General features: G+C 40.1%; 1 long non-coding RNA gene across 1 annotated transcript; it reads right to left on the minus strand.

Annotated features, from left to right (window-relative positions):
* Window positions 1-55832: 55832 nt before the first annotated feature.
* LOC135324937 (uncharacterized) lies at window positions 55833-107382 on the minus strand. Its single transcript, XR_010386161.1, has 4 exons — window positions 107245-107382; window positions 105374-105589; window positions 83067-83208; window positions 55833-56082 (listed from the first exon to the last, which is right to left on the minus strand). It is a non-coding gene; the product is annotated as an uncharacterized LOC135324937 (long non-coding RNA).
* Between the last annotated feature and the right edge of the window lie 18785 nt (window positions 107383-126167).

Here is a 126167-nt window from a genome sequence, read left to right on the forward strand (position 1 = left end):
AAGATTTTACACTTGACTACTTAGCTTCAAGTGCTAGCTAGCCCGTTTTCCTAGCTAAAGCGCCTAGATGCTGCTGGTCTGCCATAGCTCCCCAGTTTCCTCTGTGCATCTGAGAATGGAGATATGCTTACGTTGTTTGACAAGGGCTAGAGGAGCGCTGCTTTTGCAGCACCGCGGCAGGCCAGAGCCCAGGGAGCCCTCGTAGCTCACATGGGCAAGGGCAGCAGCAGCGTGGATGTGGGTGTCTGTAGGTACTCCTGCACTAAGGTGAGCTGTAGAATAAAAGCATGTCTCATGAAGTCTGTTGCATCTTGCAGAGGATTTGTTCCAGCTATTTTTACTCACTGGGATCAAACTGAGCCCTTCTAACTGATACTAACACGGGAATGTGGTGTTTGGCTCGGGCTGCAAGACGCTTCCAGCTGCTTCTCCCCCCCCCCCCCCCCCCCCAGCTGCTCTCCCCCAGCTAGAAAGGAGCTGAGGGAAATCCCAGCCAAATGCTGACGGTGTCAACGTATGCATTCATATATAGAATGCGAAGGAAGCTGTTTAAAAGGAGAAGCATATGAGCCTTGCAATGGATGATGGTGATACCTGGCACATGCAGACCAAGTAGTTTTCTAGCTTGGTTCCTAACAAAGTTTGTAATAAGCTAGAATTAGGAGAGGATTCTAATCAATGACTGTCTTTGCTAGCCATGTTAGAGGCACAAAAGGTTATTTGAAACCTCTTCTGCAGCAGAACATCCCCAAAGAAATGCAGTTAACTTTCATAATGTTTGGACTGCATGAATAGAGATATAATGGATAAGAATAGGAGAGTCCTGTTAGAAATAGGTATTTTGAAAATGAATGTCACTTCAAAACAGCTGGGTGTGGGAGGGTGCTTCTCTTGGCACCCATGTATTGAAAAAGTTTTGGTCCCCCCCCCCAGTTTTTTGAAGATTAAAAAAAAAGCATGGCTATGCAAAAAGATCTGCTTTACCTGGTCCTTTACACTACTTGGCATAATGAGATAGTGGGCTAGATTTATTAAAAACAATTCCAGGATAAGCCTTCCTTTGAGAAGTGTGAAAAAAGAAGGCAAAGTAGATTAGGGCAGCAGAGAATATTTCACAGCATTTCACTGAGCCAAATTTGTAACTAGGCTTTATTTTGACCTACAAATGAAAAAAAAAAACCTTAAAAAAAAAAAAAAAAAGCAATTGCTTTGGAATTGGGTTGGAAGTGATTTTAAGGCATAAAACAGTGTTGAGCACAAAATGCTCATAAATGAGGTAGAGCAGAAATGAACACAGCTAAGGAAATGGCACTTCTAATTTGGGGTCATGAACACTTATTTTCCTTTAGGGAGTTCATTTATGATCATGTACAAAAACTGCTGGGCTCTGGTCTACTTGGAGTCCCAGCAGAGAACAGCCAAAAACAGATTAGAAAGAGACTGACACTTCATAATTGTGGTGTAAGACAGAGCACAACTGTACAGAGAAGGTAACAGCCTGGTACACTTACACTGACGGTGGTAGACAACAAGAAGGTTACACCATCTTCTTCTGTAGAAAAGCTATTTCATTGAGGCTGATTCCACCCTTTCTGGCTGAGAAACACTATGTCTACACACATGTAGACATACATCTACACACCAGCAGAGCATCTAGCCTTAACTGTAGCCTAGTAGCCCAGTAAACATGGTATTACCATTGCTAGGAAGGGGCCACAGGCTTCCTGCTGCCTCTGCAAGGATTTGTCAGGCTTTGTCTGAACCTGGCCTGCTGGGAGCTTTGTTTTAGCTTGTCCAGCTGTAACAGCAAGTTTTCTAATGACCAGGTAGCTATTGCCTAATTTGTTTTACTTTTGCTTACAAACATATGGTATAACCATAACATTTATATAGATAGTTGTAACAAGTTCTTATTCTTTGTAGAGTGAAATACTTATGTCCCTGCGGTGATGGGGTGGAGAGAAATACAGGCGTGGGGTGATAGCAAAGGCACTGCCAGTGGGGACACAGGGTGCTGTGGGGACGAAGCCATGGGATGAACCGAAGAAGAACAGCAGGACAGTGGCAAGCTCAGGCTCCTTTATTCTTTTTCTGTAACAATTAGATTGGATTAATAATTTGATTCAGCTATTCAGCTGGTAAGATTTAAATTACACTAACAACAAAGTTTTAGCTTGGAGTTTCTTTTTTGCCCATGACAATAGTTTGAGTGTAGCATAGTGGCTATATCTAAACCTGAGCAGAGCTTAACCGTGACACCAAACTTAAGCCATTTTTAATTGAGCTCTCCACTTATGGCTCATTTCAATTACAACCCCACTACTTTCTCAGCAGGGTGACGCCAGTTTGCTCTTCCATGGCTTTGCTCTTCCCTGATGGGATTTGCAGGCTGCTGTGACTTGGCTGCAGTGCAGGGATGGTGTTTACATGGGAAGAAGCTGGGGTCAGGGCAGCAAGGTGTCTGGGTGACACGGTGAGCTGGTGGTGTGTGTGAGCCTGCCTGGCATCCCTGTAAACACAGCAGTTCAGGTTTTAACTTCTCCCACCCCAACCACGCGCAGACCTCCGTGTCGGAGAGCACGTGGGTCTCTCCAGGCTCAAATGAGAGTGTGGGTCAGCAGCTGGCAGTGTTCGTGGCTGGACGGCCTGAGCTCCAACATCTGTCCCTGCATTAACACGATAGTGTGGATGTAGTATAAGGGCTCCTTCTGCAACCCTACCAGGAATGCGTCAGGGACTGAGTTATCAGAAGCAGCTTGAAGCTGAGCTCACTGACTTCAAGGGGCTTTGGATTAGGGCATAAATTTCTATTTAACTTGAGCAATGCTGGTAGAATTTATTATCATGACTGCAAATGAATAAAGGAGTAACTCAGGTCAAGATCCTGCTCCCAGTGAAGCTAAGCAAAAGTACTTTCTAAATTGTATAGGAATATAATTAAGCTCAATAGCCTAACCGATGTTAATATGCTGTTAAGTAGTTCTAAATGTACATACACATACTGATCATATTCCTTAAGTATTCTTCAGGATCTACTGTGGCACGTGAAGGTGTTTCGAGTATTCACTAGGTGTCATGAAATACCTTGGCATGCTCTGGCCATTTAAGCACAAAAACCCCAAAACAATTGTGAGGAAACTTCTAGTTTCCTTAAGTGGATAGCCATAGAAGAAAACAAAGAAATCTTGTATGGTTTGCCTAATGTTTAGCTTACAGATGAAAGACTTTCCAAAGATTTATGTTAGCAAACACTGTGGTATAATGAGGAGCGAATAGCTTTATGGACCAGTGAAGTGTGATCCTTCATGAATCCATGGTGATAGAAATAGGTGAATATTGTACATAGAAGCTTGCATATTTACTTGCTATATTCAAAACATGAAATCTGATCTATATTTAGATAATTGCTGTTCATTATTTTATCATGAAGAATTTGCTAAATATACAAAATAAATGGGAGTCAGACACAAAGGTATTGCTACCTGAGCTTAAAATTTGTGTTCATGAAGCTTAATAGAATGACATTTTACAGTGGAAAGTACTGGAATAGAATATATCCGGGGTAAATGAAGTGGTGATTTTCTATTGAGGAGACTGATGGAATTGTGACATCAAGTAGTCTTATTCAGTGCTCTTGCAATGAATCTTCTCCCCAGTTAATTTTTCAGTTCTATTACCTTAAAAAGTGAAAGAAAGCTTAAGTATGGTCATTCTCCCAATCTGGCAAATGGCTATTTTTCCTTGCTGCTATTAAAACATTTAATTTGCTTAAAAAGACGGGAATATTTTAGTCTTTATTGAATTGAGATATCAGTCTTCAAAGAATTTTATATCCTTTTTAGTCCATTTACATTTAAATATATTCTTTGGAACTCTTCTTTCATTTCACAGCCACAATTCCTAATGTGCATGAAGGTTCACAAATAACTTCCCTACTTCAACATTTTTGAACTTCACCAGAACTTCAGTAACAGCGTTATGGCAGGGATTACTGATTTTGTGCTTAGCTTCCTGAAGTGAGGGAACTACACATGTCGTTGCCCAACAGGGCATCTTGGCCAGCAAGGCCTATCTTGCCTTCCAGCACACAGGGAACTTGATAATTCACCTCTACGGCTGCCTAAGTGAGGAGGACCCTTGTTCTGACCTCGGCAAATAACGCATTTACGCCTCCAGCTATGAGAACTGATTATCTCTATCTTTCACTGTCTTCAGTGTGTTATATGCTACACAGCAAAGTTTTCTATCATACCATAAAACCACAAACATTAACGAGTAAGTGAATTAAACAAAAACTGCGTTTATGAAATATCTGAATTCATAACTCACACTCCCCAGATGAAACCTTGGCCTATTGAAAGGAGTGAGTTTTGGCATCACCTTCAACCTCAGGCAGTACTCCATTCATGAAACGCTGCCTGCCAACAGCTGCCAGACAGCTGTCTGTCCCACGCACAGAGCAATATCCCACTTGGGCTGATCCTCCTGCCTTCTCAGTACGGCTGCCTACCAAAATGAAGATGGGTGCTAGCCAACCTCTGACAGCTTAGCCTAGCTAATGCAGGTACTCTCCTGGAATCCTGCATACCTATTTTGGTTGCTCGTATGGGATAAAGCCTTTTCCTCTTTGCCTTCACTGATAGTATTACCTACACCAGAGAGATTAAGCTGGCATGGCAAAATAGCACATGCTGTAATTACAGCTTAATTTTGCTGGCTGAGCATAGCTTTGGACAGGAGACTATGGAGTGCAAAGCTTACTGGAGTCTCTGCCTGCTGAGACCTCATCTGCAAAGGTGGAAGCAGTGTGATAGAAGAGCAAGGTGGAGAATATACACGCTCTTTATGGTGAGCCAGGATCCTGCCTGACAGCGGGCAGTTCTTCACCAGAGCCTGATTTTCAGCAGTAGGTGCTCAGTGCTTCTTACAAGCAAGTACCTCTACAGTACCTCAAACTGGACAAGGGAAAATTAAAAGAAAGTTGAGCAGCTTTTTAAATCATACCCTGCCGTGGTTCAGCACATCTCCTGATCAGGGTCTAGGCTGTTTCATCTAATCTTCAGTGTTAGGGTTTCCGAGTTAGTCGTTTCCTTTCCGTTTGCGCTGAACAATAGCCTGAAAAGGGATGAGTAGGGGATTTGTTTTAGAGCATCCATTTCTGCAGCTGGACTGCAGACAGACTAACAGCACTATGAAGTCTCAGTAACTTCATAGTATTCACATGTGATTGCCCTACTGGGTTGCGCAGAGTATCAGGTTTGGCCTTGTGAATGGCTGTAGTTTCTTCAAAACAGGCACTGCTCCTCACATAGACCACTCATTTAGCTTTACAGGGTTTATGAAATGTGCAACTTCTGTTCGTTATTTGTATTTTGGCAGTGGTTTTGGGCAAGCGTCATGGACCAAGATCTTGTTGTGGACAAACAGGGAAGGCAATTCCAATTTTGTTGCGCCCCAAAAGCTTGCAATTGAAGTAACAAACAAGAGAGAACAGATGGAGACCAGATAGTTGTGGGAGAACAAGGAAGCAATGAAAAAATGTTAGGCAGTATGATAAATAGCCTATCATCAAAGTTTGTTTTGGTGCAGAAATAATGGAAAAAGAGGGTTTTGAAGAAGAGTAATGAGTTAATTTGAGCACCTGTTTATAAAAAGCTCCTCACAAGCATATGCAGCGGTGCTGGAGAAAACATAAAGAGCTCCTTTGAAAACGTAGCACGTGAGAGGTAGTGGCTGACACTCCTGGTCCCTGAGTAAAAATGAGGAGAGATCTGACTGTGTGACAGCAAATAGGAGACAAATAAGGGACCAACTAACCAAAAAGAGACTTGAACACAAGGCTAAAATTTGGTCCATGTGACAAAGATGAAGGAATAATGGAGAGGTGCAAAGAGATGAATGGCACAGTCAAGGCAATTGATCATCCCAACAGTGTTCAGAGTAGACCTGCGCAAAGCAAGGTTGCATCTGTCAAGGTCAGAGAAAAGGTTGTTGTAGTACTGGAAAGGCAATTGCTATCAGTTATATCTAGGTATATATGGAAACTTGAAACAGTTATGTCTATAGTGGTGGATGGGAAAGGCATATATCAGAGCTGTTACACAGATGTAAAATGCAAGGCTTATGGATATCTGGGAAATGAGAGAGGCAGTCAAGGAAGACCCAGTTTATGGTACTGTCAACAAGCAGGACTGGAGCATTGCCCTGAAGCACCAGGGTGAATTGGGAGAAGTATTAAAGGCTCTTTATTAGCCACATGAAGTTTGAACTGACAGCCAGACATCCATGAAAAATGTCAGAGAGGCAGACCAGGATTTCAGTTTGCGCTGAAGGAAACGGGCTAGGAACAAAGAGGTAGATCTGCGAGTTGTCTGTGTTAGAGATGAGAGAGTTTCTGAGATAAGCACAGGGGAGAAAAGAAGGATGCCAGGGAAAGGATTCCACAGAAAGCTGAAAAGAAAGGAAGAGTATCCTCTGAATAACGTGTCAGAGGAGTGGTTAGGGAGGCAGGAGGGAAACCAGGAGAGGGCAGACTCTTGGATACTCAAGAAGAATAGGGTCAAGGAGGAGCACAGCTGCTGTCGTTGAAGGCAAATGACAACACAAGGATAATGCAGACAGAATACTTGCTAAAAAAAAAAAAAAGTCATTAAAGATCTGGTGATACTAGCTATACCTGAGTACATTTGAAAAAAGTTGTCTTTGCAGTAACTTGGAAGATATTCCACTACCTTCTTTGGTCTACCAAAATTAAAATTGAAACTGGGTGCTTTATAGGTATATCTCAAACTTGTGAGTGATTTAAAGGTAGCAACCTGTTACTTTTGAAGTGAAAAGTAATTTATTGGCTTCTTTACAACTTTTAATGTCCATCTTTGCTTCTGTAAGACACTTCCCACAATTCACAATTTTATGCAGCACTTTATTTGGCATTATAATTTTTGTTTCTGACTTTACAATGATCATATACATTAAATATTCATCACAGAACAGTAATTAAAATGAATAATCCCCCAGAAGATGTTTATAACTATTTTAAATACTCAGAATTTAATTAAGAAAGTTAGAGGATTAAAGGATTAAAATAAAGTTTTAAGGGGTGGCCAAGGGGTGAAATTGTGAGAATAAAACTATATTAAGCTTTTATAATGTTAAGGCCAGGGGTGAAAAAGACCAGTAAAAACAGAGAAGAGAGACTAACTAAAATTAAATGTCAGGTTAACATAGAAATTACACCTGTTTATCTAACTTTTAATTTGTGTTCATTATTGGGAGACTACTTGGACATGGCCTGCTTGTAAGAGTAGTAATTTCAATGGGAACGTTACCATCATCTTCAGTTAATTTTGCATTAAGGTCTGTAACCAAAAAAACTATTTAGAAAGTTGGGTAAATTGCAGCCTGTGATGATCAAAGCTGGAGCTTTCTACATTTGATGCAATTCCCAGCTGCATAGGGCTGGCCTGAGCTAGAATGCAGTGATGGTGATGCTCCTTGAGTTACCCTAGTGCTGAAAATGCAAAACTTTTGCTGTTAGAAATCATGGCTATATTTTGATTAAATAGTGAGGTACATATGCAAGGCTGCGTAGGAAGAGCACACAAGGAGATTGGCTTTTGTTTAGTGTGTTATTTAAGATGGATCTGTGACTCCAATACAATGATTTGCAAACCTGTCACTGATTCAGCAGGGTCAAGATTCCATCCTCCAAAGGCATTGTTTGAAATGTTTAACTTCATGCTTATGTTAAATTCTCATAATTGTTTAAGATATGATTTTCTACTGCTGCTTCTAAGTAGTAGCATTTGGTCATTTCCAAAGGTTTAGTCCAGGGTTTGGCACTTAGTAAAACTTTCTCAAAGCTCCTGAAATGTATATTGCCAAAACAGAGACTGCAATAAAGAGGTCAGAAAAGGAAGTACATGGAGACATAGTTTATCTTATTCTCCCTGTTAGAATACCAGAAAGTTTGATATAAAAATATGACTTGTCCAGAAAACCCACTATTGCTATCAATACAAAGTTCCCACTGCTGCTCACTTGGATTGACCTGCCCTGCTCTACAGGGGCAAAACTTTGGTCATGAAAATCTCTCACCTTGAAAACTTTCACCCCACCGTGACAGCACTGCATTCTGTTTTACAGTCTAATGAGTCAGCTGGTTGGTTAACACCTGTGTTACTTTTTTCCTAGCTTTAATAAAAATGGGGCTTCTAGGCCTTACTTCCTTGCAGTAAAGAAGTCCAATATATTGTGTTTTTACACAGAGAACTTTGCTTCAATACAAGTTTCCATTGAAATCAGTGCCAAAGCTCTTAAGGAAATTAACACAATGGTTCTGGGCTCAAGATGCACAATTTTATGTGATTCTGCTCCTTTACCTCAATTACATCTGCTATCTTGCCTGAGCTGTCTCTTCCCCCTGTGAATATCCCACACATCAGGACTGACTTAACCGATGTGCCTTGAATTGAACTGACAGCAGAATCTGGCCTTTGGTATTCGTGACACAGCTATATTTGAGCAAAAAAGGCAATTTTTAGAGCTTAACGCCTTATCGTCAAATAATGGCCAAACAGTTTTCATGTAGTCACACCAGTGCTCCCAGAAGGGTTTTGAGACAGGAACTCTTTGTGAGCTCCTCTATTGAAAAACTGGAAAAATAACAGCTAACAAAACAACAGCAGGTCTATCTGAGCAAGATGTGTCACTCAGCCCCCTCAGCTGTACAAATACGGCTGCCTGCTTCCACTTCCAGTTGCAACTGAACTTGAGAAAAGATCGCTAAATAGCTGAGCAGTAATGTGTTCTGAATATATAGCACGCTACTTCAGAGAGGCTTGTATGAATTTTTCTGACATAACAGATGTTCCTTGTGGTAAGTAAATAGTTTAAATTAATGAAGCTTTCAGTATTTTCACGTATTTGCATTTGATTTTTTTGCTAGGTCCTTTTGGCAAGCTTAGCTCTCATGCCTGTAATACTCATCTACTTGAAAAGAGCTGTGTGGTTTGGATTTTAAAAGTTAGATTTAAGTCAGATTGTTTTGTTTGCAATTGCAATTATTGAAAGTAAAATGATTCCTTTAGACTTAGAAGGAATAAGGACATGTTTTAGCTATGACATATGGCATTTGAAGTAGGGGCTCTATTTATTCTGTCATCTTTGCAGACATGTAGTCTTCATTAGTTTCAATGGGATTGATGTATTTCCATCAAAGGAATCAAAGGTTTCTTTATAGTTTCTTTACAGTACTGCCTTAAATAACTTGGGAACTAATACTGAAAGAGATATCTGATGCCTCCCGCCTTTGGAAATTGATGTCCAGTTTCAATAAATGTATAAGAAAGCTTGCTGAGCATGATACAGAACATGTTCTGCATTCCAGTTCTGGAAAGGAACTGATTTTCCAAGAGCAGCACTCATCTGGGCAGCTTGGTTCATAGATCATGACCCAAATTCTTTTGTGACACAGCTTATGTGCTTTATGGGATTAATACAGTTTCTCCTTGTTTGCTTAAATGACGTAGCCTATCTTTCTGATTATTACAATGAACTAGTTTCCAGAAATCTTTTTGCACAAAAATATGGTTATAACATTTAAATAGAAGGAAAGTAGTGAAACAAAATTTCAAGCTGAATGGGAAAATTTATGTTTGAGTTATCTGCTGTGATCAAGAAAAACAACCTTTCCACCCTGCAAATGACCATGGAACTAAATTAAAGACCCACTTTTGCTTACATTGGCTTCTGTTATTTGATTGAATTGGACTGCAATACTTTGCTCATGAATCTGGGAATTGCACTGACATCTGTGGCTCCTTACCATCTCTCAAGGTGGTTGAACACAGTACACAGAGCACAGTAAAGTAGAGTTCAAACTTTAATGAATCCTTAATTGGGCTTTCCTCCCCTGTTCTTTGTCCAGTGAAAATTCTTGGGCTCTTAAAAATTCTGGATCTGCAATCTTCAGTCAGAAAACTGTAGAAAACTAAAACTGGAAAAATTGTCTACCTAAAGACTGAGTGGAAGCTAGAGTGCAGGTTCTGGCTGCGAAATTAATGTGCTGGGCTGCTAAATTTGTCATTCTAGAGTAGAAAGCCAGTTTTTATGCTCCTTATGATATATATTTAGAGCCTGGTCCTCTGTTACTTTACTCTGTATATGGTGATTTCCAAGAGTTCAGTTGTATCTTGAAGGACTTTGAATGTACTTTCCCAAAATGCAGATAGCAGCTCACTGTAGAAGGCAAGGGAAATCCACAGTCTGGGTGTTTCACAGGAACCTATGAACATAAACTAAAGAATGTATCTGCCAGGGCTGTAATTGCTTATGAGTCTACCCCTGCTCATGATCTGGCCTGGAAACAGTATTCAGGATGAATTTATCCTGCTGATACTAATTTCTTAAATCACAGCTCCATTTTGACTTGTGTTTCTCACAGCAAATCAGTATTACAGACTAAAGACTTAAGGGCTTGGTTCTTCTGTTTACATGGCTTCAGATCAGGAGTAATTCAATGGAATTGACTTTATTTCAGTGGAAAATCAGCACAAGTGAGGGAAGGAGGAGAGATATGTTAGTAAATCACAATGGAAATCACAGTCTCGATAACTCTGGTCTGCTTCTGCAACTCAGAAAACTGTGGGCAATTTTGATCAGGTCTTCAATATTCCTGGTTTGATACAGTGCAAGCTACCTTTAAAATTTAAAAAGCATTTAGGATTTTCTTGTAGAACAACTTTTGTATTAACCAAAGCATATGCACCAAAGTAATTTTGAATCCATTAACCTGGAAAGACCTGAAAGTGAAATCAATACAATTTCAGAGCCTGAACCTTGGTCAAGTTGTGATTTTCTGTTAGAGCAATATAGTCCAGACTGCCTCTTCTGATTTATACGTAGGTATTGAGATCATCAGGGTCTGTCTCACAGAATTATAGCCTCAAATTCTGAAGATCTTCTGCAGTGGCCATAAAATATACAGTCTGATCCATGGTTTTATACCCACATGTTTCAGTGGAATCACTGGAGTCGGACAGTGGGAAAGTGCGATATCATCTGGGAGAGGTGCACAGAGTTGCAGCAGCTCCAGTCACTACATCTCATGAAAAGCCCTAGCTTTCCAGTAAATCAAGACAGAACAGTGCAATTAACTCTCTAGTTTCTTAAAACATTTCCTCAGTGTTCTTATTTGTCTGTGTCTGTACGGAAATGCTTTTAAGTTCTGCTGTGCTGAAGTGATGCAAACTCTTAAATGGTGGGCTAGGGAACTCAAACCTTGAGCTTCTGTGAGTCTGACTGTGATTATATGATGGGCATAATAATGTGGCACTGTAGCAAAAAATAACATTTTCTTTACCTCAAAGCAAAACTACTCCTGATTGCCATCTAGTGAACCAGACTTGCACATTTCCTGCTACATTATTACCACTCTGATTATTTCCCATCTGTAAAATCCCAAACAGATGAAATGCATTTCCCCCCTCTACCCAGCCAGCCTGAATCCGGCAGAATTCCACCCTCCTAGTTGGGGAAAATCCGGGTCGCATCCCCGCCTGTCCTCTGAACAGGGTCACAGAGAAGGACACCTATGTATTGGAGAGCACTTCTTCCTCCAGAGATGTACAATGTGGAGCATATTCCCCTATGTGCCAGAGCCATCCTTAAATAAAACTGTTTGAAACTTTTTATTGTGTATGTGGACAATATTGACTTCCAGTGCATAACCATCTTTTTGTAGCTAAAAGCTTTACAACCCTGAATGATTCCATTTGCAGACAATTTTTTTTCATTTTGTTTTGCAATATGTGCTTAAAGAAAGCAGAAATTTTTAATATACATTTTCAGATCAGACTTATTTCCTCACTACTCCTTAGCTGACCTTATGGTTAATCATTTCCTTTCACTGCTAGTTTAAGATGCTGCACAGTCTAGGAAAAAATTATTCCTTCTTCTGCATCTATCTCTAGGGTTCCTAATTCATTCATTGAATCATACTCTAAACTCAGAATAATGAGGATTCAAACACATTTTAAAATCTTGCTTCTGTGTGATGCAGAGACCAACCTAACACTGTCTGATAGACTGGATCAGATCAGTCACAAACAAGCAGCACAAACAGCTTCTTCAAAGTCATGATTCTTAGTTTCTGAACCAGCTGAAGTCAATCCATGTGCTGTGACTTGTATGCTCAACTATCAGATTATTCTGAGGCACTAGATGCCAAGGTAACTTGCCAGAACCAGCCAATGATAGTTTATATTCTGGATAGTTTTTTTTAAAAGAACTCTCCAGAGAGAATAAACAATATATCATGCACAATTTTTTATAGCTTTATGCAAAGTAACTCCTGTCTGCCAGTTGGGCTGATGTTTAAGGCTACATTCCAGCTTTCATTTGACGTCCTAGAAGTCTTTTTTTCCTCCAGTAAACCCACTTATGCTTGTAATGTTGTCTCTCCCCATGTACATGGATGTCCTGGCATGGAAATAGTCATGGGGCTACTCAGTCTGAAAAAGGGTTGCAAGAGTGGGAAGATGTAATTTAACTTATAGAATGATGACTAGGTAACCTTTATTAATCCATTATTCTTAACCACAAATCATGGAGTAGCGAGCACCATTTAAAGAAGCAGAACCCTGGCCTCTTCGGTGGAGGAGTAGATTCTTTTCTTCTACATCTGTGATGACACTATCAGAAGTGGTAAAGCCACCCTGATCCACACAAGAAAAAGATCTGCTCTCAGTACTGCACAACTGCTCTCTTGGTAACATGAATGGAGCCAAATTCTGCTTGCTGCCAAAGCTGTCTCCTCAGTGTCTTTCAGAGTGTGTAATGGGTGTAAGCAGGCAAAAATTGATTCACAATGTGCTTTGGAATAGAATAATAAAAAAGGGATCAAGCCTGAAAATGTTTGGTTTGGGCCACAGGTAAGCACTGGCAGAACCGGTGGGTGTCAAACTGCCAGGTGATACCAACATGGCCTGGGACCTCACCAGAGTCCCAGACGGATGCTCCCCATCACTGGCTGAGAGGGAAATGGCGTAAGGCTCTGTGTGTGTGTGTGTGTGTGTGTGTGTGTGTGTGTGTGTGTTTGAGAAACACAGCTTTGCCAGCACTTCTGAGGAGCTGAAAGCTGAGTCAGTGTTCGGGTGTTTTTCCATAGGCTGCTGAATCCTTTGTAAAAGGGGGGTGAGGTGTCACTAGAGTGGATGCAATTCGTACAGTTTCTGGATGGGCCAGAAATTCTCAGGGGCAGATTTCAGGAGGGAAATATGCTATCTGTGCCTCTTGGTTCTCCAAATATTAGTAGTCACTCTATAAGATCAATTTTCAGTGCAGGAAGAAGTTGGTTAGTCAGCTTTTGAGTGCTGCTTCACAGACTGAGGCCAAGAAGAAAGCCAGCTGTGCCTTCCAGCAAAACCAACAGGGGAAGGGGCCTCTCTCAGAAAAGGCAAGCCAGCGGGGAGCCAAGTGAGCGCCAGAGAAAGCAAAGTCTGGATTGTTGTTCTGCTTCTCATTCTGCTTGAAGTCTGGTGGTAGAGGCAGAGCTGCTCTGCTGGCGTAAGCAGCATTATTCTGCTCACTTCAGTGCAGGCATAACCATTTTTTGCAAGCTCGGAGTGAAAACATGTTTGCATTTTTTCTTTCTGACTGGTGTTTTAATTGTAGGTATGCTAACTTTGATGTAGTTAGCACCTGTTTTTCCCTCATGGTACTAGGAAAATGCCTGCTGTGTGCCTAATGATTCATTTATACCCACTGCTGAGAGAAGTCGTGGTTTCTATTGTAGATTTGTAATGTGTATGTGTGTGTGCATATGTCAAATTCTACTGGGGTATAAGATGGTACAATTTTAGTTATAAAATAAGCGTAATTTGCAAAGGCTGGGAGTTGATTCATGTCAGTGTGGTTTGGGTAATAATCCTGCTTCTCCACATTATAGTAAACATGGTTTGTTTATAATATAAATAAAAGAACAGCCCTTATGTTAAAAATCAGTGCTTCCTTCACTGGAGGGAGTGCTGCAGCTTATTCAAAGTAGACTTCAATGATTCTGCTGTAACTGTGCTTTTGGAAGGTCTTAATGCCATTAAGGTTCTTTCATTCATAGTAATGTAATGGCCTGCAGTTCAAAAAGCAGTTGCATACTCTGAATGCAGCAGAGAATTGCAGAAATCAGACTCTTGTAGAACAAATGAAGCCAGTTTCCATTTTCAAGGTTTGCTTGACTGACAGCTGAGATGCTAAGAACCTTTTCAGGATTAAAATCTGTATCAGGTCAGGCTGGATAAAATTTCTCAGTTCTGCTTCAATCTAATACAGACAGTTGTCAAAGTAGCCCCGGGTACTGAGCTGATGTCTTACTGGACTATGTAACTGATGCATGTTTCTCCCAAAATGTGGTGTTAAACAATTCCTAAAAACCGGAACTCAGATGAAATTCAGACCCCTCTACTACTGGTACAACCAGAAAAGCTAGTCTTATTTCCACATGTGATGCTGGGGCATCTGAAGGTGCCTTAAAGATGTAAAATCTATTCCCTTTTGTGGCATTTGGGTGTGGAACAACTTGAGATCCTCTTGAACTGGACATCAAGCACCTAAGTGCCTCTTTGGATTTATGCAGAGTAAGCCTACTTTTTGAAGTGACAAGCTCACTTCTCTGTCACAACCTATGGCTGCTAGAGGTGCACGATGTCTTTCTGCATTTAGGAACCATGACTTTAGGCACCCATGTTTGAAGATGTGGGACTAGGTCTTTGGTGACCTCACAAAATTGCTAACAGTCTCTCATTTGCAAGGAATTGGACAGGAGGCTTGGGAAGCCCTTGTCCCGTCTGCCTCACATGTTCCCTTCCCTGCAGCCCTGGCTCTTCTTGCTGGCTGCTCCCAAGGATCTCCTGCCTCATGTAGCCGCAGGGGTCCTGTGCAGGCAGCAGCCGTCACTGCGACCAGGGGACAGCTGCCTATGTTGACGCATATTCTTGCTTGCCAACAGCTGTGGCATCCTTTCTTGCCTTCAGAAACTCCCTTGGATCTCAAGCATTAAATCAAGTCCTGTCTCCGTAGGTGGAGAGCAAAGTTCAATCTTTTGCCTTCCCAACATGCAGACTGTTTTTTCGAGCTGTATATTTAAGAGTCCTGGACACAGTTTTTTCTAAGAAGGGAGCTAACAGTCCGCCTATACCACTGCAAGAGCAAGATCTCTTTATTTGTACACTGTTGTACTTATTGGCTTTTGTGTAACATAGATAGTTTCTGAGAGCTGGTAAATAGGGAAATCATCCAGTAGGTTGTCATGTTCTTCTGCGCTGCCGTGTACCTGAACATACAATGATGATTCTTCCCCACTGGGTCAATAATCTATAGGCTTCTAAAGCACAGTCTGTCTCCTTCTCAGTATACCTGTTTTCTTGGTCTGAAATGTAGCCAGAATTGTGATGCCAGTGCTATCACAGTCATTTCTGCCACAAATACCGTACAGGCAGGAGCAAGTACCAGGAGCAAAATGGAGATATTTACACCTGTCTTGGTAAGAAGCAAGGATAAGGAGGAAAGGCTAGAAAGACAAGTGAGCAAGGTTTTCAGGATGGTGCAGGCATCAAAAATTTTGTGCCTCCACCTTACATGACTATTGAACTTCCAGGTGAAATTTAGGTTATTTACACATGCATCCACAGATACACACAGATAAATGTGTGTACGTCCTCACGGGAATGAGACTTCATGTAAGGCTGCGGCGGTGCTCAGTTGTGTCTGTTGTCTCAGGGACTCTAACGCGGCTTGCAATGTTACAAATGGGTTTGGGTCATAGCTACAGGTCTCTTCATGGAGAACAGGTCTGTCCCTGAAGTCTTTTGTTCCTAACAGCTCTATTTACCTACAAAATAATTACTATGTGATACATAGTGGCAGAATTCTGGCAGAAAACAATGCAGAAAGCTCTGTTTGCTCTTCAGCTCATACCTTTTCACAATTTCTGAGCCTAAAAGGTATTTTTTGTTGCATATCATTTCATGAGCTTTATGGGGTGGAAGCTACTTCCTTCTCACATGATTTGCTTGCTTAATACTCTGTGCCAGTAGAGGCTATACACATTCACCATGGCTCAGTGTCAATGCTTCTGCATAACTATTCTTATATTTTTTTATTTCTGTGATGCTTTTCCTCTGAAAACAAGGTTTAAGTACAGAACTCTCAGATGTTCAACATTGAGCTCATCCACATCAGCTTGAGCAATAACTGGCAGATGCCAGGAAGCCTGTTGTAAGGAGACCTGGAATCCCCTTTTCTGGCCACTTCCTTATGTTGGGAAAGGACTGGGATTCCTGAGTCTCGAACTAGGAGAAGAATAACTATTATGAAGCAGCAGAACCAGAGTTAGTATCAACACATCCCCATCTGTGGAAAATTAAATTCTGGGTTTAAAAGTATCAGCCAGAAGTTAATAAAGAATTATTTAAAGAGGTGAAATGCAGATTCAGGGTTGTTTTAGAGACTTGTTATTAATATTGCAGTAAAATATAAATGAAATTTCTGGAAATCATTAAGTTAAACAACAGACTGAATTGTCAGTTTTTCTATAGACTGGTGATCTTTGTCCTCTCATTTTCCCCTTGCAGTAATGGTGACTCTCCCCATATCCTCTCAAACTTCCCCATCACAAGCCTCCTTAGTTCTCTGCACATCTCCAGTATCATCGCTCCTTCAGGGTCCTTTTCCTTCACCCAAATGGCCAATTTTCACAAAACCCCAGTGAACATAAGGTCACGGAAACCTCTATCTCTCTGTCAAATTTGAATGAAATTGGCCAACAGATTAAAAAGCTGTTAGGGGAAGACTGGTAGACAGACAGACAGGTTGCATAAGCCTCATTTTCTCGGGAGACCAAGCTAGAAGGTAGTAATATATCACAAGCACATATTTGTTTTCATATGATGACATAATAAATTATTCTGAACATTGCAAATAAACCAGCAGAGATCTATGCTTCTTAAGAACCTGTGCCAGTAGATGGAAACAAAATTTTATGTGGCAAACCAAGCTTGAAGACAGACAGAGAAGGGTTCTGACAGAACTCCAGTGACAGTCAGTGGGAATTTTGCATAGAGAGTCCTAAAAGACTGTAGAAAATAAAAACATTTATGACTATTGTTAAGAGAAGATGGACAGGGACTTAAAATGCAAAGTTCTCATAAATCATTAGCCTTATGCAAGCATAAAACTAAATGAGTATCATTTGAGATAAGCAAAGAGAGGCATTTAACAAATGAAATGAGACATTTTGGTTTATAAGGTATATAGTTGAATGTCACCTACAGTATTGTGGTTAGTGTTTTTCCCTTCTTAAAGGTAGTATGTTATTTTTAAAGGTAGCATGTACTATCAGATTAATCATAGGCTTTAAGGACATTTTTTACAAAGGAAGGCTAAACACCTGAAAGTTGTATGTGTAACCTTTTGGGAATGAAGAGTATACACCAAGTAATCTAACAAAGCATTAAAGTGGGACGGTGATAACAATACAATGTAAAAAGGGTAGTTACTTCTTATGCAGTGGTTTTGTTCCCTATGGGCCAAATCCTGACCCAATGATACAACAAGAAAATACAGTTCTAAAAGGCAAAGACATAGAAAGGACTATGATCAGTCTCTTCTGAATGCTTACATAATGTAAGTCATCAGATTTTACTCAGTAATTCCTGCAGTGAAGGTTATTATTTTCCTTACTATGTAATTGAAAACAATCAACTTCAGTAATTTGTGGCTGAATTGCAGCATATCTTTCAGAAGGACATCCAATTTAAAGCTGATGACTAATAAACCACTTCCCTTGTGTTTCAATGATTTGTTTCAATTGCCATTAAAAAGTTGGATCATATTTGCAATTTGTTTTTATTTCAAATTTCATTTTTAGTCATGGGTTCTTGGGATACATTTGTTTGCCAGTGTAGAAAGTCTCTAAAATTGGACACCTGTGCAGGTATTTAGAAACCATGTTCAAATTGTCTTTTAATCTTCATTAGCCACCGGTTTCAACAGGAAGGTGATTTCACAGTATGGGTACTTTGGGCCACGCTTGACTGAAAATAGCTGTTTTCTTTGTAGTTCTCTTTCACCAGTGGCAATACAGACCCAAGGAAAGGGAGACAGCAATATCATTTCTCCTTTACTTCCTATAACTCTCCAGAGCCAAACTCTGCTGTTTTCCTCATTGGTTATGGTGCATGTGAAAGCATTCAGCTTAAAATTCAAATCCAGCTCTGCGCGTTAGGACCAGCAGTTCCAGGTTTTCACAGGAGGGGCTACTTTGACATGGAAGCCTACAAGACAAGTCCACAGGTAGTGTCTCAGTACTGCTAACAAATGGGATATTTGCTACTGGTATTTTGTTCAAGGCATAGAAAATATTAGAGCCGAACAAATACTAGGAAGCCCTTTCTATGCATATTCAAGACTAATTTTTGATTCATCCATGCCTGTGAATCCTCTGTGCTCTGCTTCTGAAAATATTGGCATTTTCGAGCATTACTGTGCAAATACTGGGGAAATGTATACTTTTTAAAGATGAAATGCTTCAATATTTGCTAAAAGCAAATTTTGAGAAGAATATTGTGGTGCAAAGTGTTAGATTCATATTGTACTGGTTAGTTACAGAAGTCTTGCAGGCAAAGTCCTTTAAAAAGAAGAACAGATTTCTAAGGCAAGAAACATGCAGGACAGACTGCCTGTTGTATTTTCAATTTGTTATACATTGCAACCATGAAATCACTGTTCCTTGCCTTGGTATCTATCTCACCTTTAATCAAGTCTAAAATAGAAATTGTGAATCGAAGAAGCAGAGTTACCCTGGAGCTGGGGGGAAAGGCTGTCTGCTCCAGTTTTCTCTTTGTGGAGCTAACAATGACATTAGCTAGCAGAAAGAAAGAAAAAGTACAATTAAAATAGAGTAAATTAAATCTGAATATTTTATCTTGCTTGTTTCATGTTCCAGTACGATTTTGTATAACAGAGGCCAAAGAATTTACTGCTGCAGGAGTGTGAGGGGGAGTGGTTTTTGCATCAATCAAGCAGCCTTAGAAAACTCAAGTGCTTGTCTCAGTTTTAAAATCCATAAACAAAAATACTGCAGATGTTTACTCAGAGTTTTATTTTTCTAACAGGCAAGAACAGAGTCATTAGGCCAAACAAAAAATTCTGTTTGGAGGCTCAATACATCCTGACCTAGTTAAATTTTGCACAAGTAATCAAAACATTTATTTCATGCAGAAAGATAAGTTAACTCAGAAAGAAAGCAACCTCCATCTTGGAGAATGGAGCCGCACATCTATACCGTTCCTGTTGAAGTGAAAGGAGTGATAAGGTCACTGAGCTTTAAATTTTATCACTTACTGTGTGAAAGCACATCTGCAGTATGCATAATAGATGTGTTGTCTTTACAGCAAATATTGAGGGGTAGGTATTTTAAAAAGCGGAGGTTTGAAGTCTTTGGCCAGAAATAAAGTCATACAGTAAACAACATACTTTCCATTGAAGATGTCCACAAGAAATGGGAAGGCTGTACTTTGAATGCTATTAAATCCTTTGCCATTCTGCCAGGTATGCTTGTATTGCTGGTAACACCTAGGAGGATACTGCGAATGCCACACAGCTATTAATTACTTCCAAAGGCATGTGTAAAGAACTTTAATGGCAACCTTTGCATCTAGCCAGATGTTGGCATTTCAGTTGATTGCTATTTAATGCACATAATATAATTGGTATAATCAGATCTTGAACTGTAGACATGCACAGTTAGAAGTAATATTCTTTCTTAAGACAAGGACTATTGTTTCTCTCTGTGTTATCATCTGAAGAACAATAAAAATTAATTAGCTGTTTTCTGTGGTAGAATTTGCTAAGTAATCATGTCCAGGCAATCCTGCTATTTTTTTAATGAAATGGCCAACCATTCCATAGCTGCTGAACAACAAGATTGCCACATACCTCCCTGCTTCACCACAAGCTTCCTGGCTGCAGCATCTCATTACAAATCTATTCAGGGATTCCCGAGAGTGCTCTCAGCCCAAACTGTGAGTCTCACATGCCTGTGAGTCTCCTGCAGCTTTCTTTTCCCGTCTTAGGACCACTATGGTTATTCCTCTGGAAATAAATGCCTGGGTGCCTGTGATTCGCTTCTCTCTGCTGTTGAGTTGTGAGAGCAATAAGCCTGGAGTGGTTTCAGCTCATGTAGAATAGCACCCTCCCTCCTCTGCCAAGGACTGCAGCAACCCTCTTCTGGTGGGCAAGCGTTTAATAGCGTGGACACTGGCTGTTCTGTACCACTTGGCCTTGGTACCAGAGAATGGTTTGGGGCACATTTAATGCACTACTGTAGACATGGCTGATACGTTGACTTTTCCTCAGGTACACTCTTTTTTTCTGGCAGTGAAGCCCCATTGAGAAGGTTTCTTGACAAGCACAGGTTGTTCAGGACGTGAGGAAGAGGGACAGTCTGGCGAAAGCAGGCAGCAGGGCGGCAGAGGATGATGAGCAGCGCAGGGGCAGGGAGGAAGCCTGCTAGGGAAGGTGGGGGCTCAGCTGGGTCTGCAGAGAATGAGGAGAAACATTATGCTGTGCAAATGTGTTGGTGGGGGTAATGGGGGTAACCTTCCCCTTTAGCGCAAAAAATGATCACAAGTACATTTCATTTTGATCAGTTTTTGTGAGTGAGACCAAATGAGATGTGATAAAGCTTCCAGCTAAGTACTTAAAACAGTAACGAAGAGCCTGAAAACTAATAGCTGATTACTCATAAAGAAAAAGGGAGCAGAGAAGTGTTATGCATACTAGGGTTGTTATTTTCAGTTAAAAACATTTCTACAATATATTTGCTGTAAGAGGGAAATTTTGAGATCATGTACAAATGATTGTATCAATTTTTTTAAAATGAAAAGTTGATATTTTCCAGAGTGAAAAGAATTTTGTCTCTGATTTGCTTTTTATAAGCCAGGTGCATGTCATTGCTTTGTCTGTCTCCTTCTTCCACTGTGTGACACAGATTTGGATTTGTTTTTTCTACCCAGGTACTGTTTTTCACAGAATTAGTGTGAAGTTAATAATTTTGGAAATCTCTCTCTCACTCTTTCAAACTCAGTTGAAAATAGTTAATGATTCAGAAATTATTGCAGAAAAGGGCAAAGAGAGGGTCAGCTAGAGAGTGAGACAGGAAGTATGATTGCACAAACTGAATTTCTTTAGAAAGCCAGATTTTCAGCTTGTAACAACATTTGCCATTGTTGCCTTTAGTAAAGGTTCTACTCCTCTTTCTCCCTTCTGTTTCTTGTGCTGAAGTTAAAATTTTTCTTCAAAACTTTGGGTAATACCAATAAAGCAAATACTTGAGTGAGTTCCTTATTAATGTAAATAACCCCCTAAAATGAGCAGGTAATTTTCACTTCTCTGTGAAGTTGGCTGTCTGGGATAGATGTGAATGGAAGGGATATATCTGGGGAACTGGATAATGCTTTCAGCAGCAATAAGACTTGGAGTACCCACAGAAGGGCATTCTTGAGGTAATCCTTCCTAAATATGAGCAGTGTATTGCTGAACACTCATTTGTTTGCTCAGTAGATGAACAAAAATGGGTGTAAACTTAGTCATTTTTAAGTGACCAGGAGATCTGTGCCTGATTAAATACTCTGGTATTTTACCCTTTTGTTTAAATGATGGGCACATGTTACCCTGGCACTCGTGCCAAAAATACTTGGAAGGTCCCAAATGTTACTCTTGTTTCTGGTATAAATGAAAGAGAGGAAACAAGACCTGTAGTCCTTCTTTAAGTGTTAGAGGAACAATCATGATGTGGCCAGTGAACTTTACAGGCCTTCAAGTTGCCAAGGCACTTCCAAGCAATGACAAGCAGAAACAATATATTTACCTCTTGTGCTCTACTACCAAGTGATGTTGGGTAGTAGTTGCTGTATACTTACTGAGAGGCTTGTGGCTCATGAACATGCTAGTGGAAGTGTGCAACCTATTTCTTAATTCTTGTAGATTAACCTTAAAGAAAACCTTAAAGAGTTTTTCTCAGAATTAGCAGGCAGTCTCTTGGGTCACACAGAAAGGACTCGATCAAATGGCTTTTCAGGGCTTTTTTGCTTGACTGTGCTGAAAGGCTGTGTTGCACCTTTTTTGGGGAATTGGTAAATAAGGGTCCCCACAAGCTCTATGTGAGCACCACAACACATCTTTGTTGAGAGACGAACTTGGAAGCTGGGGTTAAAATGGGCACACACATCAGCTTGTTCTCCACAAGACCTTGATGGCACAAGGATGCTATCTTAGTTTGATTGAACGGTATTCCAGAAGAGCTGGATGCTACATTTAGGATTAAACCAAAGGAGCAGTCATTTTCTTTTTAATTCTAAGAAAGTAATATAATGTTTTAAAGACTCAGACTGAGTCTTTCCAGGAACCTAATTTAAAAAATCAATGTTGAACATACGGTATGTAGAAAGAGCAGCTGGGAGTCAAACTTTTTTTTTTGTAAAACTCTCTGTTAACTTTTGAAGCACCAATTATTCCATTGTATCTGGGAAAACACCCGCAAAACAGAACTGTAAGTACCAGTAAATTAGACTTTATTGTAAAGCATTATATTTAAAGTGACTCATCTGACTCACAGTCCCTTCCAGGAAGTGTATTACTAATTTAGTGCAGTAAAGTGGCATGAAGTTTTGAGAGTGAATTGTCCTTAACTACCGCCCTTGTGTAGGTTTAACCCAGCAAGAGACTCAAAAAACACAGTAGTGCTAAAAGTAGAATTAAAATGGTATAAACTGAAGAGCTTTTGTTTACTGTACTTGGTAACCCAAGTCTCTTTTGTGTGTGCAATAAAGGAACAGAGCTCCTGTTGCTGTGATGGAAAGCCAAGAGAAAACTTTGCTTTATGTTTCAAAATATCTAATTACATGAGAAAACTATTCTACATGTTCTCTGCAAAATGACATGGCCTACACATTTTGCTCATTTGGGATCCTTTTGACCATTCTCTGTGAAAATCATTCTGAGACTCTGGTTTTGGAAACAGGACTGCCAAAACCTGATAAGAATGAAGTTTCTCAGAGTATTTCCAACTCAGTCAGGAAGGACTAGAAGTCATCTTTGTATGAGACCTCCAGTTTAGTTTCCTAGACAAAGGAGTTAAATCACTATGGGCACTCGAACAGTTTAGAAAGTTCATAACTTTTTTCCATTCCTGCCTGAAAACTCAGTCTCTCCTGGATATATGTTGAACACCTTAGACTTGCTTCTGAGGCAGTTTCTCTGGTGACCCTCAGCAAGAATAAAATTTAAGTGTAGTTTGGTCGCTACTGTTGTGAGCTTACAATTCACTTACTGGATTTTCTTGTATGTTCAGCTCTGGTTTTCCTGACTTTTAAGGCTGCCTTTTTTTTTTTTTTTTTGGTAATGTATTCCTGTCTTGTTTAGTTTCTAAATGAGAGACAATATTTTAAAAGATTTTTAAGATAGAAGAATGTATGAAAATCTGTTGAGAGTAAGCCTTTATGATTTTTTTTCAAGGAGTTTTGCAAACTCTCTGTTATTCTGTGCTTCTTTGTAAAATGACTTGGCCACTGCCCTCACTCAAAGAGAGGAACTTTTTAACTTACTGATTCAAATGGGTTGATGCCTTACACAATGTCTCAGGACTAAGGTCAGCATGACTGGGCTGACACAGTCAGACAGTTCTAGGGTCTAGTTCTGCATCGATTTTCTCCAAACTAGTTTAGGAGTGTCCTATTCTCCCTTGCCGGGAGCATCCCATTCCCTCCTTTGTGCTATGCTGGGAACTACATCCTCAGCAAGGATTGGATTAATATGTTAGGTTTAATATATCAAACTCAAAGAATGGAGTTAATAATTATCAAGATTAATATACAGTATGCAGGTGTGTCTAGAGATGCATAGCTATGTTTGTAGGGATGTAACTATTTCTGTAGGTGAGTAGATGCATTTCATGTAATGGAACAAGGTGAGGGAGGATTCTCTAGATACTGAGCAGAAAAATGAAACTTGTTGCTTTCTTTTGGAAGCAGTTTATCTGATGAATTTCTATGGGTAATTTGCAAGTACACAAGGGACTTGTTGAACCCAAATGCATTCAGTCCCTCTTTACTGCTGGGTACTTTTCAAAAGTGCAGACTATTCTGTGCCTCTGCACTCTGCCAGCCGGTCTCAGTGAGTAGCCGAGCCCTTGGGAGCTGAAGCCATGGATGACTGGAGGAGAACAGCTCACCTAAATCAACTTTATTTCTGTAGGGTAGAATTATTTGCAGATGTGAGGTTTTGCAGCAGGACTGCCGTTTCCAGCAAGGTAGGTTATTAATCAGCTCCCTGCTGCGTGCTGCTTTGTCTGAGCACTGCTGCCAAACAAACCTTTCAGCCTGAGGGAAGACTTGGCATGAGCAAGCCACCATGCTACCAAGCTTCTGTGATAGATATGCTGAATCTGCCCCATGCAAACACCATCTTTTCTGATTTCTGTCTCACTGAGAATAAATGGATCATATAAGAGAGTCATCATTGCTTAAAACATGCTTGCCAATGTTCTGTGTGGCTGGCTATAATCTTTGAGGCAGGAGCCACTCACATATGGCTGGTTGGTATCTAAAAACTACAAAATGTCAAAACTGAAGCCATAGAGACACTGCACAGGGATTGGCTGCTTGCTGCAGCTTTGATCCTATATCAGCGATAAATGTCTGGCATGCCCACAGTAGCTAAGTGCAGAGGAATGCTTCATTAGGGTAAAAGCTGTGGTACTTAGCTGCCCATGCATTTGTAATTAAGTGAGGAATCCTTCTACTATCAGTCTAACAATCATGCCCTTTTCTAATGAAGTGTCCTTTGCTACCATACTTTTGTGCTGATGATCATCCACATTGAGGTACAGTTTCCAGTTAGGTGTTGCTAGTCCCTGATTCTTGGTCATCTGGCCTATCCAGCATTCCAGCTTAAAGGAAAGCTGTTGGCCAATGCTGTGTGGGTGTAAAAGATCCAAATATCACCCCTGTCTTCCTGCTAGGGTTCAGGTAAAAAGAGTAGGGATCAATGCTTTCTTTCTTCTTGCCCTTTCTCATCTATCTTCTGGCATTCTAGCTCCACATTTTAACTGATTTTTCTTTCCTGCACCTTAAAACTGAACATGAATAATAAAAAAATAATGTAATGTAAAAAAAAATGTAAAAATATAATTCCCTATGATGATGGCAAGGACCATAAAAAGCTTGGAAAGAATGCCCATTTGGCCCATTCCTTCTGGGATCATGCAGCATGCATTTGCTCAGTTTTATAAACTGCATCATATGTCATTGATATGGTTTCAGTGTGCTCATTAAGCTGAAGACAATCATTGATTTTCCAGTTTTCTTGAGGAAGCAACAGTCTAATTTATTCCTCAGTTGAGTGGAAAAAATTAGCTTCTGAGTACCTGTGCGAAAGACTTTCTGTGGTCAGGTCAGGTTTCTTCTGCCAGCCCTTCTGCTCCTCTATGGGGACTTGCCCTAGAGCTACCTGCTCTCCACATGTTTGTGAGTTACCAGTTACTACTGGTGTGGTGCATCTCTAGTTATTTTCATAAATTGCTTATTCCTCTGGGTTTAGGTTATGCTATTTTAGCATGAAGCAGACAAATACGAGCTTTCTTAAGAAATTCTTAGTGCTATCTGAATCAAAGTACTAATGCTCTGAGCCATGTACCTCCATGTATATGATGATCAACTATGAATGATGAACATAATGTAGAGTCATTGCAAAAGCGGTGATGGTCACTACTACCACCAAAGGCAATAGCTACTGACCAAACGCTATTTAGAAGTATAAAGTATAGACGGCAACGAACATGGAAAAAATACATTCAAGGCCTCTCGCTTTCCTTTTAGTAGCATCTGCAATGATGTCTGCTGTGTGTGAACTGGCTGAGGTCAGAAAAAGTCTCTAGCGTTAGGTGAGTGATGCTTGTTAGTGTTGGTTTTGACTGTCTTTTTTATCAAGTTGCGCTTGCCTCATTCTCGTTGCGCAGCTGACTCCCAGGCACAGCAGCCAGTTGGCAGTTCTGAAAGAGGAGATTTCTATATCTTGTCTGAAGTGCCTGCGTTACTTCTGGACATCAGACACAGGCACTCAAGTTGCACAGGTGCTTTTGAAAATATCACCTTTAGTGGCTTGCTTGGGAACATAAGAACATGGGATGGACCGGGATCTGGCCCTTATGGACAGGTGCAGGTGCCCTTATGACAGGTGGACAGAAGTCCCTTCGTGGCACAGGCATCAGACCATGTAAGTGTTTTCATAAACTTATTCTCCATTCTTCTGACCTTTTGTTTAGCCTTCTTGCCACATTCTCCAATTTAAGCTAGTATTTCTTGAGCACAGATAACTGGGTGATGATACACATTACATTGGGTGAGGTCTAGCCAGAAATTTGTACAATGGCACTCATACTTAAAAAAAAATCCTCCAGCTGATATGTTGACATCACATCTGAATTTTCCACATATGTGCCTTGTCTGTTTGGTTTCCCCTGAAACTGGTTGCTTATCTGTCTTATATTCCTCTACTGATCCCCACCTTCTCTAGCATTACTGAAAGTTTCAGTGTGATAAGGTGTCAAATGCTTAATGAAATCCAAACAGATCTACACAACAGATTGCAGCAATCAAAAAAGGCTCTTGGACTAACCTGGCATGGCTATGGTAAATGAATTCATAATGTAGTCTGTCTCAATTTGCCTTTTTAAAAAATTCATTTATCTTTTAAAATTCAGTCTAAAGCTTTGCACATAATAGTTTTGAGGGTTTATACAGCTGCCCTCTAGCAAAGTGGGGATAAGTTCCAACAATAAAATGTACTTCAACAGAAGCAGTCTTACAGTCCTTGTAGGGAAGTGATTTGTGATTCAAATTTTGTAGTACTGCTTGTACTAGGAAATGCTCTGGATCATCACATGCTGCATCTTTTGAAGAGTCAGCTTCAAAGATGTTCTTGAATCAGGGACTGTTTTATGAGTAAATATCTGATGGGAGCTAATGATAAATTCATATAAAAAAATCTTATTTCTGCCACAGTGCTGTGGGAATAGAGTCCCTGTATGAGCATTAACACTCATAATCACAAAGACTGAGAAGGAATCTAATCCTTGGCATCTTTCAGGCATATTTGAGTGATCAAAAGGGATTGCAGAGATTATGGCTTCTTCGTGTCATGCAAACCATGTCAATTAAATGAATTAAGAATCTGAGCAACTTAAGTAAGGCTGGAAACGGCAGTCTGTGCTTAAGATACATCTATTTAGAAGGCCATAAGGAGATGTGCCTGCAGCAACAACAGTGGTAATATGAGAATGAGCAAGTTCTTGATCTTTGATCTGGTTAACTCTGGACCAGACTGTGGTCCTTGCATGCTTGTAAGTCATGGCATACTAGCACTGTTATGGTAGCTGTATGCTAGCACTGGTATACCAGTTGTTCACGGCTGGTGGCACCTGCAACCCAGTAGAGAAAGAAAGAGATACTCTCTTCCAGCAAAAGACAACAAGATACTGTTCTATCACTGATGAGGACCAAAAGATTCTTCTCAATGAACTCAGTGTCTTTTCAAGACATTTAGTTACAACCGTTGTGGTAGGGGAGATCACGGTTCCACGGCAGTGTAAAACACTGCAGAATAATGCCACCATTTAAGTAATCTGCTTGAATTTTAAAACTTCATGACCTTGAAAGGTATAAGGCTATGGGCACAGGGCTGTATTACAGCAAAGAGGTGGGAGAGAGTCACTGGACTGTAGAGTCCAGCCCTTGCTATAATGAGCATGGCTTTATATGATCCTTTTCATAACTTTTTGAGCTGTATTGTAAAACCCTAGAGGTTTCCCACATTGAGTATTCCCATCACAAAGCTACTCCCACAACTTATTTCTGTGAAGAAATATCTCTAAGCCTCAGACTGTATATATTCATACCGAACAAATATTTTTATACCAGCTTTATCTCCTTTACCTGCCTTTGTGTTTATGCCAAGGATGCACTGACAGACAAAATTGTATCCTCTCAGCCTTTGCTCTTCTAGGTTAAAAAAGCCAGTCCCTCTAAGGTCCTCCCAGTAGAAGCACTTACTAGAGATAGTAGTGCTTACCAGCTACTTATTTCCTCTTTCAGACTGAATTTATTTCCTTAAAATGTGGATGGATTATTCTTTCAGAATCTGCAAATCCACACAAAGCAGCAGTGTCACTCAGGGCACATAATTTAAAGCTACATGTGACTGTGGCATTTTTTTTTTTACCTCTGTTGTCACTCCAAAGGTACTGTGGTCCTTCTGATTCATGACACCATGCATGCTAGGACCACTAGCATGGTCCTAGCTTTCCCTTGGGCCAAACTTTCCTCTGGGCATTAAGGGTGTAACTCATCTAAACCTTGATGGTATAGGTATCTATGTAACCTGTTCACCCCCATCATCTGTCGGAGAAAAATGGGCATTTCTGGATATAATTTAACTCATTTTAAAGCAGCATCTAAGACAGGTTAGATAAATCACATGACTATGTGACAAGTAGCTTAAATGTAAGTATCTACCTTTGGCTAGAGGAAGCCCATCTAAGGCTTTTATTTCCATTGCACCAGAAGTGTAATTCTGAGCTTGTATTCTAAAGACAGAAAGAATTATTTTAAAGAAAATGAATATTGCACAGTACTTTTCCTTGCCTTAGTGTTAAAGCGTGCACTATTTAGATGGAGTCATATTTCTAACAGCATCCGGTATCTGAAGAAAAACCCTTCTAAAATTTTGCTACAAGCTAAAAGCTGTCTCCACAAGTTTTGTCAGCATATGTGGGATGCCAAGGGGTGACACAACACAGGTTAGCTCTTTTGTGAATTACTATTATAGCCAATACATGGCATAACCAATACTCTGTTCTATGGAAGGTTAGAACACTATTTAAGTTTTGTTATATACAATGGTCAAAAAAGCAGTAGAAAAAATGAGACTAGAAATAATAAGATACAAGACAGTAGATATGTTGAATGCAAATTAAAAATGTGTGCATGAGGTATCAAAATGGGAAGAGTTTAGTTGTGTGACATGTAATATCTCAAAATAATAGGTAGAGATTTTATTATGCAAAGTGATAAGCCAACTTTCTTAGCATTGTAAGTACTCAGATAGCTGCTGAGACTCATAACTTAATGATTTAAGCTGGAAAACTTAGCATATTAAAAATGAATACATAAGAATGTTGCCCTAAAATAGTACATTTAAAATGCATTCCCCAAAGCCTTTGAACTAGTAAGAGATTATGCTTAAGCCTCTTCTCAATCAATTTAGCATATTAGAAAAGCTGAAACAAAACCCATTTAAACAAGAAGGGGTTTTTTTTGTCTTTACACATGCCTTTTACAAATCTTTCCTAATTAATGTACCAAGAAGTGTCAAATGGAAGCAAAAGAGAATATTTGTTATGAATATATATTGAATCAAATTACTAACAGCGATGATGCACACATGGCAGTGAGGAGACAATTTATGAAGGTACAGATAATATTTTGGTGAACTCTACTTTCTTTGTGGAAAATTTCATTATTTTTGCTACACAGAACTACTATGGCTTCCAGAGGCTACTAGGTGAAGAGAGACCTGAGGAAGATCACTTTTACTTCTTGTTTTTTCAGCTCAATCTAACGTTTTTGAAAGGGTCACACTGTGAACTCAGGTAGCCAAAATTCTCTTTAGCACAGATATTTCATGGGCAAAGTAAAGAAACCTTTTCCCACTGAGGTTTCCTAGCGGGCCTTCTGGCGCTGAGGTGGACGTATGTGTCAGGTTCAATGGCCATCTACTTCTTGGGCTTCACGTACAAACGTGCCAATTGGTGCCAACAGTGGGCAGATGTCCAGTAATCAGCAACTAGCTTCAAATCACATGCCTGACCTCTACTGAAAAAAAAATCTTTATGTAAAGATTTAAAAACCTGTTAATCCCTTGTGCAAGCTTGTCTTTCTGATTTGGAAGGGATGTAATTGACTACGAGAGAAATTAACTGAGAATGGCTGACCTGGGAAAGTTAGGCACCTGAATCCACAACCTGCATATTCTAGATCTTGGTGCCTAAGTTTAAGCCCTGAAATTTAGAAAGTCTGTGACTGGGCTTCTTTATTTTAATGCAATAGCTGGTGCTAATCCACAGAGCGCCTTCTGGGACATAAATAACTCAGCATTACAGTTGTGAGTACGGAATGTATCTACTGTTCATCTAAACAGCATCTTAGGAGATAAAAGTATTCAGGGGATATAAACAGAGGCTGAAATCTGAAGCAAGTCAGCACCCTGCATTTTCATTTCTTTTTCTTTTTGACAGATTAGATTATTAACCTTATGGTACATGTCTCCAAATCTGCTTTTCATTCCTCCTGCAGGTTTCTCTTTTTTGCTCTGTCCCACTTCCTTTAATTTCCTTTCACCTGCTGTACAGTGTTCTTTGTAGACACTTCACCTTTTTTTTTCTATTTACCTGTCCTACTCAAAGAAATCTGAATGCTGGCGTGACACATTTTCAAGTTCTTTTGCCTCTTTCCAATTGCAGTCAGCAAATGCCATTCTTGGAACCCCAAGGTTCATCTGGCCTTTCCAAAGGGCACCCTATCACCAAAAGCATTCTGCTCACCAGCTGCATAGAAGAAAAGGGAGGAAGACTATTACGATATCCTTTGACAACAGCAAAGGTCTGACTAAGTTCACAACTTCCACAGTCACGAGGCAGTTCTCGGGGAGTTTCTAATCCAAAAGGACAATGCAATCCATGTAAAATTCCACATGTCTGACTTTCTACTGTTGCACAGAGATATTCTGGCCAGTGACAACCTGACCCCAACTTATTTTAGCAATAACTTGGAAGGCTCAGATGACTGACAGTAGCTAAAAGAACTAAAGACAATAAAATGTTGGACAACATTATTTTTAATACCAAATGCTAAAGCTTTTCCTATGCACTGTTTGTAAGTGTGTTAAACTAGATATGGTGCTTGTAACTAACAGGTGGAGAGCTTGGTCTGTAGCTGTCACTGTGGAAAAAATAAACAGTATGTTATATTCTTATTTGGTGATAGTAAAGGACTTACTCTGTTATAAACAAGAATCAGTGAGGAAAAAAGTAATAAGAAAACTTTGCTGAAAATGACTGAGAGTGACATAAAACTAGAGGATTTTTAAATGCTCACATAAACTATTTACTGCCTCCCTCAAACTGGTATTGAAGATTGCTAACATACGAGAAAGCCATGATTTTCCTCCTAGGTAGCTGAGATATGTCGTTTCTAAGAGGGATTAGCATATAGCTCAAGTACTGATACTATTAGGAATGGTAGAGTATTAAAATATGTTCATGGAAAGAGGAAAATTCTTGGCAGTTTCCACATGAGTCACTGATCATAGTTGCTTGAACAGAAAACTACCATTTCTGCAGCTTTAGAGATCTGAAGTCCTTTGGTCTGAACAGTTTGTCACCTTGTTTCTCCTGACAGCAAATGCTGGGAGTTCAACACTTCCGTAATGGTGAAAACTACCTTGGATTGCCTTGCATTTTCTCTGCCGAAAGAGCACGTGGTGCAGCAGCAGGTGAGGTGCAAGCTCCTCTGTGTGCGAGCCATGACGCCTTTGTAAGTACCAGGCAACCTGAGCTGGCTCAGCCCCCGGTGAACTAAGGGTTAGCTCCATCACGCTTACCGAGGTAAAAGCCTGCGTGTGGGCAGTTGCTACAGGGAAGCTAACACGAGATAGCTTGAAACTCTACCCTCCACCAACAGCTCTAAGTGCTAAGGATCAAAAGGAGCAGTGGCTTTGGTATGAAGTGAAGTCCAGCCTACAATTTCAGTCCTGTGAAGTCTTATACATGTAAATAATCCAGTGCATATGGAACTGGCTGAAGTTTTTCATCAGTTTATTATTTATGTTGAAAAATAGTTGTTTTTCCAAGACATTTGTGCTGAAACATATTGTTTCAACATGTGCGAGGAAACATGCCATTGCTGGCTGATTCCCACCGAAAAACCTTTCAAAAATGCTATTTTTTCCAAACTATTTTGTTTAGGTTTGGTGTGTGCAGGAGAATACCTGTTTCTCCTTTCCCTTCACTCGGTGTTTTCCAGCGAAACGCTTTTTTCCTGAACATCATGAACCATAAAATAAATTGAAAAGTTTTTTCAAAATTACAGCAAAATTTATTTTATTGGCATGTAAAGCATAGAAGATTATTAGTAATGCTGACAAAATATTTTCTTTGGATCAACTTTGAGAATTTATGGAAGTTTCTTAGATTCAGGATTTTGGTAAATATTGTAACTGAGAAAAATGAATTTTAGTTCTGGAAACAACAGAAGTGCTTGAAGGAGAGACTCAGACAGTTTTTTGTGCCTGTTTTTAATTCATAGAAAGATGATAGAGGTAAAGGAGAATAAAACACCACAGACTAGGACAGCTGAGAGAAAGAAACTGTAATGTGGTATGAATATCAGATAGACGATATAGGCGATGGTGATAAAAGAAGATGACAGAAACACAAGAAAATATGGTTTTGGAAAAAAAATCAATCAATAGAATAGTAGCTGGAGATGGTATTCATCCACTAGTTCTGGCTGAACTTGAAATTGCTAATGTATCTTACATGTAATCTATTGCTTGTCAGCCTCAAATGAAAGAAGGGTGCTCAAGGAAAGTACCTGGGACTGACAAACCAGTTACACTTACCGTGATCCCATACGCAGCAAAGTGCAAAACATTCACTAGTACACAGATGGATAAATACACTATATTGACTCCATGCAGATTCAAGCTCTACAACGTGTGTTTATACTGTTAAAGGCATCAGCCAAAGGAAGTGATCCCTGGTTTCAGACCAAGCGACGTGGAGTGGCACAGGTCTATATTCCTTGAGGCTGTTGCAGAAAATGATCTTTATGTAACCTTTGGGTCAGGAAGCCCCTACACTTTTGCCAGAAACTGTGGTGGGAAAGGATCAGTCTGTGTGTGGCTGGTTTCTTGGGCTGATCTACTAACTATTCACTACAGGGTGGTGGACTGACCAGGAATGACTGTCATGTTCTTGTGTTTAATTCAGTGCAGACCTATATGTACAATAACATGAAGAGAGCAAGTACTAAAGTGGATCAAACAGAACTTCTGGTAAGTGAGAAGCGTGGTCATAGCCAGAGTGCAAAGGCTGGGAGAGCTGCAGTGTTCCGGAGAGAAGGAAAGGCAGGTAAAGAATGACATTATATGTCAATCATATACTATCTCTAGGAAATAGGGATGGCAAGGACAGATCTAAAATGCTTTGGAAGGGCTGATGCATAGCTGCAGAAGTGACATTGGCTCTTTGGACACTTTCAGAGAGCCAACACCTGACAGGGCTTTTTCCAGTCTTGCCCTGAAGGATATGATTTTTGACATGGATATATTACTTTTAAATATTATTAGAGAGAGAAATGCTACCAGGTTTTTACTTCTCAGGCAAATGCTGTGAACAATGATAGAGCCTATGCCAGCTTAAATTGAAAGGAAAGACAAATAAAAGTTGGTCACTAGGTAACTTGTTTTGATATCAAAGGAAAACTGAGAAAATAGAAACCCAGCTAATGAAGTCAAGCATGTTGTAGGAGACCCAGACTTAATATGAAAGAACTTTTCAACTTTTTTTAGCAAAAGATGTAAATGTTTTATGCAGTTTATATTGAGTTTACAGAGAAAATAGCTCCAGGTCTGTGTGAGAGACTACCTCAGAGAGAATATTAAGAAAAGCAGATTGCCTACAAGGAATGGATTAATGGATTAGTCAGCAAAGAAACTTATGCCAGAAAGTGTGGCAGTGGGATGAGAATTTCCTAAATCCATCTCCATTTAAATCAAGCGCTGTCAGTTACCCAAAGACCCAGAGACCAAAATCTGCTCCGAATTTCTTCAAATATTGGCCAATGAAGTACCATTTATTTTTATATGTGATCATCTGCTTTTCAAAAATCTTCATCCTAATTTTCAATTTATGTTGTAATTAGTTGGCCTTCAAGATACCATTTCAGACTGAATATTTTACTGACCTTACAACTGTTTTTGACTTCTTTCTTGTTTTTCCTGTGTGGTACTTAACTAAGAGAGGAACAGTATTTCTCCAAGAGCTCCAGAAATAGATATTGCAAAACCCAGCTGTACGTTATATCAAGAAACTTTTGTCTGAACAATGCTGTGTTGTGACATTTGACCTATTGGTATGAAGGCAAATTTTTGAAGGCAATTACAGGACCAAAGCAAAGAGAAGATTATTTACATGACTAAGAAAAAGTTTGTGTACATGACTTTGGAGAACCAACCCATTTTCTAAGGACACAATAGTTTGCCATCTAATAATCCCAAACCAAAGGTGTAATTGTTGGAGATTCAACAAATACATCAAATAGTGCAGAAGATATAGACTGAGCTATGTAAGTTATTAGAGTGCACATATCACCTTCTACCCCCACCAAGCAAGAATAAAAATAAAGCAATATCGGTAGCAGATGTCACTAATACAATTTGTATAAAGAGGATCTTCCATCAAAAAGTAACAAATCCAATTAATAATAAGCTAAGGGAAAAGGTGGACTCTGAATCATTACAGCTATACTGATGTTTTCAAAAGGTCATACTGGACATACAAGGAAAGCCTGCAGAGCCTATAAAAGGTGAGGGCCAGTGTTCGAAGCAAAGACACTGTCAGCATGTCTCTGATATGGACTGATATGGCAGAGCTGGAACTGTGCTTGACTGGCACTATAAAATGTCCTATTTCAATGGCGCAGATTTCCTATTTCATTGACGTAGATCATAGTTGATATAGCAGCCCAATACCAGATGCCTGGTATGAAAAACAGCTAAATCAGATAGGCTCTGTCATGCCTCAGTTACTGAATCATATGCGGTGACTGATTGGAATGACAGAGAAGTAATTAGCCATAAACTGATTGTGGCAAATCTTTCTGCAGATGAATAATATGGGAAAGAAAAAGTAAACATCCCATTTGAGCACTTTTCATCCTCAAAGGGACCAATCAAAGAAGTCCCCCAAATCACAGTTCCTGGTTGGTGCTTCCTGGGACACAAGACCCTTCAGATAGCAGAGGCAGAAGACAGAACAAAGTCATCCATCACAGTGACTGAGCCAAATTCACTGCAAACATTGCAAAGCACGGCCTTGGGAGCGTTCGAAAGGAGGACAAAGTAGACAACTCTGTTCTGCATGTTTGGCAGCCTTGGAAGCTGTGCACACACTGGGGAGGTTCAGATGCCCACAGCTCCCAACACGACCTGTAGCCTTTGATTGCTACTGTGATAAAAGGTCACAGGAATGCAGTGGCTGATTTTCAAGGGCTGATGGAGCAGTAAAAGGTGTATGTAGCCATAAGCTGTCGCTACCTGTAGACATGATGCCATTAATCTGGTTGCAGTATAAACCAAGCATAGTGTAAGCTGTACACTATCTATATCCCAGTGTTCTGACTCTCAGTCTTACGTTCATGACAGTAAACAACAACAGCATTAACGCACAGCTGGAGAACTGCCATATCATTTATTTTTTCCCTTGAAGTACTGCACATTTTCTGTTTTTCTGTATGCAGTTGGAACCTTGCTTTGATTAGGCTTGGGAAAGCCAGAGTCCACCCAGCTCCAGGAGTGCTATCAACGCAGCTCCTGAATTATTTTAGCAACAGGAGTTTCAAAATGTAATGTGGCTGGCACTCTCCAGACCTGCTGTTCCTGCTGCACCTTTGAGCTCTGCTCACTCTAGGGTGGGAATTGCAGAGCTGTGTCTATCGCAGTGAGGCACTGTGCCCCTGCCACAGATGGGATTTCTCTTACAGCCTTTAGGTACACTCCTGCTCAGTGCTCTAACGGGGAAGAAGATGGAGACACATTTCTTCAGTTTCATGAGTGCACAGGAAGGGTGTTGCAACAAGTGTTTGACCTCTGCTCTCTAGCCCATAGGCCTCCTACCAGGGAACTTTGAGGTCCCTGGGCATTTTAACTAACATTTTGATGGCCAGCATGAAGGTGGCTGTCAGTGCTTCATGGATGACTAGGATGAAGATTAAACCAAGTCTTCAAGTTGCTTCTTGATGGGTACTTTTAAGTAGTATTTCAGCTTTATTGTGGTGGTGGTCCTTTGATATCTACTGCTGCCATAAATGCATGGTGCCCTGTCTCACTGTTTCTACTAACTGCTCCCTGGGCTTTGTGAAGCTTTTAAGACTTGAGCCTATTAACGGTACAGTGCTTGCCTAGAAAGTTCACAAGCTCCATAAGGAAAAGGAAACCCATACGTCACTGATATTAGAAGTGTTACAAAGTGCAACAGTGCAAAATGCTGCAAATATTTGTAGAAAATAGTTCTATTTAAGCCTTCTGTTTTTCTTCTCTTCAGATTCTTGCCATACAGAGTTTTCAGAAGCACCTTTTCTTTCATTATGAGTAATTACTATTTGTGAAGCGCTTGGAGACCTCAAATTAAAGTGTAAATTACTCTTGTTATTTTATGCAAATTGTAAAAGAGTAATACTGTTCTTCCCTTTACAAATGTCATCTATAGATGATTGTAGAGCAGGGCAAATACTTCAAACCATTTTCCATGAATATGCATTCATGTTTTAGGCAAACTTGATTTATCAATGTTCTTCCCCTTTCGTGTTTGTTTTCCATTAGAATTTGAAATGAATAAGTGAAATGCATGACCACAGATTAATAGTAAAGCATCTTCTTGGAAAGCAGATTTTCAATTTTTATGTATCAGCATTCATGTCAGAAATGTGGAGAGAAGCCTGTGTGACTTATATCTCTAGCCAGCATCATTTAAATTTCAAAAATTCTCCTGTATATAATAAATATATAAATTGATCTTGGTCATTAGAGACCACAGTTAGAACAGTCTAAAGATCTAGATAGAGAAATTAAATATAGTTTATTTATAGGCTAGGAATAGCGTTTAATAATGTTTCCATTTAGAAACAAACTATTATAAAATTGCCCTCTATAAATAACATATAGTAAATATGTTTCTATAGGCCTGGAGCTACCCCTAAAAAGCAACTGGATATGCTCTAGCTGAGGGGCAAAAATGGCTTTAGCTGCTCTAGGCTGGGTACTGGGACTGGAAGGATAGTACTTGATACAATACTTGAGTACATTACATGTAGTGTCTGTACTACTCCAGTGCTGTACCTAGGCTGTGTAGAGGAGGGACTTGTCAGATCTGTCATCCCTCCCTGATGCTCATCAGCCCTGGGCATTGCAGTCTCTTACTGTGGCTGTTCATTCAGCAGCTGCAGTGCCAGCAATAGGCATGCTGAATGCAAAGGTCCAACACCAGTACATGATTTTTGGGAGTCAATATGATTTCATGTGATGAAGTTTCTGCTTTTTCTTGTATTTCTTTAACAAAAATAAACAGGTAAATATCCCCTTTAAGCTATGCTTATGCTATTAAGATTGCAGAGAGATTTGGCCAAAGCTTCTAGAACTTCACTCTTAAGACTGCATGTACAGCTTAGCCTGGCACTTTGTACATGCTAGTTCATTTAACTTCAGCTTCCTGCTCACAGTTTTTCCTCATTGGGCCTCCTGTCTCAGCAAATGTAGTGGGCTTGCTTTGAAGCCAAATGCATAACATAGCAGAGGATCATCCTGTTTCCTTTCAGATGTGCAAGCAACTTTATCCCAAGTAAGAAATTGAATGAAATGGTTTTCTATAGGTACACTGAAAGCAATGCAAACATGTGTGGTTAGCTTAGTGAGAAAAGACTCCTAAATGACTCAAAATGAGATGTTTTACTTTGAAAGCCTGTTAAAATCCAAACTGTTTCTGCAGCATATGTTCTAATTACAGGCACAGGCTGCTACTTTAGCCTCAAAAGGGATGGGTTGCACATCTGTAGTAAATTTACAATATCTGGATATTCAGGATTGCTTTGAGTTTGTCATACACTTATTTTAATATTACATTTTCCACTGTAATTCATGGTGTCAAATCCTTAACAAAATGTTGTTTTTAAAAGGCAGATTTGTTAACATGACAATCCCCAGACAAATATTAAGCCCAGAAAATAAATCTATCACTAAAGGCTATCCTAGCCCCATTCTGTATTCTCTCCTCAGTGGCTGATTATTTTCCTTGGGAGAATAAGGAAGCCACTGATGTGTAATGAAAGATACAGCTTCATTGTTTTATCTTTGAAAATACATACTTAGCCGTAAGGGGCCTTTTGTACCCAAGGATTTTCTGTTCCTAAGAAGTTCAGCTGTGATGGTATGATTACTCAGCTGTAATACCATGTGTGGTTGTGAAATACCTTCTGAGATATCAATCAGAAGGTAAAAGGCCAAGTGGCTTGTTGTTACCTCAAACGCCAGAGATCCTATGAAAGCTCTGTTCCTTGCAGAAAGTGGCCACACTGGCTTTGTGTGTTGTTGGGTTTACAGTAGGAAGCAAACTCCCTGCTATGCTAAAACTATGCAGGCTTGCTTGAAAAGACACTCAGCTAGTACAGATTTCTCTCCAGGTAAGAGCAGAAGAATACACCTATTTAAATATATCTTAGCTGGAAAAATGTATGCTCTTTACATCTGGAAGGAAGCACGTTGCTTCTTTGAGTTTGTCGTAGCTAGGGCAGCTGCTTACTAGAAGCTACAGCTGATGCTGAGTCACAGATAAGAGTGAAAAAGCAATACTTTCCCCAGCAAAACTCCCCATTTGTGCTGTCTTGCCTCCATGACGAGAAAAATATGACCCCCATAATTCTTCACTGTTTAGGTACTTTATTTTTATTGCCATAGTGCTGGGTCCCAAAATCATGGCCTCACACATGGCCTCTGGAATAATGTGGGAACATACAGTTGAGTTGTATCAACCCTTTCAAAGGTAATTGTATAGAGGGACTGGCTAGGGATAACTGGAATAACTGGGAAGTTCTCAAGTTATTGCACTTGTGCTTCCTGGTGATTATACACTACGTAGCTCCTTAAGACTTCGTAGAGAAGTTGTCAACACATGGACTGCTTGATGTCTTGGTTATTTTAATATACATTCCTTAAAGAGACATCATAAACCAAAAAATGATTATGTAAAAGTGAGGTAAGAGTAATATCAGCTATTGTGCCTAGCCTTTAGCTCATTTGACAATTTTTGTAGCTTCAAAACTGTTTTCTCTCTTTTTCTTTTTAGTGTTTCTTTCATGCTACCAAAATGTGATACCAACACTGCAAGCTGCAACACAGCTGGTTATGCAGAAGAAGCAGAAGCAGTGTTCAGGAGGTGGCACTGGGCTGACCAAGGGCAGCACAGCAGAAAGGAGACTTTCAGCCCCAGTTCTTAACAAGCATTTCCATGGAAATGCGTTTTTCAGATTCGTAGCTGTACTAATATGCACCATTACATGCATTTTGGAAATCCAACTGTTACGCTGTAAATCACACATTTATTATCAGTCCCAAGGCCCCAGGGAACTCAAAATGATGGGTAGAAGGAATACTCTTGTCTGTTAGTTTTATGCAGGGGACACCTGTCCTACCTGGTCTTGTTCAGTTCATCTCAGCTTAACTCCCTTTTCCTCTGTCACCCTCTCTTCTGTAGTTAGGCACTGTGCTTTTCAGGGCAGAGGTCTCATTTGCTGTGTATCTATGCCGTGTGATAATGAGTAGTAGGGCCTTTACAGGAATTTGAACCAAAGAAATATTTTATTTAAAATCCACAGTTTCCACCATGCAGCACCACTTTCTTATCTCTGCATGCCATGTTTTTGCCTTTGAGACCCTAGATATCATACATGTTTTGCAAGGTATTTTACTGGTAAATTTATTCTATATTCAGCTTGGTTTATGCCATCTTTTTCAGACATCTTTTATTTCCTGGGTTAGTGTAGTAGTGTCAAATCTTGTTCACTCTAGGTTATAAACACTTATATGAAATGAATTCTTTTATTTCTACAACATGTCAACTAGCAGCAAACTTGATTTTGCTGAGTTTGCAGATGGCATGTGGACCTAATTTTGTGGCTGTAAATCAAAAACACTTTTAACGGAAGATTCTTGTTCACCAGACTGAGTTTGTAGGAAAGCATCAGATTATGGATGTTTGTTATTTTGTAAAAATAGCTTTAGCAAAAATGATTTTTATTTTATCTGAAATACCTTTTAAATACTTTTATATAGAACATAAGGAATCTGGCCTTTTGTCTTCTACACAGATAAGCATCCAGACAGACAGCACAAATGCATAAATACCACTTCTTTGGAAACCAAGCTTTAAAAAAAATACAGTCTTCTAGTTTAGAATGTTTTCTTCTGAAATTTAAGCATCACATGTCATAAATTTTCTGAAAATAGAAAGCTTCAAACATTTCAAATATTTGTTTCTGAGAAAATTTGCTAGAGCACCTTTGGGGATTTTGATTTTCCTTCTCCAATTCTGAATTCTAAAGAATTTATACATCTCAAATCATCCTGGTATGGTACAGATTTTCCCTAAGCTACTGGCAGTAGAAGCCACAGAGTTTCTCTTTTGTGGTAATTCTTTTACTGCCTTTAATACCAGCTTTCTAAGTTGGTTTTGTTAGCAGATGATATGATTTGGAATAGTATGTTGTAAATGCGTTAATTCACTTAACCTTAGTTTTCTTCCTGTAGCTTAACTGATTGTCATACATTTAATCTTGGATCACTGCTAAGGGCATTTTGCTCAAGCTAGCCCGTGATGAATGACCACCTAGTCACAACGTCAGCACTGCCCACGGGAGAACTCCCCTTCAACTAGCAGCTTGACGTGCTTTCTTCGTGAAGAGCTTTTAACAGTTTGTTGCTATTGTGCAGTGGAAGAGAACAGCTTTTTCTTCTTATTTAGAGTACTGCTGTGGTATCGTGATTTTGTAGTTTTAAGATCTTGAGATCAAGCCCACTGAAATCCCAATGGATTACCAATGGGCTTTTGATCTGGCTTTAATCCTTTCAGTTGATGCAAACTTTCTGATTTATTTAATTAATGCTGTTTTGCATCCCTACTGCTTTTTATCCTTTGGATATTGCTGCCTTCTTCGTAGGCTAAGATTACGTTATATGTTGAGACCAGATCTTTGTCTGTCCTGCTATTTTTACTGAGCTTTCACTCAGTCCTAAGGAAGCATGTCCTGCTGGCTCGTTATATTTGGATTGTTCCCATGGTCCAGATTTACTGGATTTTATTTTAAAGTGCCTCAGGTTGCTCATTTGTTTGGTAATGTACATTGAGTCATCTCCTGTTCTGAGTAAAAAAAAAAAAAAAAAAAAAAAGACTTTAATATTTTTCAACAATTTTATAATCTTGTTTCACTGTTCTCAGCATTTCTGGATATCAGTTTTAATGAAGCTTCTCCCAAACCTGCAATTGTGCAGTCCCTGTTCTGTCCCTTCCTCTGAAGGAACCCAAAATAAAGACAGCCGTTATTATCCATTCCAAGCAGGAATGAGAAATAATTTGCAAATTACTTGCTACAGTTGAACTATTTGTAGCAGCAGGGAGAGAAGGAGGCAGTGTTCACATAAACTACTTCAAGGCCTTAAGGTAATATTCAAACTATTTGCACTTTGCAACTACAAATTTCCATTTGTTAATTGGTAGAAGTACTTGGGAAGTACCAGGAATCCCAGCCACCTTTGATCTATGAGAATTTGAATAGCTAAGACCTCTCTAGGATGCTGGGACTCTAATCACGACCTGAAATTCAGTTCCAGCCCGAGGAACTTGTGCTATGGTTTCATCACATTTCCAGTGCTTTGGGGGGTTATACTGATTTGCTCTTAAGATGGTGGCAAGCATATCTGTCTGTGTTGTAAATAAGCATTTGCGAATAACTAAGCCAAGATGATGTTCAGTATTAGCATTCTTTTCTATTTCAATTTTTATTTTAAATAGGACAAACCCCACAGACAATAGCTAGTCAAACACACCATGCTTTAAAAAGCTGAATGGAAGATGCTGCTATTTAAGACCCCACAAATTTGCAGTGTGTGGGGATAGCTGTGCCTCGGACAAGCCCTGATGATCAGTCACTTGCTGAATATATCTTGTACAGTTTCAAAGCACTTTGCGATCCTTTGTGATAAGTGTTATTACATAAGGGCAAATATACCTCAGAGGTTTATGGCAGAAACGCTGGCTGTGCTCCAATTTACAGTGCTGTTGGCAGACTTCACTGCAGCTCTGTTCTGCTGACAGCAGAAAAATCCAGCCGCTAAAAGCATGTCAGAGTCAAAAAGCACTCAGCTAATTTATGTTCCTTCCGGTAGATAGCTACTAAGAAAGAAATTTAATGACTAAATCCCTTCCATGCAGATGCAGTGGCTGCTGAACTGGCCTCTTTTTACCTGCCTCAGGCAGGGCTGATGTGTGAAACAAGGCAAAGAGCAGATAATCTGTATGATTTTCTTGTCTGCGAGGGCCAATGAACTAAACAAACAATCTTCTCTTTTCTCTTTTCTTTGGACATACAGTTGGAACCCTTCCTGAAGATCAAATGACACATCCCATATTTTACACTTAACTTGGTAAAGAAGTGATTGCAGAATTTTTTAGCTGGGAGAACTGAGCGAGCAGTCATGGACTCAGCTATTAAAACTGGCGTGAAAATGCTCCTGGGGATTCGCTACTTAGGAAGCCTGACTAGAGTTTTATAGCCCTTGCCACAGAAACTGGCCGTAAGAGCCTCTGTGTTTTCAAGGGCTCTGGAGGCGGTGTGCTAAATTGATTTGGATTGACAAACGCATATAAAATGAAGAGGTTCCATCTGAAAAATCTATGCAATTAGGTTTGCGCTTTAGGCATCAAAGTTAAATGTAATGATATCCAGGAATTCCCGTAAATGAAATTAATATTCTTTCAGTTTTGTAAGTTCCTTGCTAACATTACCACGTTACAAATATTAAAAATTCTTTTAAACTGAGTCGCACAGCCATTAGTTCATGAGAACTGTTGAGGAAGAAGTGGTTCCCTTTGCCAGGACAGCCACTACTGTTCCGTGGCTAAACTTCCAGCCTTGTTTTCATTATAAATTAATTATAGAAACTCCCAGCCCAATTAGCTATTTTTTACGTGAGCCAGTAAGGGCATTGAGATCAAGAATGCCTGCCTCAATCACAGTCATACCTGAAGATGTCAAATGAAAGCACTTTACAAATCTGTGGTAAGGTATAGCTTCTACCCCAGACAGCACAGAGAAGAGAAGAATTATTATAACAGAAGACAGAGATAACTGAGCAAAGCCCTGGTGACACTGAGGAAGAAGATGCTTTCTCAGGTGGCCCCAATCTTAAATACGGTGTTCAGAGCTGTCACTATCCATACGAAGGAAGGTTAGCATGCTCGCTCGCTCAGTTGCTTTCTCTACAGCTTGCATGCAGTATCAGAAAGCCAGCTAGAGTGCTCTGGGAAGGCTGAATGTGGAAGAAACACTGTCCTCAGGTCACTCACCAAGTCTGAAAGGAGCAGAAACAAGAAACAATCCTCTCATTTACCTGAGAGCCCAACCAGTGCACCACCTTACTCTTTTTCTGGTACATGTGCATCTTTGCTCTCCTCTCAGGGAAACTGATTTTGGCACAACTATCTCCAAATATTTTTGTAATCTGCTAAAATGCAAATCTTTATCTGTTATTTAAAAATCCATGTTCAGAAATTTTAACTGTAATAAAATGCATAGCTCAGTTCTGGAGTTATATATAGAAAATCACTGATTTGGGTGTTGTGTGTCCAGTACTGTCAGCCACAGACAGTTGGATTTCTTTCCTAAACTCCTGCTGTCCTCTAATAGAGGTTTCTGACATTATACTAATGGGGTGTAGAACAAGATGCTCAAAACCCATTAGTCCTAAGGTGGCTTAGTCCCCAGAGCTTAGTCAGTAAGCACTAGGAACTTCAGATGTATGCCTTACATGGATGCAGTATTAGATAGAAATAATTACGGTGTCACATGACAGAATTACGTTATGGATATATTTGTTATATACTTAGGGAGTGAATGCTAATGATAATTAGCACAGCCTCTGACCAGCCTGAGCTATTCTAACAAACAACAGTGTGTGTTTCTACCGGCATTTAAATGCCTGGTCATTGAAAATGTTGACAACCTCCCCCACCCCTCCCGCTGATCACCCCCATCTGTGGGGGAGAACCATGGTACCTCCATTGCGAAAGGCTGTGCTTTTAACATTGCAGAGGCCAGGAAGGATTGAGCCTTAGCCAATGCCTGTGGAGCCCTTTGAGCTTTTGCAGGTGTCATTTCCCTTCCTCATGCTCTCTCTGCAGAGACGGCGTGGATGGCTTGAAGCGCGGGGTGGCTGCGGGGCCCAGGCTTGCTGCCAGGATTTGAGAGCCTCCCATCCCTTGTGCCTCCCACCATTCAGTCTCTTCAGCTGCATAGGCCCTTTAATCATTGCCGAGCTTCTTTCAAGCTTCTCTATTTCTTCTTACTCATAAAAGTTGAGATTTAACTTTAAAAGTCTCATAATATATTCATTCTTTGACAGAACTGTCAGTTCCAAGTCCTTGATAGCCGCCGGCTCCTGCTGCTCCCAGCAGCCCGGGAGCCCTGCAGTCTCGGAAGTCTCCTTCCCTGCTGGAGATCTGAGTTTTCCAGCCTTTCCCTCTAGCAGCAGCTGCTCTGGTTCTCATCCTGGGGAGGTGGATAACGTTTCACCAAAACCTGAAGCTTTACTAAACTTTTGCTTCTCCCTAGAATATTTTAATTGACACATTTTGTAATCTTTTTCCAGCTTTGCTGCTTTTATAAGCCCTGCCACAGAAACGAGCCCAAAATGGACAGGTCATTTCCAGGGCTTTGTAAGTAGCTGCTGTAACTACTGTTTGCATTTAAAGAGGCTTGTGTTTGGTCTCCTTTGATCTGATAGATATCAAAAGTATTGCAAAATACTTCTGGTCAATGCTTAGGAAGAGACGAAATAGTAAGAGAAGAAAGTGCAGAACAGAGACCTCATCAGAGGATTGGTCATATATGAAGAAATACAAGCACAGAGATTTCATTAGACACTAAGTGATTCCATAGGTGAATTCACATTCAATATTCACCATGCAAATCAGATTATTTCTAGAAGGGGTCCAATGAAAAGCCCAAATATTTCCTGGGCTGTTGGAGGAGGTATATTTCTAGTTCTGGGATCAAATGTTTTTCAGAATTTTCAAATTATTTATAAAGAAACAGAGCAGAAGTTAAAAGTGGAAAATATAACCTTTCCCTTGATATGACTCAGTGAGCTGGGAATTGCACACATAAGGTCAGACTCACTGAAACATTTAAAAGGTACATATGCATATGCAGGAGTCATTATAGCCACTTTAAGATTGAATGGACTCTATGATTCATCAGCAAAGCATGCCCTGACTGTTGCTATTCAGGGTAAGGTGCCTAAGTTTAAAAAAGAAACGTTTAGAGAGTTCAAAACTGGTTGAAAGCAGTCACATGATGCTGTCAGTCTGATACTCAATGTAGGAAGCTATGTTCATTTTTTTGCGGGTATCTAAATTTCTGAAGACATGGATATGTACTGTAGGATCTAGGTATCACAGAACCGACGAACAAAGGATCGAGAATAGAGTCAGAGCTAGGCACCTCTGTATTTTCAAAAACCCTAGCACATTCCCCATTATTTTGATATCTAAATGTCTATGAAAACATGGCTTAAGACTCCACACTGGAAAATGGACAGCTGAGAACAGGTCTGTAGATGGTGACTGAGATTTGCCATGTTGTTTAGCATCGTCCTGTTGATGGGAGACAAAACTGTTATTTATGTCTGTAACAGGGAAAGGCATTTGTAAATAGGGTTTGGATCATCCATCTTGCACACTTGTTACTGCTAATGACTTCACTGATGCAGCCTTCCTGAAAGGGACGGTTTTTTAGAGGAAAAAAATATAAACAGTGACCATTTTAGCCCTAATGAGCTGAAACCAAAGGATGTTACCTAAGATATTAAGATGATACACATTTAGAAATCAGGTGCTGATGATTCCTCAGGTGTCTGAAAATCAGAATGCTTCATGGAAAAAAAAAAAATCTTGTAATGTTTACAAAGTTGCAAGCCTTGCTTACTATTTCTTGTTTTGAGCAAGATTTGCAGTATCTACTAAGGCCTATTTCAAGCCCTCCTTGAATTTCCTGAGGTTGTTGCAGCAACTTTAGCCTACTTTGCTTCTCCATAATGAATGCTCTTGGGTGTCCTTCTGCAGCCTGAGCTTGGAGGCAGTTCTTGCTGTTTATGTTTTGATTCTTCTATTTTGCAGTACACTTCTGGTCAAAGGAGACATAACTTATTCAACGACTGTGTGCTGGCAGAAGGTGTGTGGCTAAAAGATGGGAACATGGCAGTACTAATTATTTATGGCATAAGAAGAGCTCAGACAGTGCCGATATGGGTTTCAGAGCATCATCCCTGCGTTGTGGATCACTGCTAGAGGCACAGCTTTCGGGGGAGCTGATTATGGGGTGCATATGTATACCAAAGACGCAAATATATAAAAGGATGGCAATGCAGGGATTTGTGTGCAGTTCTCTGAGAAGGCAAGTAGGTGGGGTTTCATATCTGTTCCTGGGGAGCAGTACAGGGATGTGCCTGTGGACCTTACCGCAGTAAGAGCAGCTTAGGAGGCTCTTTGGTAATGTTGGAGGATGCTGGAACTGGAACAGTGATATGGATGTGCTATCCGGGAGACTGTCCATGCAGACTACGTGATGCAACCTCATTTGCAGAGTCTGGAAGGGTGTGGAAATTTGACTGTTCTGAGCTAGACTTCTGACAACCACAAATACTTCTAGTGGTGACAGCGTCATTTCTACCAAGGGACTCATCTACACTGACAGAACAAGCTGTGTCAGTTGCATTAGACAAAGGTCAGAAATTGAAATGATTTCACAAATTCATAGCTAAGGAGCACTGAATTTGCAGAAGGCCTTTAAAAGGCAGAAGAAAATATCTTCTCTGACAAATGTAAGGTTTGCATTTATTAAAAAGAGAGAGACCTAATGACTATCCACAAGCCTAATCTGTGGGTGTCAAAAAGACATATCCATAAAGCAGTGTCACTGCAGTGCATTCAACATTCACAAATGCAAATGAAGATGCGAGCAGCATGTGAAATTGCTGCATTTGCTCACACCATGAGTGACTGCACATGTGTGGGGTCAATGCTCCACACAGACTCAGCCTTTACACTCTGGAAAACTTGCAGTGCAAGTTAATTACAATATAAAATCTGTATTAACCACTTCATTTTCTGTGGTAGCTATTGCAGGAAGTTTATCGCCTACAGTGAACTGAGAGGAAAAAAAAGATGCTTTTGTGATCTCATTCAGAATCCCTTATTAATGGCAAACACTGCATTATTGCAAGGCATAATTTTCTGTTTATCCGTGAGTATAACGTGGATATACTGCAACAGACCTGGTAATCATTCTTCAGATAGTCTGATCTCTTTTCACCACTTATCTCCTGTCTTCAATTACTAGTTCAGACACTGTGAAAGCTTCTGCTAACTGACTCTTTAAAGGTTCCTGCATTAACCGAAGAATGGAGTGCCACAACAATCTCGGGATGGGTATCAGGGAGATTAAAATGCTGTCTAATTTGCCAATCACTATTAATAGGTTTATTGAGTACAAACTGTACCTTTCAGAATTTCACCCAGCATTGATTTCTCAAACAATGAGAAAGCTATTTAAAGTCTTTAATCAGCCATGCTCTTTCTCCAGGAACAGAGAGATGTCTATGCTGTTGTTTATTCTGAATGACTGGAAATACTAAATACTGATGCAGAACTGATCTTCCTTTTTTTATTATTACTTGTGACTAGTGGAAACTTTGTATATTCTTTTTTAATGGTACAAAGCAGGGCAGACAGAGGGAGAAATGACTACTTAGTCCTAGCATAGCATAGCAAATTCTCCCTGGGTCCAAAAGCCAGAAGGCAGTGATTGCTACCGTAGAGAGCTGAGGGAAGGAGAGCTCTGAGAGTGGTTTTCAGATGAGAAATATCTCCCTGGGAGTCCTCGTGCTTTGTGCTGAGACAGGGGCTGAGCATGCGGCTAGGTCCTGATGTCTGCCGGAGCTGGCTTTGCTGCTTTGCTTCCTGCCACGAGGAACGAGGATTAACTGGTGGCTCGTGCATCAGCAGGGTCCTGGTCCTGATCTAGCTCTAGCGTGGGCACTGCGCTTGAACTGTTACATAGCCCTAGTCTCAGCATATAGGAGGTGCACATGCAAGGGGAGAAAAATACCTGGGCCAGGCTAGCCTCTCTGAGCGACGCATTTTTCTCTGCTGCTTAGCTTCTGGACTATTGAACTAATTCTGGAAGATGTTCGTTAACAGGCCAAAGGGAAGTCAGACACATAGCTTTATAACGAATATAATGTGTGACATGGTTATCGTGAGCACAGAGAGAAAATGTCAGACTAGATGCACTTGCTGTGATTTTAGTGGGACTATGTAAGAAATAGCTCAGATTTGAGGTTCTTTTGCTAGCTATTGCCTTCAAACAATTTATACTATATTTAGGCCCAGCTATGTGCTATGTCAGGGAACAAGTGAGTCACAAAAAGTGATGGACATCTTAGCTACTTTCCTGTGGAAGTGCCCCCTTACCTGATGGTTCCCTTTTGGTTGCGAGTTACCAGTAACTCTGGATTCCCCTCACATGTCACTAGAGACATAAAAGAATTAGAGAGGACTTCTGCGATGTGCATGTGTATATGCTACTGAAAAGCTCAAAAACTAAGAACTCAGGAGGGAGGAACTATCTAATTAAAAGCAATGTGTACTCTCAGAAGTGTGGTTTCCCTCTGAAAATGTCACCTTCTTAATATTCAGTCCGTGATGGGTGTATTTATTACACTCCAGTCCAGTTCATCTGTATTGGCATTAAAGGCAGAAGGGTTTGAAAAGCACAAATGGCATTAGCAGCAAGAAGGAAGGAAAGGCGATTTGACCGCTGACATAAAGGACTGGCAGTCAGGGAAAAAATGTCTGAATGCTTAACACATTTAATCTGAAATTTGCCCCTGACAATGAAATTAGAACCCTACAACGCTGCTCAGATAAAGTTAATTTTCATGTCAGAACTACACTCTTTATTTTGCCATCTCCTGTGTATGACATAACAATAACGCCTTTAGCTGCAGGTCTCCTGCTGTTTTCCACAGGACCCATATCCCATTCCTTTGGGCTGCATTAACCGGTAGAGGGTACAATTCTAGAAATATATTAGAAAAAAATGAAAGAGTTTGTTTCCAAAATGTACTTGCTAGAAATCATGAAAAATAGGTGCAGCAGATCCTAGGGGAGATGGATATTTTGAAGGTGCAGGAAGGGAAGGGAATAACATCAGAAAATGCAAAGAACTCCACTCCATTTGCTTAGTCCTGCTGCCTTTGTGCTTATGGCAGCTCTTCCTCTACTAAGCTAAGGCAGCCCTAAGGCAGGTATGTAACCCCCAAAGAGGCTAAAAACATAACCGAGCAGGTATAAGTCATAAAAAAGTGTGGCAGAGACATTTCTGTTTGTTTTGCAATTCCTTTTACCCATTCTGCTGCCATGGGGCAGAGCTTAATTGGGATCCCTGCTGCTGAGATCCCCGTTTCCCCAGCGCGACGCTGCTAGGGCCGGCTCTTGGGCATTAGGGTAAGAAGGGCATCGCGCAGACAAGAGGTGTGCTGAGCTGGAAAATCTAGCCCATGAATTAATTTTGCTGCCTTGCTCTCTTAGCATTTCCATCTCATCTGCAGGACCCTGCTCAATTTGTCTTGCATGATCTCTGCTTCTTTCACTATACATTTCAGCTTGCTAGAAAATGCATCAAACAATTTCCTCATGCAGGGCCATTTTCTTTTTCTGATTACATCAGTGTGTGTCTGAAATAATGTTGTTAACTTCAGTGGAATTAATCCAGATTTACACCACTATAATAATGATCTCAGTTTGGTTTAGAGTAAGACAGGGGTATGTAGAAGCTTAGTTTCATTTGTTAATTAACTTGCATGGTAGATGAAGAGTGAATAAGACATGATAATGGCATATTGTCGTATAATTAAAAACTGTCCTTTATAATACAAAACCTGTAACCTGGCAGAATTCATCTGTGAAATGACTTCCCTGTTCCCCACCTTTATTCTTTGAATGCATTTTTATGTAACACAGAGGGAATAAAGGGGTGAGCATCAAAGTTGTTCCTACAATATCTATGTAACTGTTAATACTGTTTTTCTGTTAGACAATAGATATTTACATATATTAAAAAAGCCCAAATGCCTTAATAGTTTTAAGGTATGGAAGTAAGGGTATATAACCTTAAGGGTCATTTTTCTAGGACTTTTGGTTTTTTGGTTTTACTTTTGGAACCTGAATTTTAATGATTGTTGTCTTTCATAGGATTCTCATTTTGAAGATTGATTGGTAACATTCTCTGGAGAATCCTGCTTATGCTAATCTTTTTGTTTATGAAGGTAAATGCAATTACAGATGCTGGTCACATGCTCTGTCACATCTATGACATTTATCCACATCGGTGAGTAAGTGTTATTCAGAATACAATGCAAATTAATTATCTTTCCTCATAAGAAAAGATTAAAAACTGTGACAATTGCACTCAACATTTACTGTTCACTATTTACCAACTTATAAATTTTATTGATTTATAAATACTGCACAGTACACTACTTTATGCAAAAATTCCTGATACATTTATAAAAAAAAGGTTTCATTATGATTATTCTTAACTCTACCATCTTTGAAACTGAAACTGAATTTATAAATGAACACAAACTCCTTTTTCTTCCTGTGATTTAGTAGGACTGAAAGTTTTCTAGTTAAAAGTCAAAGTGTGTTGAAAGGAAACGTATCCTGCAGTGCTTTCCAGTTAAGTGCCGTCTTGTACTTTACACAGCATCCTTACTTATGAACATGCCTTAGTAGCCATACAATGGGATGAAAACACACCAAGTATTATGCGAGATTATGCAACAGCTGTATAAAAACACAAGAGTATATAGACAGACAAAAACCAGAATGCTTTCAGCATCTCATGGATGAAACATAGGGTGTTAAATTGTGCAGGTAAGAGAAACATAGAAGCTAAAAATACACAGCAATTCTGATATTTAAGTTTCTCAAGTAGCTGAAATTTGCACTACCAAAATTTACATGAGTGATGAGGAAGCACACCCTGGGACGAACCTTGGCAGAGCTACACAGAAATAGTTTCTTCATACGGATGATCTAATTAAGTTGACACTTTGAGTCTAAACAGATCTTCCTTTCATATTTGGCTTCCTTTTGTGTCACGCAACATTTAGTGCCATTCAGGATACACTTCACAGGGCATTAATAGTATAACAGTCGCAAACATCACTTAATAGACAGGGAACCAGAGGCTCCTAACCTACTTCTTGTCACAGCCAGAAGGTGTTAGTGAAGCAGCATAAAGCAGACAGCTCTCCAGTCTGGGGAGACATGGAAGGGCTCTGATTTCAGGCTCCCTCCAACTTATGTTAAAAGGCCATTCTTTAACATCAGGGTTTTGGGGTGTCCTGCATTGCCAACAAGCTGAGTTGCATACATCAACTCTTCCAGAAATCTGATATCTTTAAGGCTGATTGGCTTAAATCTAGTCTCCCTCTGAGAGTGCAATTCACTGTTTGTGAATAAAAGGAGGAAAGTTTCACAGCTTAAATATATGTCAGATGAAAAAATACCTCCTTTTGTTTGCTTTGAACCCAAAGGGCCCTAAAATACAGGTCTCCCAAGTAATCTGTGAGTATTGTAACCACTTTCTTCTTGTTTAAAAGGCTCGCTAGTGTCTACATTTACCTTCCAAATGGACCGATGGAGCAGGTCTGCTCCCTCTTCAGAACTGAACACTTTGCTGGTGGTATATGTTGAAGTAAATCCACTTAACAGGCTGCCTCTCAAGAGCTTTTGGTGGGTCTCCACCTAGTATCTGGATGCTGGGAAGGTCTACATAGGTGAAAGGCATGCAGTTGCTGAGCTGGAGTAGTTCTGCTTGTGCCCAGAAGACGTAATGGAGGGTCTTAGGCACTTTCAGACTAGAACAGAGGAAACCTGCTAGTTTAGGCATGTCTAGGGGCCAACAGCTGCTAAGCTGGGAAACTGTAGTTTGCTGTATTTTTATCGGTGCCTAAGCATTTTTTTTTAATCTAGCCCGAAATTTTTTTAAATTACCAGTGTTAAAATTGTCAGTGAGAGAACTGTCATTACACTTTGTTTTGTATAGTGATGCTATGGATATACCTTTTTCCTTGGACAGTTGTCAAAGATGATATAAAATGCCAAGCAACTCTTTGTTCCATAACTTGAGAACAATGATTTGAATTTTAGAGTTGGCCCAAGTTTTAGAGAGTTCTGATTTTATTTCATGTGTTCATCCAGTTCTGTTTCATTCACATACAAAATAGTTTTTTTGTGATTGCCAGTGTGTTCTGGATGAGAAATGTGTGGTCATGCGGCACGCTATGAATTTTACCTGTGCAAAGCTGCTCATTAAGTTGTTTGAAAGGTGGGTTCTTTTCCTTCCAAGTACCATTGCATATATTTGGGACCTGGAATATTTCTTCTGTGGACATCACCTAATTTGGTGCTGGCCTTACTTCGGGGCTCAGCTGGTTTAAACAATGGTTTGATACTGAAACTGAAGTAGCAGGAGAAAGGTTTCAAAACTACATGGCAAATTCTTTGATAGCAGAAGCAATGGTACATTAGAAAAACTAAAAAAGTTACAACTGAATGAATCTGATGAAACAATGGGATTGTGGCTGTAGGTGTGAGCTCTTATAGTGGAAGAATATATGTTGATCTTGTTAATTAAATTCATCTTGCTTTTATCTGTATAAAAACAGTGATATATGGGGTGGTTGGTCTGATGATATTTTCATCTTATGAGTAGCTCTTTTTACCTCTCTGATGTAACTGAGTACACTTAGGCAGTTGCCTGGAGCTTGAATTCTTCCCCAGTCTTCTCGTAGGTATGTATAAATTCTTCCCTGAGTTTTTACTGTGGCTATCAGCAGACTGCCCAAATTTAGCTCCTTTAAATGCATGCCTTAGGCTTTCTGTACCTTTCTTCTGTAGAAAGATAAAGAGGGTCATGCTGAGTGTTGAACCCCTGTTTCTTGATTATGGTAACACAGCAGACCTAATTGTACCTACTGCAAGCGCTTTCACTAGGGGACCTCTGGCCAGCACACTGATTACAGCAACTCCAAACAAGCATCTTCAAGCTAAAACATCATTTATTTCTTTCCTCAAGGTATAAAGCATGTAATACAAGAAGTAAAAATAGCACAAAAAGGATTTCTGTAGGTCTCTCACTCTCTTGCTACTTGATGCAGCAGGAACAACAGGTGAAAGCAAGCTCCAGTAGTGCAAAATGCCAGTGGTGATCAGCTGCATTAAGTATATTATTTTCTCTGCCATCCTGAGAATCTCTGTCTATAAGATAGAAAGCGAGAAATCCTGTTTGCATGCAGACTGAGAATGCTAGTTTTGAGGTGATAGGACTTCACTTAAAACTTACTCTCTTTTATTCAGAGAAGAGCTAAAGCATACATGCTGGGGTCAGTCCTCCCTAGTGTTACCATGTGTACACATGCTGTGTAACCTCTGGAGATGTGAGGAAAACTCAGGCAGTGTCCCACGGTGGAGCTGCAGGGTGGCAGAGTGGCCAGGCAGAAGTTGGGGGGGTTGCCCTGAGGCTAGAGGTGCCTGAATTTATGTACCTGCCTTACTAGCAAGAAGGGTCTTTTGCTACACCATACACAACCCTGCTCCGTGGCTCTGTTATGCTTTAAAATACTCTGACACCTCATAAAAAAGGATTTTCCCAAACCCCTTCCTTTCTTTCCCTTAGAAAGGAAAAAAGGAAATCTCATTTTGTACACATGTGAGCTGAAAGGGGAAAAAAAAAATAAAACTGAAGTTGTTTGGCTTGCCTAAAGCTTTTTCCCTTGATGTTTTTTCTGACTAGAAAATTGTCAAAAACATTTTTTCCCATTGAAAATATCAGTTTACAGGAAGTGATACTGTTAGACTTGCCTCTCTCTGCCTCCAAAACATTGCCAGTGAGCATTTCTTCCTCCAGCTAGGACTGCCATTACTGTGAACTTCTGACTTGAAAGGTTTTGCATAGAAGTAGATGCATGTGTCTGCTTAGTACAAATGGAATTTATAAGTATATTTATTCCTGTTTACTAGACCACTACAACGTTGGGCAGAACATAGTGACCCACTTCCTCAGTTTCTTTCTTCAAATCAAAGTGGGAAAAAAGTTAGTTTGCTCATTTTGCTGCATGCTTGCTACATTGGAAAAGTTAGACTGTCTCATCTTTCTGGATGCTGCAATCAGCATCCTCTTTATCCCATATAAAAAGAGAAGAGAAAAAGAAAAAGATCAAGGCTTACTCTATTGTTGCTGTGGTTCAAGGGCCCTCCCTATATTTAGGGAATTCAAATAAGGCAGAAAGCAAAGAGAACATAGTTCTATTGCAACTGCTAGACTGTAGAAATTTAAATATATCCCTCAAAGATACCAGGTTTCTTCCTACAGCTTCCTCGAATAATGTTATAAAAGAAAGAAAAAAAAATGTTTGAATCCCAGGGGAGAAAACCAAGGTAAGCAATTAACTCATTATTTCAGATAAAATTGTATCAGATACCAGGAGGAACTTACAGTGTCTTGTCTATAGCTATTTTCCTCTCTATACACGCCACAAAGTCACATTTCTGTGCATACAGGTGTTTCGGTCACCCTTCTGCTGAGAGCCAGGCTCTGAGGAACCACCGCGCAGCACCCCGGAGGATGCGGTGCCCGCGCCAGCTGCTGCGGGCTGCCGAAGGGCTTGCCGGGGTCAGTCCTGCGCTGGCACGACAGGCAAGGAGACAGGCAGCGGGGCAGATCTCCCGGCAGACGGCAGCGTGGGTCACTCAGGAGGTAACGTGGTCCTGCCTGGGGGTCGCCTGCAGCGGCGGTGGCTCGGGGAGGGCTCCTTCGTGCTCTGCGCAGGGCAGGGTGCTTCGAGGAGGACGTGTGAGCTCCGGAGCAGCACCAGCGACGCGCAGAGGTGTGAAACGCCCCGGCAGCCCTGGGAGCAAGGGAGCGTGGCTGAGGCCTGAAAACGTCCACCCAAGCCATGCAGACAGACGGACGCACATTCACGCTGCTTGGGCTGGCCGGACGTCAGCTACCGGCACCATGGCTGTTTTTCAGTTTGTGTCTCAACTGCTCGTGTGCCCTGCAGCGGGACGGGCTCGGCTCCCCGGGAGGTATGGTGTCACCGCGCACTCCCTGTCAGCAGCTGCGGACCAAGCTCTCTGCAGGCACAAAGGGAGAATTACCTGCCTTTAAATGCATCTGATCAAGTCACTATGAAAGGATCTGTGAGGCCGTTGGTGCCTCTGATGTGTTTCAGTCATTTTTATAAGGAGGTTAGTGAACCCAAAGTCTGGGCTGATTACTAAACGCTTTCCAATTTCTGTAACCTTTTTAAAAGAGGAAGGGTATTTATTACTAGCCAGGCACTTAGATCACACAGAAATAAGAGAGATCTTGAAGGCATAAAAACATCAACGAAATTAAGACAAATGAGTCAGACTTTGCCTAGATAAGGATGAAAGGGCAGAGCCTGTCCATCATTCTCAGACCCTTGCTCGTCCTTCTGTTTATAGGGCAGAGGAGCGGCACTGGCTCACGCCGGGACACAGAGAGCAGCCATCCTCCACCGGGATCGCCGCAGTCCTGATGTACTGTTCTCTGTTGTGGAGAGGTACGTAATTCAGTCCATTTCAGAAGAAAGAAAGTCATCACTGTGGTGTGTCCCAGTTGGGTGTCCTGCACAGTTCTTTGTCCCAGTGTGTTTGTCACTTCTCCCCTTGCAAGGGCTGCTTCTTTACACATCTTTCTCCTTGTGTTAGGCCTGAAGACCAGAACAAATTAGTGTATACATTCCTTGGGAGGAGTTCCCACAGACTGGTAACCTACATGGGTGATTTGCATTAATTAACCAAAGTGGTTCCAGTTTTCACAGATGTACTCAGTTGGAGAAAGACATATACCATCATGCATAGCTTTGATACAGTCATCTTTTTAATATGCCGTAAGGTCATTTCTAAATACACTGTTTTGTCCCAGACAAAACAGGGCAACATCAACCAGCTCTGGGCATCAGGGGCTGCCACTGGAGGTATCAAAAAGGATGTGAAAGGAATCTATTTCTTTTCTCAGTCCGGAAATTAAGGGAGTTTTTTTTTATGAATTAAATTTCTTTTTAAAAAGCACCTTAGTACTTGGGTCAATATCCTGAAATTTCCATGTGTCCAGAGCACCCCTTTCATCCCAAAGCCTTTCTTCCTTTCCTGCTTGCAGGGGAAAGTCACCCGCTGCTGTAATGGCAGGTGAACGTCAGGCAGAAGTGAAAGGTCCCTAGGACTCTCAGCACTATTTCAGCTTCATGGCGAAGCTGGGTCAGAGGACTTCTGTTAGCAGGATTTGTGACGGTCCTCCTCACAGGGGAAGGGCATCTTCTCCAGCCTTTTGCTGCAGCTTTCAAAGTCTCTTTCAGCTGACTCACCTCTGCTCTCCAGCTGGCCTAACTGCATGCGTCGAGAGGGCAAAGAAACAGGGGCTGAGCCTGCAGACATACTCTCTAGCCCTGAGATGCAAGGGCACAGTTTTCCTACCTAAGACCCTGCACATTATTTCCTCAGGGGAAAGCATGAGTAGTTTGGCTTTATGGAAGCAAGGTGACAGGCACTCTGAGAATAAGAATTGCATAAGATAGCTCAGACATTGGAAAATAATAGCTCTGTCAAACTGCATCTATGCAACATATTTCTATGAGGAATCCTGTTAGAAATGTGTGATAAGACCTTGTTAGTGCATGTACAAATGAGTGTGACTGCTACGTAAAGCCTAAGGGGTTTATTTTTATTTATTTATTTTTTTGAGCAAAAGAACAAAGTCTCCAGCATTGATGCTGCTGCAAAACTGAATGCTGTTCTAAGAGCACTTCAGTTTTTGGATCCTACATGTCTTTTCCTCTGGGTGTAATTCTTAAAGATTATGGGAATGGACATACTTCCTCTGAAATTACTGGCAAAGCTCCAACTGACTTCACTGGAAACAAGATAAGACACTATTTGTAAGATGGTGACTTTTTCTATTGCCAATCCCCTGTGATGCTCTGTCAATCTCTGCATTACAGATACGCTGAGATTTTGAATAGATGGCAGGTCACTAAAACTTATCAAACTGAACCAGAAGAACACGTTACATTTCTCTAGTGTTCTTCATTATAGTTCTCAAAGTGGTAAGTAAGTACAGGTAAGTCTCATCTCTCTACTAAGAAAAATGGGGTTCAAAATAAAATAACCAAAGTAAAATATTAAGATCACAGAATGAACTAATATGTGAGGTAGCAATCAGTTTCTTAGTTCCATGGCTACCTATTTTTCAATGGACGTGACACCCTTACTGCCAGTTATCCACAGTTGGGCATTAGCTGTGCCTTAGTGTTTTCTCTTCCATTTAAATTCAATTAGATGTAGAAGTAAATAGAAAAAAACAAAGACAGACTGTGTCTGCATTTTTCAGTGAAACCCAATACATTCAGGCCAGATGCTGAACACAAGCAAAGACTTTTAAATTAATGAAGCCAGGAGAAGCTTTGCTCGAGCACAGAGCACGAGGCAGTCCCAGTCTATGAGCACTTCCAACATGCTGGTGTTAGCTCTATTTCCACCTCTTCAGCAGACATTAATTTGACAACATTTTTTTATATACAAAATAATCAGAACAAAAAAGAAGTTCTGCAAGTGCTCCCCTCTGTGCTCACTCACTTGAAAAAAACCCCTGTTGTCAAGGAAAGTACACCATGGATACAGAAATACTTTTTAATGAACTAGTCACTGTGGCAGCGTGAAGTCTGGGATTAGATCTACAGTGCTATTAGACTTATTTGTGTCTATCTAGTCTGTCTTCTGTTACTTTTATCTATTTTTCATAAATGTTTAAGCTGGTAATGTAAATCATTCTCTTTGTCTCCCGTAGTGCTCTGAGAAGTAAAAATAAAAAAAAAAAAAAAGAAAAAAAATCTTAACATCTGACACTGATTTGCAATCAAGCTCCAAGACTTCAAATGGCATCACATGATTCTGCCTGATGGTGATAAACAGCTCCAATAACAGGCTAATGTTGCAGGTTACTGGCCATGGTGATCAGTGGCTGTTGAGAGAGGCACTGTAAAAACAGTGAAGAGAATGTGGGTGAGATTTCCTGGAGAATGCATTGCTTTTCAGATATGCTGTTGTTTTTCCCAATAGCTTGTGTTATGCCTAGTCAAATTTTTGTTTGCATTATGCTCACGTGAGCACAGCTTAGAAGATAGGATGATGTTTGAGAAGTTATGGAGATAAGAGGAAGTTGTGCAGCAGCAAGTCTTCTCCTTGGCCGTGCCAGTTCTCACCCCCAAACCCAGCCCTGCGCATGACACTCCTAAGCGAATCAAAGATTTATGTCCATAAAAAGAGAAAACTTTCCCATAGGTTTTTGAGCTACTGTTATGTTGGATACAGCATTGTTCCGCTTGCAGAATTAGGCAGCGCAACAGAAAGGATTTTGCAGAAACGATATTATTCTTTATGAGCTATGTGCAGATTTTTAGAGTAATGCTCACAGAAACCTGTGGGCTTTATGCACATTCCGTTTCTACAATTACTTTTGGTCTTCTTTTGTGAATATATTTCAAATTTTTAGCGGTAGTCTTTTCTTCAGCCAGTCCAAATTAACATGCAGCCCTAACACTGCTTAGTCTCATCTCCCGCTCTCAGGCCTAAATCCCTAGAATATTTGGTTTAGAAAAAAATACAAAACAACATTAATATTTCTTTAATGCTCTGTAAAAATGATTGAGCGTGTGTTCCGACCACAAAGCAATACCTTGCCTGCTGCAAGAAATGAAATATCTGTTCAAATTTCATTTCTTCGCCTGATCATTAGGGATCAGGAGTTGTTTTGATGCATTTTTGGTGACCTCTATAGAGAACTCATATTGAGACATTAATAAAGAAGCAGAATCCAACCCTCTTCAATCAAAAGAAGGAATAAAGCATACTATACTGCCTTTGACAAAGTCTGAAAAATCTCCTGAGATGAATACAATATATTTTATATTTTACTTGATATTTTCCCAGTATCATTAGACACTTTTATACATTCCTGCACTGATCCAGTCAATACTACTTGTACCTTCTTTTTCTGGTTCTTACTTTTCCATACATGCCCTGCCTTGAGGTACAGAACATAATCACTGCTGCCAGACGGTTGTTGTCTTTCACAAAGCTACGTTGGTAATGTTCCCTACTGGTTTTTGAATCAGGTGCTTGTTCAGTCAAATGCAAGATTACAATGTTCCCTCTGGACTCTTCTCCTCCCAGGCCAACTGCCTGGCAGACTCTCATCTGGAAATTCTTGACATTGCTTTTCTAAATCCTGCCTCTGGCTATAAAGATTAAGATACTGTCTCATCAGCATGCAGATGTACTTCACTGGTTCTGTTTAGATATTTTCTAAACACCGACTAATTAATTTCCAGTTTAAAGCATACCTGATCGGAATACGCAACCAAAAACAAAGTTAAATCTGAAAAATGTATTGGTTGAAAATGTCTTGGTTTCTGAGAAGACAGTAAGGATGTATTTTGCAGCCATTTCTGTCTTCCATTTTGCCTATACGCTTCAATGAAGGAGGATTTAAAGGAGCAGCCCTGATGTTCCAGGTGTCACTGCTGAACTTCACACCTCTTGGACCCCCTGGCTGGTTCCCCTCCACATCTTACGCAAGGCGGTATGATGGAGATGAGGAAGGACGGGGAGGAGGGGGCACTAACCAGTGTCTTCTTGCTGTCTTGTATCCTGCTTCCGCTTCCTGTTGCTTATGCTTAGAGATGAATTCAAAAGAGATGATGCAAATTCATCTGCCACCTGCTTCCCTACAGGGAGCCTAGAGTCCAGCTGGAGTCAGGATGTAAGATCACCGTTTGCGCAACTTTGACTACATGATACGACACAAAGGCACGCAGGCCTTCACAGGGCTTAGGTGGGTTGAAGGGGACCCTGACAACGAACGTACACCACATTTCCACAGAGTCCATGGGACCTGCCTTGCACAGCTTCACAACAGAGGATACTAGTGTGACAAGGTAGCCCTCAGAAAGTTACAGGAGGATCTACACTGATCAGATTCTCATTTTCATGTGCTAACCTGTCTTTAGCCATAACTCAGTTCTTCACAGGAGTATAAACAGTTTTTCAGGGTCCATGTTCATACAGCACATGCAACAATGAGATTCTGGGATTTTAGTAGGGTTTCTAGTTGCTTGAGTAATACAAGTAATGTTAATTTAAATTCTTAAATACTTTGAAAAATTTGCTTTGAAATTCTACCTGGCTATACAAAACCGTTCTGCCCTTTCTCATGCAGTGGATCTAAAAAAGGAGGATATAGTGTTCTCTCTGGAATAACAGTGAATGTGAAGGAAATATTTCAGAATAGCCACAGACAGTGAACAAGCTACAGGTGAACTTCAGTGCAAGAGTAATGCTTATTCAAAAAGAAAACATAAAAGAGCACATGATCAGGGTGTTTTAAGATACCAGTTATGAGTCTAAAGGAGAAAGTCATCAACAAAAGAATCTGCAAGCTAAGAATTATTTTCAGAGCTTTTTCTTGCAAGATTATTCTCCAGTGAGTAATTTCAAGAAAATCCGTGTGATGCTTGGTAATTTTTGGAAAAATACAAGTAATACGATCATCATCTATCGTACTGAACAATACTACATCATGATATTCCTCTGCCACAGACCTGACCCTCACCTAACTGAAAACAGAAAAATCCTTGCAGGAAGAATCATCTTTCGGTAAATGCTTGGTGCCTGCTGTAGCCGAGGTCCCAGTCCATGGCTTACAGCTTACATTGTGCTAAAATTAACCATTATGATAGCTTTCCACGGTCGTATAGGTGCAACTGTAGATGTCAGTATGGAGTCTCTTTATTATTTTAAATAAAAGAGATTTCTGGTGTCTGGGAAAGTTCCATTCCTACTGGAATTTCTCTAATAGACCTCTTATACATGGTGAGGAGATCAGACTCCACAGTGACTTGTTATAGAGCTAAATAATAAAAATGTTGGCAGCCTACATTACTGAGGATAGAAGCTGTCACAACACTGAGTGAGATGTGCCTTATTTTTGAAATAAATTCTAGAACCCCAGCTCAAATGAAAATAATCTACTCACATTGTCTTATTCTGAAAAATCATTCTTGAATTTTCTGTCACCTCCCTGACTTGCTCCTCCACATCTTGGTTTTTAACTTCATTTCTAAATTGTGAGGTGAACTTACTACAAAAGGCAGGAATTCTCTCTCATATACAGTGTATTTTTTGTCATTTGAAAGGTGCAAATATAGTGAACATAAAAGAAACACAAGACCTTCAAAGGTCTTAGATTTAGGACAGATTTAGAGAAGGTGGTAAAAAGCTCTAAAAGGGAAATGCCAGCTCCAAAAATGTCAAAGACTCTTTAAATGTGATGAGATAAATATCTTTTCCATAAACCCTGCAAGGTTTCTTTTCAGTAGAGCGTATTGCTGAGCACCCTGGCATCCTGCAGACAGAGAGCCACACAAACCCAGCGCTACAGTACTTGCAACTGTTTTCACTCTTTAGCCATCTCTACCAGGCATCATTTTTTAAATTAATAATATTATAGAGGTTTCTATTTAAAGGTTGTTTTTTAAGTAAGATAACTGTACAAAATGAGCTAAGGAATACAGAAACATTTGTGAAGGATTTTGCTTAGTTCATTCTCCTGAGCTTTGATAGGTCTGAGCGGTAAGTGTGCCATGAGAATATGCAGAGGAACGCATCTTACAGTCCTCGGCTTCTCTCCCAGAAAATTGTAACAGAGCTCAGTCTCTCAGCTGGCGGCCACCAGATTTTGCCTTGCTAGGAAAGGCAAGACTGGGTACAATAAGACATGTCACTAGAAGATGTACTGCATGTACACATGAACTTGACAGCACTTGGCCTTTGTCTCATGCTGAACATATGAATTACCACATTAAAGTTCCCAAGAAACATGACACTGTGTCTTGGCATTTAAAATATCTTCTCCTCATAAATCACTGCCTTCATAGGTACCCCCTTATAAATCACTGCCGTCATAGGTATTTTCTCTCCTTCTCTCCACCCCAACAGAATAGCTTTTAAAAAGAGCAGAAGTATTTTCTCCCTGTTAATGACAGGATAGTAGTGGCAGAAACAGACAGGGCCAGGAATCTTCGGTGAACGTAAAATCGAAATTGTCCTGTGTAAGAACCCATCTAGTACCAATGTCACCTTCACTGAAGCAAAAGAGATGCGAATCCTTGATAAAGCCCTCCATGTTTTGACTGATCACTGCTCTTAAAAATGTGTTCAGGAAATATGTAAGGCAGATTTTTATCAGTTTTACAAAGACATAAGTATGGACTAATTCTACTCACTTTGACAGCGTTACTGCATTTTTATGGAATAATCATCACACGCTGATGCTTCTCCTGTAAAGCATTGGTGACCTGACCCATATGAAATACTGTTTTTCAGTGTCCAGCTTCCAGACTGCTGGTCTTGCTTTGCAGGCCAAATTATCTGATGCTGTTCCTCAGACAAACTATAGAAAAGAGCCCTTTTGAGATTATCTTTGCAGACAGTCTTTCCTTCTGCAGCTAGAGGTGGAATAGGGGGGATGTGAGGCATGAAAAGAGCATGTGCACTAAAGTGAGCAGGGCCTGAAGCCTGCCGACACAGCAGCTATAGGTGGAGAACATTTGGAGGAGAGGCTGGCCGATCCACTCGGGCCGGCCCAGGGGAAGCTCTCGCTCCTGCTTGGATGAGCTTTGCTATTGTGCCCAAGGGATGGAGATGTTTACCAAGCTCCGTGCCCGGATTCTGAGGCAGCTTTTAGAGCTCCTGGCCGAGGTCACTGAGCAGATGCAGGGTAAGGCTGATGAGCCCTCAGAGCGGCAGAATAGGGGATGGCTGCAGTGATGCATCTAACACCAGCAAAACTCAGGACCAACAGTGGTCAGTGGCCTGTAAGAACTATAAGGCATGCAAGAAGCAGCTGGACTGTCGCTAATTAAACCTGTCCCAGTGACACCTCCTTTGCCTCAAGAGCCTTATGTTCAAGTACCCAGGTCTTGGCCCTTGATGAAGAAAGCTATTGCACTGTTTGCAGAGGATGTATTTCACCTGCAAACTAAAAACACCTAATTCAAAGTCTTTTCACTCTCTCCCACCATGTCTCGTTCACACACAGTGAAGGAAGTCTAACATAACTAATAGTATAAAAAGCTGCTGACAGGTGTAAGGGAATTTGCGTGGGCACTTGGCTATTCTCTGTTGGTAAAAACCAAGTCAGCTGATGAGGCTATCCCAGCCCCTCTATCGCTCTCACATTTCGTGCTTGATCGAAAGGGACAGAGAAATAAAGATTCCAACAAGAAATGAGAATTGCGCCCCTGTAATATTCTCAGCCTTTCTCTGCAAAAGAAAGACTTGCGACAGGATGATAACTGGTTGACAGAAGCCTTGTCAAACACTGTGAGGAATTATGGAATACTTTTAAATAATTCATGTAATGTGAGTTTTTATATGGCTTTATCTGCAAACACTGGTTTTATTACTGCTATCATTGTTCATGCAGCTCAGCTGAAAATTACACGCATCAGACTGTGACTTCTCAAACATATGTGCTCCAGGACAGAGAGCTTTTCTTTGATGTGGGTTAGCAAGCTCAGGTTTTGACCTCAGCAACTCTCTGCATGATATCTGGAGTCACAAAGGGTCAGCCTAAAAATCACTGAGGAGAGAGCTCCCAGTTTGTTGACAAACCCCATCTAAATTCTCAGAAATTTATGTCCACAGTTGATATCACGCACCCAAAATGAAGCCAACCTAATTCAAATCCAACGGCAAATAGGCAAAAAACACCAAGAGCAACTGTGACTAAGCAGAGACATCCATGATTCAACAACTGTCTGTAACATTGAATAAATAATTTGAATTAGGTTTATTATTTTTGCTGTAAGTACAGTGCTGTTCGCTGGAGCAAAGTTTGGGCTGAATTCTGTTCATATGCTTATTTTGATTGGAGTTACAATGTACTCCTTACGTGGGTAAAATAGGTAGAGATTGACCCTTCCAATATCTACATAGCTAGTCATAGGATTTGCTTCAAAAATGCTATTGAGTGAGGAGAGAAAAGCAACACACACTTCTGAAAGCAGCTCTGAAGCACTGATTGTACTATGTTTATCAGGACTTACATGAGTTTATCTGTAGTGCTCAACTACATGTTCTGCTGCCTGTTCATTCATGCCAGCAACACTAATATACTGTTAGCAGAAACTGTGGGACTTAAAGAATGTTACTTAAAGAACTGATAACCCCATCAAAATATAAGGCAAATTATTTCTTTACAATATAAGTAAGGTAATAAGTAGCTATCTCTTGACAGGTGTATCATATAAAAGGTGAGAGATGCAGCCCATTCTACTCTTATTAATACCATAATAATGTTACTTTTAAAATCATTGATGGCAGTGGCTACCTAGTGGTGACAGAAACAACTTCTCTATGGTGAAGATACTCATTCATATGCTTTTTTGTGTGAGAATTGAAATAGGTGGGAATTAGATACTTAAATATGAGAATCTAGGTCTTCCTCTATTGCTTTGAAACTAGTTTAATGCTGTTCAGTATTTCTTGACAGATTATCTTTACTTCCTACAACACCAAATGGAAACAGTCATATCAGATTTCCTGTTCTATACAGTGTATTCCAGCTGCTTATACACACTACATGACATCCAGCAAAGGATATGTATTTTCCTTTACAAGGCAGTATGTTTTGTCTATGTTAGCTTTATGTTGCACTAGGATAATGCAGGTGGATATGAAATTGCTGTCTGTGAAACATCAATGGAAAGTTTCTTGTGCCCTGCATCAGGGAACTGGCAGAGTACTTTGCTTAGGATTTATTCCTTCCTAGCTGAACAATGTTCCCAGTATAGAAACAATTAGTTTAATGCAATGGAGCAGCTGGATGATTATCGCAAGCTTTACTGGCTAACTATTGTTAACAATATGTTCCCTAAACCTGTTTCTACATGAAATCAGCTAAAGGGAACTTAACACCTTAAAGAAATGTAATGACATGAGTACAGCTGATGGTTTACTCATGAAATCCATTTACGGAGCAGGGAAATTAAAATGATTGGAAATTCTTGCAAATCTGCATATGCTTAATCTAAAAATTAGTAGTTAACTTCTAAATAACCCCAGAAAGTTTGTGGTTCAGACCAGATAAAGACAAGCACCAAAAAAACAGTGTGGTCAAAAATGTTATAAACTAAACCACAGCTGACTAACCAATTCCCCACAGTAAAGTACTACACTTTCTGAGGCCTTAAATTGGAAAGGCCTTAAAATAGGAAATTTTGTGGATGGTAAGAAAAACTTTGTGATGCTTGACAGGCATCTATATTGTAAGTATCCAAGTTCACAGCAATCTTTTAGAAGATGGTAAAATGATTTCCTGAGCTTTTAGTGCTTATTTAGTGTGAGAACCGTAAGAATATGTTGTAAAAGGAAATTTTAACAAAGTATCTAACTTCTCAGCACTGAGCTGTATATTGCCCAGCAGCTAAGCTCCAAGCAAACTCAATGCACTTCTATTTGAACATACTTGAGACCTTCTTTAAATGTTTTCTACTTTAAATAAAGTCTTTCCTTATTTACTTCATAAGTATATTCATTGTCACCAAAACAGGGATTTTACAAGAGAAAACACAGTCAAAATTACTGTTACAAGAATGGTTTTTACTGAGGGTGAGAAAGAAATTTGTGTGCATTTACACTGCTTTCTGTTATTGTTTTCCCCCTCCTCTTTCTGGCAATGAAAAAAAATGCTACGACCAGCATGCCCTGCAGTATTTTCTGAATATGGAAGCCCATGGTGATCTCTTTACATAGTTCTGAAATGAAGAAAACTGTTCGTTATGGAGCTAGTTGATCTTCAATAGTACCTTCTGAAGTCTATACCAAGAAAACATCATTAAAAATCCAGTACACACTCATCTTACTTATCCTCAGATGTGTTGTGCATCTTTGTCCTGGTTAAACAAAAGTGTTTCAGTTCTTCAAAGAATGAACTTTGAAAAGCACAGAACCATTTGGCCAAAACTAGAAAATACTGCTTTGGTTTAAAGAGAGTAAAGGGAGAGAACCTTCTTTTTCTTTAAGTAGTTCATCTTCAAATGATGGTGAGACTCTACAGGGTGTATGCAAACTAAGAGAACAGCAAAATCACCATAAGGAAAATCTTGTTCCTTTTCATATGGAGATTCCCATCCTTAACTTGGCCTTTTAATTAGCTTGATTATAGTGGTGACTATTTGTTACTGCCTCAGTGCTGTAATTTAAGAAACTGACTATTCATTAGAAATTCCTGTTTTCAAAGATTTACAAATAAATCTGAGCAGCAGCAGCACCAGCAGCAACAACAACGACAAAAGATAAATTTACTTAGAAACTTGGATGAGAGAAAAATCACTTGGGGATATTTCCAAACTCTCCAACTCAGACTTGAGTTCGGCTTGGCAAAGTTAGCAGCTCTGCATGTTAAAAGGAATTCTTCCTGCCTTAATGTGTGGATTTTTACAGCATTTGATTTGCTCAGCATATGAAATGTTTAAGCAAAGCATACCACCATGATATAATTGGTATTAATGAAAAAGTGGTTTGAGAAATAAAGCCTGTAGTATGTTGAAAGAGTCTGAGTCAAACTAGTAGATCTTTTTTTCAACAATGTATTCAGGAAACCATTTTTAAAATATTATTATCTGCATTATCAGTCAGCTGCTCATGAGCTTACTGAATGGAGTGGAAATTATTTGTCCAAAATATTTTTAAATAAATTCAGAGCTCCTAGTCTTGTAAACACCTGGGCGCCTGTGTATATACGTACATGTAGTACAGAAAAAGAAGTTGCATTTAGCGTGGTTGGCTCAAAGGCAAAATTCAGTTTTGCAGTGACAGCAGAAGGGATTTGGATGGGAAAAAGTGTTTGGAAGCAGGCCTGTGAAAAGCCTGGGAAGAGAGCGAAGATGAGTGAGGAGGGCTGGAAGAGATAAAGGAGACTTCTAGGATTCATGGCAGGCCCAGCAAAGGATCAGAGGACTTTGGGGTGGAGAGGGACCACTGGAGGTTGTGGAGGCTGTGGAAGAGACCTCTGGATTTTTTTTCTTCTGCAGTGAACAGCCCCTCTGAGATCCCCTTCTCTGGTACTTTGAGTATAACACTTTTATCCGCAAAGCCCCCCTTCCCCAGTTAGTCACCCATCTCCAGCCTCCGAGAGGAACCTCGCAACCTCCTGCACAGCAGCCCCTACTCGCCTTCTCCTGAGCCCCTTCTGGGAAAGGGAGCAAGGGGAAAGGGTGAGAGTCAGAGGAGAGCTCCTAAATGACGGGAGCTTCTGCTTGTCCTGCTGCCAGAGCTGGGGTTGCTCCTTTTGCTTCTAACCCTTCTCTCAGCAGCAGCAGATAGTAGGAGGTAGAGGTCAACTGTCGAGCCAGATCAGCTAACCCTAGCGCAGGCAAGCAGACACTTCACTGCCTTTGCCTGCTGCCCACTTTGCCTGCAGCCTCCAACCAGCTCTGCTGAGGTCGATGAAAGCATGAAGAGGCAGCTATGTTGACTGCGTGACTGCAGCTTTAGATATACCAATTGGATAACGGCTTAGTTTCCTTGAAAGCTCATCTTGCTCTGCTTCATGGATAGAGGAGAATCAGGCCATATAAGTTAACGAACCATTCAAGCCACAAGCAAGCTGCAGCAGATTGGACAGCTGTGATTCTCTTTCCCAGACAGCATACTGGTTTGCCTCATCATATCACGTTTGTGTGGTGTTCTAAAACTTTTCTTAATTATTCCAACCAAATTCATCATTTAAACTGAGATACACTAGTGAACCCAAGACTCATGAAGAAAAACAAGCCTGTTAGTCTCAGAAAAAGGAGATTAATGTACTTCTTCAGATACAGACAACTACACAAACACTGCAAGCTGTGCATAGGTATAGTCTAAGAGCTGTATTCAGTGTTTGTCAGCAGATTTCAGGTTTTGGGCTCAATGGAGGGAACTCATCTCACAGGGAGGATGATCACTTGTGGTCAGCCGGGATAGGCTCCAGAGTGCAGGCTGATTTCCACTTGCACAGTGAGGACCATTGGCATTTTAATTTAACACTACCAACTACTAAACGTTCAATTTTATTTATATGTGTGACTGTGTGGATTGACTTCTATAGAATTAAAGCTGGATCTGCTTTGATGCCTTACATTTTGACAGGGCTACTCTGATTTTCTCTTTTTAGTAAAGGAAGTTTCAGTGGAGATCTTGTGGGAGTTTCATTTACTCAGCCTTGGAAAAAGTAACTGCAACTTCAGCTTCTAAAGACAAATCATGAAAGAAGGCCTGGGGCCTGATTCGCATTTGCCTGGACAGGATGAGAGAGGATTGAAAGCAGACAAGACAAAGGCTTTCACCGACAGCCGTCAGCTGTAGTCGCCTGAGGGCACAATCTTGTCCCTGAAAAACCACAGAGAGGAAAATAGATGGGTATCCTTTGAAAGCCAATTTGTGCTTCGAAAGAGATTACATATTTCCCAGAGATCTTCTATAGATAACATAGGGAATATGTATAGTTAGAGTATGCTTTTGAAGCACACACCTGCTGTATATTTTATAATAGTCGTTCTTCCAAATTGAGCAAGGTGCATGTAACCTGTTACCAGACCACTCTTTGAAAGGGCAAAAGCTCTTTGCCATGAGCAGTAATCACAAGGAGACCTTTCTACAGTATAAAATCCTGCAGCTTTCCCAAAGAGTCTTTTCCTATTTTCTCTGTAGATTTTATTAGCAGTATGACAGAAAAACAGGCTGCTAATAATTTGTTCTTCCACCCTCTCCTCCTCCTTTCAACTATTTTTATATGGAGTGCATAATTTCACTGTATTGGATGCTTAATATAATCCCTGTGCAACAGGAATTGCATCTTCTTCCTACTTCCTGAAAGGCATACTCATTTAACTGGCAAATGTTGTATGAATTAAGAAAAACAAAGGAAGGGCAAAGGGAGAACAGAAGTTATATACCAGGGCGGAAGAAATTAAATTAACTTTTGATCGATGGACAGAAATCTGCTGGTTATATGACAGAAACCAAACATTCTGCAACTTATTGCTTCCCCTAATATTCCATCAGAAAAAAAAATTAAAATTCAGTACAAATACAAATAAGCAGAGTGTATCTACGAAGCATTCGTAATAGCTATTAGTTGGGATAAAAATGCATTATTAACTACTTCCAATTGCAAGAGCTGGTGAATACATGGAAAACTAAAAGCTCCTGTAAGCTAATGTAATGTTTTTAACAGAAATTCCATGGTGATGCACACTAATACTTAAGAAGTAATAAAACTGGCATACTGGTGTGGGCATAGCAAACAAGCAAAGCAGAGTGCTCCAAGTCAGAGCACTGCTGTAGTCTTGCTGAATTCGTGGAATAAGCATTAGGGAGTCCACTTTGTCCTTTGTGATCAGCAAGCAGACTGGAAAGGCCAAATTCTCAACTGCCGGATCTGGCATTTGCCAACACAAATGCCAGCTTTTCTAAGTGCAAGTAGATAAAGTTCCAGCGATAACCTGTGTATGGGGAGAAGGGTGAGGGAGCAGATACATGGGGTTATTTGAATACTTTTTCTGTAGATATATGCAGAGAGTAGAGCCAGATAATTTAGAAGAGCTTTAAAATACTCGGAAGACTCTCCAAATTACTAAACATTCACAGCAGCTGAATATGAAGGTGTACAGAAAGCCACTAATAGGGACTAACAATGTTGTGTGCCTTATATATTCCAGCATAAGAGCAGAGACTGAGTAGGAAAAGCTTTAAGAGAAATTGTTGTCAGTTTAAGCTATGCAGGGTTGTTTGAGAGGGCTCAGCAGCAGGATAAAAGCACACTGCAGCAAAATGTTTATTGCTGAGGTTGCTCCAAATAAGTAAACTGTTTCAGATACAGCTGTATAGACAGAGAACAACATTCACCTGCATTAATCCAATATAAGACCATGCTTTGTTTGCATCTGGAAAAAAACACTACTATTTTCACAAATGAGACTTTGGATCTAGATTTACCTGGTGGTTCTCCAAGAGCTCCAGCGGGTGCCCTGGGGAAGGGAGAGAGGTGGGCTATCTGCCATGCTGGGTAGAGAGGTCAGCGAGGAGCTGGGCAGGGGCTGCAGGATTCCCCAGCATTATGGCCTGCTGGGGATGGGGACAGCCCCCATGGCCTTCCCCAGGTCAGCTTCTGACTTAGGGTCCAGGGCACTGTTGCCTTCCTGATAGCACTGCTGATGTCCGAAGTTGGATTAGGCAAGCACCTGATCTTACGTTTCAAGTTTCCTGCAGTTGGTCGTTGTCTGGCGAAACATGTCCAGAAAACAGTCTATGCAGAAGGTAGGGCCCCGAAGCTCATGTGTGGGGAAGAAATGGTCTACAGAGTGACGTGTGTTTGGGACAAAGGTAGGTATGCTCTTGTAAGGCCACCCAGGGGACTGTGGGGAGATGGTCTGTGAAGTGGCACCTTTAAATTAACTCTTTTAATGTGAATTTTGGCTTTCCCTGAGAAGCAAGGGTCACCTTAAATTTGGAGGCCACCTTTTGTTGGAATGGTATGGTGCTTGGGGTATCTCCACTGGTGTTAATAGTTAGCTTACGGTGGTGGATTTCATTTAAATAAAAGGGGAAAGAGACGGGGGGCATTTATAAAGCCTGGAGGCCACAAAGCCTGTGAAGAAAAATCAAATATTACCTGTCTGCTTTAGATGGGATTTTGTTAAAGAGAGCACAAGAGAGAGCTGAGTGATTACTAACAGAGCTGAGCTTAGCAGAAAAGAGAGAAAAGCCTCATAAAAAGTCCAGGAAAATGGTCACTCCTAAATGTCTTGGTATCTGTACCCTACAGAGCTGCTGGGCAACAATGGAGCTGGTTGACAGGTAGTCTAGGCACAAAAGAGCCACAGGGCTCTTAAGCTAAGGCTGGGTATTGCAACTCTTCTCAAGCTCAGAAGAAATCTTCACAAGGCAGGTGAGTAGCACAGAAAGGACATGCACACGGGTGCCCGGTAATACAGAAATGTAAACATTGTACTGAGACTTCATGCTCAGTAGTGTGAGCATGACAGACATCTGTCTATGAAGAAACTGATGTGCTATGTAATTACAATGCCTTTGAACAGGATTTAAGACACTGTTTCAAAAGTGCTTTCAGTGGTGTATGTGGTATTGCATGTAAATAATTATTAGGTAATTATATGTCATTGTCTTTCTTAGAAGTTAACTGAAAGCTGTAATTCTGCTTATGTTCTGAATACTCTGCTAAATCCCCTCCTAAAGGTCATGCTGTTACAAAAAAATCAGATGAAGATGGAGGGAGAGGGAATGCTGTAGTGTTTTATGAAGAATTTGCTTTCTATATTGATACACAATTAGGAAGAGATGCAATAGACGTAAAGTAGTGGCATTTTGCTAATTATTACCATGGCAAAAGTCCTCGGCTTATTCAGTAGGCAAACATACCTTTAATGCCATCTCCTCATATAATCTTCATTAAAATGTATAACAGCCAGAAATATCAATAACAAATTAAGATACTCTGCTTTTGATGGAGAGAATTAAGGAATTATAAATGAAATTTCAGGTATTCCATTTACCATGAGAGATAACCCTATATAGATGTTAAGCCAGAAGTTTTATTATTGCAAATACAGGGCCAAATCAGTAAATCAGTGTATATTTTTATAGCTCTAATCCAAGAGGCATATATATTGTTATCCAATGGATGGATGAAGTTTTGCTTACACTTTTGCTATTTTTTTGCTTATGGTACAAAGGAAAAAATTGAATCACATTTAAATAAATGCCCAATATACACAGAGCTTCAGATGGACACATAAAAAAAAAAGCTACTTGATTTATAAAATACAGAATATCCCAAATACAAACCACATAAAATGGAAAACCTATTTAAATGGGTACAGCAATGACTTCAGTTAGGAAGCCTGACTTCTAATGATACATGTGTAAAGTGGGACGGCAAACAATGGATGTAATTCCTGTAACACAGTACGTGAATCCCAGAAAAGCTGTACTACTTCCTCTTAGCTGCAGAATTCCAGACCGCAGCAAACTCACAGTCAATTTATACGGCTTTACCAAATCAAAATCTTGCTTTCCAATTTATAGCATGGGTGAGTGTATTCTGCAAGGAGGGGAGAGTTGATAGCTGTTGCATAGTCATTACCTTTGGGTTGAGACGGTGGGGGTGAAAAGATGGAAGCCCATCAACCTCATTAGGAGTGATGGACTGGGAGAAGAGAGGGTGAAGACAAAGTTCAATTTACGTACTTTAAAATATGCAACTTGTGGGAGCAAAGTGGGTGTTGTAATTGGCAATCCTTTGATTCTTTTGCCTGCAAGGGCTATTAATAAGAGACCAACAGAATTTAAGGACAGGTGGGATTACTGTATTAGCCATCCTGCCAATCTTAGACTGACTTGCCCCCATATTAAGACACTGGATTTTGCTGGTTAAAGCATAACTTTCAAGATGGCTTCTAGACTCAATTTCAACAGATTGTGATGGAGATAAAACTCCATTTTCCTTAGTACTTTCCACCAGTCTTTAAGTAACATTTCCTCTGGAGCTGAGAGGAAAGAAGGGGTCATGAGAGCAGTTGTGACACTGAACTGTGAAGTTTGTACCAGAACAACACCAGCGACACCACAACAAGAAGAGCTGCAGCCAGATTCAGGTCCATGGGAGCATGCAAAGCCCAGTGCAGCAACCAGGGCAATGGGAGCATGGAAAGTGTGTAGTGAGGGGAGCTCGACAAGACAGGACTTGAATAAAGGCAGATTCAGCAATGAGGTACCAAAATTTCTAGTTAGGTGTTATCTTCACTTCAGAGATTCTGTGTAAGTGCTGGAGACAGTCCTTACACAGGGAAATGAATAAGGTGCTTGATGGCAGATGGAAATGAGTGTTGAGAAATAAAGAATAACAAATGCTGGGCTGGAAAACCTGGAATCATCAATCTGCATTGCTGATTTCCAAACTTTGACCTCTTAGGAAGAAAACTAGAGCAGCAAATACAGCAAATCAGGAGGTAGTACGGCTCAAAAAGAATGCAGAAAATAGTGTTATGCCAGCACTAGAGATGGGCTGTCCAGAGGTGAATGCAGTGTTTCAGCCAAGATGTTTGTCAGCTACAAAGAAAATATGATGAGCAGTGAGGTGACAAGAAATAATCAGAGATAGAGAAAATACTTTTCCCCTGGGAGACTGAGAAGATTAGGTTTGTTTGCCTTGCAGAGGAGATTAATTAGAGATACTGAACATGATAAATGCAATAAAGAAAATAGATGGAGAATGTATGCTTACCAATTCTTACAGTAAAAGAATAAAATGATATCGAATAAAAATATTAAAGGAAAGAAATGTAAGATTAATAACAGGGTTTCTTTTATATGATAACATAAAATTAGCCTCTGGAATGTATTGCCACAGTATGTGAGCCTAGTAAGATTCAGAAAGGGAGATTTATACAGCTAATGAGAATCACTGCAGGCACATTAGATACAAACTGAGGATAACTGTAAGTCTGGGCACCAGGACACTACATTTGCTGTTGGTCATGATCAGTCCTTTCTTTGCCTTCCTGACTTCAGGCAGTACTTCTGGGTCTTCAGATAAGCAACAAAGCACAAATCACATTGCTATACCCTACAAAATGAGGTGATATCAGATCCTAAATGTGTGTAAAGGACGTACAAACATTAGTGCACTGGAGAATCCAAGACATTTTGAAAGCGAAATGTAGAGATGTAAATCTTAAGTCCCGGATGAGTCTGGGGTGGTCTTTTCCCCAAAAGCTTTAGCGAAGAGTAGGTAACAGTAGCTGGAAATAGTCTATGTCTCTTGACACACTCAGATTCTGTGCCTCAGCTACAGGGTATGAGCAGAAGACCAAGGCGCAGCATCTGGTCCCCCAGTGTTTTCTTCTCTGGGGCTGTTGGTGCACAAGGCTGCTTTTCAAAACCAAGGATGAAGATCTCAGGGCAGGGGTAAAGCATCTGAATGCAAGGTTCCTTTAATTAAGTCTGAGAAAATCTGCAGAGGGCTTTCAGATCTGTAAACAAGGTAAGTACTTCATTCAAACTTCTTCCCCAAAACTCTGTCAAAAGACATCTTCCACTGCACAGGGCAAGTCTTGGGGCTTTCTAAAACTCTGCGTCCAGGAGACATGCTGTGAAAAACTGCCGAAGAAAGGGACGGCAGTATGTTATCTAAATGGAGATGCAAGAGATCTGCAGACACTGAAAAAGCAGCTCTACTGGGATTACTTTTCTCAGAGAAGAACTTCTCTGAGAAGAACATCTCCAAATTTACTGTCATCATACTGTAGGTCTTGGTAGTGGGAAAGTATCACAACTGGCATTTGCTTGCTCTCAGCATAGTAGAAGAGTAAGAACTTTTTCCCAATGTTCCAAAATATTTATAGCCACGAATGTGCCAAAAAGTTCTGAACTCTCCTACTGAGACATACCCACAACTATCTTTCCAAGTGAAGATATCCACTTCCAGAGGGAGTGGATATCTTTTGGCATAACAGTATCTGGTGACATTTTAAGAGGCTGGTATCTGCCAAAAGGTCTGTGCTGCAGAAGGATATAAATGAGAGTTTCCAGAAGACCTCTCAGAAGGTATCTCAAGGGCTCTGGGAAAGTTCTAAAAACCCTCTGCAAGACAGCAGGATCTGAGTGCAAAACTTCCTGCCTCAGAAAAGAGCCTCTCTTCTGCCCTGTCCCCTACCAGTCCTGGGATGCTAATGACTTCTACGTGTATAGACGGTTTGTGTGTTGTGTGCTCAGAGGGGCAGAGCGAGCTCTGTGGCTACTGCCAAGGCTGCAGTGACTCTGTTCTGGAGTGACCAGGGTCGTGCACACAATGTAAATGGGCATAGGGAAGAAAAAGAACTTGCAGTGCTACTGCCTTAATGTGTAAGGATCCAAATATGATCCTCTCCCAAACTGCTTTTCATGAGCCTGCATCTTTGTGTACTGTTGAGTTACCATCTAATTCTGAAGGATTTAAAACTATTGCTTACAGATTAACTAAGCCTGCAGGTCTCGCAGCATCTCTTTCCTTTGATTTCCGAAACAGTATACGAAAATGACTGATTTTTTATGAAGCCATTCTCTGTACGGCACTTTCATTTGCAAGTTTTGTAGGGGATCATTGAGTCCAAGTTAAAGTGCATTTTGTTGGCTCTTAAAAACCAAAAAAGAAACCATGCTAAATATTTTGCCACAGCCGTGCATTCATATAGCAAAACATTGGCAGCAAGTTTAAAAATGATTTTTTGTTAAATGTCATGATTTAAAGGCCACGCTAGCAATAAAATCTTTATTACAAAGCTGTGAAATTGGACAGTTTAAACCTAATAGATAAGTGGAGATGCCTCAGGTAACAGTCTGGCTAGAATGACAGTGATTATTGACAATTTTTAATGCTTTGCCATGTTAAACTGTCAGTGGTACCCACAATACCTTCACTGACACTGATTTGAGAAGTAATGCCAACATTACTATCTCTGCTATAACTTCTCCTTCTGTAGGAATTTCATTGTAAGAAGTCACAAGCCCTAAGTCTGGAAAAGTCTTCATCTGCTGTTGGAATATGCAGTACAACTTCAGTCCTAGAAAGGGTTAGGATTTAACTGTGTTGTAATGTATTCACACAAGGAGGCAAGTTGATTTGCCTGGAGACCCATAAATCAGGCATTTCATGAATCTGCAGAGGTTGACTGTGCAGTCAGAATGGTCTTTTAACAAGTATGTTTGATATTACACATGGGGTTGTGTATTTATATGTGAATAAATCCTTGAAAACTGGTTTAAAAGAAGGTTAATAACACTTTGGAACTGAGCACTCAGAAAACATGATATGCCAGGGTCAACATTAGTCTGTGGAGTCTTCATTTGTCTTGAATCATGATATATCCTCTAGTTACACAATGACATGCGTAATTTGTGGTCCCCACCTTGTCATTGTTTCGCATTCATGATCTCCCCATGAAGTGCTTGTCCAAATTCAGTGTTGCCCCCCCCCCATCCCTTTACCCCATCAGACCGGAGATATGTTGCCGAAGAGTACCAGTTCCAGGCCTGTGGTTAATAAAGGTCCAGACAAGAGCAGGAGATTTTGCTTGAAGGACTCAAAAATCATAAGCTAAACATCATTCTATAAGATCTGAGATATTCCTTAATTTAATAGGAGGAAAAGGCAGAAGACGACTGTAAGTCTGCTCTCTGGATATATGATATACCTCTGATGCTGCTTTTCCAGAGGTATCCCTTGTCATGGTAAGCCATTTTTTTCCATAGCATAAGGTCCTTAGGAAACACAATTGTTGTGAGAATATTTTTGCTAGATGGCTTATCTTTAATAGAAAAACTATCTTGCATTTTCAGAAGATCATTTGGGATGATAGCAGGCAGCAACTATCTGTGTTGGCACCTTTCTCACCTTAAAGAGGCTTAGATATGTTTAATCCTGTTCTACAATACATTTATCTTCAAAGCTCAACAGAACCTAAGAAAGTTATGTTCTCACCTGCTCAGTCCCGAGGGCTCCAGTTGCTATTATTTCTATTTGGATATGAGGATACATAAGGGGTTTTTGCAAGTATTTAATCAAGATAACTTACGGTCGCTCAGAAATCTCACCAAAGTAAGGGGCAAAATGAACATTGAGTTTGAACCTTAAATTTTGTGTTTCAGATTGCCACCACTGAATTTCATGTCTTAAACATGAGTATTCTTGCATGAAATATGAGTGATTCAATTCACCAGCTACTGAAATAAAACTGCTGGTTTTGGGGGAAAATATACAGCAACATAAAACAGTAGTGTACAGGGAGAGGCATTTGAGACAGGATGAAAAAAATAGCTTGTGTTTACATGGGCAAGACATAGTCATGCTGACTGGAAACGCTTCAGAAAGACCCTGGCCAGTATCCCACATTTTATGAAAATGCCACTGGGTCTGTGCGTAAATTTCTTCGGTGACTGGGAAAAGACAAGTCTGAGATAGTTTTGATCAAGGCTGCTAGGGTCTGGGGAACAGCAAAGCCATGGGCACATGGACATCAGCCACTCATTGGGTATCATGGCTCCTGAGTGAAGCCATGATTTCATGAGCTTCAGTGCAGGCTGTATTCCTGTTGTTAATTGTTAATTGTTAAGGTTAATTGACTAGGTCTATATGAACTTCCCCTCTTCTCAGTTAAAAATAGTCGTTTTAAGTTCTGTAAGTAGCTTGTAGTCTCAGTTCTTCATTTTAGTCAAAGACTGCCTTGGGTATTTTAGCACCAGTTCATGGCTTGTTCCATGAGCTGGTGCTAAAATAAAAGCACAGTGATGAGGCATTCATTCGTATCAATGAAGAAGGAAGAATGCCACCTACTGAACTACACTAAAGGTGCTTCTGCAATCAGGTGTTTTTATTAGCCATTTCCATTTCAAGAAATGAACATGCATTATTCTACTTAGCTTGAAAACTGGAGAAGATACAAACCTGAGCAAAATGTTTGCTATCGCACAAGCTTCGCCATAAATTTCAATGAAATGAGCAAAAAGCTACAGACTTTGCAATGGTTGATTTACAACAGAGGACAACAATGAGTCATGAATCACAGACTGTTTTAATTGATTTTGCATACAACATAAACTGTGGAAAACCTGATTAAATGGCTTGTAGAAGACCTCATGAGTGACTTGCATTCTAAAGTTACTCAATTCTTTTAAAAGGGAAAAAAATGTACAAAAGTGCATAAAAGATTATTTTGTAAATTAAAAAGAAAAACAGTATCAGAGATCCTACAGCTGGTAGAGATCTTAAGGGTCATCCTGGATGCAAGATATGGGAACATGAAAAGCTAGAGAAATCCATTCACTCTGGCACAGAGAATTTCAGCAGAGGGAATCTTAGTGGTTAAACTCATTTCAGTTACCTGTCATTAAGATATCCAAGCACACTGGATTTTTATGACCTTTTCTTTCACCTTTTTGATTCCTCCTGGCTATTTCTTATTTCCTCAGTTTTCTGAACTCAGCACAGGTGTATAAGTTTAATGAAATCACAGAAGGCTAAAGTTACATATTACAGCTTGGGTGATGCCTTTGTTGATGGTAGTTGGTATCTATGCTAGTTAAAAGGGATTGTAAGGAACAACAAAGCCCAAAAAAGGCTGGATCTACTGGAAATATGAGCTTCACAGAACACTTCAGAGTGCTCTTAGACTGCTTGGCTGTTCCTAATCACTACAAAAGACTCTTTGCTGGCTCTTGGTTTCTTAGTTAGAAAAGCAGTGTTTCTATCCCATGCCAGGGTAAAGGTCTGGATCTACTGATTCATCAGTTCTGAATTTGTCTGCTCCTGGAAATTACCAATATGTAAGTTAAGATTATAATGGAATAATCTTCTGCTTAAGCCTGTATTTTAATGCTGCTGGATGAAATAGTTTGAGAAGATATTAAATCATAGAACAAATGTTAGAAGAATGTGCAATTGGAAGGATCTTTCTGGGACATCATATCCTGTCTCCTGCCACATCATGCAGCTTGCTTTTCAGAAATGTTATCAAGCTACTTCTTGCTCTGCACAGCTCCTGTCAGAAAGCTGCCTTTGAATCTAACTCTAAAAATTAAAAACTTTCTTGTAATTTCCAGCCCCCAAATGTATGCCTGATTAGTTTATTTCTAAGTGTTGTTGTAACATTATATTCTTTTTTACCATGTTTTCCAAAGAGATGGAGACTTATGTGTTTGTGCTTTTTGTTTTGAATTGCTGCATAATTTCAAAAAAAAAAAAAAAAAAAAAAAAAAAAAAGATAATGGGGAGAGGTCTCAAAGACAGCGAATTCCTACTAGTCCTGTCAAAAAGTCAACAGTGTGCTAGAGATGAGAGACCTCTACCACTAAAGCAGAGCGGAGGTAGCTCAGCTCTTATGCATTTGGCAGAGGCCAGTTGGCTGTTCAGCACATCTGCACTAATCAGAACATGTTGCTTTTTCCCCTGCTGCTGGCACAAAGGTGCATAAAGCATGTAGGAGGGGGCTGCAGGGACCCAGCAAGATGTCTGGGATATGGGAGGGAGCAGAAAGGGTGCAGAGGCAGGAAGAAGTAGAAAGATTGTAGTAAGCGCCTTAGAAGATGTAATGGATGGGAAAACAGAGGTATAGGTATAGAGTGTATACTCACAGAGGTATAGGATGGTACTAGGTCTTGCAGAAAGGACATGGGAGAAGAAAAACCTGCAGTAGACCACATTTCAATAGCTCCCCTGCTCTTGAACAAAATGTGCATCTTTAACAGTCTTCAGAGCTTACCAAATCAATATACAGCAATCATGTCTGTCACTAGCTTTCATTTTTCTAGACTCAATACAGAATGCTTTTGCCTTCTCTAGTAAGATAGCATTTTCTCTCCTTTGATCATCCTCATGTTCCTTTTCTGTTTATGTTCCAGTTCCATATGGTTTATAGTGCAGCAGTGAAGGTGGCAAATTTCCCTCCTTTGGAAGTGGCATGATACAGGTTGTGGTGTTACCCAGGGCAACCTGGGGTGGGATGGACAGCAGATGTATTTCAAGCAGGGCTGCCTACACTTGAGCTAGGCCACTGACACCAGCTAACAAGAGGAAACATGGATAAGGATGGCTTACTCTAAAACTCCTCATATTCTTAATTCATGTATACACACAACAAAGTACACATGGGATGTGGGATAATACTTATGCTCAGCTGAGGTCCCTGTGTCCTGGGTGCATCAGCAGATTTCCTTGCAGGGCACTTTGAGGTCTAATTTTCGTTGCTGTTTTTCTGCTATTGTGGTGGTGCATGTTTCCCCACATCTTCTGCCCTTCCTTCCTTTCAGTCTCAGAAGAGTTCCTTAGCAGTTTAGGCAAAGGTTGGTCATGAGAGGTTACTAGTGGGTGCATCAAAAAAGTTGCATAGGAACCTACTGCTGCTCTTAATGGAAATGGTATCCTCAGCAGTATAGTTCTGCACTATAACTGTACAATTACATTCAAGATTATTTCTTTAACCCACATGTTTAATTCTTATTCTAGGTGCTTGATTTGTCCTAGGGCTAGACCAGACTTTCAAATTAAGGCCTTAGAGTAAATATTCAACAACAGGCATGTGGCAGTGCCTCCACTGGGAAGGAGATATATCTATACCTGTCTATATTTATAACTATAGCTACAGATATATCAGTTTCAGATGATTCCTCTTAATAGCTAGGCAATAGTCTGTACTTACTATTGCTGAAATGAAAAGCAATACTGCCAAATGCAAACAAAAGGGGATTCTTTATGAAGTTTGATTTCCATAGTGAAAGAGCTCTGTTTCCATTTAATTTGAAATCAGCACTGGGGAAGCAAAAAATATCTTTCTCTACAAAGAGGACATAAAGCAAAGCTAACTTTTAATCTCAGTCCATTGCTGAATATGACAGTATTATATGGGTCGAATTGGAATGGAAGTCTGTAGAGTAAGTAATAAAACACCAAAGAAACCACCCAACCCCTACTGAAAGAGTTAGGAAGGAATGAATACCTAAGTTAGCTAGACTCGGACAAAGCTAAGCCCAAATAGTTCATCTGCTCTAAGCTCAAAAATCCGTTTCTAGGTTTTATAGAAATGACTATCAGCACAAATGACAGAAGCACTTCTGCAAATTGTGGCAGGTACTTTTACTCTTTGGGCTCATCCCACAGAGAAGCAGTATATTGCTAATTTGAACTAAATATGGCCATTTCATTTACTAATTCTTTTCCTGAAGTCAAAGTGCTTGGTTTAGTTTGATTACACATATGAGACCAGTTACTCAGGGAGGTTGGACTCAGACCTGAAAACTAAATTAAGCCTACCAGACAGATCCTCACTGAAATACATACACACTTGTCTTTACCAGTGCAGCCTCTTCCCAGTTCAGAAACATAAGGACACTTCAGGGAATATGGAATGTTCTGTGCAGAGTGATTTAACAACACAATCTCCATTAGCTTTAATGAGAGTTGCACGATTAAATCTTCATGCAATGTGCTAAAAATTACTCTTCCAATTTAGTGCATAAAATAATAGGTCCACTTCAAAATGTGAACAAATGAAATGTAGATGAATAATTTCTGGAAAGTGCATATGCCTCAGGTTGATTAGATGCTTAAGAAGGGGGGACAAGTTAAATGCATAGTGTAAATCTTGTTGAATTAGACAGAACAAAACAGAAGGTATGAAATGTTTTGTAATTCTTCACTGTGAATCAGGTAAATACTAGGTTGTCTCTATTTCAACAGTGTATATAAAAGGATGTCTAACAAAGACATTAAGCACTTTTCTACCAATTAATTACACAATATACAATCCTTAAGCATCATAAAAGGCTTCCTTACAGCCAATAAGCTTCAAAGGAGAGCAAAACCAAATAAACTGTCTCATTCCAAACACCTTTGCTAAAAGAAACATTGTGGACTGTTCAGTGGGGACACAAATGTAGGCAATTTGGACAAGTTGTGGAGAGGGAGTGAATTCCCATATTGATAAATCGTCATGAAGAACTTTGTGGACAGCTGTCATACCGGCGGAAACCGAAAGCTTAAAACAGCTTTTGAAGTCCCTTTGGAAACAAATGCAGACTGTGGATCACTAGTAATATTGACTCAAAGAAAGATATTCTACCCTAACAATCGACTGCTAAAATCTATGGATACCTTCATCTTCCAACTGGATTTCAAGTACAGGAAGTAATCATTGCTATTGATGTTTTTAATGCAATACTCAATACCATATGCAATTATATATCAGGCTGCAGTGTTTCACTTAGTGTATATCAATAGTTAACAGCTTTCCACATGTGCTCTATTTATAGGCAAGCTGTGCATCTATATTTTAACATATACAGCCAAGTTTACATGTAGCAAAGAGGCTTCACTGGGGCATTTATTTATACCCAAAGTATGGAAACTCCACACCCACAAGCCTATCCTCCTGAGGCTGTAATGGTTTGGAGAACAACTCCAAAGCAACATAGATTGCCCCTGTATTTGAAGATTTAATCATTCTTTTTCTCTAGTCTGATCTTGTTCACTAAAAATTTATGAAAGCAAGTGTCTCACTGACCTACAAAGTTAACTGTACTTTATGTGAATATAAAAAGTAGTAGCTCTTTGCTGTGGACTAGGTTTTAGAGCCTGATACAGAGAGAAGGAGTGAAAAGATTAGACTTCGGTAGAAGAACAAGCAGAATAAGAGTTTTGTTCTGAGGAAGACTAAGCAACGACCTCACTTTCAAAGCTTTTAAAAGCAGTATGAGAAAAGGTAAGATCCATTTTATGACTACATCATAAAATACTACACCTTGGCCTTGATTAGCTAAATAACATAGACAAAGCACATAGCAGGGAGAGAGCACACAGCAGACAGCTGCTCTGCCAGTGTACGTGTAGAATAAGAACAGCATAAAAAGGGTTTAGGAATGATCCCTTACACTGAGTAAGGGTCTTGAGAAGTCCTGCCCTTTCCCCCTAAAAACAGAGGTGAAAAGAGAAGCAGACAAATCAGAAACATACAGACTTAAATGTGATCATCATAATGGAAATGACACATACCTGTACAATCATCTTCAGCATTTCTTCTTCTCCAAGACAAGCTCCAAGATCAGTTTTCTCCTCTGCTCCCTCTCTTGTCCATCATTCCTTACTGTCTTTCTCTTTCACAGCCATTCCATTCAGAAGCAAACATCTTGTGAAGCTATAAGAAAAAATACATTTTTCAGAATGGATATAACCAGAAGGGCACTCTTTTATAGAATGTACAGATAACTGGCTTGGTTGTCTGAAAGTCAATAAATAAATACTTCTCCCTAGTGTATGGAGCAGGGTGCTTTACCACCTGGAACCTATGTGCCTCCTGTTGTAATGGGATCTACTGGTTCCCTGTACTGAGACGTCCCTTTCCAACAGCATCAGCTGGAACTTCAACATTTCAGCCTGAAAATGGGGTTAAATGAGGCCAAGAAGTGATTAACAGGCCTGAAATATGGGCGCTATTATTGTTTTCATGCTGCCCTGTGAGATTTCTCAGCTGGAATGCAGAGAGTAAAGATTGCCAATGTACATTTTTACACTGAGTCTCTTACATTAGGATCCAAGAAACTGGTGCTTTCAGTCCCTGTTCCTCTCTACGTACTCCAACTTTTGCAATATAGTACATCATTCTGAGATGAGTCTAAATGAGGTTAAGTGGCCAAAAAGTGTACAGCAGAAGCAAGCTTCAGGAAAGAGGAATAAGTAATAACAATAAATGACTGTAAAATGAAGAACATAGCAAAAGCCAACAAGGGTCACTGCAGGTAACTTGGATGAGAACTGATGATAGAATCAGTATAACACATTTTCTCAGAAATTCATCTGGTGCCAAATGCAAGTAAGAAACAGATAAAACTGGATGCCAAAAATGGACTCCTGATCCATTTCAGAAGAGGATGCAGAATTCAGAGATCATTGGAAATATATCTGCAATGGGAAAACGGAATTATGCCAACTGGAATGAAAATTGTGAGAAGTTTAAATGACAAGACCAGGAAAGCTTTATCTTAGCTCAGTCTGTCTGATACCTTTTGCAGTACAAAAAAGAGTACTGAAATGAGCTGATAACTCCCGCTCAGGATCTGAAGCAACTGCTGCCAGATTAAATTGTGGTCCTTGGAAATGGAGTCATTAGCTGGGCGCAAATTCAACTGCAGAACCTGTGCTGCCAACTGGGAGCCACAAGTCCCATGTGATACTGTATATGGGATTCCCAACATGAAAACTTTGGAAGGACTATTCAAAATATCTACTTGCAGGAAAACAGCATTTGGGACTGGTCCTTACAGTGGATCACTCAGGACAGAAGGCAATGGAATATGTAGGTGAGAAAGAAAATGTTCTCCTTTAAACATAGTATCATGTGAAGACATGAGTCATGCCTCCTGGTCTTTAATTTGACATTCTCATAGTAAAAATAAGAGATACAAAAGCTAAGTAGAAAATGCTGATAAGATGTATTATACTCCACATTAAAACTAGAACAGTTTTAATTTGGGAAAAGAAATGTTTTCAATGGAAAGGAGTTGATTTTTGAAATGATTTTCCAGGGACTGATTCATTGCTGTTTGGATTCCCATGTCATGATTAAGTGGCTGATGGATGAATTTAAGCTCAGCTGCAGGGCTGAATGTTATATCTAGCATTCTGCAGTCTTGCCTCAGACTCATGTTTTTATAGAATCCTTGTAACCTGGAGATCTTGTGATGGAATTACAGCTAGTACTTGAGGCACTCTAAACTATAATCAGGAGATGAATCAAAATTATGCTAAATCTGTGTAGAAAATGTAGTTTGAAAAGTCATCTTTAATCTACCGCTTACTGAACTATTTGCGTTCAGCTTCCCTGAATGCAGCAGTATAAATATATTGACTCTTTTTCTCATTTGTCTGATGTCTCCTTTGAGCCACCCCTTGACAGAGGGGTGAATGGCTATAATGACTTTATTTACACCGTTCTGAAAGAATGGCTTCAACAGCTGCTCCAACTCCCTGCTACATGGCCTCATCACGAACAGCTGTAGACTGGCGGGGGACAGCCAGACTGCACATACTCATCGGTGCGCTTACCTTCTGGGTGCGACTGAGACTGTGGAGTCCTCAAATGAAATGATGAATTATTATACAGAGAATAGGAAAGGAAGACATCCAGAAAAAAGTGCTCAACCAGCCTAGCTAGTGTGCGGAGTAACAAAAAAAGTAGGCTAGATTTATACTAGCAAGGGAGTTAGATGTAAGAAAGAGAGGAAAACAATACTAGAAAAAAAAAAGGGTGACAAAAATGATGGCTCAAAATTTATTACATAATTATATTTTTTAAAATTAAGGAAACCAAGGATGGCATATATCCCACCCAACTTTAGCAACCTGAAAGCTGGACAGCTGCTCTACATGAGTTCTGTATTTTCCCTCAGCAGTCAAAGGAGAGAAGCTAGCATCTTCAGGAGGTAATTCATCCCATCATAAAAAGATGCTTCAATCGGTGATCTGAGTCACCTTCTGGAAACACCATTCTCTATTTGACAGAACGTAGCAACTCACTTAGACTAGATGTTAGATGTTTTTTGATGTTTGAATGAAAGTAGGATGAATTGTTCCCTTAGACATTAAGCAACCAGGAAGTAAAGGAAGTTATGCAAAAATAGAAGTGAATAAAGAACGAGCAAAGGAATATTTAGAAATTTTACAAAGTTACAAATCAGCTCCTTGGGACTAAGGATAAACTCCCACATCCTAGAGTAGATAATTTCATTACAAACAGATGCAATAGACAGTGATAGGTTTACTATAGCATATATTTAATAAACCTGAGTGCCTACTTGCCATGCTCTTCTATTTTGCAGAACAGAAGACCATTGTTCCGTCTAGCCCAGTGTTCTGTCTCTGATGGAAGCAATAGAAGATGTTATGTAGGGAGACCATGCAAGCTTGGCCACTTTCTGCAGTCTTACAATAAAAAATATTTTTTGTTTGCCCTGTGTTAAAAATATGTGTAATAGCTTTATGCCATCTGTCTGAATAAATCAATCTAAGAGGATGTGCATGGCTATAATGAGGTTCTGTTTACTATTTCACAGGCACTCTCTTGGGGCCAAACAATGGGTGTGTTTAGGTGATAGTAAAGACCCCATAATCGTTTGTGGCACCCAAGACCATGATTATTTTAGGCATATTATATCTTCGCTGCCCACCGCAACAAACCACAGCAGTAATTGCCTCTTCCACATTGTGGCACTGACTGTTGACTTGCCAGCTCCAAAGTGATGTTTATTTTTTGGGGTTATCTGCTTTCTGGGCTGCACTGCAACCCCTCACTTTACACCGACAGGCAAGAGCAAGTTCCTCTAACAGAGCCATGAGGTTCACCTCGCTCCTGGAAGGAGCCTGGACACATCAGTTGTCGGGTGCTGTGCATTCTCCCAGACTCGTGGTGCTTGCACCTGAGCCAAGACCACCAGAGTTAACCAGTCAAGTGACTTCACTACCCCTGCAGTGAAGACAGGCAGTGAATTACCCACTGTAATCCTCCCTCAGGCCCAGAACGCCCCGTAATGATGATCTGACATCGCAGCTTGAATAGGTTCTCTATAGAAAATCCTACTGCTTTTTTTCTCTTAGACAGGTTTTCTATTTCCAATTCCACCTCCATTATCTCATGCTGTGGCGCTTATACCACGGATTTATGTAAAGACTTGTTTGTGAGGATGCATACTATGCAAAGGAAACCCTGGCCAGCAATCCATTTCTCTCACTGAAGCCATCACTATTGTATTCAAATGCCTCTGGGCTGGCCACAAATCTGTTATTAAACAATGATGTTATCTATTTCTTTAATGAGTGGAGCATTTATAATGATTTTCCCAGAACATTTTTCTTAATCTTTTATCACATTGTCCTTAGCAAATAATTCTCTGTGGCCAGTTCTCAGCTGTAGAAAGAATCTGTCTTACATTGCATGTAGGGTTATTAAGAGTATTACTTTTGTTAGACACTGGTGTATCAATATCCTAAAGGCTCATTCTTAGCACATCTTCTGGATGCTAAATGCTCAGTTCAAGTACAGATGTCTGCCTCTTACACAGCAAAAGCACATTTTTGGGGGCTTAATTTCATGCTGATTGCTGCTTCTGCCACTGTGCCTCTGATCCAGTTACATACCTGCTTTCCAAGTGGGGAAAAAAGTCTTTTGAAAACCGCTCAGGCTGAAGCATCAAATCTTCAATGATGTTCATACTTCCAGTTTTGTTTATATAACAGTTCACAGTGGGAATTTTCTTCATATTTCCCAGGTTAGATTAAGTAAAACTGATGCTTATGAACATGGAGAGATTGACAAGAACATGTAGAGAAAAGCACTGTAAGTCAGATCCTGTGCAGTCTTCCATTCAGACCCTTAATCTTGAATTGCAGTAACCATTTTTATCCCATTATCCTGGCTTTTGGCTTTTCCTAAGGAGATATTTGCAATCATGATAAAATTGAGCTGAGCTGTCTATGCACATTAATGATTAAGGGAGATGAATACTTCACAGAATCCACTTTAAATTTAGCTTGACTGATACTAGTAAGCTGTAGAAGGAAGTTTCTTTCTGACAGTCACTCATCTGACCAGCTGATGGTTATGTGAACTTTTCTGGACAAGCTTTTCTGGGCCAACTCATCTGACAATTTAGGGGTCAAGTAATTGTAATAAATTCTAAGAGAAATGGCTCAAAGTTAAGGAGAATTGTACAAGATACTACCAGATTTTCTCAAATGTGAGAAAGCCTTTAAGAGAAATATGTCACTGCTGTCAAGCTGAATAAGCATAAGGAAACAGCAATCAGAAAAATATTCAATAGACCGAAAGTAATTCTGGAATAAAGTATCAGAAAATATCTCTTTTCATGCTTGTAATATATCTGTTGTTCACAGTACTAGAAGTCTGTCCTCTGGACTCAATGATATTCTGCTGGTATGGGAACCACAAAGATTATTGGCAATAATATTTTGTTCGTAGATAGATATGCTGCACTGGAAAAATGTACTGATAATAAAGGTTTATCCCTCACAGAAGGGAACATTTTCTACTAGCAATATTAGACATTTTTGAAAAGGTTATTAGTGTAAGAGATAATTTAACAGAACATGATCTTTTCATTTTATAAGAAGTAATAAAGTATCTATTATCTATATTCAGAGTGCAACACTTTGCAACCAGACAGTTTTCCAGACAAGGGGACTCTATCATTATGATCATCTACAAGCAGCAAATACTTCAGCTTCCTGGTTTTCACAGTTTCAGCGTATTTCCCTTCCTTGACTTGTCTGTTCACATCTGCCAGTCATACCAGCTTTAACCTCTCTCCTTTAAGCTGGTGCTGAAGTTTCTCTGAAGCTGGGATTCTGGAGGGAGGATTCAGCTTCTGGGCCCTGGAAGGAGCTTGTAGGAAGAGTTTGTCTATGACTAGAAGAAAAATCATCCCGAGAAAGATAAAATAAATAAACCAGTAAACCAGGACCTACACGGAAGAAAAAGAGGCCTGGCCAACAAATTATGCAACGTTTTAAAATCAAGATGTGCAATGATAAAGTGATACCTGCCAAACTGAAACAAGTAACACAGGTCTTTTTACCCTCATAAATGAAAGGGGAGCAATGGAGGAAGTGTAGCCACAGTGAGGGTGGGTTACAAGTTAAAAAAGATCTAGATATGGTCCCAAAACTAACTTAGTGTGTTGCCCCAGTTTTCAGTAAATACAGCGACCCTGTGACAACAAAGGAGGTTGGTAAATGGAAACAAAGGTATGGCACTGGATTTTACCTCAGCTGAGAAGGGAGCAAAACTTAGAGAACATAACGTGTTTGAGAGCTCTGGATTTTGAAATACCTGATACCTGAATCACAGGCCCGGAAGAAAGTATTTTAAAAAAATCTAGTGAGCTGAGTGTAACATTATATGATTGCAAAATGGCAAAGAAAATATCTATATTTTAGAAGGTGGAGAGTGTGAATGGAAGAGATCCAAATAACTATCATTCAATCCCAATCCTGATCTCAATACAATGCAAAGAATTAGAATATATTTGGAAGGAAAATGGATAAGACTATGCAAAATGAAATAAAATACACATGGGGAGATCAAAGGTAGACTGTACCAGTATTGATCTTTGATGAAAAAAAAAAAATCTGTAGAAAAGCAATCTCTGTCTGAATTTCAGTAAGCATCAAATATAAATCACATAGAAATTACTAGTTAAACTGGGGGAAATAGGGGTGAGAACTCAGAAAGGATTACTAGGTAGTAATCTTGCTAGGTAGTAAGGCAAATTAGTCTGAATTAGGTTCTGAGTTGCTTTTGCTTTGCTGTTTCTTGTACCTGAGCCAATTCACAGCTAGAATTTGCACACCCGCCTGCAAGCTACAAGCAGTTAGAAGTACTCCCAAAGACTGCGGTGTACTTGGTTTAGCAAAACAGAGGCAAAGAGCAAATATGTAAATACACTAGCGTGGTAAGGGCTTATAGGAAAAACCATTTATTTTAGCTGAAAGAAAATGCTGGCACAAGAACAACAGAGAATTAACTGGCCATGGATAGGTATAAACTTGACAGTAGAAGAATGTTTCTAATTAGGAAAAAAGTGTTGCCCTACTCAAATCTTCCCATGAGAAGACTGGGACAAAATACTACCAAGGATCAGTATAGGAGAGGTGGACTGGCTGCTTCCAGGGACCTGGACTCAGTGTGTGAGATGCCTTCTAGTCCTGTGCTCCTTGTTGTCTCTGCTGGTACACAGGAGACAATAATCACATGACATTTTTGCTAATTTTTCTATCTACTAGCATACATGCCAAAGGAACAGTTTGTCACACCACCAGGTCACACTCTTTAAATCATGCCACAACACATTGCTTCACTCTTTAGCCTTTTACTGCGAGGCGCTTTACAGTAATATCAACACACAGTTATTCTTTCAATATGACCTTTTGTTTTGTGCAGGCGTAAGATGTCAATGCATTAGCTATATTTATGCATACTCACCCCACGATGTCTAAGGCATATGGTAGAATATTATCGCCCTACAAGTGACCATCTGTGGGATATAAAGGCCAGCATCATTCTGTCTTCTGCTATGTGGAATGCATACAACTCCCATTGACTTCTGGTTAAATGACTGCGGTGGGAGCATAGCGTAGCAAACACTTATAAACAAAGAGTAAGTTTCTGCCTAGCATGCAACACAAGGATATGTTTCTAAAGGAGGGTTTCAGCCTTACCTCTGAATCTGCCTTTGTGCTTTGCATGCAACCATTTCAATATGGAGAGCAGACCATGATGTTTTCACATAGAAATAATAGAATTTGCACACACACTAGCAAGTGGGGTAAGCCCTGTTTTGACATTTTTGTTACCGCATAAGCCTGAACCAATGTGGCTTTTGATTAAAGTCTCCTGGACTTGTTTTTTAACTTCAGAATTGTTTATACTGCGGCTGTAGCAAAATCATGTTTGTCATAGATAGGGCCTTGTTGTGGTAAGTATGGTGACACTAAAAAGTTAGATATCATTCCTTTCCTGATAACATTATCATATGATTACATTTTCATCAAATTAAAATAACTGAGAGTAATAAGTCTCCTTTGTGTAGGCTACAAGCTGTCCCTTCTGTTAACATCTTTGGCTCATTAAAATGTGCATAACACATACTACTCACAAACACTTCAGATAAAGGGACCTTTTTGTTCAAGTCTCTGTGTTAAAGAGTGATTACTTCATGGAGAGCTGAAAGAATCATTGCAGAAATGCTACAAACTGTAGGATAGCAGGATCATGTTCTACCCAAACATATTGAGGATGAAGAGGGAGTGGGAAAGATTAGAAGATCATAGTTTTGCTGCCCTTATTAAGTTTTGCAGAGACTGCTTAAACTAGGCAGGTGTTTTCTGTCTTTTCATATCTAAGTATGCAATATGCTTTCCCACCTTACATTTACATCAAACTCTAGCCACATATGTAGAGATTTTTTTAAACATCCTAGAGAACGCTGCGTTGAGCCAAGGCCATCACTGATACACCTTTATCCCACAGAGCGGCATTTTCCCTGTGAAACAGCTTGGTTCGCCCTTTGCAAATACCTAAATATTTCAGGAACTTTCTTCCCCAGACCAATAAATTCCACTTTATACAAACCAAGAAATGAAGAATGAACTTGAAAACTCTACAAGGAAAGAAGCTTTATGTTCCGCATCCCCAACATATAGGGCAACATACAGCCTCATGCTCTGTCTGAAAAAAAATCAGTACTGCTAGAATCTGAGCTGGCTAGAAAAAACATTACTCTTGTGATCTCAGATCAATTAGAGCAATCAATTTTAGTGACGTATATCACTAAGAGACAAAACTCATCCAGATTCTCCAGGAAATTTCAGGTTTTAGTTGATTACAGCACAAAGAATTGGTAAAGGAATATTAGACGGCTCAGAGGTTTGTTTCTGTTAAGCAGGCATGAAGCCTTAGCTGAGGTATTTTGCTTTGGAAGCTGAGTTTGAGTGCATAGGAGTGCAGATTTCTTCTCAAGTCATGTAATACTTCCTGATTTGGGTCAAGCTCAACTGGGTAGAAAAATAGTTCCTGGTAGGATTTAGCATATTTGAATCCTACCCTAAGCAAAATAGACATTAAAAATAGAAACTGTGAAAGATAACAGCAAAAGATTTTTAATCCTTCAAAAAATTAAAAAAAGCAAGGAAGGAAGCTATCTTTTGCTTGACTGTCATTAAAGTACAACACTGAAGTTTTGTAAAATCAGCTGTTAATTTTTTTTTTTCACTTGCGTTTGCTCCCCACTTAACCCCTCCAAAGATATGTTATGATTACTGGGAAAACTGTCTTTTTTTCAGAATGATCTTCCACCTCTTCCACTGTCTAGAATAACCTTTCTGATTAGCCACCTATTCTTTTTCAGACCTGTAATCAATTTTTTGTAACTTTTTATTGATATTAAAATTTGTAGTCACATAGCTCATATCAAGGGTCCATTTTGTCCAGTCTTCTGTCTCCAGCAGCTGCCAGAAATGGATGCCCATGAGGCAGTCATGAATGATATTTTCACCTAATGTTCTTTCAGCCTTCAAATATTTTCAGTACAAGGAATTTCTTGACCCTATTTTGGTTTGTCAATTCAGTAACTCTCAACAGGTCTCTCTTCTAAGCCCTTGCCGAGCCCCCACTTGGGCACACATTGCATCCACAACATCCTACAGCAAGGAGTCCCATCAAGCTACCGCCTATTCTGTGAAGCACCACCTCTTTGTGTTTGTTTTGAATCTAGCTTAATTTGAGGCCCCCCCTACTTCTTGTCTTGGCACAGACTACGAATGTTTTTCACCTTGGCATCACTTTCATTTATCTACGCTGAGTTAACCCGCAGTTTATCCATACTTTTTTTGCCACTTGTAACTTTGTGGACCTCAGTCATATCCCCCCCTAAATAATCTCAATCGCAGGGTGGAGAATCCCAGCTTAACCACTTGGTTTCTGTGTGGAGACTGCTCAGTACCTCTGATTGCCCTCATTGCCCTTCTCTTAAATTTTTCCATCCGTAGCAGAACTCTGCTAGAAGGCATCAGATGTGTCCACATTATTTGAAGCAGGGATGAACCTCAAGTCTGTACAGCAGCATGGTGATTTCTGTTTTGTTTCTTAGGCTTTTTCCTAATAATTCCTAACATTTTATTTCTTCTTTGACTGCTGCTCACTACTGAGCCAATATTTTCCTGAAGCTGTCTATCACAACCCCAAGCCTTCATTCCTGAAACATAAGGATATCTCACAATACATCATTTATATATGAAGCTATGAATACTTCGCACTCTGTGAATCACTTTCATTTATCTACATGGAATTTAATTTACCATTTTATCAGTCTGTTCTATAAAGTCCCCCTGTGATTTTTCACAGTCTTCCTCTAGCTTTACCATCAGAAGGCTTTGTCACCTTACTACTCACTGCCTTTTCCATGTCACATAGGTTGAAAGTGAAGCAACTATGGGAAAGGTTGTGGTAGAAACAGGCAAGTGTTAACATCCATTTTGCCTGTTTATACCATAACCTCTTTGCTAGTTGCTTCAATTTCAGAAAAACTCTGTTGCCCCTCTCTAGAAAAAGGTTTCAGTGTGGGAATCTTCCAGTTTCTTCCACCATGAACACTGCAGAAAATCCACTCAGCCTCTCTGCAGAGGCCTGGCACTTGCTGGGTGCTCCTTAGGTGCTCTGGTCATGGAGCTCTTTATGGACTTTCTGATGTGCTTCTTCTGCCAGACATTTTAATAACCTTGAAGGTTTTAGTATAAGCTTGGATTCCCTTAGTTGCTTGTGCCCCAAACTCTTTTCTGGCCTCCTCCATTATATTTTTACCCTGATCTGCCAGAGTTTATCATCCTTTCCAACCTCTTTGTTGAATGCAGCTTCAGCTTTCTGAAAAAAATCCTACTCATTTCCATTGAACTCCTCCATTTACTTATTTAGTGACACTGGCACTCCTGTAAGGTTGTTAAATAGAAGTACATTATGGTTGCTGTTACAAAGTGTTGCTTCAACTAAAAGATTGTGAACCAGCTCCTGTGTGTTTCTCAGCTGCAGGAGAAGTGCTGCATCTCCTCTTGCAGGTTTGTTAAATACCTGTTCCACAATGCAGTCACTCCTGGCGTCCCGGAGTGGTCTCTCTGTTTCACATCCTGAGGTGAGGTTTGGCCAGTGTGGACGGGACAGCTGAAGTCTCCTAATACAGTTTTACTGCCTGTTCTCACAGCCTCTCTGACCTCCCTTAGTGCATCATGGGCAACATTGCCATCCTGTCTAGCAGGCAGTAACACAGACTCAATGCTATAGTCTTCCTATTTTGGCCTGTGATTTTAATTTACACAAAAGCTGTGTTACTTGGTAATGTGGTCAGTTTTCCAATTTGTTTCAATGCTAAAGTTTGTAAGATACTGTTTTGGTCTGTTACTGGCATAACTTACATATAATCTTTCTGTAACTTTTGTACTGCGGTGTTATTGTGTCCCACTGATCTTCCTTCCTCCAAGTTTCTGAGGTGCCTGCTATGCCGATATCTTCACTTAAGGCCAGACATTCCAGGTTCCCCATCTTATTTCTCAGACTTCCAGCAGTAGTGTTGAAGCAGTTGTACTACTGTTACGGTTTTCTTCATGGACCCCTATCTAAATCACAAGCTATTATTTGTTTTCTGTTTCTAATTCAGTTATTTCTATTGGTAATCAGCTTCTACAATAGAGACTGTTGTGCTATTTACAACAGACTACACTAGAAAAAGAGCTTGTTTTGGTTGGAACTTTCATAAATTGGAACACTCACAAGTATTTATAATCACTTGGCATTGTTGCAAAGAAAATATGCAATCAGCTTTACAGTTCATTAACAGCAATGGGGATGCCTTTCTAGAAAAGCAAAGAATAGAGAATAAAAGATTCTGAAAAAAACAGAGACCACATTTATTGTTTCTAACATTTCTCTCCATGGTTTTCCTCTTCTTTTTGTCCATATTTGTTCTAAAACTAATTATTAAAATGGAATTCTCTCTAACCAGATTGTGAAAAACTTATATAGTATGGATCTATTTAGGATAAATGGAAGCCATTGCATTGTTCAGTTTGACCTAAAACCATCACAATCCTACCTGGTCAACACTGACACCACCTTCAAAATCTAATCTCTCTCTGACACATGACAGACATAGGAAGGCAGCTTAGTGTCATTCCCATTTTCCTTCCTCTAGCCATGCTATCAATGTCAGCCAGTCAGAGTCATTATACCACAACAGCGATTCCCATGGCTACCTCTCTGCATCACTGCTCAGCAGTTCTCAGGTAGCACTACTCACAGAGCTGCAAAAGCAAAGGGCTGAAACCACCACAATCTATGAGCTCAGATGCAGAAGCAGGAGAATAAGGACACTGCCAGAGTCTTACCGGCACGTAGGATCAGCAACAGAATTCCTTAAGCTTCTCCCATTCACTGCAACTCCACCTTGTAACATCCTCATAAATCTTGTGGATATAGCTGGCATTTCAAAGCTGACTGGCCATAGTACATGCCACATGAAGGGAATGGCCAGTTTCTGATATCCAGGAGAGTCATTCCTCATGACAAACAGAATCATGCAGATAGGCAAAGGGACTGCAGGTGACAGGAGGAGAGCTTTGTAGAAATATGGCCAGGAACACACAAAAATGTAGGGTTAATTCTCTTTTTGCCTTCAGAGTATCAGCTGCTTGTGAAACACTCTATGAGCTTAATCCACACGCAGTCTTCCAGTGGCACTGAAGGTCAGGTTTCAGTACAATGCCAGTACAATGCTTGCCTCCTAGGTAAGCCTGTGAAACACTAAAACACTCCCTTCTACAGCTTTATTTCTCTAGCTGCAATACTGTTACCTTCCCTTGTCTTTTGCTCCCACAACGTGCAACGCTACTACAGAGTCAAAAGGAGATGCAACAACACAAATTCTGAGGACTTCCTCAATGACCCTCATGGAGATTTTTGTCTTATCACTTGCTTGTTTTCTGGTGTCTGACACAAACTGATGGGTAGAATAAATGTCTGCCATGTTCTCACCCTTCAGTATTCACCAACATTACTCCTTTAATGCTTTTATTTTCACTTTGTGGTGGTAAATGTGTGCTTACCTCTACTTCATGTGCTTCTGAAATCATTTTGCAAATATCCTTTTCAGTCTGCTCTATTCAGAAACCTGGTTCTGCTTTTCTGCAGAAACTCTCAGAGGCATTCATTTGTGTTTCACCCAGAGTATCGTGGAATTTGCTTTGCATATTACTAGACACTGCAGTTCATGATTATCAGTCATGATTTAGAAGACCTGGGTTCTAGAAGCAATATGGACATTGTCGCTCAGTCACTATCTGTTCCTCTATTTTCTATTTTAAATGAAGATAATATACACTTACAGTGTGTATACACTTACACTTTAAATTGCTTTGACATCTGCAGTTAAAAGGCACCCTTCTTTTCAAAATTGTCATCACTTCAACCATAATATTTTGCTTAAAGCAAGAGAGCCCCATATAGGAAATGAGATGAGCTTTGTCTGTTTTAACATAAGCTACATTCATAGCAAGGCTTCTACTGATGTAACGATCAGTTAAAAGAAACAATACCCCAAACAACACACTTACGCAGGTACACAGTCTGGATGTAGACCATTCTTATATAATACAGATGCAGTGCAGAAAGATCATGTAATATTTTAATAAGCTCATAGCTGGAAACACTGGAAAAGACAGCTAAATCTGGGGCAAGATTATTTGAGTTTACGGAAGGCCATGAAAGCTGAGGAACATTATGTTAAAGCATTACCACTAATCTAAGTTGAAAAAAATGTGGTAGTTATGACCTATTCATGTTTTGAGATGTCATTGGCTTCCTTTATTGGAGTCACATTAAAGCAAATGAATATGACAGAATTAAAATGGGCTTGTCATGCCATCACCCTCAGCTTTAAAAAAAAAAAAAAAGCCCCAAATGCTACATTCTGGTGAATAAGAGAAAGGGAAGATAGGGACTCTAAATAAAGCAGTTTTGCAAGTTTGAAGGTTTAGTGAGTTTCTAGGGAAGGAAGCACTTTGATTTTGTCTATCTGGGACTAATCCACATGCTTAGGGGAGACAGTAATGTCAAGAGAAGATTGAAAGTGCCCAAGGCTATAAAAAAACACTGGAGTGGATTAGCTTTAAAAGGAAACAAATACTCTGTATTTGGACAACCTCCCCTATGGTAAGTCACATCTGCTGATTTAGAGCAGAGATTTGTACCTATGGAAATAGATTTCTAATATATGAGGAACATTTTACCAGAAAATACTCATGTAATCCATTTTATTTTTATTTATTTCCTCTCTACAAAGCTTTTCATTGCTTCACATAAGAAGAGAGAATGCAGCACATACATACTCTCCTACTGACACAGAACATATCTTCTGGCCTAGGGAGCAATTTCAATGAAATACACTATTGCACTCAAATCTTTGTGTTTCCCTACAAACATAAATAGGAATAGTACATGACACTTGTGGAGATTTTATCATGCACCCATTGGAAATCTCTTCACAGAAGGAGTTACCACTTTGCACATCATAGAGGAGATTTTCTGAGGGAGAAGAGAATTTGAATCTGTGTTCTACTGGAGAGAGGTAGCCTGCATACATTTTGTAATCTTAATCTTGTAATCCATGACATGGAAAGGCCCCAGAGGAAGCAGCGTAACTGTGAATAGCCACAGCAAGGTCCCAGACTTTTGCGTATTTAAGCAGAAGGGCATCTAGACTTGTGCAAAAATGTAAGAGTGGGGCAATGAGGTAGAGAGGCTGATTGCTAGTGCTTCTAGAGCAGGAAAGGACTCCAACAGCTAGTCTGGGAGGACTATTAGCCAAGACATCCACTGAGCTAATGAGGAGCTAAGAAGAAATGAATCTCAAGCAATCTGAAAGCAAGATTTAGTTCTCAAACATCCACAGATGGCTTTGCTTAGGTGGACAGAGCTCACCTTTAGGAATCGCTGCAATGTCTGTGGCTTTCTACACAGGAATAGCTCACTCTTCAGGGTTTAAAAGTTTTGCTGAGCTAGCCTATGTTTTGCTGCCCCCTCCCCCCACCCAAGTAAATTCATTTGCTCTTGACAGGCCTTATTATTCTGCCTCAAAGAACACTTTTATGTTTTACTTGTACTTTTCACATATGTTCCCCAGAGGCTTAGCTCCAGAGTTCCCATCTGGGGACAGCATCCTTTTGAACAGCAGGTAGGGTGGAAGGTAACCCCCGGTGTCATTTTGTTTGCTGATGGAGCTAGTTCCTGGCTGACATGCGTTGGCAGATGGTCTTCCTTTTGCTCTCAGTCAGAAAGAAACACATGCCAAATAGACATGTGTGAGAAGTTTTGCCTTTCCACTTTTTCAAGGAAAGTAATAGATAAGATTTTTTTTCAGGCTTCAGGCATTGGTTTACATATAAAAGAGCTACTTTCTCTCTGGTTTAATTTGAAATGTATCCAGAAGTGCCTTTTTAAATTCTCAAAACCTTGAAGACCTGTGATTTATTTTCAATTTATTTCTTATTCACTGTATTCATTTTAGTGCTACTGAAATAAAAGTCTCCTAAGCAGGCATTTAGAAAAGTATGTAGTACAAATATACAGAGGAACTGCTTCTCACAAGATGAACAAAGCCTGCCAATGCTAGGAAAAAAGCACTTTTAGGTGCTTGGCTAACTGCTGTAATATTGAAAGACTCAATGAACTGAACTCAACTTTGTCATACACACGTCATACACATTTGGCCCTTCTAGCTGTTGTTCACTGATTGTTGTTCACTGCTTTCTAGGTCAGAGATTCCCAGCCTTTGGCTGTTGAGCCTCGTGTGAAGACTTTGGCAGTGTCCTGCCCCTAAGGAAACTGAGTCTGCTCTTCCTCAGCACCCAGAGATTGCTGTGCCACCTTCCTACGCTCACTTGCAGTCCAGAGCTCTGACTACCACCACCTACCCAGGTGCTTCCTGTGGCCTGCCCTTTGCTTCAGCTTCCCAATGACTGTCATTCCTTCTCCATCAAATTTTTCAAGACTCATAGATTTTTTCATAGCAAATCAATTTTGAATGTTGTAAGTCAGCAATGCTATAGATCTATGTGCCTGAGTACCATGATATATTTTAGTTTCAGGTAAACACTGCTTAGGGAATGCTATTTACACCTCTATTCTTCCAGAAATTTTCACTTTACAGGTAAAATGTTTGTGCAAATGTGATATTTTCTGTTCCACAGCATTGGTGGCATTTTCATTTTCATTGCAGTTGTCGAATTCCTGCAGTGGAGGTTTCACACATGATACAAGTGCAAAATATACCAATTTGCACTGGGGACTCACAAAAGACCACCTACACAGTGTTTGCCAAGTCTACTTCACTTGTATTCTTTTTTTTTTTTTTTTAGTGCTGAGAAGTAAATGGGTTTTGGGAAATTTCACCCACCAGTGCTTATATCCAGTTTTAATGAAATTGAAGTAGACATACCATATGCTTCTCATTTAAAAACATTCTTGCTTTTTTAACTAATTGGAGATTGAGTGTGAAACATGATTCCTGGACTTGTTTGTCCCTTTGCTCATTAAGAGTTAATGGCCCTGGTTTTGACTGCTGAATACCAGGGATGAAATGCAGCACAGCCATTACAGTCTCAAGACTGCAGCAGCTTGAACCAAAACACCAATCTCACCCCTGAAATGTTACCACGCTGCAGCACTGGTGTAGTGACTGCCCACTGCACACGTTTCCTATGGCATCCCATGATAAATGCAGGGTGACTCAGCCCCCTTTCTCTTGAATTAGTTGGTTAACTAATGGCGAAGCTCTTGTAGAGGAACTGATGGAAAGTAGCTTGTCACCTCACAGTAATTTGCTTGTGTCCTCGAAGGCCGCCCCTAAGGCTCCAAGGACAAATCGCTGTGTAGGCTGTATTCAGTACATGGGAGATACGTTGCGTCTTTCATGACCTCGGTCTGTCACGTAGACTGAAAACTACTATTGAGGAACAAAGGAATACACAGGAGACAGCAAAAGCATGTGTGTATTCAGTGTTATTTTTGGCTTCTTTATTACAATTATTCTCCTAATATAAGTTATATTACACAAAAGTCTTGGTAAATTTCCCTTCAGCAAAGCCACTAGTGTCTCTGCCCTGCACTTTCGCTTCCTTAATGCAGAGAAACACAGTGCCGGATGTAACTTTGCTTGAAGGCAATGAACTAGCAATAGTTATACTGGAGCATGAAGCCATATCTGTAAATGTAAGAGCAGGGGTATTCAGGCCAACATTTTCCATACCAAAAGGCTGGAAACATAACCAAGAAGCCTTCAGTTGTCTGGGAAGAACTCTCCTTCACTATTTGTCCAGCTTTAAGTCTATGCAAACGTCAAGAGGTCTTAGGGCTAGAATAAGGGGTCAATAAAGATAAGGAAAAAGACAGCTGGAGGAAAAGCCTACAGAATGCTGATTTTACTGGGGATATGCTAAATTAGCATTCTCTAATCTTTATTTCTATTAACCACACGTGCACTCTAGTGTAAAGCAATTCTGATTAAAAAACAGATTTGGTTGCCCAAATGCAGGTGCCTAGAACATTAGAATTACCCAAGGGCATCCAAGACTTCCTCACGGGTCTTACAGATACGACAGAACTATGGGACACTTGCACCTTCTAGAAAGACAGTCAGAGGCAAGGCAGTATGGAGCCTAAAAAAAAATTACATCCAATGAAACCCACTCTCCAGGTTAAGACAACCATCTGCACGGGAGTGTCTGCACATGAGTTAGGTGTTTTGGCTTCCATATGGATAAAGGAAATGCAAGCAACTGGAAACCAAAACAATAAAATGGAGTTTAGAGAATTCGTCAGCTTACCCTGAAGTAGATGCCTACAGATCCATTCAGCTGCCTCCACACAGGCATCTAGTGTCATCTGAGGTGCCCTGTAGATTAGAGACAATTGCACAGGGCTGCCAGATGTGATACAGGTCCTCAGCTGCTCTTTTAGAGTGATGGCTGAAGGCCAGGTGCGATACCTGAGGACATCTCAAATGCAGTAGACCTAATTGTGTGGGCACCTGAATTGAGCCCAACATCTCCTTTTACTATAATTTTATACCCAGCCTTTTATACCCAGCTTACACCTTTTACACCCAGCTTACATATAATCGGAATACATTTATATATAAACGTAGGCGTCATTCTCAAACTGAATGCCACCCTAAATGATGTAATCCAGCTCACCAACGCCACTATTGGATTTGCTCTCATTCCAAAGAAGTAGATGTAGACAATTTTTAGGAGCCTTGTGAGAAAAGGGGATATTTTCAGGACATGTGAATAGATTGGTGGATGAACCATTTTTTTGCTGCAAGCCACTCAATAAAAATGCCTACAAGCTCTATGCTATGGTTAAGTCAAGATTCATTGTTTATATGTACTAGAGATTGTAGCTGTAATGAACATTACATGATTAGGAAGCATAAGAGAGACAGTAAATTGCACTTTTACTGAAGTAGAGGTCTGTGTTTTTGAATCATTTAAATGAGACATGAGAGGGTTCTGGATGCACTGTTTGACATTTTAATCAACCACCATGCATACTAAGGGTTAACTGTTTCCTTGCTAGTCCTGGTCAGAACTGGCATTTCTAAAAGACTCTCCTAGGACTGTGTATCAAGATCATACTAATTCCTTTTTGTTACATTTTAATAAAGGTCTTAAAGACCTCAAGGCTGGTATTCACAGGCTCCGCTGTAATGGGTCCTGTTCAAAAGTCTGTGTTGTGGCTTGGCTGTTTTCTTTTTCCTATCCACTGTGAACTCCCAAAGCTGTTTTGAATTCTCTTGCCACCAGCATCATTCCAATGGTTTCTGCTGCAATCACTTGAGCTGCTCCAGAGTTTGACTGGTTTAAAAGGTCAGATGATGCTAATATGAAAGTGATGCAAAAGTAAGGAATCCATGCTAGGCCCAGGCACAGTTCTTTATCACTAAAAGCCCCACTCCCAAGACAAAATGAAACAAAATATAATACATTCATCCTCCTCCATGTCACCTTTTTTCATTCCATTGGGAACAAGATGAGTACTAATTAGATACCATTTCCTGTGAAAAGTCCTCCCATGCCAGCAATTCTTTGTGTAAGACACCTCTCTAACAGAACACAACTCCTGGGTCATCAAGTCTAGTCACTAGCTTTCAGCAGTATTACACTGTATGAACTGATTAAATACTAGTGGCAGAAGGCAGTATGAATACAGTGTGCGGTGCAGATATATAGACTGAAAGCTAGGTGGTGTTCAATTCCCTATTAAGTAAGCTACAACAACACATTCAACTGTATTATAGATAGAATAATTATACTATACTAGATAATGTAGCTGTATTACAAAGACAGAGATCACACTAGATGAAGAGCATTTGACAGACTAGCCACAAAAGTGTCCAGGTGTGGACCAAAACATTTGCCATATGCTGGAGATGGAGCACTTCCTAGTGGCAACCATTTTACGGAGTCTAGGCAAAATGGAGAGGTTCTTCATTTCAGATGGAGAACAGATTTCATTTAAGCACAAAACAGCAAGGACGGAACCAGCTGAACATAAAATGAAACACTATTTTAAACTGAAGCAGCAGCCCCACCACAACTACCAGAGTTCAAACCTTTTTAGATTTTAAACAAGCCTTTTTTCTTCTTAGACCTTCTCTGAAAACTAACTCACAGACAGCTTACGTTGCCCAGTAACCTCTCTACACAATACTTTTATCTGTTATACCTCTCCTCACTGGGCTCTGCAACCCTTTGAAGCCAAAGCAGGGCCTACTTAACTGGGAACCTTTCTGGCCTCTACGTGGAATTTCCTTGCATGTGCATGTGTAGCTTGCAGATGGGCGTACTCTCCCACTCACACTAGCTAAGGCTAACTAGGAGACACTTCACTAAAATCTGTGACTCCACTAAAATCCCATTCACAGAAAACTGGTTTAAGAAGAGAACTAGGCTCTAGCTATAAAATGTGAAAAGCTAGGCTTGAGAAATTAAGCCTGGAATTTTGGTGTCTCAGTCCAGTCATCACACTGCTGCAAGCACTGTATTTATCCATAGCAGTCAGACTGTGTGAATTGGGAGATTTCCCCAGCTATGTGCTGAGTCAAGGAAGTATATTTCTATCCCCAGGATTCTGAGCGAGAAGATTTATCGGCTGCCAGCCCCTGACTATTGGCAAAGTTAGTGTGTTTTCCTCATGCACTATGGTTGCACTTGACCCCAGATGTGGGGTAGGAAAGACCTTTTGCCTAAAGGCATGTTGGCACTTCTATGACCACAGCAGTTTTCTCCTTTGCCTTCTGCTCTCTGGCAGAGATGATCCTCAGGAGTGTTTCATTATTTTTTGCACCAAAGACAAGACCTGCCTCCTGTGATACATGACTGTAACTCTGGCTTTTGTAACTCTGGTGTTTCACTCCAGCCCTTTAGGACGTTATGGAGCCTAGGGAAGCTCCATAGTCTGTGGTGCTCAGGGAAATGTGTAGTGTTTGTTCAGATCGAAATATCTCTTCCATCATTACTTCCAGTCACAGGATATGGAGCTTGTTGAACCATATCAATTCTTCCAGTTCTACTATTTGCTATACTAATTTGCCATACTAATTGCTAGCAGACATTTCATGTCCCTGTGCCCTGCAGCCGAACTTGAAACAGGATACTTCAGCCCTGAAGCCCTTACAGTCAAGATATTAGATCAGATGGCCCAGATTTTTCTTATCCTACAGCACACACCTGAAAGGAAAGCCCTGCCTCTACTAAAGGATTAGCATATTATTCAAACAGCAACACGCTTCTACTGAGAACTGTCAAGCCCGTTCATCAAAGTTTACGAAAAAAACAGATTGTACCTGGGCGAGTGCAGCCCCCCCTGTGCTGTTAGTCATTTTTTCCCTAGTCATAATGGTGGTGGGGGGGGGGGGGCCTACAGATCTTACCCAAAATAGCCTTCTCTGCTGTGCTAATCTTAGTTAAAGTTGAACTGTATGTTACTCCCACTGCAACAACCAGACACTGGCACAAGTGAATCCACCCCCAAGCCCAGTCTCTGCCTATAATGTCTCTGGCTCCTTGTTTGGGACTGATGCTGCCTGATTGATAGTCTCTTTTGGCCTCACTCTCCAAGACAGTCGCTCCATCCAGGTATGTCTGCTTCTACCTAGGCATGAGCAGAAAGTGACTTTCTCCAGCCAGCATGAGGGAGAGAGATATTGAGTGAAGCGAATTCAAGGCACAGAAACTCCAAGGATCATGTCCCTAGAGGAAAATCTTTAAATACGACTTTCCCAGTTTGTGGCATACTTCAAAAGGCCGTAAAGAATTGTACTGCCTTAAGTCTCATAGCAGATTGCATACCATTTAGTGGCTGTGTATCAGGACATTACATGCTCATTGCCTGATTATACCATGTTAGTCACTGTAAACTGAGCAGTTTTGCAATAGCTGACTTCTTTTTCTCATTGCAAAGCTTTTAATTTAAATACAGTACTATGTCCTGCTGGTAGAAACACTGTCATGACGATCACCTCTGACGCATGTGCTAGGAGCATACCCCTTTAGAAATCTGATTTGTGCAGTATACACTGGTTGCAGAGACTTTTGGAAAGACCTGAAAACTTCACAAGCCTCTGTTGAAACAGTCGTCTTTGGCCCACTGTTCTATGTCCTGGCCTGCAAGCACGATAGCTAAGGTGACAAAATATGACCTGAATCATCTATAATAACCTGTGATCCTTCAAACACACAAGAAGTAGGAGGACTAATTTCAGGAAAAATGTGCCAGCCAGTCTGCAGAAGCTATGTACAGCAGATCCCAATGCCATCCCAGGACAACAAGGTATGGTAATTCTTTGGCTGGGCAAAGCCAAAGCTTCTTCTCCTAGTCTTCAAAGGCCTTGCTGTCTGGCACTACTGGAAGACTTCTGGGGATCCATTCCTCTAAAGCTGATGAGATTATTTTGTGCAAATGTTTGTTCACACTAAGAGTCCATGAGAGCAGATACAGCTACTCATGTGAATTAGCACCCACATCATTGTGATGGGCTCAACACTGCCCTGGTTATGGGCTGTGCAAATGGATGATTGTCTTCCTCAGCTGCCAGATTCTGCTGTTACTCTTTGCTATAGTGTGTCAAGGCTCTCCTTACTCATATTTGCAGGGCGTTAGGGCAAGAATATGCCTCAATTCTAGTAGCATTGATGATAAACTCTCTAAACATATTTGGATCATATAACACAATCTCTTTCATAGTCAAGGTCTAGTGCTGCTGTTGCCCAGTAAACTGGCTGGCCTTTTAGCAAAGGACACAGCTACACAGGCCATTTTTCACAAAGCCACCAGAATGCACTTAACCTCTCAAAAATAATAAGAAAAAGACAAGCCACCATCAGAATATGACTGGTGAGTAGGTTCATCTGAGCCCATAGTGTCTTGTGTTTATTTGGCGTTCATAGTATAAACCTCACCCCCAGTAATCTCCACTGCTGAAAATTAGTTGACCGAATGCTCTAAGCAATTAGGTATCTTATTGGACTTGGGTTTCATCCCTTTAACGTCCAGACTATAAAACTGTAATTATAATAGAATTTAAAATAACAAAAATGAAGTTGGTCTATCCTCCAGTGGAATAGTCAGTATTATACCAGGGACCTCCTAATAAATATTAGGCAAGTTCTCTGCAAACAGAAGTTACCTCTCTAATATCCTTAATGAAGATGGCTTCTCCAGTTCTGCCTGGCTTCTTATGTGAGGATGATGTTTCTGCATGTCTCCTTTAGCTCCACTTTCCACACAGAGCTCTCTAGCTGAGCAGGTTTGCCTTGGATGGCAGCAGGGTTCATGGATCAGTAGGGAGTTATTCCCCTTCTCAGGTGAGGTCTTCAAGGTCCCATCCCAAACCTACTGAATGCTAGAATTCAAGTAACAAGTTACTGACAGCATACACAAAATCACTGGGTTTTACATGAAACTTAAGATTAACTGAGCTAAGGAACAAGTTGCATATCATTAAAACTAATCAGTTAAGTCCACATATTCTACATAAAAAGGATGTCATTACTAAACTATATTTCACAGAGAATAAACTATAAACAAGAGGTGGTGTCTAAACAGCACAATGCTCTGCCTTCAGTCTATCAAGCTAGTGTAGTAATGAGCTTTAGCTGTAGGAAAGTTTTCAGGGTTGTCATCCATAACTAGTAAGGCTTCCTGCTGGCACCAAAAGACAAAGGACAGAATATACTTTGAAAATATTCCACTAAAAATGGAATCTATTGATTTGACATGGTTTAAAATAGCGTTACCAGTGACAACAGTACTTCATCATCAGGGCTGATTTTTATTCATGGTTTATTAGACATCCTTTTGGGTCAATCTCCTATCTGCTGAAGTGTTCTAAATGCCTGATACATGATTTCATAATGAATGTATCGTTATTTGGGGAGTTTTCTAGATCAATTTGGAGCATTTAAAAGAGGAGGAAAGTGTCAGGAATGAAATACAAGCTCTCTCTCCATAGGAATAGTACAGTCGAGGCAGTGGCACTGGTTTTAAAACTTGTAATAGGTTTAATTCCTACACTTTTATCTGAGTGTAAAATAAAAGACAGATTATGTCAGATCTGGTACCAATTAATCCCAAATAATTAATAGAGGAGGTACACAAAAACATCGGTGTTCTTTGGGTTATTTCACAGCACAGATAAGCTATAAACCTAGCTAAGTTGCTAGTTAAACTGGGTCTACGAGTGCTTGCATCAGTGAAGCAGCACCAAACAAATGGACTGTATTGATGAATGTCCACTGACAGCTTTGAAGAGGTTTATTCTTTTCACTTACACCTAGATTTTTTCATTAATTTAACTCTACTAACTTCAGTGGAATTACTCCTTATTGTCAGAAACTCAGAAGAGAATCAGATGTCTGACAGGGAAGAGGATGACTGTGAGGAAGGGGGGGGGCCTGGGCACACATCCGACTATTTGAGCACTCTGAGGAAGGGGGTGGGGAACGGAGAGAAGACATCAGAGAAGCAGAAGCAGGGCTTGGAAATGGGGCAGCCTGAACAGATGCTAAGATCCTAGGGCTGCAGTAAAGCCCGCTGCTTAGGGTTGATTACAGCTGTAATCACCCGACAAACCCTCACTGTCATAGCACTGTGAGTTTTCTTGCTAACAACAAACTAGGTAGCCACTAAACTGTGGCTTTCTGGGGAAGCTTTTAGATGGTTTCCACATGTTATGGCTTCCCCAATAGGTGTCAACTGAAAATGCCTCTGATGCTGATCCATCTTGCATCTTGTATTTGATGACCTAGGCTGGATCCGCCTCCCAGCATGGCCTTCTACGAACAGAAGTGCAGAGCAGACCCAACTAAGGTGCTTCCTGCTTTTCACCTGTGTTGGCTGCCACAAACATAATTGTTATAGGGGCATTATAGTTGTTTTCTCACAACGCACTGAAAAATAACCCCTGAAGCTGTAGGCTAGGAACCTGCATTAGGAACCTTCAGATATATTTACAGAAATCAGAGTTCTTGACACAAGTAACTTTACATTGTGACTTACCTCATGTGAGATTAAGAGTCTTTGGTATTCTAATTATATTGCTTTCTCTTAGAGGCAGAATGGTTACACAACAAGACTGGAAGCCATAGAAACCTCATTTCTGCTATTTCCAGCTCTGTGAGAAATGCTATCCCCAGTTCAAATTCACCACCTACAAAAAGGAGATAACAGTAATTACTTCTCTGTCTTGTGTGGACATGCAAGTTATGAGGCTTCATTATTCAATGGTTATACAGTATTTTGAACATGAAAACCTATATAGTTCACATTAAAAATAAGGCATTCAAAACTGAATAGACAAAAAGCACTACATTACCATCACCAGATTTTAATGCTCTTGATTTTCACCATTGTGGAGATTGCTTAAGACTCCTGTGTTAAAGTTTTCTGTAAAGCTTTGATGGAGTACACATTAGTAGAGGAATCTGGATTTAACTTCGAAGAAGTTATGGTAGAAAGATCCATTTGTATCAGTGACCCTCTATAAGTACAGTGACTTTTTTTTGTTTGCTGTTAAACATACACACCTAAGTACTTTGTGTGTGCAATGATCTTCCTTTTTACTACATGGTAGTTAAAACCTCTTAATTCAATTGTTTTAGTACAGCCAAGATTACAGTCTATATGCAGCCACCACTTTCATTGTATTCCATGGGCCAAGGAACACTTGCAGTGTGCTTTGAGGCTTATAGTGGGAGTCTTGCAATATTACAAGTTTTTCTTACAGCATACTTCCTAGATAAAAATGACCTTGTGAGAACAGAAGTGTTTTTCTAACATTCATAGATATGAGTGGAAATTCGGGAACAGGACTCAGGTGAGCCCTAGTGGCTCAAAAATAGAAGGCAAAGAAGATACATTTTAGATAGGTTTTCTTTGCAGAGTCCCATGAAGTGACATAAATACCAGCTACAGCATTGGAGGCTTTCTCCCAATCTCTGAGCCTTCCCCATCATTTTGACGAGACAGATATCCCATACAAGGTCTCTAATCACTAGAGGGACTGTGGCACTGCATGTGCAGAAGGATGACATGGGGATCAACTGGTTGTTACCTTTGATACTTGACACTTAATGTGTCCGAATCTGTGACCAGTTGGAGTCAGATCACTCTAGCTACATCTAACCTAGCAGGCCGGAAACCACATCCAGGCTCCTGGGTCCAGGCATGTACCTCCTCGTATCCAGACCACTGTAAGAGACAGGAATCCCTTTGGGGTTTCTGAGTTTCTTCAAAAAGAAACGAGCATACAAGTCAGACAGAAGCCACAGCATGTTTCAAAAACATCCCCCACCTGATAACCAGGAGACCCTGGGACCCATTAATGAGTGCACCCATACCTTAGTGTATGTGCAACTAGACATCCTCTTTTGTTTGGCCTTAGTAGCTTGTGAAGAGCTAAGCTATTTTGAACTCCTTTTGAGCGGGAGGTGGGTCATTCATTGAGCTGGCAGCACTACTTCCTCTAACCTTTATCTCCTTATCATACACCTTAGAAAATTTGCTATTGTTTTGAAAAGGATAGGTGGAAACTTGAAAACATATAGCAATGGGCTATTGCAAGCAGACATCAAAAACAAACTTGGGGTTTAAAAATCTTGTTAGAAAAAAGAAAAAGCAAATAGTTATCATAATGACAGTCTCTGTAACCATTCCTTTTGTGATACTCATATTCTGAGGCCTGGGTAATTTTTTTGCCTTGTAATTTTGAGAACATTAAAACTTTATTACTGCAGCTGTTTTCTTCAAGAAAATCTGTGGCTGCAGAATTATAATACATATGGTAATGCTACATTAGTGTAGTATTATTCACTCACTATAGCTAAACTTGGGTCAGCACTTCCTTTATAGACTCCTACACTTTAGGGTTTGTCCATGCACATTTCCTTTTAGCTGACATGATGCCTCAGTTGTACAGCTATATTTACATTTAAAAAAAAAAAACAGTTTGAAAAAGCTCTCCTCAAGACCTCTTAATCTCATATCTAATATCTAAATGTTAGTATCTCCTATTTGAATATGTGTGGCATATTTAATTGGCACTGAAATCCTTTCCTGCTTTGTACCATTAGAGACAATATGTTACTGGAAATAAAATTGTCATGTAAGGATTTCTGCAGTTAAATAACTCCCCGTTGGCTTAGCTGCCCCTATCAATGTATCTTGTTAATATTCAAACTGCTGCTGGAAGGTGAGGCATTTTGGTTTTCCTCTTAATCATCTCTTCTATATAGCAGTCTTCAAATCTAAACCCCTTTGAATTTGTTAAATTCAAATGTTCAGTTATTGAATCCTTTCACTCAAATCTATTCACTGGAGTTGGGCTTACTTTGTGAGGTTTCTGGACTTCCATGGAGTGGAAGCACAAGAGGAGTGTTTTAAAAAAAAAGCCTTTTCTTCAAAGACTTGCAGCTTAATTTAGTAAACTCAAGTGTCCTGTTTGTTTAAACAGCACACCCCAGATTCATATCTTCCTACTTTTCAACTCACTGACTTGCCTTTGCATCACAAACAGTTGTTGATACCTTCTTAAGCATCACCTTAGGAATTAGCAAAGGAAGCTAGAGGAAGATGATCAGTGCATTATGCAGAGGACACAATGTGCCCTTCACAAAGCCGAGGGCTATTTGGACCCCACTGTCATCTTCTACTCTTCCTCCTCAATGGTGACCCCAAAGTATTTCCTGTGGTTGGGGATAATACGAAGTAGCTTGAAGCTGCCATGGGAACACTCTTCTGTAACGGTCTTCTCTGGGAATTGTAATTAACTTGTCCCACTTCACTTTGGGTCACCATAGTCTAGCTAGACCAAAGAAACTGTAGAACAACCATCTGCCCTGATCTCCTCCTTCTGCTCTAGCCCCTAGACTGTATTCCCTCCTCTTTTCTTTAAGCTTCAGAAGTGGAATCAGAGGGCTTTCTAAAAACCCAAGATAGCAAGTACAGTAACTCAGATGGCCAGTTTACATTAATTAATTAGCTTCTTATCTGACACCATTTTTCCTCAGATGGTCAGTTTACCTTAATCTGTGTCTTCCTTTGGTCAGTCTGTGTATCCCAGACTTGAAGCCTCATCTATTTACCTTCATTTGTGCCAAGTAGCTACAGAATCAGCCCAGAATTCTCCAGTCACATAAATGCTGATGAGTACACAGTGCCATTTCTGCCTGCTAAAAGGACTGCATACATATCTGCAGTCACATGGAAGGAGTTATTTTTCTGTATTTTTGATGAAATGCTTTGTTTTAAAATCCTATTTGACCTAATATGGAAAACGCTTCACTTTCAGATGTGATAAGAGATCTTTTCTAGCTAAAATGAACTTGAGTTCTCTCTCCTCCCTCCACCCTTAAGATTGATGATTGCTGGTAGCATTTTCACTTTATCTCCAATCACTCCTCAGAAGGAATCTCATTGTTTCTAACGCCTGGCTGAGTCTGGCAATTTATGTAGCTGATACATAAATGGTGAAAGGAATTGGCGTGGACAGTGCAATACCTGCAGAGCAGCTCAAAATTTAGCAGGGCTGGGAGAGTTTGGCAAAGAAAACTACTTGCATAGTAAGCAACCTTTGATTGTTTATTTTTCTGAGGGAAGGAACCCTGCAGAATCTTCTTTTTACTAAGCTTAGAGGCATCCCATCACTTCTATGATTCCTTTGAAAGGCAGCTGGATACAGCTCCCATCAGCATACTCTGGGCAGCAGCTGTGGAAATTTCAGAATATAGCTTGAATCTTGCCTGTCTGTAGCTGAGACTTGTTTCAAGAGGGTTAGTGATAAATACATTGCTTTTGGTTGAAGCTGAGCTCCACTTCAGTTCATGTAAGGTATGGAAAAAGCATTTATGTATGTGTATGTTTATGTGTATATGGGTGTGTGTAATCTGTACAAAACCGGATACCTATGAGAGGATTCCTTTTATTCTCCCTTATGCACTTTCTTTTTCTGATATCCTCTGCAACTTGCTCAGGTCTCTTTCTCCAAACCTGACATCTGCATAGTCACTAATATAGGTGAAAAGTGGGTATATTATATATTGTACAATAGAATTCTCCACTGTATGTAGTAGGATTTTCTTGTAATTAATATAATGGTTACATTTTACACCCACACTGCACAGTTGTAAAGGCTACACCAGATTCAAAGCAGAGGCTTTCAGTATCTGTACATCCATCCCTTTATCTTGAACACTGAATTGTCAAAAAAACTTGCCTGTCTTCACATGAATTACTATGCTCTGCTGCCTGACATCTCCTATGCAGTTCTTCTTACTACCTTTCTTACCTCCTACTTTGGAGTTCATGATGTATTTTCTGCACATCATGGGCTACAAGGAGTTATATCTACTAGGAGTTGGTGTGGCCTCCATAACAAAATCCACAGTCTGAGTTACATGGTTAGGGTGTACAATGCATAGGCAGAGAGAGCTGACATGCTGAGTGCGGGAGCTATGTACAAGGACAGTAGCCAGTGGGAACCCCAAGGGTCTGTCTCAAATGCTGCCCTGCTCCAGGGCTTTGATACCTTAGCAGGGACACACCTCATCCTGCTCAGCACTCAGAGCTCTCAATCCTCTGCTGGAGGGAGGCATCTAAGTTGTTTTTCTGAAAAAACAGATTGAGTCATTCTTTCCTTCAAGAACATGACTGGAAGTGGTGTTATCCTCTTTCATATACAAAAATTAGTTGCAGGCATGTTACATTACTTCAGAATTTACCATATTTTTCACATAGGTTAAATAGTCATTTGACCAGATCCATAAACAAACCTTGAAAAATGGATTAGCTCCCTGCTCCCTCTGCCTAGTTGAGGCAGAGTCACACAGTGACGTTCACATTATGCCCTTTTTTATATCCCAATTACTTTTGTTCTTTTGGGCGCAGTAGAACAGATTCAAGAGAAAGCTCAGATAATGCCACATCGTATGGGAAAAGTAATGGCCAAGCAGCTTCTGGAAGCTGATAATGTCTTAGGCAGAGAAAGAAACTGAACCATGGTCTCCAACCTGGTAAGGTGGCCTATTCCTTAGTCCAGTGATGCCCATTGCATTCTTAGCTCAACATTTAATGAGGAAACACATTGTGTTCTTGCCCTCACCAGGGCCAGTTCTAAATGGATGGGAATCTCCACCTTACTTTTCTGTCATTTGTGTACGCATACCTGTTCTGATGCAATATTTTATACATGCAGGAGTGTTAACAGCAGTCACCTACACACCGGATTCTGTCCAATGTTCATCTCCTGAACATGGGTTCATCTGGGATATATTTTCACAGTTGCTGTGCAGCACAAGTAGAGGAGTTCCCTCCTGTTGCTGAGAAAGGCTGCAGCTGGCACAGGGGGTGCAAAGCAATTTTGACACAGAGGTGCTGCACACCTGACCTTGCATACTCAGCAGATACATCCCAGATTTACAACCACACAACAGGCTGGACAGAGCTATTGTGAGTGTTAAATAGCATCCCGCCTGAGACATACCACATGTCCAGAACTCAAGGATATACAGAAAATCTTCAAAATCCACCTTGATAAATTTCCTTTGGAAAAACGACTTGTCTGAAAAAATCTACAGGTATAATAGCCCTAACAAACAGTAAAAATGTATATTTCAATCAAAACTTTGTTACTCAGGATAATATGGGTCTAAAAGCACAGACAATGGCAATAGCCAGAAAATCTAGGATATGTCCAAAGATGCCTGACAGCAGAGAGGCCATCTTCTATATAATGCTTAGATTTTCATAGAGAAATCTAATCACTAACATGGCGGATGGGACTGTGGGTGCCCTTGTTAAAATTCGGCCTCCAAGTTAGTTGACCTGACTGAACTGATTTTCTTGCCTCTGATGACATCCCTCGCTCTAAGTTTACAGTTAAATCATTCCTATCAGTTATGATTTCATTCTTGGCTCAACAAGTGCTTGTGAATACATTTTTAATCTTATTTTTAATCTCATAATATCTCATTATCCAAAAACAAATGGCATCAATTATATGATGGTAATATTTGAAAAGCAACACAAACAAGCAACAAAATCTTTTAAGGAAGTTGTCATCAGTTTCCCCTTAAACTGACATTCCTTCTCCCATTGGAAATGGCACAAGTCAGACACTGTGCTGTACTATCAGAATATAAACAAACTGAATTTGCTGAGAATGTACTTGCTGAAGGGTGCTAGTCATAACACTTCAAACAAAAAAGGACAGATCTCTGTACCTTTTTTCCAGTGGTACACTTGATTATCATGGAGAATGGATAAGTTTTAAAGAACATCTTTTAAAATCTTTTTCATGGAATTATGTCCTCTGTCAAGTCTACATAATGGCTTTCAATGAGAAACCTCAAGATAACACAGCCAACAGCAATATAAAGCCTGCTGATTCAACTGTGATTCAACTGCTGGGGAAGGAGAAGTCAGCAGGGCTTACAGGAGGGGGAAATAGAAGTCCCTCTGAAGATGATTTTTAGCTGGAAGGACAATATGACTATTTGTCCATAAAGAAAAACGATTCCTTCTTATTCCCTGACTTAAAATGTTGATTATTCTTTAAGATATTCCAAACTTGGCTGGATATTCGCAGAGTATATAAGATGTCTGTTTAGCGGAACTGAAAGGAAAAGTGTAGACCTTATGATGTACAAATTCTGTTTTTGTTGAATATATATGTGCAGAATTGGCTCAAATTCATCAGTTTGATCACCAGTTTGATCTGGTGCAAAGAGCAGCAGATCATATTCCTAGACTCAGTCTCTCAAGGGTGAATCAGTATGCACTCATCAGATTAAATTCATTTAGTTCAGGTTTGTTTCACAGTATTCTGAATATAGCTGTTACAGGCTTAGCTACCCACCTTACAGTCATATGAGTTGAAGCTAAAAACAGTAGTAATTTTTAAACTTCTCTTATGTAGGAAGATTCAGGATTAATAATAGTAGCTCCCAGATGATGTAGACGTATTACTATCATTTTCTAAAATAAAGAAATGCCAGTAATCTGTGCAAAATTCAGTTAACTTTTGAATGACAGAAAAAAAATCCTTTCCATTTAATCTGGGATTGATTCTCTCCAGTGTTTCCAAAGCAAAAGGCTTTTATCATTTTACTATAAAGGACATTTTTTTCCAAAAGGAATAGAACATTACTGTTCTGCAATGGTTCCCCAGAAGTGATAACAGAATATTTTCAAAGAAGTAAGTACTTTTGGGGGGAGCCGATGACTGAATCTCAGTGATTTTGAAAAGTTTAAGATTAGACAAAGACTTTTTTCTTACCCTTTCTTAGTGGGTCAGAGCAAAGGGGCAAGGAAGGACCTCAAAGTGTCATCATGACCACTCTCCTACCTGGAGATCTTGCAAACTTTTTAAAATGGGCCCAGCTGTCTACTCTTCTGTACTTTCCACACTCATTTATCCTGTACAATTTTGTATACTACACTACCATTTTTTGCCACTGCAAATTTTGCATACTCCACTGCAGAAATCAACATTTCACTCTTTATCATGCAGAGCCAAAATACATGGAATGAACTCAGGGAGCCTTCTGGGGCTGGGAGAGGGCGATGATAGTGTTAAGTGCATGTATGAAGTATACTAACGTAAAGACTGTAGTATATACTCAATACATGATGTACGTGTGTGTATATATGTGTGTATGTATGTATGTATGTCATAATACTAAATAAAACAGAACTAGTGCAAAGGCTTGAGCACTGGCCTACAATTGCCTGTAGTGTTTAGCTGTTAGCAAAGTTACTAACAGTTATAATTGTGCCAGCTCTCCTAGACAATGTCTAAACCTATTTTGGGCAATAGCATGTGCCAGGGACTGTCCCTAACAGATAGTTTGGATCCTGCCATCTTTTCTGAGGGGACAGCAGACAGAACATGTAGCAGTATGAGCACAAGATGGCCTGTGTCATTTGGCCTCAGGACCACTGAATGATCCCTAGCCTGTTTTATTTAGTCACATAGATGTAGCCAAGAAGACCAAATACCTGTTGCAACCCTTGTTCTGACTGGAGCTTTGAAGCTCTGGAGCCTGCAGAATCTCATCAATCGTGTTGATATCTAGATTTCAGTATGAAAATGTATGATTAAACAACTAAATGGTATATATATTTTCTTTTCAGGTAATTTAAATGGCTGCAGATTGGATGGTCAATTGAAAGATGTTTAATGTTTGTTCCCCAGGTGTTAGGGAAACTGTTCAATCCCGGTTTCCCTAACACTAGGATGCCATTCAGTTTCCCCTAACACCTCCCTCCCGTGCCCAACCTTCTAGCGCTGGACCTAACAGTTCACCTGCAAAATGGTCCTTACTACTGAAATCTCACTTACTGAGGGCCACTACCAGTGAAAATCCAGCCTTTTGGTTTTCTATTCATCGAGCATCCCTGCAGCTGTCTCTGGCAGGGCTCTCCAGGTGTGGAGCTAGGGTGCACCTGCAGAAGGGCTGCCCACAACGGGCAGGGCTGCGGGGTCCGAGGGCAGTCTGGAGGAGCACATGGGTTCAGCGCTACCAGAAACAGGCCAGCTTCTGCATGAAGAGAAGTAATACAAGAAGGAAACATACTTGTTAGCAATCATTTGCAATGGGGGTAGGAGAAAGTCATTTCAAAGCTTTATTCCACACAGAAAAACTTAATGGATAGTAAAAAGATGTTCTTGACTGGCTAGTATGACCCTGAATCCCACAGGTAAGAGTGACAGATAAATAGGAAGCTATTATCTTATGTTTTAAATAAAACAGTCAAAATTATTCTTGCCTTACCTTTTGATTTCCAATACAGATATGAAGCTACATACCTGAAGAAAAAAAGAAAGCAAAATTCTTTTTTTTCTTCTGCTTAAAACCCCTGTAGTTTGGCATGTATTTCATAAGCAAAATCAGGAAATTAAATCTGGCTTAATAAGAGGCTTGACTGCAGCAGAAAACATGTTGTAAATGTAAAACCTTTAGAAGTGTCCTTGGCGGGGCAAAAGAAATTCAGTGGCTAAAGTGCAGCTATTTACTAGCTCAAGCTATGTTAAACTCCAGTGACTGATAGGCAGTACCTCCTGCTTTCAGCCTTCAGGCACTGTATGGAGTCACAGGAGTGACCGGAGTGAAAGTTATAATCAAACCTTGATGCAATGTTTAATCATTTTTCTGAGGCTGCAGATAACAGTTAACATAATACATCATGAAATAAGCTAAATTATCATTCTATGAGCAGGTTATGCTACAAACAATTCCTTCCATTTTACGTCTAAATGCCAGATCAATGCAACTCAATGTCATACGCTAGTTAATACTAGTTAATACTTAACGTCATACACTAGTTACTATTAGTTGTTCTGCAACACAACTGAACTCCCACTAAAAATATCATCTACTAACCTAACCAACCTCCATTTTATTTATTCTGTACTACACTAAAAAGAGATGAATTTCACCTTTATGTAACAGTAAATTTCTTCTAAATTAAATTCTCTGTAAATTTGGAAGTATTTTGATACCATGAAATCTGAGCTTAAAATATAGATACTTTAAGACAGGGGCATGCATTTACTGAGAACATGAGTCCTGTGAATAGTGACCTATAAACTCTGGGAACCCCAGCCTTGGCCATAGGAAGTTGTTGAGTCATCACGGCACTGAATACAGAGCTGTCTGAAACTCTGATAGTTCAAGTTTGTAGAACTTCTTGATATTCCAAAAATTGTTTACATTCTGCTTATAAATAGAACCAAACTTTCTTTGTTCTCTGTGAGCCAGCAATAAATAAAAAGAAGATTTTTAGAAACAGTATAGGACATTCCCAAAATGCTTCTTGCATTTTTGCCTGGTTCAGTTAGCTGCTGCAGACTGGTATCTGCTGGGGTCCCAAGCCTGTGGCTTCAGTGCAGTTGTGCCCTGTGCAGTGCTATAGAAACCCACGCCTTGGGGCTAGCTGCTCCAATATTGCTTTTCTGGAAGCCAGCTGCTGTGCAGGTTGAGAAGGTGCGGGGATCCTTGGCCCTTGGTAGTCCATGTGGCGGCACTGACCTAAAATCATGGAACCTCTGATTTTCAGCTGCTGCCACAAGACTTCTGTGCTTTCTTCTGGGAGGGCTCCAAATCTACTTTCTAGGTGTCAGCTCTAGCCAACACTTCCAATTTTTTAGGTCTGTTTCAAGACCTGAGCTGGGAAAACAAGAGCAATTTCTCACTAACCAGAGATCTTCCAGCTCCTTACTCTACACTGTGTTTTAGCATCTGCAGTTCTCAGTTCTCAGGCTTCCAGACTTCCTGGTGGAGCCTGACCTGCTGGGTGCTCCAGGCTCCTAATACCATAGCTGGGAACTGGATCTTGTCTGTGCTGTAGGGAATTTGGGAGCACTGGCCTAGCAGATACACCACAGATCTGCGGCCTAAACATGAATGTTCTCAAAACATTTTGGGTTTGAACAATCAGTGTTTTCCAACAGAATTGCACTTCCAGAAAATTAGTACTCAGACCTAAATAGTTATCCCCTTCATCTTGTTAAGAGGTTAGGTATACTCTTTTGGGGGGGGAAAAGAAGGGGAGACAGAGAGGGAGAACATTAAAGAATATTCACAATAGGCAGAAAATTCAGATTCTGCAGAAACCATTCTGCTATTGACAAAGCATTCTGTGAAATTGCCCTCTAAGAGCTCTAACAGATTCATGTTAGTTATTTAGGCAAACATATAAGTGATCTGTGGAAAGTTTTCATGGAGCACTGTAAGCATTCCTTTGAAAGTAATTATGAGTTTGTTCCTCTGGTTCTGTTACACTTGCTATTTACTCTTTCCATTTCTTTGCAATTCTCCTTTACCCAGATACAATTCCTGCAGTGCTACACGCATTAGACTCCTGAAAATATACAGGAAGGTAATGGTGTTTGTTAACTACAAATATTTTTCTGGACTCAGCAAGGGTTTTTGCAGCTCCAATTTTTGGACTAGTCATCTCAATATTTCACTTTTAATGAGGTAATTTTAACACTTCTCCCTCTTTTTTTTCTAAGTACATATTGTTGCCACTAGTATCTGCACATATGCATCCTCATCGTAATATATATCCCTAGCTATGGTAATTAAGGTGTGTCACTTCTTTAAGCTTTCAGTGAAGCATTTTGCTGAATTTTGAAAGCAAAAGGTGTTCACGTAACTTGCCTCCATACATGTATTTATTCTTTGATAAACATATTAAGTTTTAAGTATATTACAGTGTTATGTGTATTCCCTGGAAAATTCCAAATGACATAGCAAACCACAAAACCCCAGTATAGTCATTTCAAAATAGAAAAGTTCAGCAGTGACTGAAGACACACTAATAAGCTGATCTATGGTATAGACAACATAGGCTCAGAAAGAATTTTGTAACAGATACTGTAACATGGTATTCTGGTCAGAGATGGGAAGTAGAGGAGCTTCTATGTTGTAATCCAGAGAAAAGACCTAGATACAAGGCTGTAAGTATCAGTATAGGAGCCGTATGTGCTGATCCCTGTGTTTGTACAGTGATTCAAATAGACCTGAGTGCAAGAGAAATTAAAAAATTTACTGAAAAATAAAAAAATTAAATACATTCAGCAGTTGCTTTGGAAAATGCTCTGAGGCAAAGCACATCTTTTTGAGTTCCCATACCAGTCTCAAAGCAGATAGGCATTCCTGTCTGAAAGTCAGACAACTTAGGTTTGTTTAGATCTTTAGCACAATATTTAATTAGGCATAGATAACAACTCCTTTGTTGTGGTAATCCTCATCAAGTCTGGAAAGGCAGTATGTCGGCTCATATGCCCATGAGAAATCACTAGCTCAGGATGTCCAAGGCACCACTGAAGCATTTGGAAGGCAAAGAATGCTTCAGCTGTACTGAAGCAATAGACAGGACACAAATTTCTCCTAATTTTGACAGTCATTCAAAATATCATTCACTGGTATTCCAAGGCTTCCCTGATTGTTGCCTGAAATTTAGGAACACCAATGCTATGTGCATGAAACCTGCATATTTTGGAAGCCTGGCACCTATCTTTTAAGTAAAACCAACAGCCAGTTCTGCTATGTGAAACGGACATCCATGGCACAAAGACACTTACCTGCATTGCCGGTGATGATGTCCACCCTGTCCTCTCTTGGTATGTGAGGCTCTGCTTAGATGACTACACTGCCTGCCTGGGCTTCCATGTGGCCTTTGGTGAGTAGCCTACAGCTACCTCTTCAGGAAGCGTAAGGCCTGTAAGATTATCTCCAGCCACTGCAGGAAGTGAATGCTGCCCACCACAGGTCACAGTCTGTGGGAGAACAGCAGGACACCTTGCCTACCTGAGTGATTGAGGGAGAAACAGAGCTTCTGGAGAGCATGTACTTTCAAAATGTCCTTGGGGCAGTCTCAGCACCCCAGGTAGTGTGGGACCACCCAGGTACAGTACTGCTTCCTCTTCCAGTGTTGAGACTGTTAATATCCTTGCCTTTGCCAGGCCCTGAGATTCCTGTTACTCTCTTCAAATCTAAGAATTGCTCAAAGTCTCCCTCTTCCCTATGCCCCATCGGACCCCAAGGCCAGGCCGTACTTCCCCTTGCCCCAAGCCCTCACCTCCTGCTATTCTTCCTACTTCCCCTTCAACAATATAATTTGGAACTGTGGTCTCTTTCTCATGAAGGACAGCATGGGACCATGTGTGACCTGTTCATGGGAGGCTACTGGAGTATGGCACTTGCACCTGCCAGCAAATGGAAAGCATGAAGGGAATGATAGAATTAAAGACTTTCCCAGCAAACATAATTCCAGAGACCAAATCCACTTACTAAGGTGCAAATATACGTAATTGCTGCAAAATACAAAAATCTCTTCCTTTTTGAGGGCAAGTAGATTGCTTTGGTCTCACATTAAACTGGCAGGCCAAAATTATGCCATGAAAGCCATCCTTTGCCCATTGATTGTTTGCTGTACTGAGAGACTGAAAGACTATGAGGGCCAGTCCCCATTACTGAGGTGAGTATGCACTCGTTCAAGCTGTTTTTCTGGTAGTCGATTACCTGCCTGCTCACTGGGGGCAAGAATCTCTCAGAGTCTGCCTGCGCTCTAGACGGCAGTACTACAGTGCAGGTGGTCAGAGTACTGTCTCTAATCAAAGCAGCTTATTAGAAGAAGTCTAGCTCACAGCAACATGGAGATCTGCACAGGCTGCAATAACAAGGTAAATAACCAATCTAGAGCTTGGATGGGCTCCGAAAAGACCTTTTAAGCAACAGCAGGTATTTTTATGATGTACTAAGACATCTATTCAGAGCCCTTTCACATTAAATTAACCACAAGCCATCTTTGGCACAGTATTAAGAAGAGCTAGGAACACAAATGCATTCTGGTTAGGACTCTTAAGGTATCTGAGAAACAAGAGTTCCCTGCAGCAACAGTAGGTGTTTGTAATTCTGCTGTAAACTGAGGACATTTGCCTTCTGCCATACAGTTTCAGAGTGTGAATTCAGATTGGGGACTGTAGGTCTACAAACTTGTTAAAAATCTCCATTATCACAAGCTATATAAAATGTCATCAGGGAATTCCCACTATTCAAAGGACAACATCTAAGAAGACAAAACCGAAATACCTGAAGGACGGCATTATAACCTCAGATGTCTTCCCTGCCTTCTCTGCCAGGTTCATGCCTGAAAGCTTATTTGTTTTTCAGACTTCCTCTGGTTAGAACCTCTGGGTATCTTCAGTGTCGGACCAAGGGAACCCGTGATGACAGCCTTCATCTTGACAAAAGCCAGTGTGGTACAGCTAACCCAGGCCAGGCTGTGGAGATCCCTTGCAAGCGGAGGGAGAGCTCTTGCCCTTCTGTTAGAATTTCCACCTAGTTCTTGCACCACTGGTTTTCCTCAGGCAAAATGCCCTGATGGTGTGATGCTTCCCATTGCTTGTCATTTCTGCAGAGCATTTGCTACCGGATGAATTAACTCTGCCCACTCACCCTCCCTCTGGATGAATTTCTACACAGTCTGATGCAGCACATGATGATCTTATTTTGCTATATACATAAGATTTTGAACATCCAGGAGGCAGAACACCTTCAGCAGCCTCATCTTCTGCTGTAAAAGTACCCAGAAATGACAAGGTTCATTATGCTTCTCACCCTCAGGCTGCAATGTCAAAGCTTGAAGCAAAGGTATCCCTTCCTACTCCAGTAAGAAGGCAAGTCTTCTGGTGTCTTCTGATGTGATGGAGAGCTCACAAATGGACAGCAGATTGACAGAAAGAGTTTGTCTGTGTGGTCTGTTCCCTATGCATAAGGCTGCAATCGCAATCCAACTGCAATGCAATTCTGTTACAAAAGCTCTTTAACACAGTGTCTTGAATAAGGAGGCTGTCATGTCCCTGCTCTAACATCTCACTGTGCTGCTAGGACAACACACTTAGCTGGCTAGGCTCAGAGTGGTGCCTCTTGCTTCTCTAGAGGCACCCTGTTCTGGCCTACACTCTTCCCTGCTCAGAAGATCTAGAGACAGACCCACCGAAACTCTGGCCTGTTCATCAGCTGATTTTGAAAGAGCCTGAAGGTCACCCTGTTATCCTTGAGGTTAGAGGCCTGGGAATTTGTCACCTCCTCTCCTACATTAAAGAATGTGAGATACTTAAGTACTACAGTGGGGGTGGGAGGGGGGGAGGAGGAGGAGTAAGACTGATGTAATGAAGGTGTATGTTTTTTAACTAAATTTACATGAGTTGAGGTGCATAATGGAACAAGAACTCATATTCGTGAGATTCAAGAGGTACCAGTCTCAGAAGAACTGACTTCCTATCATCTGTCAGATTAAAAAAGATGTAATTTTTACAGTGCATTGTGTTTGCTTTCCTGATGGTGCCTCAGACAAACAATTTTTCAGTGAACATCACGTAAAGTCCTTAATGTATTTTCCAATAAATGTTTGAAACAAGACTGAACTACTTAATTAGCAAGAATGGTCTATTACAGACATCAGGCCAGAAACTTTACCAGGTTTGTATAATTTGATTGCTCCATCCCAAAAAGTTATTCAAAAATTAAGATAGTACATTTCAATTTTCTTTGGAATTAGTAACAAGATCTGGCTTACTCATATGATTCCAGTGAGTCTCTTGCATTTCTGCAAGAACAGAGATTTATTGAACTTGTTGAAAGTATGTACACTTACAGCAAACTTATGAAGACTGATTCTGCACTAACTGAAACTGGTATAAATCAGGAGCAACTCTGCTGAAATCAATGGGCTTAAAGTAATTGTAGACCAGTATAAGCAGCTCCTGCCTGTCAGCTTTCATATAGCATTTCCACATGAGTGACTACACGAATGGCCCTATGAAAACCCAGTGAAGTTATTAAAATTGCTTAGAGCTACAGCAGCTCTACTGCACAAATAATGCAGAACTGGAGCTATGTTATGTCTTTGCCATTTATATTAGTTCAACCATGCAGTATCAGAGGGAGCTTTCTGTTTTGCAGGGATTATAAAAGACATTTTTTTCTTGTGCAAATAAGGAGACCCTATATTTATCACATAAACATATTTCAGTGAAAGATTTAATTAATTCTAGGTTAGTGTATAGTAAATTGTGTTGTACCCTACTTATTCCCTTATTTCAATTTCTACACCAAGAAGCGTAAACAACAGCATCTGACACCGGAAAAGACTTTGTCAGTGCATTACTACTTCAAAGGAAACTATAGATAGTAGATAAAGATATAAACATAAATTTACTTTCTCTGGAGTTCATTTTAGTCTAATTGCTGCAGTTCATCCTGACAACATACAATTCTCTCAGCACTTGACCACCTCTTGTAAATGTCAATGTGGCAGCATTCATTTATGTGTTACAATGAGGTGTTAAGTGGATATAACGAAGATGCTGTAATGTGTCAAAATTGTATGAGTCTTGAACAAGTTAATAAAGTAGTCAAATTTCTACAGAAATTGTAGAAACCCTTGTTAAAATATGTTTGGGGCAAATCCAGCTGTGAATCCTGAGAGGCCTGATCATTCGAGATTAAAGCGGCCTTGGAATAGTTTCCAATAACATTTCTGCAAGTGATGCCCCTAAGACAGATGAAGTGTATGATTTTTATAAAATCACAAAGATACCAACATTTCAAAGATATTTTCATTTCATAGAGTTCAATCACAGATTTTTTTTTTCTGTTTTTATGAGTATCTTCTGAATCCAAGTTCTTCCTGAACAACTGAATCAGACAGCAAAGGGCCATGCCCCAGATCAAAGGAGATTATATCATGGCTCCAAACTTCTTATAGCCTTCACCTATCTACCTTCTAGCATCAACTCTTTCCTGCTTAGGTTCAGTTTTAAACAGCTCTTCTTCTCTTGTGATCTGATCCTCTCTGTAAAAACAACACAGGGCCAACAAAGTTATGATTGTGGAGGATGAGAACTGTCACCTACATATTGCTGGCAGCTGATCAGCTGATTTAATCATGGCATATAGATGCTTTGTAGAAGTGAAGAGTTAATTTTTTTGGAACTATACAGTGAAGGTTTTGGTGGAGACAGTGCAGATCTACATATTTGCTTAGTACATAATTCCAGGTGAGTCACAATTTTAACACATTTCCCTTGCCTCCCTGCCAGCTTTCGAGGGAGAGAGCTTACTTATAAAGGTTAAAGGGATAGAGTTTTCTAGACAGCTAGACAACTATAAACCAGAACATTTGAGGTCTAGCCCTTTCTGGTAATCTTAAGCAAATCTCTTTTAACCCACTTTATCTTAATTTCCCCCTCCATAAAAAAACAAAAATGCTCTCCTCCTTTATAAAGCCCTTTAATGTGTGTGAATAGTGGTTCAATATGCTGTAACTGGGGATAAGAGGAAGAGACTAGATGTCTGCCAACATCAGTGGGGTCATTACATCGGATTCCATCACTGTCTGATCTGAATATAGACTATGCCGTTACTCATTTTGTGTGTTTTTTTTTTTTTTTTTTTTTAAACACACATAAAACAAGCTATTGATGTTCTGCCTGGTCTCTGGTCCACTCCTCTTTTAGTTTACCACTGGTGTTTCTCTCCTTCCCTTGCCTTCAAATTCTAGAATAAAATATGCAACAGTATCATGTATCAGTTCTTGCCTTTTGGAGCCTATCAAGTTCCCCCTTTACTAGCTATTTCCTGGGTTTTATTTACACATAGTTAAAAATAAATACTTGTAAAAATGAAAAATTTTGGAAGCATGACCAATGAAAGAACTATTTCAATTGAACAACCCCAAGGAGCGCTGACAAGCACAATTAATGCATTATAATGACAATTGTCACTTATTCTTGACTGTGATTGACTGATCTCAGAAAGAATAAAAGTTCTGATTCTGATAGGACAGCTTCCATTTACCTTCTCACCTTCAGACTGAGCTTGAAGTGTTGATCAGCAGGTTTCAGAAAATAATCATGAATGTTTAATATCAGCTGAGAGGGCTTCTGAGAATTAAAGATGATGTTTAATCCTTGTGGCAACATGATTGTCACACAGACTTAACCAACTTCAGATACTGCAATACAAATAATAAACCAGATGTATGGCTTGGTATGTTAAGCAGAACTCGTTTCATTTTTCTTTTAATATTGAAAAATTCTGGCTTTTCCGTTTGCACTGAGAAATTAAACTATGAGATGATGACCCCAGTCCCAAGAAAACTGTCCTCTCATATAAAAAATCTGGTGAGATAACCAGTGCCAATTAAAACTTAAGTGATAATTCAGTCAAATCAAGCATACCGTAAGCATATTAGATAGTAGTCCTACACAGCACTGGTTATGTGAACATTCAGTGGGCAGTTCTGACTGCAGGGCTAAGGAGCAGGCTGCCTGTTGGGCAAGAAAAGGCAATTGCAATCAGTGGAAAGCATACTGGGAGCCATCCTTGCAGCAGGCTGTGCTCCTCGCTCTAGCACCCTCTCTCCCTATTTGGACTGCAGCCCCTTTAGGAAGTGGACGAGGGGAGCAGGACCAGGTAGGAGAGATTCGAAGTGGGATACTGTTAGCCCTGATTGCTGCCTCTTCTCAGCTTGAGCCTGAAGAATAAAGGTTATCTGGAAGAAAGAAAGTGCTGCTCAGAGCAGGGTGGGAAGAGAAGTATTTAGGACATGATAAAAGTAGAGGAGGAGTAAGATGAGAAAGCCAGGTGAGGAATAAAAGGGATCCAAAATAGCCTTGACACAAAACAGCTTTGGAACTACTGCCTCAGGGCATCTCGGAGACCCCTATCATGATAACAAGGCCTGTTTAAGCTGTGTTCTCTATAGTTTCTCAGGATCTACATTTAAGCAATCTGTATTTTTCCCTGCAAGAAGAAAAGGAATTTTTTCATGTGCAAAATGTGTCTTTTGTAACAGAGAAGCTCTTTGGTAAAACATACAATTTGTATTCTTTGTGAGTCTGCTAGAATCATTCCCACCCCCGACACACCCAGGATTTCAAGCAAAACTTCCTGACAAGGAAGAAAGCCCTTCTGGCAACTGCATATGCTATTAAATAAGATTTCCCATCCAGTTTCTTGAAGGGCTACTTGGAGCAGGTGTCTAATTTATAAAGCATTAACTTAATTTACTTGCTGCTATTGATAAGCTTTAATCTCTGTCAATGCTTTTTAAACTTTCTGTGATTCTAATTCTAACATCAGAATGGATGGTAAGACCATAGTCAGCAATAATTTACCTTACAGCTAAATAATGTAAATCCTTAGCTGGACTAATTTGCAAATAATCAATACTGGCATGCTTCCAACTTTCAGGGCGTTTCCTTTATTCATCCGCATAGTTGACTGTGTGGATCAATATAGGATACAAACACAACTATTCTGTGCCTGTGTTTTTACAGACTTTCATCTGGGCATACAGCTGACCATTAGCACTGGGACAGGTTTTGAATGTTGCACTACACCTCTGTT

This window comes from Dromaius novaehollandiae, chromosome Z, assembly GCF_036370855.1.
Source record: "Dromaius novaehollandiae isolate bDroNov1 chromosome Z, bDroNov1.hap1, whole genome shotgun sequence".
NCBI lineage: Eukaryota > Metazoa > Chordata > Aves > Casuariiformes > Dromaiidae > Dromaius > Dromaius novaehollandiae.